The sequence below is a fragment of the Vanessa cardui genome, chromosome 3 (genome assembly GCF_905220365.1).
Source record: "Vanessa cardui chromosome 3, ilVanCard2.1, whole genome shotgun sequence".
In the NCBI taxonomy this organism is placed as follows: domain Eukaryota; kingdom Metazoa; phylum Arthropoda; class Insecta; order Lepidoptera; family Nymphalidae; genus Vanessa; species Vanessa cardui.
Genome location: NC_061125.1, coordinates 4,139,324 through 4,283,502, shown reverse-complemented (window position 1 = coordinate 4,283,502; position 144,179 = coordinate 4,139,324).

Here is a 144,179-nt window from a genome sequence, read left to right as displayed (position 1 = left end):
GTACAACGGACGCACGCTACGGCTTGACTCGCATCTAGCGCAACTTGAGGTAGAACTTGGGAAAATTAGGTGGCACATATTAGGGCTATGTGAAGTCCGTAGAGAGGGAGAGGACACCGTAACCCTCGAATCAGGCCACCTAATGTACTTCCGAGAGGGTGACCAACAATCCCAAGGTGGCGTTGGGTTTCTGGTAAATAAGTCCCTAGTTGACAACGTGGTGGAAATCTCCAGTGTGTCGAACAGGGTAGCGTACCTCATTATAAAGCTCACCGAGAGGTACAGCCTCAAGGTGGTGCAAGCGTACGCACCGACCTCGACACACTCGGACGATGAAGTGGAAGAATTATTCGATGACATATCGAGGGCCCTCCACTTCACCACGAAAACCCACTACAACGTTGTCATGGGGGACTTCAACGCTAAAGTGGGAGTACAGAACTGCAGCGAATCGGTAGTAGGACCCCATGGACTTGGAAGCAGGAATCATAGGGGGCAAATGCTTGTCAACTTCCTCGAACGGGAGGGGCTCTTCTTGATGAACTCCTTCTTCAAGAAGCAGCCGCAAAGGAAGTGGACGTGGCAAAGCCCCGACACTATGACGAAAAACGAGATCGACTTCATAATGACGGACAAGAGGCATATATTCAGAGACGTCTCAGTGATTAACAGGTTCAATACCGGTAGTGATCACCGACTCCTCCGAGGCTCTCTGAATATCAATTTTAAGGCCGAGCGCGCCCGTCTGATGAAGTCCACGCTCCGACCAAAGCTGCTCCAAACCATTGCGGGATCTGAAACATTCCAGTCAATCCTGGAGAACCGATTCGCTGCCGTGGAAACCACAACGGACGTAAACCAGAACCTCGAAAATGTAGTTCGAATTCTCAGGGAAGAAGGCACGAGATATTGTGGCATGCAGCGTAAGGGCAGGAAGTCGAACCTTTCGGAAGAGACTTTGGGGCTCATGAAGAAACGACGTGAAAACCCACCTGTCACTTCGTCAGAGAAACGGCAATTAAACCAAGAGATCAGCAGGCGCGTACGACACGACCTCCGGTGCTCCAATACTCTTGCAATAAAAAGAGCTATTGAGCAGAATCAGGGGTCTAAGGTGTTCGTACAATCTCTTGGAAGGAGCCACCTGACGAAGTTGACCACAGCAAGTGGAGAAGTCGTTTCTTCTAAGCCGGCAGTACTTTCGGAAGTAGAGGACTTCTACGGCCGGTTATACGCATCGCATGCATCTCGACCTGATCCCGAAAATGAGGATCCTAGAGCTACATTAACACGCCATTTCTCCGAAGACCTGCCTGAAGTCAGTATTGGCGAAATCGAGACTGCTCTTGGACAGCTTAAAAATGGAAAAGCCCCTGGAGAGGACGGCGTTACCACAGAGCTATTAAAAGCGGGAGGTAAACCGGTACTTAGGGAACTTCAGACGCTTTTTAACTCTGTCCTCTTCGAAGGGAGAACTCCGGAGGCGTGGAGTAGGAGTGTGGTCGTCCTGTTCTTCAAAAAGGGAGACAAAACCCTGCTGAAGAACTATCGTCCCATATCCCTACTGAGCCATGTCTATAAGCTGTTTTCAAGAGTGATCACGAACCGTCTTGCGCGAAGATTCGACGAATTCCAACCCCCGGAGCAGGCCGGGTTTCGGACCGGATACGGCACCATAGACCACATCCATACAGTGCGGCAGATTATACAGAAGTCCCATGAGTATAATCGGCCCCTGTGTCTTGCATTCGTGGACTATGAGAAGGCCTTTGACTCGGTTGAAATCTGGGCTGTTCTGGAGTCCCTGCAGCGTTGCCAAGTTGATTGGCGATACATCCAAGTGATGAGATGTCTCTACGAAGCTGCCACCATGTCCGTCCGAGTACAAAATCAGCAAACAAATCCCATACCATTGCATCGAGGAGTGAGACAAGGGGACGTTATTTCCCCCAAATTGTTCACTAATGCAATGGAGGATATGTTCAAGACGCTGAACTGGAAAGGACGTGGCATTAACATCAATGGCGAATACATCTCTCACTTGAGATTCGCAGACGACATCGTCATCGTGGCAGAAACGCTGCAGGACCTACAACAAATGCTGAACGAGCTGGCTGATTCTTCTATGCGTATCGGCCTACGGATGAACTTGGATAAAACCAAGGTCATGTTCAATGAACATGTTCTACCGGAACCGACTACGATACACGGTACCGTTCTCGAAGTTGTTAAAAATATGTCTACCTCGGGCAGACTCTGCGATTAGGTAGAAACAACCTTGAGGACGAGGTGAATAGAAGAATTCAGCTGGGTTGGGCAGCGTTTGGGAAGTTACGTCGAATCCTAACATCGTCGATCCCACAGTGCCTTAAGACGAAAGTCTTCAATCAGTGCGTCCTACCCGTCATGACATACGGAGCCGAAACGTGGACACTCACGACAAGGCTGGTCCACCAACTTAAAGTCGCTCAGCGTGCTATGGAAAGGGCTATGCTCGGCGTTTCTTTGAGGGATCGCATCAGAAATGAGGTTATCCGTCAAAGAACCAAAGTCATCGACATAGCCCACCGGATTAGTAAGCTGAAGTGGCAGTGGGCTGGTCATATTTGTCGTAGAACCGACAACCGTTGGGGAAAACGTGTTCTAGAGTGGAGACCGCGTCTCGGCAAACGTAGTGTAGGACGTCCTCAGGCACGGTGGAGTGACGATATACGCAAGGCGGCAGGCAGGAGCTGGATGCGAGTAGCCGGAGAAAGACCACAGTGGCGTGCACTGGGAGAGGCCTATGTCCAACAATGGACAAAAATAGGCTGTTGATGATGATGATGATGATGAAAGTTATAATATCTGCAATTGACCTTTACTATTGTTCCAGATTCCCGCATGGTTTTAACTGATTCTCTGGTCACAGTTCAATAAAGATAGCTTGCTTTTGGACCTGCTCCAATAACTTCATTGCATTTTTCAATTGATAATAACTTTCGTAAATAATATACAGTTTTGTCAACATTTTCAAAACGACATATATTTTCTTTAAAAGAGGATAGAGCAATGAACGGTTCTTAATATTTGTACATTGATTTACCATTTAATTTGATGACCCTTTTAAGGCCGTGATTTTATGGATTAAAGCAAATCCTCTGTTCTGAAAAATTTAACTGAATATAATTTGTCATAATATTATGACTAAACTGTATTTAAATATAGCGCGTCAAGTGTAAGTTGGCGTGTGGCAGAAACATGTACTATTTTTTTTTGTTCATTTATGTCTTATTTGTTTCATTTACCCGCCCGTTCAATTATGACACAAAAGTACATTTCAGATATAGCGGCACGGCCAACGTTCATATCGTTAAAATGCTTCTTTTTCTCCGTTTGTCATTCGGATTTTTGTGATATTACTACAAATGTGGAATTCATGTATGTGAAGGCAAAGCGTATAAATGTTTATTCTCTTTACATGCCTTGTCGCTGCCACTCTCTCTGGTTTCTTACTTAACAAAGCGGTTGTAGTTGGAGCAATCTATACAAGGACGCTATCTCGTTGTGAACGCGAGTTGGATTCGATAAGAGCATAAATCCATTAGGAGATGCCGGGTCAATTGCGGTTTTATTATAAGGCTTTTCTTCTGCAATACAAGATCTTAAAGTCAACACATTTTTTATTATATTTGTAATAGAGACTAAAGTTAATCTTAAAGTTTGTCTTAGAGACATGTTTTCCGTGCCTTTGGTGTTTCTTATGTTAGGTTTGTATTTTTTATTTAGATAATTATAAAAAAATAAAAATAAATGTTAAGAATTATGTTGTGTGTGTTAAATACATTACAAGTATTAGGACTATGATATAAAATTATTCAGACATTTCGCTATTATGTAAACATAGAATCGTATATTATTCTCTACAAGGGTGAGAATGTTACGGAGGAAGACAGGTAAATCGTAGCATTAAAGTCATAACATGGTATTACAAAATAATTGCTCATATATTATGTATTTATAATGTATTATGATGTGAATAAATAATCACTTTTAAATAAGGAACCTTCAACTTTTTTCGTGTAAATTTTCTTAATGATTAATTACCAAAAATTTGTAGCATTACTTGAATTCCAATAGACATCTTAATTTCTTCAGTCTCCTTATTATTAAGCAAATTGAAAGACAACTTGTAACTCAATTAAAATTTTGCGAACGAAATTTGTAATCAATCGCTGTAACAGCTTAGACTAGTAAGTGGCTCAGACACTATTCTTCTATTCAGTTATTTATTAAAACATATTTAAATAATGGCAATTACCTAAGCTATGTGCTGAGTATTGAAAACCTAAAATAAGAAATGTCTCAAACGAAACCAAATACGTTTAGTGTATTTGAATATTTTTACAGCAGTAGTTGGAGTATTAAAAATTTTAATTCATAATTAAATACTTGGATAATTATTTCAAAATATATAGTATTCTAGCAATAACCATGAACGAAGAATTGAACGAGGAATGTTAAAAAAATATAAATATAATTAGGTATAATCGAGTATTTTTTTTTATACCAACGTTTAGGTATATATTATGTCTTCTTCTTTTATGAAGTCATTATATTAACATAATTGTTGAATCATCTTTTGCCTAGCAACTAGCCGTACGTAAGTCATACCTAAAACGAATAGCTACTTGTAACTTACGAAAGGTAAATTTTTTCGGAGAATTTAGAATTTGCCTCGTAGACAATACTAGCACCTGTAAGAACAATCAAAGGGAGAATCTAGGTAGCGGAAATTAAAATGTCGGATTGATTGACACCTTAAAAAGAAAAGTGGAGGCTTATATTTACATTAATTTATTTCCGGTTTTAGGTTTTTGTCATATAAATGCTTAGAATTGCTTAATTAGATAGTTATTATTATACAATACCCCTCAGCAAAGCCGTTGCTGTGAGGTATTGTGTGTGCATTCGTGTTAGTCCTATTAACATACTGTGTGAAAGACTACATCAATTAGAAACCACAGACTCACTGAACCTATATACCTCACGTTGCAAAAATAAATAAATAAATAAATATTAGACAACGTCAAACGTTGCTCTGATCCCAATGTAAGTAGCTAAAGCACTCGTGTTATGGAAAATCAGAAGCAACGACGGTACCACAAACACCCAGACCCAAGACAACATAGAAAACTAGTGATAATATATATAAACAATTATATATACAAAAAGGACGAAAGAAGCAAATCTTCTGCAAATTTGTGCTAAGGAAACTCAAAACGACACATGGAAATGTTCGGCTTTTTATATTGTTGTAAAGGCTGTATACATACTATAGATGTACTTTAACTTGACGTTTGTAAAATGTTCTGAAAGTTTTTTTTATGGAATAGATTGGCGAACGAGCAAATGGGCCACCTGATGGTAAGTGGTCACCATCACCCATTGACAATGACGCTGTAAGAAATATCAACTATTCCTTACATCGTCAATGCGCCATCAACCTTACGAACTAAGATGTTATGTCTCTTGTGCCCGTAGTTACACTGTCTCACTCACCCTTTAAATCGGAACACAACAATGCTGAGAACTGTTGTTTGGCGGTAGAATAACTGATAAGTGGGTTGTATCAACCCAAACGGGCTTGCACAAAGCCCTACCACCAAGAATATTATATTATTCTTGTTTTTAATGAAAATAGATTTTTTTTGATTAATTTTACATTTTTAGATGTTAATTGGAAATAATATTAATAATTATAATAATAAGTAGGCAGTTATTTTTAAGAAGGGAGAGGGAGGATTATTTTCTCATGTGTTTCATTAATAATAATAATATGTAGTACGTAGCTACAGAAGGTAGAAACCTTAATATTGGATTATATACTTTAGTCTTGGGTCTCAGGAGGTTATTATTATTTCATAAAATCCTTAATGCGTCTTAACATTAAGCAACGAAGGTCTCCCCAAAACAGTATTTGGTGCGCGTTAATAGTCAGTCCATTTGGATCCTTTTATACAAATAAATGTTCTAATAAAGATTTGTATACCTCGTTACCGGCTTATTCTTATTCATGTCTTTTATCCGAAGGATGTCTGAAAGATATCGCTTTCTTAATAATTTTTCGCAACTGACTTGATTTTTGGCGAAATCTTCTCAGTATTACTCTTTTGTATAAAACGTTACAGAAACGCGTGTCATATAAAATGTTTGTTATATGCTCCGACAGCAAAGCCAGAGGATGCTATATATCTATAGTAGTGGCTATAGTAGTTCTTGTTTGAAGCCACGCCAAATGTGTGCTTTTTATTCTCAGTGATGAAATAAACTTAACTTAAACAACGGCTGTAAATTATAACGGCTGTATATATACAGCAGTTATATGAAACATAATATAATGTAATATTTAACATTTTGACGTTAAATATACAGCTTACAACAAAGTTTCAAAGAATTGTTGAGTCGTGCAAAATTTACATAAATCATTTTAACGTTCTAGTCTGGTAAGTTGATACTTGTAAAATTTGAAAAAGTTAAAATAGTAAACATTTTTGATTCCCGAACGTATCCTTTCAAATATGTTAATGTACAAAACTTACTGCTAATAAACCCAACCTAAATCTAAACTCTATCTAAACTTCAAGTTTTAAAATGAGAACTCTTAAAAAATATATTTACCTATTATGTATTTCGTTGATAATTTAATATAATTCGACGACGAAAGGGAAACACTATGTAAATTGCATATTGGGTTTACTAAATAAAGGCTATTTATTTTATTTTATATATTTTCTAGACTAAATTATATTATATACTGGACACAATTCCCTTAGGTATATATTTATTTTATAGAATCAAATAGGAAGTATGACTGCAACTTTAGCTTCATCAGCTTTTAGTAATAACATTAATACTTCTTCCTTTTCGTCGAGTCCTACGTCCTTTAGTTGCGGTATTACTTAAAAAGACTGAATACATAAAACCATCACGAGACAAACCGCAAAAAACCCGCAAAAAAAATTGATAATCATTGAAGTAAGTGAAAAAAAATCCATGCTAGCATTATGCCAGGCGTAACTCCAAAGTTCAGTATAGTTAATTTGGCTATAAAAGGACTATTGCAAGTTCGCGCATATTTTTTTTGATATATTAAATTAAGGAGTGTGTTTATATAATTTTTCAAGAGATCATCGTGTACTTTTTCACTTGTAAGGGGTAAAAAGACACATAAAATTTGTCTCCTCTGAAACTAAGCGGCAGACACGTGAATACCTACTAGTACTATGTTAAAAAATAATCAATAACAAACATTACACGATAATCTATCGCTGTCAAACACACGACATGACTTAATTAATGTGTTCGAAGCAAATCAACTAAAATCGAAAACGCACTTAATCAACATGTACCTTTATACATAGACATTAACTTATACTTAGTGAGAACCGATATGGACAAGTGGTGAGAACATGTTTATCTTAACCGAAGTTTGCAGGTTCGTAACATTGTGAATAATCTTGCTGGATGTAACGATACCGCAAGCATACCCACCAACCCACATTGGATCAGTTTTGTGAAATAAACTTCAAATAGGATCAAACTTTACCGATAGGGTCTTAGCCCAGCCGTGGGAATTGTACAGATTGTTATATAACTGTTAATTAACTGTAGTTTGTTTCGAAAGCAATGACCACAATTTCTTAGAAATTAAATTATTTTCTTACAACTCATGTCAGTTGATTAATGTTCGCTTTTTGAATGCAAGAAAAACAGTAACGATTATTCACGTCGCGGGGCGACAGCGAAGATTACATTTTGCAAGAGAATCGTCTTGATTGTTCTCATTTCGTTCGCTTAAATTATAAATATGGGTTACTTTCCGATACTAAAATTAACAGTAAACAAAGTAAAGATTGTAGCATAATGTTGAATAATGAATGAGTTCATCTCATTGTTCATCTCATCTCATATCAACTTGATATATTAATGGATAGGATTTTTCAAAGAATTTGAATTGCTTTTATGGTATTGTTGATAAAATTAATGGTTTAATAAATTGATATTTTAATATGAAATATGTGTTGGGATTAAATTAAAAATGAAAGTTAAAGTGCTTGTAGGCAGCACTTATTATATTATTAAGTTAATGAATGATAGGATTCTTGGGAATGTAAAGGTTGCATCCAGGCTTTTTCTTTGTTATATTCAAGATTTATTATCGATAACAAATTTTTAAAAAAACCCCTGTATTTAGCTTTAGCTGTTTCTCCTTTTTTTCCAAATCGGAAGTCATTATTAACTTGTCAATCAATAAGTAACAGTAATGCTTCTATTATAATATTTTTTAATAAAGGGGTTTGAATTTGACTTGTTTCATAAAAAGCTTTTTATATTTCCGCAGGAGATTTTTGAATATGGGAGTATTATGAACAACGTAACTCATAAATAGTAAAACTCACTGGACTTTACCTGTTACTAACATATTTTCGGGTCTTATTAAAAGTTTTAAGGCTATATTTTGTTTTTCTTTCTCTTATATTTCATAAAAATGTTGGTTTTATAACTAACCCAATCGCGCACTACAAAGTTCGAAACAAGATTCTTATACGAAATTCTCGTCTACAAGAAATTTTATAATGCAATAAAGATGTCTATCATAGAATGAGTTTTCTATTCATTTATGGAGAAAGTGATGCTTGTCCTATCTCTTTAATTATGATAGGTAATATTAACTGTCATAATGAAACCACATCATCATATCACAGAAGATTTGCTTAAAAATAGTTCGATGAAGTCATAACCACCATCGATTTTGTCGGAGGCAAAATAAATTTTATTTTTAATACCTGTAATACCTATTCATACTATTTAAAATAGAAATAATATCAAACTCAATAACAAATAAAATATTTATAAACATCTGTCTGGTCTTGACAAATGTCCATGGCAGTATTTTCACGGGCTGAGAAACAATTTGATTAATTTTGACCTCCTTTGTTTATCATTCTAGACAGAAGGTCGTAAATAGAATTTGTATGGAGGCGTGACTCTTCAGATAATTGTATTATCAATTATTTATCATTGTTATTTTGTGGAAATAAAAATAAAATACATTGAAATCGTGTTAATTTGTATTAAATTATTAAAAAAATTATTGAATCTTAACATTAATAATTTTTCAACAAATTTGATATTCTTTTGTCGTATTCATCGTTTTGGATTTAAAATGTTTTGTGGCAAGATCTGAATACACTAAGTTTGTATTTTGTGAATTTAGGTAAAATATAATTTTAAATTTCCAATATTTTTATGTATTTAAATATTAGACCATTTAATTTTATTAATATTACATTAATTTTGATTAGTTTGTGCACTTGATATAGAATGAAAGTAGTTTCAACTTTTAATCTACTAAAAATACATATCACGACACTTTTAAATTCATTCTTGGTCTCATAAATTGAACGCAAAGTTCAAGAGAACAATAAGTCTGACATTTAAATTTATATCGACATTCTATGAAGTTTTTATTAGATTAAAGAGCCTTCTGTAAGTACAAACAGCTTAGAGACGTCTTGATAAGAAACAAAGTTAAACTGTAATTACAAAGTAAATAAATGAATCGATTCCGAATTATACTGATTATTATTAATGAATAAAATTAAATTTGTGTAGAATGGCGAATGATTGATTGTTCTCAAAATGTACATGTGATATCAAATACAAATTTTATTGAAATCACATAGAGCAATCAACCGTTAAGTTTATGTTTATATATATTTATTTAAATAATATTCAAACACGAGTACTCGATGTACTGCAGATGTTTCCCAACCCAAAACAACATAAATAAATCATCATACTAAAACATTAATAATATCTATATATAAATAGCTAGGGGATTTTTGTCAACAAAAATATACTGTGATTTTGGTGACTAGTAGCTCGGTGGAGAAACGCCGCTTTGAAAAATATTCCAGGCCATTTGTCTAGTTTTGAGGTCGTTTCGGGTGTATCCATCGGACTATGGGAGCGAGGAAACAAGATCGGCACTATGATATATACTGCACAACTTCAGCCTCGTTGATTTGTTGCCGTAACCGAAATCCGTCACTCGCCAATGTCATGTTATTTAATAGATGGACACTAAAGTAAGGAAAAGTGAGCCGTTACCAGGCTACTCCTCTTATGGTACTAAAAAATTATTAATAGATAAATGAGCCTCAAAATAAATAGAAAATAATTATATTTGTTTGAGGAAACTCTTTAAAATTCATTCATTCATTCATATTTCATCACATGAAATATAGTTTCGCTTACGTCGCTTTCGTAATATATTTTTTTTTAATTAAGCAATAATCCATTTGGCAAAGAGATCAACTCCATGTACCGCGTGGCAGTAAAGGGGAATAGTATGCATCGTCCGACTGTATGACCGTTAATTAATACTATCAATCATCACTGCCATTCGCTGGGGCATCATTCGTTGCATATGATAAATTGCTTTGAAATCAAGTCCGATGTGATTCAATGCTAGATATGTTATGAGTGATATTAAATTGTGATTGATGCTGAAAAGATTTTTTTACGAATCTTTACATTTACAAAGCAGTAAGTGCTTTACATTTACAAAGCATTTGCAAAGTAGTAAGTGTGATATAAAAGAATACATTCCAAAACGACTTTCAAGATACAAACTTGTCATAAAGTACATATACCCCATCCCGACAAATGTCGCTCCTGTTGGTTTCCCAATGAAATTATATAAATTAGATATTTGAGCTAGTAAGTTTACCTAACAAAAACGTAGATTACAATATTAGAAAGTCGTAAGTTTCTTGACTTTGTTTCCTCAAATGCGGGTAAGTGGTATCCGACGTTATTTCAAAATAATAATAGAAGATAAATAAAATTCGAACGCATAAAAAGTCGTATTATTGAACCCATATTTTTCTTGAATTGTAAGGGAGCAAACGGTCAGTATCCCAAACATAAACTCAATTTTCCGAATCAGTTCATTAATCGGATGGAGTTCTAAGGTAACAAATATAAAAAAAAAAACTCGTGGATTCTTTGACTATAATTTCTTGTTACATTTTTTGTCTGTTGTCCTCGGTGAATTCTACATTCCGACACGGAGATAACTTAAAATTTATCTTTTAAAATACGGAAAATACCGATTTAATTCTTTGAATAAAATAAAACTAAATTTTTAAAGTCGAAACGATTGAGATTGTTCTTCATATAAAATGAATTGGACTAGTGGGTATATTCATTTGTCGTATTATGCTTGAAATAAAGAATACGTTTCTTTATTTCAAGTCCTGTTCCTGTTGTATTCCTCCATTTTAACAAAAACACTTTAAGACTTTTTCTCAAATATATAATAATTAATATTTATACACCACACCCCTGTAAGATATCTAGATAATTATTTAAGTGATAAATCTATTGTAGGCAAAATTCAATTCAAATCGAAGATTCGAATAATGTTTGTGTGCCAAATTGAGAAAATTGAGACGTAATCACTGCACAGAGATTCAGAGATTCATCAAATAAAGCGAAAGGCTTTAAACAAGGGGCTCAATTTAATTTTGCTTTAAGGTAAAGGTCTTCCGTTCTATCGGAGTGAAGTAATTGATTAATTTAATTGTACCTTCATTAAAAGTAGATTATTAGCATCTGTGTTGTTATATTTTGAAGCCTTTGTATATTTTATTGGGGTTTCCCCCTATATTGATATACTGATTGGGAGACAACATAATGGTCAAACGTCTCTATACGAAGAAATCGATTTTTGACACATAACTAGGTTTTTTCTGAGATAACTACTCAAAGAATTTCCCCGAATTTGCCCGGAGTGCGAAATCAAAATTTGACGACGTATATTAACATGAATTTTAATTAACTTCATTATTTAATTAAGTTAAGGCATAGTTGTTTCATTTGGTAAAATTTGATGAAGTTAAGTAATTGCGATTAATATATGTTCATCGTGAAAAGAGAAGCTGATTACCTAATAACAATGAAAACAATGAATTAGTAGGTAAGGTTATATTTGCTTGACAAACGTCTTTACTGCATTCAAATACAATACAATAATAGGAGTTGACTGAATAGTTGAATTACAATAACTAATATATGTATGTGGGCACTTTTGTCTATATTTCGATATAACAGAATTAGGTCGGTTAGGTTAGTTTAGTCAAAAATTTATTACTATAAGTTGTTACAATTTTCCAACAAAAACTATTGCAATGTTGTGCAACTGTTGGACAGTAAGAACTAGTAAGTTTTGTTGTGTTCCGGTTTGGAGTCTGAGTGAGCCAAAGTACATAGCGTACTAGCACAAGGGACATACCGTCTCCGTGACGGTTAGTGACGCATTCGTGATGTAAGAAATTATTTTATACGGTGTTATATGTCCACTTATCCTGTGTCTTATTTGACGTTCGCAACATTCAAGCTGATATATCTTTATAGGTACAAATATTGACCTTAAAATATAAAAACCGACTTAGTCTATATAAAGAATATTAAATCAGATTAAAACTAAATTTTATAATAAATTAAATTACTCGAATATAAAAATTTAATAAAAAGGAAACAATTCATTAATTTAAAAGTGAGTCCGCTCCGTATTAAGTAATTATTTAGTTAATAGTCTTACATTTTTCACATTTTCATTACACTCAATTTTTTTGCAGTGGGGTAAACATATTAGTATAGCTGTTCTTCTATATATCCTAAATTATCTAATGCTAATTAATAACAGACTCCAGCATTCGGTATGTAATGCATTAGAGATTATGTTATCTTAATCAACAATCATATATATGGTCATTTTTAAGTGTCAAGTGATAATAAGTTCAATAGAGCTATTTGTGAGAATTTAAAATCCAACGCAGATCCTAAAACTTCAGAAATTGATGCAACATTGGTTATAGCTATTATAAACAACCATACACTAAATAATATTCTTTGAAAATACGAATTATAGAATATTAAGCGATTTAACATTAAAGTAAACAAAAAAAAATCATGATGTTTTTTTACAAGTTTTTGCTCGTGAATTTCTCAAATTTTACGGGGAGACCGTTTTAGATTTCGATAAGAAATATATAATCAAATAAATAAATAATTCTAATATGCCGTAATCGGATTTTTCGGGTCGTTTTATTGTTTTAAATTAAATATTACATAAAAACGCCTTTGGTAAGAAATGCTCTCGTAAAATATCACACAAAAACCGTAATAAACTAAAAGCAACGCTAACGGTTTCGTAACGCTGAGTAAAAACAAGATTTTACGAGGGTTATATTTAAGGCAAATTATTAAATTCTTGTTTTATTTGCGATTTAAATTTGGGTTAAATTTCACAAAATTTTCTTTCAGAATATTTGTTTTTAATAACACGAGTATTCATGACAAAGGCGTTACTGTCTGTTTTTTTTTTTCAGGTACATCTGAAATTATTAAAAGAATATAAAATGAAATATTTAAGCCACGTGCAACTGAACTCGTACCAGAAGCGAATAGTGCATCAGAAATGTTTCACTAAATTGCAAAATCGTTGCAATCAGATTCAACACAACAACCACAACAACAATAACAGCCTGTAAATTTCCCACAGCTGGGCTAAGGCCTCCTCTCCCTTTGAGGAGAAGGTTTGAAGCATATTCCACCACGCCGTTCCAACGCAGGTTGGTGGAATAGACATGTGGCAGAATTTCTATAAAATTAGACACATGCAGGTTTCCTCAATATGTTTCCTTCACCGTCAAGCCCGAGATGGATTATAAATACAATTTAAGCACGTGAATATTCAGTGGTGCTGACCTGGGTTTGAACCAGCAATCATCGGTTAAGATGCACGTGTTGTAACCACTGGGTCTACTCGGCATCAGCTTCGGCATACCAAAATTTACGAGCAACACATTGAATATCCAGATTTTCTTGAAAATTATTGTTTGTTCTGAAGGTAAAAGGTATTAATGATTTTGAGATTTTCGTAGAAATGGAAAACGTTTTAAGTTCTATTGATTCGACGTATGTATGTGCGATCGAAACTCGGTGCCGTTTCAATGGGGCCGTACAAGCATCCAAGTCGAGTATCGCTCGGAATCCATGATACGTTTTCATCAGAAAATCCATTCAAATTATCCAAAAGGTATTTCAAAGAAACTGATTGGCTGGATGGAAGTCGTGTTCAGAAATAAATTCAAACATTTTTTTATGTATTCGGTGAAATTCTGCGGATTTTATGTCGCTTTGCTGTTTTATATATACAGGGTTAGTGGTAACTCGACGTACATCCGCTAGGAGATGATAGGGGTGACTTTTTGCAATAATTTTAACCCCCATATGCATAATCCAAAAGTAAACCATTTTGAAAGAAGCGTTATTAAATTTTATTTTAAACTTGTATTAAGTAAGTAAGTTGAGTGAGTAAGTAAGATTTTTTACATAGGATATTATTTTTATATAATTTTGTGGGAATTTTAAAGAGCGTTCACCTCCTAGCGGATATACGTCGAGTTACAAATAACCCTGTATATGTAGGCTAGAATTAAAACCATGAGGATTTTGTAGACTTAAATTTTTTAACTCGCACTCATAATTTCACGAATATAAACGAAAAGTTTGAACACTTCATAAGATAAGCCACCGAAATAGTGTCAGTTAAAAACAATTCGCAAGTAATTTTTTGTAATAATATTTCAAATGCCTCCAAGTTAATCTTGAGGAGACTCTATTGACGAAATTTTCGAGTCGTTTTATCTCAATACGAGAAGAATACTGGTCTAATTGGGTCTTAATAATATTCTTTCATGATTTCGATAAGATCAAAATATAGAGAGGGATTTTAATGGATTTTAGACGAAATGAAGGTATTATTTCAATAATCTATATTGAATTCAACCATCGAATACGTAATTGGGAGTTCCAATTACAGTACTTTTCAAAACTATCTTTATCGTCCTAATTTATTAATTTGTTTCTACATCACTAGATTGAGGTTGATGTGAGGTTGATATTGAAACTGCTTAAATATCCTCTAGCACGCAGCACAACCATCTCCAATGATGTATATGTCTGACCTATTTTTTCACTAGTGAATCATATTAGTATTTAAGTAAATGAATGTGGAATGCCACATTATTTAGGTCTGAACTGCACTGCACTGTAAAACTGCACAAATAAAATGTTTCAAATAAAGAGAAATCCTGTTTGTTGGTCCTGCGTGCAAATGTTTAGCTAAGGTGAATATTCAATTATCTCTTTGTATTCTGGAACGAGGTTCGTATAAAACACGAACCTCTGCTCTTCGTAACAATAGCCTCACATAATATAAGACATAATAAATACCATCTTTGACTATATACATAATCAGAGTCGCATTTAAAGGTCTGGAGGCCCTGGGGCCGCAAAGCGGTGGAGGCCCTAGACCAACAGGAGCGTGAAGATCCCAATAATTATATCATGGATTAGCTTAAGCTTTTATTAATTTGAATCAGTAAGTATTTCTTGACTGGTATCGGTAACTTTTAAAATATTAAGTAGTAAGATTATTATAATTTGACTATATCTCGGTATTTGTTAACTCACTGAAAACTTTTGTGGCCCCCACCTCTGTGGAGGCCCCTGGGCAGTTGCCCCGGTTGCCCTTCCCTAAATCCGGCCCTGTACATAATAAATCTCTGCATACGAAGTCGTGCAAATAATTGATTCGTGAAACATTATTTTTGTATCGGCTATTAATATGTTCATGGTATTATTTTGAAACGCAAACGCGGCAACGCGTGTGTCATTAGTGTGCCTCGCTTAAAAGTAAGCTAGGGTAATGAACTATTGTCCTTCTACTCTCCTAGAAATAATATCTACTATCTCTTGGCTTTATTTCTTCAAGTGTGGGAAGATCAAGGGAGCGCTCCAAGAAAAGGTGTCTTCGAAAGTAAGAGCCCGGATTTCGAGGTAACAACTCCCTTTTTTACTCATTTTAATACAGTCCACTTATCTCTCGTGCGTATACTATACTTTGAAAAGTAATATATTTACGTAAACGGATCTTTTATACGTATATGTCTACAAGTTGAAAACTTTCAATTTATGTGTTATCTGCACAAACTTTTGATTAAATTTTACATTGTTTTAGAACCATGTGTAGGTGATATAGTCTTCGTAATGTATTGTACAAAGTTTTGATAAAGCTTTTAACTTGAACAAGAAAAAGAACTTGCTCTTTGAAGATAGTCCATGTAATAGATCTTCAAAATATACATTAGAATACTTCAGTATAGGGAATATAGGTGCCGCATTAACGGAAGCATTTATACAATGTTATAGTTGTTGCACGCGGCTTCGCTCCTGTTTTAGGGATTGGTTTTCATGTGTTAGGCAAAAAAAGTAGCTTATATACTTCCTTGGAGTTCCAGTTTGCTTAATACCATATTTCATTAAATTCATTTCAGTGGTTTGGAAGTGAAAGAGCGACAGACAGACAGACAGTTTTTTTAGTATAGATTGTTGATGGTGTCAACGCCATTTAAAACAATCAGTTGTCAGCAAACAGCTGAAGGTCAATTTTTATTTCCATGAGTCCTTGGATATTGAAATGAAAATTTAATTTTCCTAAAAAAACATTCATCAATCATTTCATCATCGATCATCATCATCATTTCATTTTCCTTAAAAACTATCATATAGATGAGCTGTTACCATCTCTTAGTGAATTTGAATGTCCATTATTTAATTTTCCCGAGTTATGTCGTCGTCGTATAGTTTCGGAAAATCTGTTAAATTTAAGTGAGTTACATATATGTTGTTATAACCCCGCAATCTCGATCCTTTTGCACCCTAGGTATATCTCACTAAATTAAGATTCGATACAACAATGATGTGGAATATGGGAACGTGTAAAAAGAACTTTATAACCCTGAGTTTTGTGGACCGAGAATTTTTATTACAAAACGTATTACTTGAATATTGATGGGCGGTAGAACAAAATGTTTTTAAACCTCCTGCACATACTAAATACGTACTATACACAAAAGGTCGAAACAAAACATTAAAGTGATGTAATCAATGCGAATACAAAAATGTTTCACACTACCTAATATTTGGATTCACTTTTGGGGCGTTTTTTTTTTAATATTTGGCGCGTTCCATTTGCCTTTGCTTTATAATCTGAAATAGGTACACGCCTTGTTCATGTTTATATTTATCAACTTATTTTATTAGTTGTATAATAGATGGCATTAGTAGGATATTAAATCGCGCTATAGATGTTTTCTTTTTGTTACAATATGTAAAGCAATGTTCCAAATAAAATTTGAGTTTCCTGGATCAATAGTACTTTCATTCGTCATCTAACATTGTCCTATCGTTCCGGATAAAATAATAGTGAAAATTCGAGTCGGTTCGCGAGTGCAGTGTGAAAAGTGCAAATTGTGCGGAGTGTATAATGGTACTTAGCTGCCATGGAATTACGGTATAGAAGTGAGTGAGAGGAATAGTGAAGTTAAAGGAAGTGATTTGTGTGGCAAAGTGTGTGTAAAACGGGATTACAGTGCATACAAACGGACTAGTGGTGGTGGACTGGTAACCGTAAGTACTAGAATAAGGATATAGACAATTGGTGAAAAAAAGTGATATAGACTTAAAATAATTTCAATATTTGGACTTGTAAAAATTCAAAAAACACATTGACATTAGCTGTTATTCTATTAAAATACTTAAAATTTGTAGCCTAAATTGTGACCATTACTTTTCGTGCTAAGTGATTAGTTAATAAAACTTTAAAATGGAAGCATTACAGAGAACCCAAATAGATATTTCTATGCAAATGAAAAATTTGTTAGATAATTTTAAAAAATCTCCAAAGGAGCGAATAACAAAAGCATTTTTAGAGACTAGGCTAGAAATGTTGACAGATTATTGGGACGAATTTCAAAAACGACATTCAAATTTGACATCAGTTTCAACAGATGATAGAAAAAAGTTAGCATATTTTATTGAAAACATTTATGACACAACATTAGACGTTTTCTTAGACTTTAAAACACGTCTAAAAGAGCGGTTGAATGAGATAGAGTTAAAAGTGCTGACAACTTCTAGAACTCATATAGATTTGGAAGAAAATACCTCAGTTGTTGCGAATTTACCACCGATTCACTTACCAAAATTTTCTGGAGATTATAAAGAATGGTTATCTTTTCGTGATTTGTTCTTATCTTTAGTTCACGAAAATAAGCAAATAAATAAAGTGAACAAATGCCAATATTTGAAGTCAAGTTTATTTGGAGAGGCAGAAAGTCTTGTCAAGCAGATACAAGTATCTGATAATAATTACGATATTATGTGGGAAATTTTAAACAAAAGATATGATAATCGAAGAAGTATAGTTAATGCTTTTATTGGAAAATTACTCAGTCAAAGAAAAATTAACATAGAATCTGCAAAGGCTATTAAAGAGTTATTAGATGTCACCTCTGAATGTTTGGTCACTTTGAAGAGTTTAAACATACCGACAGAAAGTTGGGATGACATAGTGGTATATATTACAATACAAAAATTGGACCCAGAATCTCATAAATTATTTGAACAAAGAATTGAATCTAATTCCAATTTACCAACCTGGAAAGATATGTCTGAATTTTTAGAGTTTAGATTTAGAACTTTAGAAGCCATTAAATCCAGAGAACACATACAATATAAAGTAATGCCTACTACTAAAAGTTTTGCCACAAACTTATCATCAAACTTATCGTGTTCCTATTGCAAGCAAGATCATTATATATATAGATGCCAAGACTTTGCGAAATTGAGTGCGAATTCAAAAATAGAATTTGTTCAAAAGAACAATCTTTGTTTCAATTGCTTGATAAAAGGCCACTCAGTCAAAACTTGTAAACAGTCCACTTCATGTCGTAAATGTGGCAAAAAACACTACTCATTATTGCATGGTTATTCGGTGGCACCATCCACTGCGAATAATTTACAACCGACTCAGATGACAAATGACGTTACCACACTGGGAAATTCCATAGATAGTTGTCCTGTTATACTAGCTACGGCAATGGTATCTGTGCAGTCAAAAAGAGATAATAGTTTACATGTATTACGTGCACTTGTAGACCCTGGTTCGCAAGCCTCACTAGTAGCTGAATCAACTTGCCAATGTTTAGGACTCAAAAGAACACCTATAATAGGAAATATAGTAGGAGTTTATTCTAATAGAACTGTAACCAAGGCTTTCGTCGAGTTTGAGATAATATCAATTCAAAATCCAAGCTTTAAAGTTAAGATTATGGCATATATATTAAAGTCTCTAACATCATATTTGCCACAACGCGAGCACAAGGTTGTTTGGCCGCAACTTAATAGTTTGAAATTAGCTGATTCATCGTTTCAACGGCCAGGCAAAATAGACCTTATTTTAGGAGCAGATGTCTATCCAGATATTCTTCAGCAAGGTATTACCATATTAACACACTTGTTGCTCAGCAATCTACACTTGGATGGTTGATATCAGGAAAAAGTATAAATAAAAGCAATAACTCATATAATTATGTTCATAATTATCATTTAAAAACTGACATAGAAAAAGAGCTTCGTCGTTTCTGGGAACTAGAGGAACCGATTTATAATAAAAAATGACAAATGAAGAAATGAAATGTGAAGCATATTTTGATTCAACTCATGTTAAAAGAGAAGATGGGCATTATCAAGTTAGATTACCATTCATAACTCAACCACCAAACTTAGGAGACTCTTTAACAACAGCATTAAAATCATTTTCAATCTTAGAGAAACGGTTTGATAGACAACCAAAATTAAAGGAAAGATATACGGAATTCATGGCTGATTATTTAGACCAAAACCATATGGAACTTGTGCCACATGATGACAATAGTGAACAGGTATATTATTTGCCACACCATGCTGTCATAAACGAACAGCATACTACAACTAAGCTACGTGTGGTATTCAATGGTTTTGCTAAAACTAGCAACGGTAAGTCATTAAACGATAACTTATTAATTGGACCACCGCTTCAAAGTGATATTCGCAATGTTACGTTACGATGGAGATGTCATGCTATAGTCTTTCTGGGAGATATTCGACAGATGTATCGACAAATTTGGATAGATCAACAAGATGTAAATTATCAAAGAATTTTGTGGAGACCTACTGTCGACAATCCAATACAACATTAGCGTTTAACAACAGTAACATACGGCACGTCATGTGCACCATATCTCGCTATAAAAACTCTTAAACAAGTTGCTCAAGATGAAAACAGTAACTATAGACCTGAAGTAATTAAAGCTATAATGAACGACTTTTATGTCGATGACTTACTAACCGGAGCAACTAACATTGAAGCTGCAATTGCACTCAAAGAAGATATTATTAGAGTTCTTAAAAAAGGAGGGTTTACTTTACACAAAATCACATCTAATCACCCAAAAATAGAATCAACAACAATAAATACTAGACAGATACTAGGCATTTGGTTTAATAGTATCAGTGATAAATTTGAGTTAAAAATAGATCTTAAACATAAAGGAGACAAAAAAACCAAACGTTCTGTTTTATGTGACATAGCTCAAATTTATGATCTGATGGGTGGTTAGCTCCTATTGTCTTAAAGGCTAAAAATATGCTGCAACAGTTATGGATAAATAAACTCGATTGGGACGATATTATTCCACAACCATTAAATCAAGAATGGGTTAAGTTTAGACAAGAATTGAAAGAAATGCCTATGATAGAACTAGATAGATGGATTGGCATGTCAGATAAAATAAAGTAATAAATTAACAAAGCTTAATCCGTTTATAAATAATAATTTGTTAAAAGTTGGAGGTCGCTTACAAAACTCTAATCTTTCTGAGTCTATTAAGCATCCTATTATACTAGATAAAAAATGTAAACTTTCATACCTAATTGTTCTTGATGCACATTATAAAACTATGCATGGAGGTTGTCAGTTGATGATCAATTATATAAGAAGTAAATATTATATATTTAGCGTTAGAAATATTATAAAAAGTGTAATTCATAAATGTGTTTCGTGCAGTAGACATTCACCTAAGTTAGCTAGTCAGTTAATGGGTAATTTACCTAAAGAACGAGTTACTCAACAAAGACCTTTCAGTATAAGCGGTGTAGATTTCGCAGGCCCTGTCTTGCTTAAACTTTTTAGTGGTCGAGGGTCAAATAGAGTTCAAAAGTCATATATTGCTGTTTTTGTATGCACAGCAGTTAAGGCAGTTCATTTAGAATTAGTTACAAGTCTAACAAGTGGAAGCTTTATAGCTGCTTTTAGGCGATTTACCTCTCGAAGAGGACACTGTAAAAAACTTATAAGCGATTGTGGTACTAATTTTATAGGTGCTAGTAAAGAATTAAAAAAGATGTTTGAACAAAGTATGATTAATTTATCACCCGAAATAGCTCCACCCGGAGCACCTCATATGGGAGGGTTATGGGAAGCTACAGTTAAGCCTGTAAAATTTCATTTACAAAGAACACTTTGTGAGACTAAACTTACCTATGAAGAATATGTTACTTTATTATATCAAATAGAGAGTTGTTTGAATTCTCGTCCATTAACTACTGTAAATGATAATGATGAATTATTTGCATTAACACCGGGACATTTCTTAATCGGTGAGCCACTAATTACAATTCCTGACGAAACTTGCAATGAAAATGTTGTATATTCTTACAATAATAGATGGACTTATTTACAACAAAAATTACAATATTTTTGGCGTAAATGGAGTCAAGAATATTTAACTGAGTTACAAAACCGTCATAAATGGATGAGATCTCAAACTAATATAGGGGTTGGCAATATTGTTCTTATTAAAGATGATAGACTTCCACCGTCTAAGTGGTTATTGGGTCGTGTAGTTGCCACACATCCTGAGGCAGATGGTTACGTTCGTGTTGTTAGTGTAAAATGTAAGAACACTATTGTCAAACGTCCTATTCACAAGCTGTGTTTATTACCAATTGAGGATTAGTAAAATATTTTATGTATTAGTTAAAGTTTATAGTATAATGTAACTAGTTTATTTTTTTGTTTTTTTAAATAGTTATTAGTTGAAAGGCCTAATGCCTTTATGCGGCATGTTCATGTTTATATTTATTATATATTTATCAACTTATTTTATTAGTTGTCATTAATAGATGGCATTAGTAGGATATTAAATCGCGCTATAGATGTTTTCTTTTTGTTACAATATGTAAAGCAATGTTCCAAATAAAATTTGAGTTTCCTGGATCAATAGTACTTTCATTCGTCATCTAACACGCCTTAATTAGTTGTTCTGTAGATATGCTCTTGGTGGTAGATATCTGTGCAAGACCGTCTGGGTATACCACCTTTTAATCGCAATATATTATCCCACAAGACATCATCAATATTTGAATATTGTTTCACGATTTAATGAGTCACAGTGTATTTTATAGGCGCAAGGGATGTGCCAATGTCTCTGAGTAGAGGGTAGTGGTGACCACTGAATTGCTTTGTTATATTAAGTTATGCTTTCGTTCGATTTTTTTGGAATAAGACCCGAGGAAAGTTTATTAGATTTTAATTTGATGGTACTTCATCATTAGAAAAGAAGTCGAATATTAAAACAACAAGTATCCTTATTTAAGCTTGTTAAGAACCCCATCAATTCTTCTTATCTTTTAAGTAAAATTGTTAATCGTCCTAAAGTACTCTTCATGTTCCTTCTTTGTTTACCCTTTTTCAGAATTAAATATCCTAATTAGTTTTTAGTTATCATTTTATATGACACTTTGCAGTTTACATTTGTATTTTATCTCGGCTCAACAACAACGGCCTGTAAATTCCCACTGCTGGGCTAAAGGCCTCCTCTCCCTTTGAGGAGAATGTTTGGAACATATTCCACCACGCTGTTCCAATGCGGGTTGGTGGAATACACATGTGGCAGAATTTCTATTAAATTTGTCACATGCAGGTTTCCTCACGATGTTTTTCTTCACCGCTGAGCACGAGATGAATTATAAAGGCAAATTAAGCACATGAATCTGCGGTGCTTGCCTGGGTTTGAACACGCAATCATCAGTTAAGATGCATGTTAAAATAAAGTTGACCACATAATTGTCATTCTAGTTTAAATAAACAGATCTAGTTTCGTCGCTATTTTTCCATTTATAACGGAGGTGAATGATCACCCTCGTTATCAGATTCGTAATTAGATGGATTAGACATCGAAGCAAATTAGCAGTGTATTTTTTGGACATTATCATTGTATTGTGTCTTAAGTGTATTTATTGTCTATTTTTATAACCAAGGAGATCGAGACTTCCTTTGGATTTTTTGCGTAGAACAGGTAAACTTACAGTTACTAAGCAATGTGTTTACAACCATATTTTGTATAATAAATAAAAAGTAAAGTAACAGTATGTATATTGTTGGTGTAAGGTCTCCTCTCCCTCTGAGGACTATGTATTATTTCAGAAATAAAGAGCATTTCGAAAAAACAATAATTATCGTTTTAGGTTTTTAGTTATAGGTACGAGGTTTTGTTTCTTTAATCTTAGGCTTAGACAGCCGGCGTTACTTAAATGTTAGAAAAGATAACTTAAGTTACCCCGTGGATTAAAAAGAACATTTATTTTGATAATATTTCACTTGATATTAAAAATAAACAATATTAATAATGATAGTGGTATAGTTTTTCTATTTCCATTTCGCTACGAAATTCGTCACTGTATGCTCCAAGTTTAGTCAACTCTTTGTTAACTGACCGGAATTAATTTAAAAAGCCACTGTCGTCTTTCTCTTATTAGAAATTGCTCATAATTGCATGCTAGAAATTCATCCTGCTGTTTTACCCGGCTTAATTATGATAACGTTTTTATACTTAATGGTTCAGTTGTATAATCAACATATAACGTGTACAGCCTGTACTTGATCGCGAAATGAATTATAAACACAAATTAAGCGTATGCAAATTCAGTTGGGCTTGCCGCAATAATCGGTTAAGATGAACCACCTCGGCTCCGTTGTATAATATTTTTGCATGGTACATATTTACTCGCCTTACATTGTAACGCTACATTCGTGACAAATTTGTACCAAGAGTTCACTTGGTTTTCTTGTTCATGCTTATAACATAACCAAACACATATCACACCACACAGCGTGAGAATCGGTAGGAAATGCTATAAAGGCTGTCTTGCATCGTTCTTTAATACAGTTTAAATCATTAAAAAGATATGTGAGGGTCAGTAAATAATCCAATGCTGGGTTAAGGCCTCCTCTCCCTTTTAAGAGAAGGTTTGGAGCTTATTCCAACTAGCTTTTATAATGCGGGTTAATTGAACATTCAACGGAATTTTATTAAAAATAGACACAGCAGAGGTTTACTTACGATACCTCCTTTGCCGCAGATACCGATTAAATATGAACACAAACTAAGCACTAGAAAATACAATTGACCACGATTGGTCACGTGACCATCACTGGTTGAACCCACAGTCATCTGTATGCTGTATGCTTGCGTTTATATTATTTTTAGCGCACATAAAATTATTGTTATTTCCTTTTACTAAGGCCTTGGAACCTTGTCTTTTTATTTGTGGCTTTTAAATTTAGATATGTTTACAGTGTGTGGGCAACATAAAATTTGTACATGTTTCATATTGTTTGGGATAAACATTAAATGTTTGTTATTTTTGCAGGACTATAATTAAATAGTCCTACAGAAATAGCTTTTGACCTTTATTTGAAATTTATTTTGAAACCAAAATAAATTCATGAGGAATACATTTATTGTTCTAATATCATTGGTCATAGTAGACTAAGTAAACAAAAAAGCTATTCGAAACATTTGTTTTGGTTCTTTTATATTCCATATGAGTTATTGCGACACCTTAAATTCAGAAAAAAACCTAAACAATTTATTTACACAAAGGCAATGAATTCACGGAATAAAGGATAATGGAATTCTACATCCATTGTTGCAATTATATTTATATGTATTCATTATTTTCATATTATTCATTCATTCATAAATATTTTCTGCAGCATTAAATTTTTCAATAATAAAACTACTAATATCTTTACAATTTCATTTGTTGGCCTCAAAATAGCACGTTCAGAAAATCACGTACTATCCTTCTTAGAAATATCGTGTATGTCTGGATACATTTTTTCAATAAGATTATCCAAAGAAGAAACAGCTTTACAAAGTAGGTACGCATGTTAATTGACGATGACAATTTTTAATATCATTCCAAATGTATGATTGCCTAAGAGAAGCATTTGATTCATCAGCTCTTGTACAGCACCTCTTACTACTACTGACGGTTTGACGAAAATCACCAGAAAATAATGATCTTCCCAAACTATGAGGCAATTATTTTGTAATAGATCTGCTTTGTTGCTACTTTATTATATATTAAAAACCGGTCATTCATTTAAGTCTTAATATATAGGAATTATAAACATTGCATGAGCTGTTTTTTCACCAGGTAACAAATTGGCTGCAATACCTAATAATGCAACTGCTAGTGCTATTTTCCTAATGTTTCTTACTTCATACCGAAATTAAATAAATTAGGAACGTTTTTCCCGTACCCTTCAGGTGCGTCAATGAAAAATATATTAGCTTTTTATATTTTAACTATGAATTACTTCATCAATTTTTTTTTTCTTCATTAAGTTTAGGTTCATTTTCCAATAAGGATGTTGACGATAAAGATTGATTATAATTAATTTATTTTAAGTATTATCTGTTTAAGGTAGAACCTTTATTCATAGTCGGCGTAGGGAGCCCATAAAGGTTTCCTATAGAAATAAGTACATCATTCAAATCCAGCAGACAACTAGATTGTATTTCTTCTCTTCTGTTGAAACTTTCTCATCAAACTTATCAATTGTTATTTAATTTATTGCTTTTGTTTTTTGACTTACTAATCGAACACAGTAGAAACATATAGCTCTTGAAACACAATTTATTGGTTATTATTTTCATCAAACAAATTAAATTGACATGACGTTTATTTTGTATTATTTTGTATTTATTTTGAAACAAATGATTGTGACATTTTCTTTTTAAACTTATATAGTAACCTATAACATAATGCTGCATCAATTTCTTAATTTATTTTAGAAAAAATACAAAATGAATGATTAATATTTTGTTATAGCTGCAAAGAGGTTTACCGGTATTAACTATGTATAAACTAATATTTGGGATATCGTATGTTCATACTGTATTCCAAATTTTTATAAAAATTGTTTCAACCGTTCTTGAGTTATAGCGGAACAGACAAATAGACAGACCAAAAAATTCCAAAACGTTAAATCTGATGATGTCTGTAAGTCGTAAACACAGACACACTTTAGAGATTTATAAAGTAGTTTAGATTATCGACATTTTGATACATTAAACTACGCAAATAAATGCAATGATTTGCCTTAGAATATGAGTAGCCGACTTATTACCATATATTTAGTTAATTGTATAGGAAATGTATGTCTGAACATTGGTAACGATTACATACAGATGTACATGTTTTAATGTTTCTTACGTGTATGTTTTGGCAATAAGCAATATCCTGAAATTTCGTTCACCATTTCCCCAAACCACTAAAGGCTAATCAAGTATCCGACTCTATAGCTCAGCTGTCGGCTTCATTAAAATTTAATATTGTTCGGATTGCGAACAGGCTGATACACAAATATTCAATCTCGATAAATACTATCTTAAATTAAATATAGAAATAGAGCTTTTGACCATAGCGTGGTGGAATTACAGGTCAGAGATTAGTGTTTCATATATTTATATTTTTTACATTGTATATCAACAATATAAGAGAGTAATTATAAAATCTCAAGGTCTCCTTATTTCATAAGCGCCGTAAGCGGTTCGCAGTGAGGCTGCTAATTACATTCTCACCGGCTTTTGCATCGTTGCGTCCACACTTTTACATTATTAATATAGTGTACATTAATAAAGTAAAACTATGGATTATGTATAAACCATCTGTTCCTGCCACCTGCTTTTACTTACAAAATGGAAGAGGCAGTATTCTAAAATCTATGTTAGCTAAAATAAGACACTTTTTCAATTGACACTAAAATAAGTACTGGTACAAAATGGGCAGAAAATGATTCGAACTGATTATATATATATATATATATATATATATATATATATATATATATATATATATATATATATATATAAATCCACCACTCCTACTTATATATATATATATATATATAAGTAGGAGTGGTGGATTTATAGCTAATTAGTTATGGAAATGACTTTAAAATAGTAACCATCTTTTTCTCTATTAGCTTATCAATTATTACTTTCGAAGTCCATGTCAAAATAAAAGAACAAAGCCTTTAAAAAGCAGTTAGTTAATTACAGTTGTTTTTACAGATTCCGTGCTGCAGCAGACTCCATCCGCAGAGATCATTATTCTGGGCGACTTCAATGCCCATCATACTGAGTGGCTTGGATCACGCACTACTGATCATGCGAGTAGATTTGTTCGCGACTTCGCTTTGACTTATGATTTGACACAACTGGTCACCTCGCCAGCGCGAATACCGGACGTGGAGGATCATACACCTTCCCTGTTGGACCTTCTGCTGACTTCGCATCCGGACGGCTATAAGATTGTCGTCGATCCCCCTCTGGGCTCGTCGGACCACTGTCTCGTCCGGAGTACAGTGCCAGTTGCACGGTACTTACGACCTCGTTTCGCGGGCTGTCGTCGCGTGTAGCACTACAAGTCAGCAGATTGGGATGGGATGCGGTCCTTCTTTGCATCTTACCCATGGGGGCGGGTTTGTTTCTCGATGGATGATCCGAGCGTTGTTGCTGACTCTGTCGCCGATGTGGTGCTTCAGGGTATGGAACTTTTCATTCCATATTCTGCGGTGCCCATTGGTGGCAAGTCCCAGCCATGGTTTGGTCACTTCTGTAAGACGGCTTCACGCCGAAAATGGGAACGCTACCAAGACTGGGCTAACGCATCGGCGTCTCGTGATGCAAACACCAGCACATTCAGAAAGGAATATAACTCTGCCTCTATGTCCTTCAAAAACGCGATAGCTGAGGCGAAGTCGAAGTACATTGGCAGAATTGGCGAGGGACTGGTGCGCTTCCCATCAGGAACACGTGCGTTCTGGTCTCTCGCTAAGTGCCATCTTTGCACAGGGACGGTGAGTCATTGGCCCATACCGCGAAGGAGAAGGCCGATCTTTTAGGGTCTCTCTTCGCGTCGAACTCGACTCTGGATGACCAAGGAAAGTCACCACCAACAATCCCGCGGTGTGATACGAGGATGCCGGAGGTTAAACTTCGGCAAAGTGCAGTTCGTAAAGCACTTCTTTCCTTGGACATTCACAAGTCGAGTGGATCCGAGCGAGAGTGCTCAGCAAGGCGAGACAGTATTTCACGTCGGCCCATCGCCTAAAACTTTACAAGGCGCAAATTCGGCCTCACATGGAGTACTGCTCTCACCTCTGGGCGGGTGCTCCCCAGTACCAGCTCCTTCCATTTGACCGCATCCAACGTAGAGCGGCTCGAGTTATCGACGATCAAGCCCTTTCCGATCTCCTTGATCCTTTGGCTTTTCGTAGAGATGTTGGATCACTCTGCATCTTCTACCGAATTTTTCACGGGGAATGTTCCGAGGAATTGTTCGAATTAATCCCGGCTGCTGAATTTCACCTTCGGACATCTCGTCAAAATTCTAAGTTTCACCCGCACCATCTTGATGTCCGAAAATCCACAACAGCGCGATTTCTTAGACATTTTCTGCCTTGCACAACCACTTTGTGGAACCAGCTTTCGCTGGCGATTTTCCGAACCGATACGACATGGGAACCTTCAAGAAAAGAGCGTACTCCTTTCTCAAAGGCCGGTAACGCACCTGCAAGCCTCCTGGTGTTGCAGATGTCCATGGGCGGTGGTAGTCACGTTCCATCACGTGAGCCTCCTGCTCGTTTGCCACCTATTCCATAAAAAAAAAACATAATAATTGCTCTTTGTACTAAAATACGATCTTTCTGTCTGAAACACAAATTGTGACACGAATACAACGCTTGGCATTGCGCTATATAGAGTGCAAGCATTAATCATTTGCCAAAATCGTACTAAGCGGATTTCAGTTATGCAAATTGACTGAAGACTTTTGATAAATGTTAAGCCGATACGCATAAATCTAACTTGAAAAATTACATTATGTAAAGTTTAAAAGAAAACATTTTATTAATTTGAATTTTTCTATAATTTTTTTTTAATTGAAATTTAAAACGATTGTAATCTATCTGTGGGATAAACATTGCTGTCTTTTTATTCGAAATAGAGGAAATCGAGAAATTAATATTAGTGAGTAAATAGTCGAGTGGACGTGCCCGGGCGCGCCCGGAGGAGATGATCCCGCTCGGCGCGCAGGGCGTCGCGTTGAGCCGATAGCGAATTTAATTCTTTCTCCAATTCCGTCTGACCTCTGCAACAGAAAATAGCTTGAGAGCTCAAAATCATTATCTGCACTCAATTGATAAAAGCGAAAGTAACTCTGTCTGCCTGTTGCTTTTTAAAGGCCAAACCACTGAACTTTATTTCAAATTCGGTAAGAATCGTGCTTGAACTCCAAGGAAGGCATTATGCCGCTTTTTACACCCAGCACCTGATGACCGAGCCCTAACACGCAAGTGGATCTGTGGACGACAACTATAAAACCATTTTTATCTTCAAAAATTGATTTTTAATTTATACAAACTTCGCAAGGTTTCCTCCGTGACAAAAATTTGAAATTCAAACAGCAAAATTGATGTAATCAAGTCTTTTGTACTGAAAAGTGATCTTCACATACAACTATAGTGCCTCAATTAATTAAATTTGTATTTATTGGCAATGAACGAAGACGTCGCAAAATTCTTCTTATAACGATAGTTGATTGAGTAAATTTAAAGATACAGTGAAGGAGGCACGAGGAGGGTAACAAAATGATTTACATACACATATACATTTCTAAGAATTTCTTTAGGATCGTAGGCTTAAATTCCTGATGTAAATCAGGACAGGGGTATGCAAATCCACAAGTGCTTGTGCGGATGTATTAATTGCTAAGTTCGATTTTGGGTTCATAATTAAGATATCAGTGTGTGTTTGTATGTATTTCTGAATATGTCGGGGGAGACCCCATTGGATCGAAATTCCTTTTGCGATATTGTATGATATATTAACAAGCACAATAAAATTAATTAATAACGTTTGAGATATAAACGACTACACATAAAATTGTTATAAAAAATGGTGAACTAAAACAATGTAAACATTGATGTAATAGTTGAAATAATGAAAAGAGAAAGAAAGGTCACGTGCGTTGAAGAAAACTATCCATATTAATATAAGAAACCTCCAGTGCTACCTAGAGCAATGTGGCAGAACAACTTCAACGTCAACGGTCAGAGAATGAGATTTTAATATTGGAATACATATAAAAATAAAAAATATATACTTTTTAATTTGTATACTAAGTCTATTATTGTACCTCTACTAATAATACAATTGATTATTACCTTAGGCACACATTACTCATTACAGTTACCAAGTCTACGTAATATACGCTAACTTTAAAATAATTACATTATCGAAAGAATGTCTTCCGGCACATCGGCCTGTACGGCACTTAGCTCCTTCTTCAACTCGGAAACTTCACGTCGCAGCGCTGTTTCTTCGTTTAAAAGCTTCGAATTAGTTTCCTTTGCTATTTCCTGTTCCGTATTAATTTCCTCCTCGTTCTTTAGTAGGGAGAATATTTTATTACAAATATTAGGTTAGGCTGGCTTCTTAAAGAAATAATTATAAATCGAACCTTCCTTGTTTCAAGGCGTAACTTTAGTTAGCTTATTAAATTATATCAGATGCTCGTCTGTGTTATATGATATCTTTGCTGATTGGTAGAAAATGTTATTTGTATAATTTTCTATAAAATTACGAAAACATAATATTAAATATATTTGTTAGAAATAAAATTATACATCCCGATTTATTCACGTAACGAAATCCGTACCTATGGATATAGGTGTGGATTTTGTTACGGTTAATAAGGGTGACAAAGTAGAGAATTCATTACTCGGTTTCTTTGAATAGGACGTCTACATTAACAATTTATACGAAATATGTAAGAGAAAATCCCGCAAAGGCGTTTGTACAAATACAGCAAAAGCAAAAAAATGCTGTAACGGGGTCTTTAAATGACCTGCTATAACAACTTGTTTTAAATTCCTAATAAAAGCTGACTGAAACATTTAATGCAAATAAATCTCCATTTGAAAACACTCATTAAAATTCAATTTGCTAGAATTAGTTTGTTAATAGGAATACACTGAGAGGGTTTTCTCTTTGCATAAAGTTATGAAAGATGTTATGTAATAATATTACGAGTTAAATGTGTCGTGTTATATTGATTTATTATATGACGATTTTATAGGCGGATGGGCAAACGGACCCCCTCATGATTAGAGGTCATTCCTTACATCTCTATCAACTAACTTAGTAGGTAAGTATGTCCTTTGTAGTTTGTAGTTCCACGTGCCTCGACCAAATACATGCTTATACAACCCTACCACTTATTTCTAGACGAACTAGTTTGCAAAACAAGAACATTATAAATTCGCGTATGACACCATAACACTTGACACCATATCCAACCAACCTACACAACTAACAGCTAAAACTACTGAATCTAGAAAACTAGTGTTATAAATTAGGTTTATTTTATATCGTTAGTACACGCCGCTCATCCCCAATTAAAAATGGTTTTTGGAATGTCCAACTTTAAGAACGGAAATGTGAGGCCAACTTTATATGAATATTCTCTTAAGAAGTTGGGGCGGGTATCAAGTACGAAATATAATTTAACGAAGCATATATTGCTTTAGTACGTAATTAAAATATAAATAAATAAATAAATATGTAAGTTCCGAAGTTTAACTGGGTTTTTGTAAGTTCTGTTAAACATAAAACAATTACTCCTTTTCAAAATATCAAAAATAACAATATTGTTAATACTTACATAAAATGTTCGAGACTTTCGAAATCGCTCAGCTAGTTCACGTAGTGAGTCTTCATATCTTCTTCTGAAACGGTTATTATTGAAAAAGAAATAAAGGCCAGACTTTATTTAATATCTACGATACGAGATCACGCGTCTTCATTAACAGCGTTCCGGAAAATTGAAATTAAGACAACGCGTGGAATATCCTATTACATATTGGGATCAATTACACGTGATGTACATTAATACCGTGACTGATAGTGTTTTCGTCTTTTTAGTTCGGCATTTACGGAAAGTGTATGTGAAAAATTAACGGGAGTGATTTAGTGATGAGATGATTTTAATAACATCGGTGGATAGGCCTTTGAGTTCCGTGGCGGTTAGTTTTTGCCACTGCCCGTAGATATCCCCGTATTCAAAAAATACATAACCGATGAGCGACACTAGGATGTTATGTCCCTTATTTTTGGCCTGACTATACTTCCAACCAGAGCAAAACTGATTGTAGGTTTTTGGCGGTAGTACTCGTCGATCAAATCTTATTTCTGAGGCCTTGTCGTCTTTATTAATATACAGTAGTGCTATTAACTCGTTACTAAATATATCCTCTTCACGGTGTTAATCTAACTTAAGTGTACGTAAGCAAACATTTATGACATCATCGTATTAATCAAATTGTAAAGCTTTACCAAAATCACTTCAATCGTTATGCGATAAAGTAATAAATGTGCGACTGTCATTATATAAATGAAAACGCGAGCGCACATTTCGCGTTCCGCGTCGCGCTCTCCCCGTCGCAACAAGTCTCCGAGTTCGCCGCGACTCCGGCGAGCGCTCTCGAGCGCTTCGCTCACTTCCTCGCTCTGGCGCTTCAGTTGCGCGCGCTTAGCGGTTAGCCTCACTAGAATAATGCTTCATTGTTACGTATGTAATTCTAATTATAAAAAATCTATAACAATTTTTTTCAATTATCCACACGTTTATTTTTTTCCATTGAGTATATATATAAAATGACATAAGTAATAGCTTGTCGGTGTCCCATAGTTGTACAAAGACATCCTTTCCTCTCGAGTAGATTAGGAACTTATTCATCCGCGCCGTCCCAATCCGACAAGTGATGTGATTTTCATGCGAAACACACAGATTTCCCCGCGAAGAAATCCTTTTAATTCTGAACACGTTCGGCGTGAACCCGCAGCGTCCAATAAATTCACGCACTCGGCTGTCTCGGTTCTGTAATGGCTAATGTGACCTCAACTGTACCTCGAGAACAGTTTTACTTCATGTAAAGTGGACACTTCTTTTTGCATTTACAATTCAATTCAGCATCATACGATATAATTGTAGTACATGTTAAATATAATATTATTATTTTTAATTAAATTTTGTACAAGTATGAGGCTTAAATAAATATGAGTATATTGCTAAATTAATTGGTATAACATATACATACATATAATTGAAAATTAAACGCTTTTGTAATGTGATTGCTCTACGTTTAAATCATATTTACAAACTGTATGGCCATTACGGTTTAATTATATTACAATTCGCATTAAACATGTTAAATATGTTTTATTTTTTAAGATACAAAATCAATAGCAGAGAAATTAACTTTCTACAAACCGCTCTCTTGTTTGAGACGTTCTATTTCAGCGTTGAGAGAGCGAGCTACGCGCAACGCTGTCATAGTTTCGCGATACTTTTGTTCATTTTCAGCGTCCAGTGCAGGAATCGCGGAGCGCTACGACAAAAGATACATTTATACCACTCCTTATAATCTTTATTGAACGAAATACAAAAAATAACTGTACCCACCTGAGCAACTAAATCGTTTTCTATTTCCTCCAAATTAGATTTAAGAAGACATATTTCAACTTGTTGATCTGCTGGAGAAAACATCGTTAATTATATATTTTACAATAATTCACTTAAAATCAAAGGACGTTTTACAGAAATAGTGATACAGATAACTTTCGCGCCAAATTGCATTTTTGATATTTTAGCAATTTTTATATGTCTAAGGTTCTATGTAATCAGCCAACTAATGTTTAACTGTATTCTGCCAAAATATCAAATCAATAAATAATAATATATTTTTAAAATAAAATTTAAAATATGTAATTTTTTAAAATAAATTGTATTAATTATTTAATTATTTTGTACTATTATATACTGTAATTAATTTGTGACAAAATTATATATAAATAATTATCATAATAAAATATGTACGATATAAAATACTTCTATAGTAGCGCCAAAATAAACGTTAAGCCCTGTTAAACTAGTTTTTCACACTTTGAACAATTGAAATAATCTATCCATTTTACCGTTCAATTAAATAAATCTTGTTTAGATGTAAAATATCATTTTAATGCCCATCTCAAATAACGATAAAAAAACAATAAATCGAAAAGTTATCAATAAATTTTGACGTAAAAAAATGACTTTCATACTCTGGTTCTTTTTTCGAAGTCGTTCGAATTACCTAATCGTTACCTGCAATACAATTCTACAACTGTTAACTCTTTATTTCTCATTTGTGAAGTTTTGAGGATATTAGGACTATATAACGTATGTATCATATAACCTGAACAGTTCCGCAAGGAACTATTTTACACGATAGTTATGCTGTTTCCACAACTAAAGGACTTGAGGGAATTGAAGGAATTGAGTAAGTAGCTATTGCCCTAATTATATTTAGAAAACTCATGAAAATTCCAGACGTCGATACATATTCTACGATAGACAAGAACGTTTATGTAAACACTATGTTCAAATACTGGCAAGAGTTGGAACTAAACTAGTATTCTAAATATAAAATATACATATTTCCGCAAAACCTGTTCTGCGAAAAATATTTTGTGTGTTAATTATAACCTACACGCTATTTAATTACACACAAAATGGAAAGGTACAAAATAATAGCTTTTCAAATGACCTTTGAAAGTATGTACAAGTTTCGACTGCCGAATATCTGCTTGTGTACGTGTTGTGTGTGTCCAGAGATTGAAAGTTTTGACAGTGAAGTTTCTGTAGTACGGCCGTTTTAATGGTTTTTACTTGTATCTTTGCTTACGGCGTAGAAAGTAAAAAAGAAATGTTATTTTGTAGCTATGACCTAAAGCATATTAGCTTTTATTGTTTTCGAATCATTTTCCATTTGATGGTGCTTACTTACTTACTTAATAAAATGTACGTTATGAGATCTTTCAAATATATATATCACAAATCTATATACATATATAAATCTATATATAATAAGCTTTAATTTAGAAATAACAGAATGAGATTAAGGGTAAACAAGGTAATAAATTAGATTATTGTACCAAATATCGTTACATATTTTTACACATAATTAAGCCGGTAATTCTGTTTCTATAATTTATCCAATATTAAAATGAATATTGTTAATTTTAATGAAAGAAACATCATAACAGGTTTACGATGTTTGTTTAATTTGATTCGGAAGTCTGTTTAATCAAAAGTAATGGTTCATAGCACAAGCATCTGTTGAAATTATATGATTATTCTACGTCGAGAATAAGAGTCAGGAAGACAGGTAGAGACTGTTTAAATACCCATCAAATATTCATGAATTAATTGCATTGTGAGAACCGGGATAGCTTAGTGGCTACACCACGTGAGTCTTAGCAAAGAAGATTGTTTAATGATGGCGGGTAAGCACCACTAATTATTATTATTTAAGTGCATTGTAAACTTTTAAGGAACACGGGCAATTATCAGGAAACACCTGATACTTATATTGCCAAATGTTCTTGAAAAAGTTATTCATTCTTGGGTTCCAAAAGTATTTTATTTTGGTGAATGTGTCGCAGTACTGGTTAGTACATGTCGGAGATATAGTTGGGTTGTCAGCTTCCATTGCAATTAAACGCAGCCATTTCAATATTATTTATTACATGACATTAACAATTTTATAAAATTAAGTAAATTCTTCGAAAAAGTGTCAATGCGATGTGTCGTTGCTAAAACAATCTTCGTTTCTAAAGCGTTATTCTAGAATAATTCAAACGGATATTCACAACTACAACTTTTATAATTATTTGTGCCAGTATTGCAAATTCATTCTTGAAATACAGTTTAATATTAAAAATGAATATTTATAAGATTCTTATTCTTAAATACAGCTCTTTATCAAATACAAGTGAATTACTTAACATAGTAAAACAATACAATGAAAAAACAGGATTTAGCTTTTAAGTCATTGGTGAGCATAAGAGCTTGCTCATACTCATCTCTGCAATTATCAAACCCACTGACTATTTCTTGCAAATTATTATTTTGTTCTTCCATTTCTACATATCGTAAATGTAACTGCGAAAGCTCAGGTTTTAATGCGTTGTTTTTATTAAGAATTTGCAAGAATTCTTGTTCATTATCATCCTTTTCTTTTAACAGTAGATAACACTGAGTCCTGGATGCTTTTAGTTCCTGGAGCGTCAGCTGGAGTTGTTCCTTGGCCTGACGCGCCTTGGTGCTACGAGTCATCATGTTTTATAAAAATAGAAGTTATTAGATAAAATAATATAGACGGCGTCAGTGTGATCAAACAGTTGCTATAAGTCAAATACTTATAAATTGTGAAATAGGGTTTCTATTGTAAGTTAGAGGGATAACAAGAAGTTGAACAAGAAAACTTTTTAAAATTGAGTTCGTTACCTGCGTAATGTCAGCTAACGAACACAACACAAGAAAACACTGCACATTAACGAACGACACTCAGTATATTAATATACTTTTTATATATTACATTAATAACTTGATATAAATACAAAATTAAAGCTAATACAGTTATTTTTTATAATAAAATAATAATTTTTATTTGTTGAGAGAAGTTTTTTATGACATTAGGCTAGTGTTGCCACAGGAAAAAAACGATACTAACTAATACTAACTATTGAATATTTATTTAATCTAGTTACTGGATTAAAAAATACGGTATGTTTTATTTTAGTGCCCGTGACGCATTCGTCGCATGCGTGGCAATGGCTGGACGAGCTTGTTCCGCCCAAGCTGGTAACCTGCTGCGTCGTATGGCGTGGGTGCTCGCGCAAGACGTAGCCGCTTGCAGCGCGCAGCCCCGCGCGCACTGTGCTGCGTCGCTGCCACACATCGCGTCGCCGATTCTAACTGCACTATCCGTAAGTTTTAAGTCTTGGGGTCTTGGTTTTAAGTCTTGGGGGGTAAAGTAATGCACCATTACTTTACCCCCCAAGACTTTAAAACAATAGTTTAACTTATGTAAGTAGTGATTTACGTAATGGTGGTTCCTAGGATGATAATATGTTCTTTAAGTGCGTTACACGCTGATTATGTTGAGTGTAGATCTTCATAATAAGCCTAAGTAGTTGAAATAAAAACAGATTTAAACTTCGTTTTTAATTTTGTAAAACTAATGTATCACGATGATTGTAAAAAGATGTAATATCATAAAAGAAAATTCGGCCATTAATCAGTTTTTTTAAACATGAAGCTTTAAATATTGCAACTTTTCCATACGTGTACATGTTTGTGAAGTCGATGCTTGAATTTAAAGAACAAGGGGTTGAATATCAATGTACATTTCTTGTAAAATACTTAGATTTTGTCAATTTTATTATTCTTATGTATATAAATAAGCCAACTTTGTATAAATGTTAATAATTCAGTAAGATAAATTATTGTTGTATAATTAATTAATACAAGAAATGTAATTCAGAAGGAAATATAACTTTGTTTTTCACCAATACTTATATTATAAACTGATACCTAAATTCAATAAGACCACTTGTAAAAACCGAAATTCCTTTTTTTCATTTTATTCTTTTCGTTTCAAAGGGTGTTTTTCTGTTTAACTGTCTTGTCAAGAATATAATTTAAATATTAAAACAAATTCAAATCATATTTTCCAAATGAAATAAAACATTCATTGGAATTTCAATACATTTTGTGTCAATAGAACACCGAACCAAATGTTCAATTGATGCATAATACCATTAATAAATGAATTGTATAGTAATAATATTTTGTTTCTAAATTTGAAAAAGTTTATCCAATACTAAAACCCATTAAGTTTGCAAATTAATTTAATATTTTTGTAGTAGTTAGTATAAAGTAATTAGCGTCCTGCTGCTGAGACCTATGAGGAAAATGTTTGGAGTTTATTATATACTATAAATAAAATTTTAACAAAAAGAAAAACCGACTTCAAACAAAACAGTATTTTAAAACAAATTAAAATGCACTAAAAAGTAATAAAAATAATTGCATATTTAACATATTTTTGAGAGTCCTCCTAGGTAAAATGAAATGATATTGTTATATTATAGTTATTGTTATATTTGGAGCCGGTGTCAGCCACAGGCACACGCTTCAACAATCAAAAGAAAGAGAAAGCGATACGAGCCTCTTGATTGACCTATAATATCGTATAAAAGGTAATTTGTAAGAAACATTTCTTAAAGTATTCTCGTATTGTTTTTTGATAGGTATAGTAAAGGGTTGGCTGACACCGACTCCAATTATAGCAATAATTATAACTACATTATATAATCGTTAATCGACTTTTAAGTAGTCTAATATTTTTCATTTCATTTAACTTAGGAAGACTCTAAAAAATATGTTGAATACGCAATTATTTTTATTACTTTTTCGTGCATATTCATTTGTTTTAAAATAGTGTTTTGTTTGAAGTCGGTTTTTCTTTTTGTTAAAATTTTATTTATCGAAAGTATATTTTTGCTTTATTCGCAAGTTTCCTTTTAAATTGTCCTCGAAGTAGTTTCTTACTGATATAAACGAAACGCTTAATCTATCCATATTAAAAAAAATTAGTTAGTCAACATCAGTTTCACTTAAAATCAAAAAATAAATAAAAATTTTAACAAAAAGAAAAACCGACTTCAAACAAAACACTATTTTAAAACAAATTAATATGCACGAAAAAGTAATAAAAATAATTGCGTATTCAACATATTTTTTAGAGTCTTCCTAAGTTAAATGAAATGAAAAATATTAGACTACTTAAAAGTCGATTTACGATTATATAATGCAGTTATAGTTATTGGTATATTTGGAGTCGGTGTCAGCCACGGTGCCCTTGCCCCAAAAATCAAAAGAAAGAAGCGATACGAGCCCCTTGATTGATCCAGTATATTATTGTATAAAAGGTAATTTGTAAAAAACATATTTGTTAAAGTATTCTCGTATTGTTTTTTGATAGATATACTGCAGGGTTTTATTGGCTGACACCGACTCCAAATATAACAATAATTATAACTTCATGATATAATCGTTAATCGACTTTTAAGTAGTCTAATATTTTTCATTTCATTTAACTTAGGAAGACTCTAAAAAATATGTTGAATACGCAATTATTTTTATTACTTTTTCGTGCATATTCATTTGTTTTAAAATAGTGTTTTGTTTGAAGTCGGTTTTTCTTTTTGTTAAAATTTTTATTTATTTTAAGTGAAGCTGATGTAGACTAACATTTTTTCTTAATATGGATAGATTAAACGTGCCGTTTATATGAATCATAAACTACTTCAGGGACAATTTCAAAAGAAACTTTCGAATAAAGCAAAAATAGACTTTCGAAAATCCGGCTTTAATACGTCATGCGGCATAAACTACAAGGTACCACCCTCGAATGAGCTGTAATCGACCTGAGTAAAAAAACTTTGCAAAAGAGCTATTCGTATGCTATGTCGTACATCATATGACATCACATCATATACACAAAATTTGATTAAAGACAGAAAGAAATTCTGCCCCAAATCGCACCCTAACTGTAAGCCGTTTAGGAGTTCCGTCAATACATAGTATAAAACAAAGTCGCTTTCTCTGTCCCTATATCTTAAAATCTACGCAACGGATTTTGATGCGGTTTTCTTGAATAGATAGTGTAATTCAAGGGAAAGGTCTGTGTATATATTACATGAACAATATAGTAAAGAAACACTGATAATTTTAGAAGTTTGCGATGTGATGTCGTAAATAAACAAATTCTGTAGTATATTTAGTATCAGTATTGCACCCGTGCGAAGCCGGGGTGGGTAGCTAGTTGATTATAATATTCGACAATGATAATTACAATTAACATAACCACATTACGGAAGGTGACTCAAATATCCAAATAACCTATAAATAAAAGATTCGACTGAATATCGCTAACGTGCTCCTCAGATTTGTTCCGTTCCCTTCCGTTCCACTACTTTGTCATGGATCCTGTGCTCAGAACCTTACCAAACTTTCACCAAACTACCCTTAAAGTATATCCTTTATAATATAAAAAGAATCATCAAAATTGGTTAACGAGATTTTGAGTTATTCACCTATTTGTCGCGCATATACATAATGCAAATTTAAGACTTATGTCGTTTTCATACGGATACCATCATCGGAAAAAAAAAAAAAAAATGGGACCCCACGGGAAGCACTACCTTTGAAACGAAAAAAAAATTATCAAAATCGGTCCACCCAGTAAAAAGTTATGAGGTAACAAACAAAAAAAAAATACAGACGAATTGATAACCTCCTCCTTTTTGAAGTCGGTTGAAAACAAATATGCTCCAACGCAATCGCTGGATAAACAAGTAATGTATTTTCATAATGTTTCTCACTATTGCACCTGATAACTTATGAATATCAATTAAAGACAAAAGGGAACTAAATTCTTATATCGTATAAGTATATATAGTACGACACAACTTAGATGTAGCATCGGCAAAATTCGTAAAAACGATTCGAAAATATTCATTATCATTGCAACTTAATTGTAGCCGATTAAATTTTATGTAAACGAATTTCAGCATCCTGTTTAGCTTGTATATGGATTCGATATATAAAATATGTATTTTGTGTAATGTATTATTTTCATTGCAAATTCTTCAAATAAAATCAACACAGTTATTATATGTATTTATATATTTTGTAAATTAAAGTATATATTTCATTTTTTATTTTTTAACACAGTTTGTTTTTTTACACTATGAATGAATATAATTAAAGAATTTTTCGATCGTATTAAATGAAGAGCTTTACCAATCATCATTGAATTAATATTTTACAGTTAAATTTTATATAATTTATGAAAAACGATAGTAAATAAATACTTCTATTTGAATAATTTCTTATAAACACTTAAATTGTTATATAGTTTATGAAATTACCAGCAGTACCTATTTGAAAAGTAGCATCCGTCGAGGAAAAACGGACAAAATATAGAGATAAGTATATAATAAAACCTTTAATAATTTGAAGTACAATTATATTTTCCTTATTTATATCAATTTGATGGAAATTTGATGTTGTCAAGTTAATTTCGCCTGTTTAAATATTTTTGGTGTGAATTTCATCTAAATTAACTGTTCTGTGTTTTATACATTTATATTACAGAAAATATACATTATGTTGTAAATGTACTTTGACGCTTTCTAGAACTGCCTCACGATAAACCGAATAGAACACAATTAACTGCATGATCGCAATACCGAGAATGTATTTTAGAATTCGATATAGTATACACACTAATTTTAATGAGCTCCTGCAAATTGCATTCAGCGGACATATTCAACATTTTGAATGTTCATTAATTCAACTATTAAGTATTACTTCTTGTATTACTGGAGCTGTGTATGGTACAATAAATGAATTTAAATTTAAACCGAATACAATTATTATTTTTCGTTATATAAAATTTAAGTAAGTAGGTGTATATATCCTACTCTCCTTTGTTTAAGATTGTGTAAATAATAATATAACAATTAAGATTTATTAATAAGTAGGTACATAGTATTCTATTGGCTTAAATTAACATAAATAATTGACGCCAAATTATCAGACATCGTTACAATATCGAATAAGATGCAATAAATAACAAAAAAATAATGATTATTATATAGCTACATGATAAACATATGAAAGCATCTGTTTTATTATTTCGATAGCAAAATTAACGGATTTATTTTATATAATTAACAATGATTTTGAAATTGAAATATTTATTTTTTAATAATTATAATTTCATCTGATATTCACAATCACATTGGATCATGCATTATTAGCTAGCATTATCTTATAATTATAATGAACCTATTAGAAAATATAAAAAGTTATCTCAGCTTATAACCGTTTTGAGAATTTCGCTTTGAGTATAAGGCTTCAATACGGTGAATTGAATTCGGTTGAGTAACCTACTGCTAGTCTCTATTATTGTTCAGAGGGCAAACCAACTCCCTTTGTTCCGTTTTCAAATAGCCACAAGCATAAATAATCATATTTGACATTTACTTGAATGAGTTCCATAATTTAATAAGATTTATTCATTCATTCATTCATCATCATTCAGACCATCGAATTCAACCGCTGGATATCTTCGATACTTTCGAAGGCCGTTAAATCCTCCTTAATTTATAATTCATAGTCATTAGATTTTTATTTTTGAATTAAATATAAATGGTAAGTATTCATATTTATTAGATAAAAATATTTTTGAAATTTCTATTAATTTTAATATATGTTCGGTTTTATGTTTTACTAACATTTTCTGTCCCACAATAACATACATTTTTTTTTCTTCATCAAGAACTTATAACATATGTATCTATGATAGCTTTTAGGTTATATAGTACTCAAAAAAATTAATTATATAAATAAGCACGTAGAATCTTTGATGAATAACAATACTATCTGAAGGGGCATTTCAAGATATACTTATATAAAAAACTGCTAATATTTCTTGCACCTATATGCGTGGTAACATACCATCAGATGGTCATTTATCCTAGCTCAAATGCAAAATACTTCAAATGCTTATTAATCCAACAACTTCTTTCCGTTTACGATTGGGATAATTTTAAAGTATGGATATAGAAATCATATTAAAACATATTTTTACTAAAAGAAAGTATAAAATAAAAAATGATTTTAGTATACGTGTATTTTTGATACTTATCCGGCGGGACCCTTTGTTACGACGATAGCTTATATCCGGGGTGACGCTTAGGCTACTATTATGTATGAATTGGAGGGAAATGAATCGATTCACAAGGATTCTGATACGTCAAGAAAACTCAAAATGAACATAGCCAGTCAGCCAACCTTTCTGATGTTAAGACGTATAAAATAGATAGTTTAATATTTATTCAACTGATTTTGGAATGCAATAATAATTAATCCATTGTATAGTAATCGGAGTAGCTAGGCGGCATTTCCCCGTTGATTTGACATTTCGGATTTCTGATTTGTTAGGCCAAACAATAGACTATTATATTACCAGTAATGGAATAAGACGTGGTTTTGGTCGCTTATTACTATAATAAATTCCATTGGCATTATCACAACATAAACAATAAAGCAAGGACAATACCAGGCTGATACAAGTATTATTTACAATTATGAAATTGGTAACGAAAACTAAAATAAATAAAAGTACTCGACTTTGGCAATCAGAAACCAACATCAGTTTGACTGCTGTCTGTTAATCAGAATAATTAAATGATTTATTATTCTTAACTTATGGACCTCGGACGATGCAAGTACCCAAGCAAAGATGAACTGTTTGCTTTCCGTGTCACAGTCACAAACAAAGGTCACTTGTCGGGTCGTTATATAGTTTCCTGAACAGTATTGCATAATTAGATTTTTTTTCTACGGATTACTGCATTTTATGTTATTTGCATGCATCTGCGAAGTGTTCTTAAAATCATACAGAAATTCGTTGATTTTATTTGTGTCAACCGTGGATAAATTAAAGCAAAAGTATTAAATGTCTTTAAGTACGCTTTTGCAGACTGTTTTTAAATGAAATATGCATACAATCTCAAAGATAAGAATATGGTTTATGTTTTTAGGCTAATGGTGCGAGAATTATTATAAATACCTAATAATAACAAGTAGTTCAGTCTGTCTGTTTCACTCTCACGACTTACCATTGTACCAAATGTGATAAAATTTAGTATGAAGCAAGCTTAAACCCTAAGAAAGGACAGGCTTTTTATAAATACATCCTTCGATCACTCAATTCGCTATACGTTTCTTTTTCCATGCAACAACACATTATCTAATAACTGATATCAACGTAGTATTTAAATTCGCTCCTGAAGGCGTAAATACATTTTATTACAAAATATGTAAACACGTCCTTATAGACTTATATTAGCGTAACCCATCAATCAGCTAAAGTACGCAAAGTCATCACAATTTATTCGGTTAGCGCTATTATGTATGATTCGCTAATTATCCACATATTGAGATCAAAGTGTGTCACATTCGCATTGAAAATATTGAAAAAATCAATCCGCAGCGCTGGTTTTTTGCTACGTAGCTATAGAAAGAATTATGTTTCGTTATAAGAAACTTTTAATCCACTTTTCAACCGACTTCAAAAAGGAGGAGGTTATCAATTCGTCTGTATTTTTTTTTTTTTTATGTTTGTTACCTCATAACTTTTCACTGGGTGGACCGATTTTGATCATTTTTTTTTTGTTCGAAAGGTAGTGCTTCCCGTGGGGTCCCATTTTAATTTAATTTTTTTCCGATGATAGTATCCGTATGAAAACGACATAAGTCTTAAATTTGCATTATGTATATGCGCGACAAATAGGCGAATAACTGCAAATCATATTAACCAATTTTGATGATTCTTTTTTTATTATAAAATATATACTTCAAGGGTAGGTTGGTGAAAGTTTGGTAAGGTTTTGAGCATAGGATCCATGACAAAGTAACGGAACAGAACGGAACGGTTCAATTCTGAGGAGCACGTTAGCGATCCACGGCCGAATCTTTTATTTATATGTTATTTGGATATTCGAGTCACTTTCCGTATCGTGGTTATGTTGATGTAATTGTCATAGTCGAATGTTATAGTAAACTAGCGACCCGCCCCGACTTCGCACGGGTGCAATACTGATACTAAATATACTACAGAATTTGTTTATGTACGACATCATATTGCAAACTTTTAAAATTATTAGTGTTTCTTTACTATATTGTTTGTGTATTATATACACAAACCTTCCCCTTGAATCACACTATCTATTAAAGAAAACCGCATCAAAATCCGTTGCGTAGTTTTAAAGATATAGGGACAGAGAAAGCGACTTTGTTTTATACGATGTAGTGATGGAACTCCTAAACGGCTTACAGTTAGGGTGCGATATGGGGCAGAATTTCTTACTGTCTTTAATCAAATTTTGTGTATATGATGTAATGCCATATGAGGTACGACATATATTAGCTCTTTTGCAAAGTTTTTTTTACTGAGGTCGATTACAGCTCTTTCGAGGGTTTGTAGTTTATGCCGCATGACGTATTAAAGCCGCATTTTCGAAAGTCTATTTTTGCTTTATTCGAAAGTTTCTTTTGAAATTGTCCCCGAAGTAGTTTTTGATTCATATTTATAAACGGCACGCTTAATCTATCCATATTAAGAAAAATAGTTAGTCTACATCAGCTTCACTTAAAATCAAAAAATAAATAAAATTTTAACAAAAAGAAAAACCGACTTCAAACAAAACACTATTTTAAAACAAATAAAAATGCTCTAAAAAGCAATAAAAATAATTACATATTTAACATATTTTTCAGAGTGCTCCTAGGTAACATGAAATGAAAAATATTAGACTACCTACTTAAAAGTTGATTTACGATTATATAATGTAGTTATAATTATTGCTATATTTGGAGTCGAGTTTCTATTTTTGACAGACATAGATTTCAAAATAATTAGTTGAGCCACTCTTTGGATTTAAAACATTTACCGCAATCCACTTGATCAGAGAGAACACAGCCTCGGCGCCTTGCCTTGAGATTTAAGAATGTTCGTTTTTGAGGCACCCAACACTTGTTATTATTCGTAAGACGTCAAGTATTGTAGTGAATAGTGACTTCATGACTTGCAGTTCAACGAGTAACGCAAAGCGACGTATCTTCTCCCGTACCTGACCGTACCAGGTACCGTGCCGTCCGTCGCCGTACCAGGCAACGGCGCGTTCCACGCCGTACCAGGTACCGTGCGTAGATTGCGCACTATTATAAGCGGAGCGGATTTATTCATCTGCTTAGGGTTGAGGCCAAAGAGTAGCGCATATAGTCACCTTAGTTTATTAATAAATAAAATTACATGACATAAATATAATATTCTTTCTAACAGTATAATTTGTTTCAACAGATAAATTTATGCTATATCATAGCTTAATCCAAAAGTGAATGATTTATAATTATGTCGAATAGTCAAATTGAAAAAGAAAAAAAATTATATTTAAATTTTTATTCGCAGTAACTGATACAATAAAATAATCTTAAAAAATAAAAGATATTTTATATAGGCATAAGTTTTTGGACTATGTAATGTGTGGTTTAATGGCGTCGAAACGGCAGTCACTGTGTTCTTTGCTTATAATTTATTTGCTTTTAATAGACTTGAGCTAATACGTCAGGTCTAATATGAAACTAGAGTTAGAACTCGATCGACCGATAGTGATTGCAATATTTATAATATTTAAAGGATTATTGCATCTGAATATAATCTAAATATGTTTTTTCAAATAATAATTGATATTCCAACAAGCCGAAATGATTCTATAAATTCTCTTAATTACTGGCTCATCGCAATTTAGAATATATTGATAAAACATTGCAGACATACCGCTAAACATGCTTTGCGAAGTGCATTTTTCCTAGATATTTATCATTACTAGTAATATTGTTTCTCTCTCTAAAAAAATACTCTCTTCCTCGATTCGATACAACAAATATTTGTGAAGTGGAACAGAAGTATTCTAAATTTAAATAACTAAATTTGTCGGTATGCAGTTTTTGGAAACGAAACTCCTTTTGGCACATAATGAAAAAATTATGAGAAGCGCGCGAACAGGGTTAAAAAACTGCATGATTAAGTTGGTCGCTAACCCAATTAAGAATCAAGTTGGACTATTTCGTGACAACTTCACACATTATAATTATTATTTTTCAATGTTTATTATTTGCATAGTATTTGAAATCCATAGTTTACGACGTCTCACCGCATGCATGCACGTAGACTATAATTTCCATTATGTTACAGAACGTCAAAAAGATGATTTTGTTATCCAAGGGAAAGCAGTAAAAATAAAAAGACACTAATACTTTAAGTAAGACAATTTAATTTGGCAAGCTTTTTCAATCTGGTAGTGGAATTTCCGATAAGCCATTAATAATCCCATTATAATAATAAAAAAAATTGACGTGTTAAAATAATCTGTCCAATTTTGTTATACCTTTAATGTTTGTTAATTTTTATTATTGATTATATGTTTCACTAGTTTATGTTTTTGAAACTGAAATAGATGTACAAATGCATTAAGTTGTTGGTAAACTAGAAAAAAATGTCATATGTATAATATATGTGTTTTATAATTATAATATAATTATGTTGATTGTAAAGAGCATTTTGATTATAGATACCTACAGAAATTTCTTGTTTTTTTGCAAAAGTTTATATTATACTTTACATATAATAATAATAATTTTGTAGTATGCTTTTTTGTTTATTTTCGTCGTATTTATGTTTTATAATATGCTTGTTTTATATTGTTTCCTATATATAATAAGAATTAAAAAATTCTTAGCTAATTGCGTTCACGACCGCCGAATTATTTCAAGCAATTCCCTTAATCATACGCCCAGTCAAGTATATAATTTTTCTTTACGTTTTCACTTTCTTCAATTTAAACATACTATATACGAAATGTGTACTATTAACATTCTATAATTGAACTTTTCTTTTATTCATAACTTTGTAATTATTTACCGTCAGGCCTATTTACCAGTCCGCCTACCCAATACAAATAAAGAAGAACAGCTTATACCAAATAATGACGTCTAATAAGCAAACATAGTTTGTCAAAAGTCGTCAGCTTATTCAAACAATTTTTCGTGAATGTTTTCAGTTTCAATAATATAATTACCATAATGTTTGTTGTCGTAATTTGTTATATTACAATTATTTACTACGTAAGTAAATTGTCGTAAAATAAAGCAGATTACTATAAAATTAATTAGAATAAATATATACCTTAATTATTAATCTTGTATCGTAGAGCAAAACCAGTTACGCAAATTCTCCAAAAACTCCACATAATAAATCCCAGTATTTATGTGTCCGCAGTGTGGTTTAATCAATCAATCCCTTAACCCGTGTCGCGAGAGCCAAGTAAGGGGATTTTCGTTAAACGAATATTGTTTTATTCGTAATAATCATTCAGGGTAACGAGTAGTTATATAATATCTATCGGAAGAACTTTTTACTAATCAATAACAAATAATTTGCACAAAATTAACTTCAATCTTCAATCAAATCATTTGACATGTTAAGCTATTAAGTTGGATATATGAAGTTGGACCGGTAAATGGGCCTCCTCATGGAAAAGGGTCATCACAAGCCTTAGACATTGGCGCTACAAGAAATATTAACCGTTCCATACAATGCCGATGCGCCGCCAACGTTTATAGCTAAGACGTTAAGGTTTAGCCCCAGGTGCCTTTGGTTCGCTGGTTAAAGCATCCATCAATCCGGAACACAATAATACTAAATGTAGTTACTCCGCGGAATACACAATATAATATGCATATATCTATTGAGCGAATGGTACTTACCCAGACGGGTTTACACAAAGCACACACACTCACATTTCATGTCACGTTCTGGTTTAGATGAGTTATTTTATGCTAATTAGCGTTTTCTATTTAGCCTATATTATTAACTATATGGAGTATTAAACATTCTAACCACTAAATCAGGCGTCAAATTTCAACGAACTACACAAAACATTTTCGTATAAATAAGCTCCTTAAACAAATTGAGCCATCTAGGTTTTGTCGAAATAAATTTGGTCTGAAAGTACGCGTAAACAAATCTCAAATCCGAGGAGGAGAAATTATGGCGAAAGATTCTGTCAACGAAATAAAAATGTGTTATACAATTATAAGCTAAAGTTATTTTTGTTAATTAATTGTTGAAAGATAACTCTTGATATTAATTAATAACGTTCTTCTTTATTCAAATTAAGCAAAGAATATATAAAGAGATACAGTAATGAAAATTAAAGTTATCTAATTATAGTTACACTTCAAAATCCGTAGCGACAACAAAATATACGTACGTTATAATATATCCATACCTATTGCATATATAGATTTTTTCAGAGGCTGGAATAAATGTATCTTAACTAAATGGGTAGGCTTTGAATCAGCATCAATATAGCAATTATCATTTTGTTTAATTTATATGAATAACTGCGAATGAAGACCTTACGAAATATACTAAAGGTATTTGAACAGAAAAGGATAAGTCAGCAAGATACACCTCTTGCGGCGCTTCGTAACGTATTTTGGCTGAGATTCCTAATATCTTTTGTTTGCTTGCCCAACTGACTCCTACTTTATTTTGCGCTTATATTTTCGCATTTGGATAATTAATCTTTGCTCGTCGTATCTCGTCGTATCTCTAATCACAAATTTCGACCGCAAAGCATATTATTAATTATAAATTTTAGTAAAAATGCTTATATAGTTATACATTTGCCAACTTTCTGACCCCATTAACTTGCACACATTTATATACATAAATGTTTCGATACAAGAAATAAGTTTAAGTCGCCAAAATTATTATTTACTGTCACGTCATACGACAAATTTACAATAATCTATATATATATTCACAGTAACATTGATTACTTTAATAGAATCAGTGATGATTGATAAATAATCATTGTACGAGTATGAGCATTGTGCACGAGTCGTAAGGTTGAGCGTATCGCACCAAGTTTCTGACTCCGTTCTATAATCAATTTTCCTAGATATTTTTAATATTGCCGATTCATAAATTTAAATATTTTGCAAACAATATATTACTAAAGAAGGTAAATAACTCGCCGTAGAGCTAATATTGTTGACTTACAAGCGGGATGTATTATATGTATACATGTTGTATACAGTTGTATTTAACTAACATGACTTTGTATTTTTAAATGTTGAAAAATAGTAGCTAATAAGTTTATTGCCGGTTCTTTTCGGTAGAATCTGACTCGAATAAAGTATGTTTTGATTTAATTTGATCATATTTTTTATCGTATATTTAATTTTAATCTTGTTTGGTTTTGAGTATATTTACAACAATATCATGTATATTCACAGTAACAATGATCACTTTGAAAAATCAGTGATAATCATTTTATGCGCACTAGGTGTAAGGATAAGCTTATAACGCCAAGTTTCCGACTCCGCAAGGTCAATAAATCCTTCTTGGGGCAAGGTATCCGTTTCTTTGATAAAATTCCGCAGATATTTTTGACTTTGCCGTTTCGCAAATTCAAATAAAAACGTAGCCTATGTCCTTCCTTAGAATTCAAGCTTCGTAACAAATTTCTTCAAACTTCATTCGTTGGTTTAGTCTTACACAGTGACTTTCATATTTACGATATTAGTATAGATTTATTCTCAAAAATATCTCATACATCGTGAAACATCCCAATCTGTATTAACTTAAATTTTATCCTTATTATTTAGTTGTCGTTCTTACTATATGTTATTTAGTACATATTGTACGTACGTAAGTATAAAGTCGTATCCAACTCATTTCCTCTGCATCTGTCACATGTCGACTATAAAGCCCTGTAGAACTATTCTATTCTATGGAAACATATTAGAAACTGCGGTGCACAATTGTAAAAGGTTGCATAGAGATATGTGACATTGATTGCAATAATTGTAATAATTAAGGACACAAGTATTAAAATCAGTTTTCATTTTTTCACGAGTGAGTTACAAGGTGAGATTTTATAGACAGCGCTGCCTACTATTGAAGCGTAGTAACGCCTTGGGAATCTTGATTATTCAAAGCCAATTTGTACAGACAGCGTTGCTATTTGACGAGATTAATCTGACCGAAAACAATAATACGGTTTGAGCCAATTTTATTGTACTGTTGCACAAATGACTCTGTTTCATGACGTAAACATAGTACTAATTAATATCATTCGTTCCGTATGGAATTAAAAGCTATTAGGATTTTTATTTAAAACTATAATATGTGAGCAATAAGCCATAAAAGATGAGCGATAACATTACATTCCATTAGTTTTTCCTTGATAAATAGAAATCTATCTTTTCTATTTTGTTAGATTCAAGTAATTTTAATAACGACTACCAACGGTCAAGTGATGATATGGTTACTTGGAAATAATATGTTTTAAATAAATGTTGTCACAGGTTTTCATTACGCATCAGTAACGTTATCCGTTTCGTAATGCCTCCTATTTATTTGGGTCTGTTTGATATCAAAACATATAAGCGGTAAAACCTATTTTTATCTGCTAAAGTAAAAGTAAAGATAAAAATAGCAAATTACATTTTAGGGTCTTAATATAACTTCTTATAAAATTTGGGAGTTAAAAATTAATCGAAATGGCACGACAGTGTAGCCAAATGTATAACTGTTACATAAAAAGTAATTAGGTACATAAAACATACATTATTGAAATTAAGTTTCATCTTTTATTGCAACTTCATAACAGTTTAGCATTAAAATAATTGATCTAAAAAAGATTCTATCGATTTCTTCCAACCATTTGTGGGATAAGTTATACATAATACTATCAATTTACGAAACTCTCATTGACTAGTTTGAAATATTTAAATAAATTAGCTTTTTTATTCATCGTATTTTTAATATGAAATGTAATCTGAAATCGGCAACATTTTAGTTATCAAGCTAAATGGTTCTAGCTATATTCCTAGCTTTTATTTCAAAACATTCACACGCACAAAAATACTGGAAAATCCATTTGAGGAATGTCACATATTTATAAAAAATATGTTCATAAAATACAAGAAAATTCGTTTATGAATATAGTGTGTCAACTCATGTGGAGCAAATGAAATTTATTATGAAACGAATTATGTTAACATAATATCGAATTTATTAAACATGAGCACAAAATACAATTTAGACTCATTGAACTTGCTTACTTGTTATTCTTCATAATTTATTCAAGTTTAAAAACAAGTAAATCTTAACAGAGAAATGCAGCTTCCCAACTTGAGCATCAACTAAACTTTTAAGTGTCCAATGTCTGTTTATAATTATTTATTTCATGATCGGCGGTAAAGAAAAACTTGTCGAAATCATACCACATGTAAAAACAGTATAAAGATATTAGTATCAGTGTGGTATTTAACAACAATATTTTATAAATATATAATTAAAACATCTAACAACGTACGACGTTGACTTTTTCCCTGTGCCCGTAAAGACACAAAACCTAACCTAGACAACTAAAATAAATGTGTAGGTATAAAACTACGACCATAAACTTGTAGATGAATCAACTTTGTCGCTGTCAGCTGTTACGCGTACTAACTGTACTGCGACATATTCACCGAAAACAAAATCCTAAGAATAAATAACTTTTAGTAGAATATCAGGCTTTATATGTAAGTATCCGGTGTTTCCAGAATGAGCAATTTGCTATAGTGGCTTTCTTTAATTAAAAGTTTACAATAATTATTAGTCGTGCTTACCGGGGCTTGAACCCATCTTTGCTTAAGATTCACGTGGCCCAGCCACTTAACCATCCCGGTTATCAGGTTATTAGGGAGTAACTTAGGCTACCATCATTTTTTTTAGGTTAATTTCAAACGCGTACAACATCGCGGGCACAGCTAGTTAGCGATATATTTGTATGTAGGTACATTGTGTATGGACGATAAATGCTTGTTAATAACTACACTCAATTATATTTATTTTGGTTATTTATTTACCTTTACCTTATTATGTCTATAATTCATGATTAATAATTTCTTTATTAATGATATTATTAAATTACATTGCAAACAAAAAAAATATTTTATCATTTCGTAACTAACTTCTGATAATTGTTAATATAAAGGCGTGCATACGGTCATTAAAATAATTCCCGACTCAACGTTACGCTATCTGAAATATCAAAAATTGAGCCGATTAATTATTGGAATGTTTTTAATTTTACAACGGAACAAGTGTTAACAGAACATCTCAATTTCTTGTTGGTTGGTAGCTAGGTGGCGCATCAGTGATTTAAGGATTGTCATAAAAAATATACATATATGTATATCAACATTTCAGGTTAATTGTTGCGTCAATTCACTAAAGTCATCATAATATTTGTTTATTGGATCAGCAATAGTTGAACCTCCTCAACGTCAAGAGTTAACACCTTCCTTCATGCAAGAGTCTTGAATCGATACAGTAAGAAATATTACATACATCGAAAAGACTATAAACCTTCTGGATGGCGTTATATGGAGTTTCAAACCATCACTCGAATCCTTCTGTTCGACTGAACTTAGCTGTAAATAGACCATCTGAATATTATGGGTTTACCTTTCGTTCTATGTGAAACCCAATCAGTCAATTAAAAAAGTAATGAATGAAATGAATTTAAACATAATTGTTGGATATCATAATTGAATGCCACAATAGAGAAATAATAAAGGCAACATCATTCCACAATCTGTCATGTCTGCTACATAACTCTTACGACATTTTGGTCGCTAGATTTTTTTTGTTGATTTGAAGACATAATGAAGATTCATCGCTGTAGCCAACTTTAGTTCCAACTCTTGCCAGTATTTGAACATATTGTTTGCGTACATGAACGTCGAATTATCTATCGTAGAATATGTATCAATGTCTGAAACGTTCATTAATTTTCTAAATACAATTAAGGCAATAGCTGCTTACTCGATTAAATTCTTAGTTTAACTTTAATGTCTTTCAGTTGTGCCAACAACATAACTATTCCGCAAGTTAGTTCCTTACGGAATCTGCTCATTACTCACAGCAGAACATGGACGTGAAATGTCAGAACGTGATATCCGACATTTACTATAATAATATCACAGATAATATAATCCATATATTATATATTCCTAGTATCCCCAAAATTTCACAAATGAGATGCAGAGTGAATAGTACTTCATGGAACCGATTATTTCGCAAATGTCACGTAGAACTGTTTATTTTGGCAGCATTATTTTATATAATACATAATGCTCAATATTTTTTACAGCGCCATTGCCTATGGTTGGTGATGAACACTTACGATCAGATGGCCCGGGTGGCTCGTCAACGAAGGTATAGCATAAAAAATGTACATTTAGCATACAGAAGTGAAATAAATTAAAAAAAGACAAGAATATAAATAACTTTAATCAGAATATAAACAACTTCATTCACTTACTATTTAACAAACCAAAATACCTAGTTCTAACTTCAAAAATATCTTATCATAAATAAATCAAAAAATCATACATATTGAAGTAAATTACTTACTCAGTTGAGCTTACAAATCCTAATAAGACACAAATGACACTTATAACACATTACAGGTCGCATCAATATTGACCTAACTGTTCGCGCCAAAAAAGAAAGAATGATGACGGCTTGATACGGTTTCGCGCGCTTTTGTTTTTTATTTTATTTTATTCTTTCCAGCCAGTTCTATTATTAAATCTCCTAAATGTACAATAACCTCATGAAAAAAAATACAATTATACTTTTTATCTATTTAAAATAATTAAATAATAATACAAAATATTTTTAAATAAAATATTGTATTTTATTAATTTTATTTCAAAATAATTATAATAGTATTTATAGATTTAATATGTTGGCTGAATACATCGAACATTAGACTTATAAAAAGTGCAAAAAAAAAAACAATATAATATAGCGCGAAAGTTATCTATATGTATCATATTTCAATTCTTTAAATCTTTCTTTGATATTTCAACTTAATAGACGTAGATTATTGTAAAATATATAATTAACGATGTTTTCTCCAGCAGATCAACAAGTTGAAATTTGCCTTCTTAAATCTAACCTAGAGGAAATAGAAAACGATTTAGTGGCACAGGTGGGTACAATTATTTTTTTGTATTTGGTTCAATAAATGCTATAAGGAGTGGTTTCAATGTTACTTTTGCCGTAGCGCTCCGCGATTCCTGCATTGGACGCTGAAAATGAACAAAAGTATCGCGAAACTATGACAGCGTTGCGCGTAGCTCGCTCTCTCGACGCTGAAATAGAATGTCTCAAACAAGAGAGCGGTTTGTAGAATGTTCATTTTAAACCAACTTCAAGAAGGAATAGGTTATCAATTAGACTGTATTTTTTATGTGTGTTACCTCAAAACTGGGCGAACCGATTTTGGTTTTTTTTTTATTTGAAAGCTAACCTTGTCGTGTGGTCCAATTTTAACTTGATCCAGTTCTGATAATGGTATCCATAAGCAAATCTAGATAACGTTGAATGCTAGATATATTGTAGTGTTTCCTTGACACCGCTCAAAAAATAAGAATAATTTAAACTACATTATATAAATTTAATAGACTTTTAAGTACATAGTCTAATATTGTTCATTTCATTTAACTTAGGACTCTATAAAATATTTTAATCATTGTTATTCATCGGTATGTGTTGAGTTGGATTTAAAGTGTGTAAATATAATTAATTAGTAAAAAAGGAAGTTAATTATTAGGTTGTAGAAGAGGTCTCATTTTTTTTGCTTTTTAGTGCATATTAATTTGTTTCGAAATGGCGTTTCGTTCACCAACTTATGGTTTATATAATTGTCCTGAACGTGTGTATGTCAGTGAACTCCAACTAAACAGCTTGACCGATTTTGTGATGTTAACACAGAGATGGCTCAGATTGGACCAGGTTGGTGGCACGGTCACACTCAAAAGTTTTATTTTAGCGAAGAAATACATTTATAAAATTATTCTTATTTCACCCTTACGGAGTCTCGGTAAGCAGATTCTGAATTATAAATATTAAGTGGCCATAGTCTTTGTACGTTGTAAATATAATTTGAACGGGGACTAATTCCATTTGTAAACTGTAAGCATACATATATGTATTTAGTCGTATGCAATGTAAATAGGTCAACAAAGACTAATATTCCTACCGTTCACATGAAAGGACAATTAATTTTGCGGGACGACACTAAGCTCTAAATTAAGAAAGCATTTCATTTTCAATTATAATTATGTATGTATTATAGAAATGCATTCAGATTTATTCAAATCTCATACTTGTACAAAATTTCATTAAAAATAATAATATTATAGTATACATACACACACACTTTACATGAAGTAAAACTGTTCCCGAGGTATAGTTGAGGTCAAGTTAGCCATTACAGAACCGAGACAGCCGAGTGCGTGAATTTATTGGACGCTGCGGGTTCACGCCGAACGTGTTCAGAATTAAAAGGATTTCTTCGCGGGGAAATCTGTGTGTTTCGCATGAAAATCACATCACTTGTCGGATTGGGACGGCGCGGATGAATAAGTCCCTAATCTACTCGAGAGGAAAGGGATGTCTTTTTGTACAACTATGGGACACCGACAAGCTATTCTTATGTCATTTTATATATTATGTCCTTACTCATAGTCAATGGGAATAAATGAAATGTGTGGATAAATTATATTGAAAAACATATTATAGATTTTTATTATTAGAACTAGCTGACCCGGCAAACTTCGTACTGCCACAATCGAAATACTTAAATAGTCCAAATGTGATGAGCATAGAAACCATTGCACGCAGCGACACTGGTGATCTAACAGTAACGATAAATAACTGATGCTCACATTAAAAGCGGCACTATCAATATTTTTTTCTATATTTTCAATGACACAGGAATCATGAGGTTGTGTAATAAATTCCCATGTCGCTATAATTAAGTCCTTACAACATAAATTTTGCAAAACCATTTATTGTAAACTGGCTATACCATAAGTTTTAATTTGAAACTCATTTGCAATACAAATCAATATAATTTCACTAAATACAACACAGATAAATAATATAAGTGGTCAAGTTTTATTAGGGTTATGTTGCCTATAATAATAATATAAAGAGCAATATAAATCAGATAATATTTTGAAAATATTATCTGATTTATATTGCTCATAAATAGTCACGTTACAACAATTAGATACTTCATCATCATCATCATCATCATCAGCCCGTTTTTGTCCACTGCTGGACATAGGCCTCTCCCAGTGCACGCCACTGTGGTCTTTCTCCGGCTACTCGCATCCAGCTCCTGCCTGCCGCCTTGCGTATGTCGTCACTCCACCGTGCCTGAGGACGTCCTACACTACGTTTGCCGAGACGCGGTCTCCACTTTAGAACACGTTTTCCCCAACGGTTGTCGGTTCTACGACAAATATGACCAGCCCACTGCCACTTCAGCTTACTAATCCGGTGGGCTATGTCGATGACTTTGGTTCTTTGACGGATCACCTCATTTCTGATGCTATCCCTCAAAGAAGCGCCGAGCATAGCCCTTTCCATACCACACTGAGCGACTTTTAGCTGGTGGACCAGCCTTGTCGTGAGTGTCCACGTTTCGGCTCCGTATGTCATGACGGGTAGGACGCACTGATTGAAGACTTTCGTCTTAAGGCACTGTGGGATCGACGATGTTAAGATTCGACGTAACTTCTCAAACGCTGCCCAACCCAGCTGAATTCTTCTATTCACCTCGTCCTCAAGGTTGTTTCTAACTAATCGCAGAGTCTGCCCGAGGTACACATATTTTTGAACAACTTCGAGGACGGTACCGTGTATCATAGTCGGTTCCGGTAGAACATGTTCATTGAACGTGACCTTGGTTTTATCCAATTCATCCTTAGGCCGATACGCATAGAAGAATCAGCCAGCTCGTTCAGCATTTGTTGTAGGTCCTGCAGCGTTTCTGCCACGATGACGATGTCGTCTGCGAATCAACTTGGCAACGCTGCAGGGACTCCAGAACAGCCCAGATTCATATTCAGATTCATAGACGCGAAGATTCGACGAATTCCAACCCCCGGAGCAGGCTGGGTTTCGGACCGGATACGGCACCATAGACCACATCCATACACTGCGGCAGAATATACAGAAGTCCCATGAGTATAATCGGCCCCTGTGTCTTGCATTCGTGGACTATGAGAAGGCCTTTGACTCTAAAAAATTTTAACAAAAAGAAAAACCGACTTCAAACAAAACTATTGTTTTGTTTGAAGTCGGTCATTTTAGGTCATTTTAAAACAAACTAATATGCACTAAAAAGTAACAAAATAATTGCGTATGCAAAATATTTATCGGAGTCCTCCTAAGTAAAATAAAATGAAAAGCGTTAGAGTACTCAAAGGTCGATTTACGATTATATTAACGTAGTTACAATTATTGTTGTTCTTGTTATCGAGTCAGTATATCTATATATATAAAAATGAATTGCTGTGCGTTAGTCTCGCTAAAACTCGAGAACGGCTGGACCGATTTGGCTAATTTTGGTCTTGAATTATTTGTGGAAGTCCAGGGAAGGTTTAGAAAGTGACCAAGTATAATAAAAATGCTAGGAATATAATAAAACAACAACTTTGTTTTTCCTTAGAAATAGTTTTATTTTTTAGATTTTCTATAATTATCGATGTTAGACAATAAAACATTGATGTTTTAAAGTTGATTTTGCATTATTAAAACCATCCATCCAACATCCAACCATTTTCGAATCTATATTTATAAAAATAAGTAGCATTTTCCGATGTCACTTAATAACTCAAGAAGGGGCCTACCTATCCAAACCAAATTTTCAGGGTTTGTTCGGACTATTTAGTAGATGGTTTATGTGATGTTTGCAAAAAATCAATCGAGTGGTTCTTCATTTAACACATTTTTAATGGAGACTTTTTAGATCGTTGACATTTATGCCAAACTAGAAACTGACCGTCTTAATTTTGATCGTTTCAACCAAGCAATTAAGATCCGAAGAATACATTCATTTGCAAGATGCGATAGCGAATGATGCTAATGTAAATGACATCGGGTGACTGACTATATTGCCATCTTCATTTTTTTGGTTGCCCACGGCATATGGACGAATATGCACAAGACGCAATTTGTAATGTACGAAAAATGGTCGACCGGATCTGTTTGTGTATTACATTTACATTTAATCCGCAGTGGGATGATATTAAAAACAATTTATTTGAAGAACAGTCGACAACTGATGTTATGGACATTACAGTACGTGTTTTTTGGCATAAATTGAAAGCACTTATAGATTTAATTGTAAAATTATGTATATTTGGAGAGGTGCCATATGTACTTCACTGAATAGCAAAAGAGGGGATTCCCTAATGCAAATGTATTAATTTGCCAGATCCTTAAAATAACTCCGGATCAAATTGATAACGTTATATCAGCTGAAACTCCAGATCAAACTCTTGATCCAGAGTTATTTCACGTTGTCGTTAAAAATATGGTACATGGTCCATGCGGTGAGCTACATATGAGTTCGTTACATCTATTTCTCGAATTTACTAATTTCTTCCAGTCGCAAAAAAACGCACATGTTAAACCATTACACGCAGTGAAACTGTGGTCCCGTGTGGTCGCATTTTAATTTTATCCAATTCTGATGATGGTATCCATATAAAACCACATAAGTCTTAAATTTGCATTATGAATGTGCGATAATAAATAACTCAAAATCACGCAAGCTATTTTGATGATTCTTTTTTATTAGAAAAGATATACTTCAAGGGTACTGTTATCTGTTAAGGGGTGAAAGTTTGGTTCGATTCTGAGCATGGGATCCAAAGTAACGAAACTCTTCAATTCTGAGGAACACGTTACCGATACTCGGCGGAATCTTATATGGGTTATTTGGACATTTGAGTTACCTTTCGTAACGTGTTCAAGTAATACAAGTCAACAACAACAAGTCATAGTCGAATATGATAGTCAATGTAACTCCTAAACAGCTTACAGCGAGGGTGCGGTAGGTGGGTTATTGTCCTTAGTAAAATTTTAATGGGCTTACGTTCGTTGCTGCATTTCAACATGATGTGTGCCCTTATGATGTACGACATACATTAGCTCTTTTGCAAAGTTTTTATACTAAGGTCAATTAAATAAATAAATATGAGACAACATCACATGCATTACTCTGATCCCAATGTAAGTAGCTAAAGCACTGTGTTATGGAAAGTCAGAAGTAAATACGGTACCACAAACACCCAGATCCAAGACAACGTAGAAAACGAATGATAATCTACATCGACTCTGCCGGGAATCGAACCCGGGACCGCGGAGTAGCGTACCCATGAAAACCGGCACCACTCGACCACGGAGGTCGTCATATTTGGACTCGGTATCAGCTCTTGGCTGGCTTGGTTTTATACGATAATATACTGACTCGATAACAACAACAACAATAACAATAATTGTAACTACGTTAATATAATCGTAAATCGACCTTTGAGTACTCTGATGCTTTCCATTTTATTTTACTTAGGAGGACTCTGATAAATATTTTGCATACGCAATTATTTTTATTAATTTTTAGTGCATATTAGTTTGTTTTAAAATATTGTTTCGTTTGAAGTCGGTTTTTCTTTTTGTTAAAATTTTAATTTATGTAAGTATCTAATTATTGTAACGTGACTATTTATGAGCAACATAAATCAGACAATTTTTCAAAATATTTTAGGCAACATCACCATAATAAAACTTGACCACCTATATTATTTATCTGTGTTGTATTTAGTGAAATTATATTGATTTGTATTGCAAATGAGTTTCAAATTAAAACTTATGGTATAGCCAGTTTACAATAAATGGTTTTGCAAACTTAATGTTGTAAGGACTTAATTATAGCGACATGGGAATTTATTACACAACCTCATGATTCCTGTGTCATTGAAAATATAGAAAAAAATATCGATAGTGTCGCTTTTAATAGTATCAGTTATTTATTGTCACTGTTAGATAACCAGTGACGCTGCGTGCAATGGTTTCTATGCTCATCACATTTGGACTATTTAAGTATTTCGATTGTGGCAGTACGAAGTTTGCCGGGTCAGCTAGTTATCGTATAAAACGTGCTTTCAATTTTTGCCGAAAAACACGTTCTGTTATTTCATGACGATCAGTTGTCGACTGTTCATCAAATAAATTGTTTTTAATATCATCCCACTGCGGATTACATGTAAATGTAATGAACAGATCCGGTCGACCATTATACGATTATGTCGACCACATAAGAAATTGCGTCTTGTGCATATTCGTTCATATGCCGTGGGCAACTAATGAACGAAGATGGCAATATAGTCAATCGCCCAATGTCATTTACATTAGCATCATTCGCTATCGCAACTTGCAAGTTAATATATCTTCGGATCTTAATTTTGCTTTGTTAACGATTAAAATTAAGACGGTCAGTTTCTATTTTGGCATGCATGTCAACGATGTAATTTCTTAAAATTTTTAAAAAATTTAAAATTTAAACCCATGAAAACCGGTGTACACACCACCCGACCACGGAGGTCGTCATATTTGGAGTCGGTGTCAGCTCTTGGCTGGCTTGGTTTTTTACGATAATATACTGACTCGATAACAACAACAACATTAACAATAATTGTAAGTAAAAAGTAAAATATAGATAGGGTCGCTTTTAATGTAAGTATCAGTTATTTATTGTTACTGTTAGATCACCAGTGTCGCTGAGTGCATTGGTTTCTATGCTCATCACATTTGGACTATTTAAGTATTTCGGTTGTGGCGGTACGAAGTTTGCCGGGTCAGCTAGTATATATATAAAAATGAATTGTTGTGCGTTAGTCTCGCTAAAACTCGAGAACGGCTGGACCGATTTGGCTAATTTTGGTCTTGAATTATTTGTGGAAGTCCAGGGAAGGTTTAGAATTTTTCCACCGAGTATCGCTAACGTGTTCCTCAGAATTGAAGAGTTTCGTTACTTTGGATCCAATGCTCAGAATCTAACCAAACTTTCACCACTTAACAGATAACAGTACCCTTGAAGTATACCTTTTCTACTAAAAAAAGAATCATCAAAATTGCTTGCGTGATTTTGAGTTATTTACCTATTTATTATCGCACATGCATACTACAAATTTAAGACTTATGTGGTTTTTATATGGATACCATCATCAGAATTGGATAATATTAAAATGGGACCACACGGGACCACAGTTTCACTGCGTGTAATGGTTTAACGTGACAACGTGAAATAACTCTGGATCAAGAGTTTGATCTTGAGTTTCAGCTGATATAACGTTATCAATTTGATCCGGAGTTATTTTAAGGAACTGGCAAATTGATACATTTGCATTAGGGAATCCCTTCTTTTGCTATTCAATGGAGTACATGTGGCACCTCTCCAAATATACATAATTTTACAGTTAAATCTATAAGTGCTTTCAATTTTTGTCGAAAAACACGTTCTGTTATTTTATGACGATCAGTTGTCGACTGTTCTTCAAATAAATTGTTTTTTTGTATCATCCCACTGCGAATTACATGTAAATGTAATGAACAGATCCGGTCGACCATTATACGATTATGTCGACCACATAAGAAATTGCGTCTTGTGCATATTCGTTCATATGCCGTGGGCAACTAATGAACGAAGATGGCAATATAGTCAATCGCCCGATGTCATTTGCATTAGCATCATTCGCGATCGCATCTTGCAAATGAATATATTCTTCGGATCTTAACTTTTGCTTGGTTAACGATTAAAATTAAGACGGTCAGTTTCTATTTTGGCCTGCATGTCAACGATGTACTGATGATATAGTTTACCATATCTGGAGATATAATTTTGTGCTAGTGGTCGAACCATCAATCGATACGAATAAAAATTCATGGCACTAACCTTTTTTCCGCATATTTAGACTTGAAAATAAATGCACACGCTATACGTTCAAATGTTCTTTTTTTTTTTTGAAAATAATAAATTGACATTATTCTTGGATGAATGTACGAATTTTTAATTAATATTTACTTTAATTTGACAGCACAATTCCCCGTCTAAAAAATGTCCATTAACAAAATGACCCGCCATTTATTGAATTCATTTGTTACAAAAAATGTGATAAATGGAGAACCACTCGACCGATTTTGTGCAAACTTCACATAAACCATCTACTAAATAGTCCGAACAACCCGTGAAAATTTGGTTAGGATAGGTGAGCCCGTTCTTGACTTATAAATTGATATCGAAAACGCCACTTATTTTGATATATATGAATTCGAAAAATTGATGATACGATGATGTAAATAATGCAAAATAAATTTTAAAACATCAATGTTTTATTGTCTAACATCGATAATCATAGAAAATCAATGATAATCCTCTAATAAATATATTTCTAAGGAAAAACAATTTTGTTATTTTTATTATATTCTTAGCATTTTTATCATACTTACTCACCTTCTAAACCTTCCCTGGACTTCCACAAATAATTCAAGACCAAAATTAGCCAAATCGGTCCAGCCGTTCTCGAGTTTTAGCGAGACTAACGCACAGCAATTCATTTTTATATATATAGATATATATAGATTATATACGTAACATCGAAGTATTATTGTAGTGAGGCTAACCGCTAAGCGCACGCAACTCAAGCGCCAGAGCGAGGAAGTGAGCGAAGCGCTCGAGAGCGCTCGCCGGAGTCGCGGCGAACTCGGAGACTTGTTGCGACGGGGAGAGCGCGACGCGGAACGCGAAATGTGCGCACCGATGTTATAAAAATCATCTCATCACTACACCACACCCGTTAATTTTTCACGTACACTTTCCGTAAATGCCGAACTAAAAAGACGAAAACATTAGTCATGGTATTAATGTACATCACGTGTAACTGATCCCAATATGTAATAGGATATTCCACACGATATCTTAATTTCAATTTTCCGGAACGCTGTTAATGAAGATTCCTGCGCGATCTCGTATCGTAGATATTAAATAAAGTCTGGCCTTTAATTCTTTTTCAATAATAACCGTTGCAGAAGAAGATATGAAGACTCACTACGTGAACTAGCTGAGCGATTTCGAAAGTCTCGAACATTTTATGTAAGTATTAACAAGATTATTATTTTTGATATTTTGAAAAGGAGTAATGTTTTTATATGTAACAGAACTTACTAAAACACAATTAAACTTTGCAACTTTCATATTTTTTATATTTAAATTACGTACTAAAGTAATGTATACTTCATTATATTATATTTCGTACTTAATACCCACCCCAACGTCTTATTCATATCAAGTTGGCCTCACATTTCCGTTCTGAAAGTTGGACATTCCAAAAATCATTTTTAATCGGATGAGCGGCATATACCTACTAAGGATAAAAAATAAATCTAATTTATAACACTAGTTTTTTAGTTTAGATTCAGTAGTTTTGGCTGTTTGTTGTTACTAAGTATAGGTTGGTTGATATGGTGTCAAGTGTTATGGTGCCATACGCGAATTTATAGTGTTCTTGTCTTGCAAACTAGTACGTCTAGAAATAAGTGGTAGGGCTTTGTACAAGCATGTTTTTGATCGGTACCTCAGACACGTGGAACTACAGCCTATAAAGGACATACTTACGTAATAAGTTAATTGATAGAGATGTAAGGAATGACCTCTTACCATGAGGTGGTCCATTTGCCCATCCGCCTATAAAATCGTAATACAATAAATCAATATACACGACACATTTAACTCGTAATACTATTACATAACATCTGTTATAACTTTATGCAAAAAGAAAAGCCTCTCAGTGTATTCCTATTAACAAACTAATTCTACCATTATTTAAATTTTGACACGAGAAACACTCATTAAATTTTAATGGGTGTTTTCAAATTGAGATTTATTTGCATCAAATGTTTCAGTCAGCTTTTATTAGGAATTTAAAACAAGTTGTTATAGAATTTCATTTAAAGACCCTGTAACAGCATTTTTTTGCGTTTTCTGTATTTGTACAAACGCCTTTGCGGGATTATCTCTTACATATTTCGTATAAATTGTTAATGTAGACGTCCTATTCAAAGAAACCGAGTAAAGAATTCTCTACTTTGTCACCCTTATTTGGTGGATTTTGTTACGGTTAGTAACAAAATCCACACCATCACAATCGGGATGTATAATTTTATTTCTAACAAATATATTTAAGATTATGTTTTCGTTATTTTATAGAAAATTATACAAATAACATTTTCTACCAATCAGCAAAGATGTCATATAACATAGGCAAGCATCAGATATAATTTAATAAGCTAACAAAAGCTCCACCTTGAAACAAGGAAGTTTCGATTTCTAATTCTTTCGTTTAAGAAGCCAGCCTAATCTAATATTTGTAATAAAATATTCTCCCTACTAAAGAACGAAGAGGAAATTAATGCGGAACAGGAAATAGCAAAGGAAACTAATTCGAAGCTCTTAAACGAAGAAACAGCGCTGCGACGTGAAGTTTCCGAGTTGAAGAAGAAGCTAAGTGACGTGCAGGCCGATGTGCCGGGAGACATTCTTTCGATAATGTAATTATTTTAAAGTTAGCGTATATTCCGTAGACTTGGTAACCGTAGGGAGTAATGTGAGCCTAAGGTAATAATCAAATGTACTGTGTATTAGTAGAGGTTCTATAGACGTAGTATACAAATTACATGTGTTATTTGTGCATTTTCCGTTGATCTTAAGTGAAAGTTATTCTGCCGTACTGCTCGGCATGTATCTTTATATTAATATGGATAGTTTTCTCCCAAATAGTTCAGGGAATTAAATATAAACCAAAATTCATCATCTACAAACTGTTAATATTTGGATACAATTGAACCGCGATTTTTGGGTAAGATTTAAATAATAGTATGAACTTACCTCTATTAAATTCAATTCTGATTTAATTTTTGAAAAACTATTTTTAGAACGATGTTATTTGCGGCTCACGGTAGACATAAGGGGCAGAAATCGTTTGTAAGGGTAAGCGTTATCTCCTGTGCCTTCTCTAGACGAGCCTTTCCTCTCTTTCGCTTTACCTCTGTCCCTTAATAACAATTTTATTTACACTGACACTGACATTTTGATTATTATAAAAGGAATTTTGTGACATTTTCCTTCATTGCCAAAAAATACAATTATAATTAAATGATGTTCTATAGTTGTATCTTAAGATCACGTTTAAGTACAAAAGAGTTGATTTTATCAATTATGCTATTTAACTTTAAAAAAATTATCACGGAGGAAACCTTACAACAACAACAACAACAACAGCCTGTAAATTGCCACTGCTGGGCTAAAGGCCTCCTCTCCCTTTGAGGAGAAGGTTTGGAACATATTCCACCACGCTGTTCTAATGCCAGTTGGTGGAATACACATGTGGCAGAATTTCTATGAAATTTGTCACATGCAGGTTTCCTTACGATGTTTTCCTTCACCGCTGAGCACGAGATGAATTATAAAGACATGCTTGCCTGGGTTTGAACCCGCAATCATCGGTTAAGATGTAGGCGTTCTAACCACTGGGCCATCTCGACTCTCGAGGAAACCTTAAAAAGTATAAATTTAAAATGAATTGACTGATCTAGTTTTCGGACTAAAGTAATTCTCGAAGCGTAAAGCAGTTTTATAAGTTAGTAGGTGTCGTCCGCGGCTTCGCTTGTGTTAGGTGCCAGGTCACCTTCAAGGTCACGTGACATATTACCTTCCTCAGAGTTAAATTTTCCTTCTTATCAAATTCCCTTGAGTAAAAATGCTGGTTTGGCCGTTAAAGGGCAACTCAGTCTTAAGTTACTTTCGCTTCTATATTTTTTGTAGCTCTCAAGCTATTTTCTGTTGCAGAGGTCAGACGGAATTGGAGAAAAAATTAAATTCGCTATCGGCTCAACGCGACGCCCTGCGCGCCGAGCGGGATCATCTCCTCCGGGCGCGACCACGCTCGTCCACTCGACTATTTACTCACTAATATTAATTTCTCGATTTCCTCTGTCTCGAATAAAAAGATCACAATGTTTATCCCAAACATTGATTAGGATCGTTTTTAATTTAATTTAATGGCTCATTTAAATTAAAACATACATCAAATGTATTTCGTTTGTTTTTTACTATCGTCCGTCGAAGTACCTCACTCAGAGCTGCCACCGGCTTTATGGTCAAACGGCTATGTAGGTAAGATCCACTCATATTAGATCAGATATTCTACTGATAAAGAGCTATAATTAGTATGGCTGTGTTCTAGTTTCAATCGTAAGCGAACCGGTGTTACTAAGGGCACAGAGGATATAACATTATAACTGGACTTAATGTAATTCTTCAAAGCAGAAAGATTTATGCGTATTGGTTTTAACATTTATCAAAAGTCTTCAGTCGATTTGCATAACTGAAATCCGCTTAGTACGATTTTGGCAAATGATTAATGCTTGCACTCTACATAGCGCAATACCAAGCGTTGTATTCGTATCATAATTTGTTTTTCAGACAGAAAGATCGTATTTTTGTACAAAGAGCAACAATGATGTAATTAACAAACCACTTTTTAAAGGCCTTGCCTCGTTTGTTCTTTTATTTTGACCAATTGATTAGATATGTAAAGAAAAAGATGGTTACTATTTTTAAGTTATTTCCATAAGTAATTAGCTATAATTCCACCACTTGTACTTTTCATTACTAAGTTCTAATCATTTTCTGCGCTATTGTCTTGTGGTTCTCATTTTAGTATCTATTAAAAATGTGACTCATTGTAATCTCATAAATTATTTTCAAGCATATTTATTTTCATACCATAGATTTTAGAATACTGCTTCTCCCATTTTGTAACTAAAACCGGGTGGCGGGAACAGATGGTTTATAATTAATCCATAGTTTTATTTTATTAATGTACTTTATATTAATAACGTAAAAGTGTGGACGCAACGATGCAAAAGCCGATGAGAATGTAATTAGCAGCCTCACTGCGAACCGCTTACGGCGTCTTATGAATAAGGAGACCTTGAGATTTTATTCAAAAGTAAATATTACTTACTTTCTTCACTTTATTGAAACATATAATTTCTTGAAATACAAAATTATAGGTACATCGTTTTTCATATACAATGTAAACAATATAAATATACATATAAAAGACTAAATCTCTGACCTGTACTTCCACCTAATATGTTATGTTCAAAAGCTCTATTTGAATGTATTTTAGTGTTGATTGAATAATTAAATTCATCTAAGATAGTATTTATCGGAATAGGATATTTGTGTGTCAGTATGTTCGCAATCTGAACAATCTTAAATTAAAACGAAGGCTGCAAGCTGTGCTATAAAGTCGAATAGTTGATTAGCCTTTAGTGGTTTGGGGAAATGGAGAACGAAATTACAGAATATTACTTATTGCCGAAACTGACGTAACAAAAATTAAAACATTTGTATCTGATGCGACCGTATAACTGTGGGACTATTCTAAGACTGATTATTTCAATTATTCTTTTTAGTATAATTTATCAAAATATCAACGAATATGTTAAATCTTAGACTACAAACTTACATAGAGTGTCGCACTAACGAAATGACTAAAGCTAACGAGCCAACTTTGTTACCTTGGTGTGCGTGACACTCGCTTGACGTCATACTATTTTACTGGTGTGCATGTACGGAGTGGCCAACAGTTGGCGGCAATTTTATTCGACACGTTCTCTTTGACGGTTTTACACATATTAATAAAACAAGATAAAAATCATATGAAAACAACAATTGATGTAGAATTATGTTTTAGCCGAAACAGCCAATTTCCTTGAATTAATCCTTCGTGAAAATAAAAGGTTTTTTCTGAATTTAAGGTGTCATAATAAATTATAAAGAACACAATAGGACCAAAACAATTGTTTAGAATAACTTTTTATTTATTTAGTCTACTACGACCACGGATATTAGAACAATAGATATATGCTCATGAATTTTCTATCTTTTCAAAATAATTTGGAACGTTAGGCCTACAAAATATTAATTTTCTTATTATCAATTGAAACATTATTAAACTAAATAGTCTTAAAAGGAAAAACTCGATAAATGTTCTTCCTGTTAAGTACTGTTACACTGAAGTAACTTCCACTGAATTACTCTTTTCTTACTTTGTTGTGCAGATATGTATGTTACAAAATTTTAGTTAAAATATTATTTATTTATTACTGAGAAAATACAAAAACTTTAGAGTGAGATGAGGACTTAGATCAACCATATGCAGTAGTAGTAAAGTAAAGTTACAGCCTGTAAATTTCCCATTGCTGGGATAAGACCTCCTCTTTCATTAAGGATAGGGTTTGGAGCATATTCCACCACGCTGTTCCAATGCGGTTTGGTGGAATGCACATGTGGCAGAATTTCGATGAAATTAGACACTAATTCAACTCTCGTTTATATTTATTGTTAATTCCCTTGCAAGTGTCGAAAATTTGCGGCATAAACGGCTGTATCTTTTGATTGCGTTGGCTTAGATAGTTTGATTTTTTCACAGCTTCAAGGGACAGTAGACCTGAGTAATTGATATAAATTTCAGCTTCATACCTCCACGCGTTCCTGAGAAAAAGGGTCTTGACAGACGGACGGACGGACGGACAGACGGACAACAAAGTGATCCTATAAGGGTTCCGTTTCTTCCTTTTGAGGTACGGAACCCTAAAAGCATTTCCAACAAGAATTTTCTTTATTTCAAACACTTTATTTGTGTAGCATTTGACCTAATTAATGAGTTCCACAACAATCCACTTAAATACTGATATGATTCACGAGTGAAAAGAAAAATAGGTCATACTCATAAATAACTGTATATAATTGTACTGTGAATGTACTGATGTTGAAACTGACATAAACACCCTCTATGCAGTTTCAACATCAACCTTAATCTGGATTTTAACGTCTTAAGACCTTTGTCTTAAGATCTGAAAAGACTTATAATTGGTTTCCCTCACTTACGAGTATATCTACTTTACATATACATGGATAAATTGAATGTGGATTGTTGAAATAATTAATATCTTCATTTCGACTGAAATCCCTAACAATGATGCCATCTATATTTTCCCCAAGGTCGTTATGCAAGCATTTGAAATATTCTAACAAAATACAGTTGCGATATAATTTTAATTGACACAATGTCGGCGAGTTTTGATGATGACTTTTTCGAGATTTTCGTTTATAATAGGTCTTTATATAAGAATTTGGCGTTTTCCGACGGCAGGAATATAAAGTATTTTTTTTTAGTTAAATATATTTAATTAATCAAAGTAAAAAAAAAAAAATCATGGAGGCGAGTATAAATTCTTTGAAGGTGGTTAGGGCTGCCACCTCGGAGTTGAGTTTTGTTCCTTGTAAGAAGTTGTCCAATCTGTTGGAGCAAGGTTAGGGAGAACGGTGGATGTCACAGGCATTCAAATTGTAGTTCATCTAACTCAGTAGTTGTTTGTTGTGCAGTGTGTGGGTCTTGCCGAGATGCAATAGTGGCCTAGAGTGATTGACCAATCTCGGTTGTTTAGTGGTTATTATCTGACAGTAGATATCTGCCGTAATCGTTTGGCCATTTTAAAGCTATAGTGAACGACACCAGCACTAGTACGCCAAACGCTCACAAGTAACTTTTTCTGAGTAAATTTTCGTTTAGGGCAGGTTTTGGCTGAGTCTACAGGGCTTAACAATAGCGACTGGCGCTTCCGACTATATATACACAATATATACAATATACACTTTTTATTACAAATAAAGTTTCGGTTTAAAATCATTTTTAAAGAATTGTAAATTCCAAATATTTTCTTTTTTATTTAATAAAACTAATCTTATTTTACATAGAACCTTTGACTAAGACAGTAACGATTTTTAAACGCTTAGAACAAGATGGAATAATAAATTTGATAATTTTCATTCCCTCATGGAACTCAGCAGTTGTATTGTACAAAGTTTTTCTGGCTTGGTTAAGTTTATTGCATGTGACAAGTCCCAAGAAATTTGCTCCAATTAAAATAATTTATAAATCATTTATTAAACATTAAAAACAAAAACAGTATGTACATTTAAAATCACTAACCTCCCAGCTGTCCTCTCATATAATTCGTTTACAAACATTCTACAATAATATATACAACACAAGTGCCACATCACAACATAACCTAATACAAATATAATAATATAGAAGAACACTATGGATTCACTTAAAAAGTCGTTACTGGAATTAACTGAGACTTTTAACACACGCATGGCAGAATTTCAAAAAGATCTGAAAGCAGTTTCACCCGCTACAAGTCCAACGTCAAATATAAATGCACAGTTCCTGACATTCCGAACATTCGTCTTGTCTGCCCTCGAGAGTCTCCAGGTACAGGTTGAGTTGCTTACAAGGCAGCAAGATGAATTTGAGATGAGATCCCGGAGGAAAATAATTTTAATTCACGGCGTGCCCGAAGAAAAAAAGGAAAATACTTCTTCGCTTGTTACAAAAATACTGTCTGAGCATTTCAAATTTTCTTAATTTCCTTCTGACTACACCCGCTGCCATCGTCTCGGATCCTCTGCTGGTAACAAACCACGTGCAATTCTTGTCAGGTTTAATGAAGCGTCACTGCGTGATAAGCTCTGGTCTTCTAAGACAAGTTTGAAAGGTACAGGAATAACATTATCTGAGTTCCTCACTAAGACCCGGCATGAAGCATTTGTACTGGCACGAAGACTTTTTGGAATTAGGCAGTGCTGGACAAAAGACGGCTGCATAATTGTGTTAGATGCCGAGGGATCCCGTCATCGTGTGGTGTCGGTGTCGGAAGTAAATGCTATACAGCGTCCAGTGGAAGATACTTCTGAACCATCCACGGTACCGGCGAGCTCAGCAACTATCCCAAAAGGCAGTAAGGTGCCTTCGTATACTACGAGACCCAAAAGGGTCGTCAAGAAGTAAGGCTCTTCACAATACATAGTTTGGGTCGGCATTAGAAATTCGCATCCCGAATTTGATGATAGTAGGGGTTGTTTCTTAAAGGGGTTGTTCCCCTCTCTCGAAATTTACCACTCCCAACCCGCGGAAACCCATAGTTTTTTTTTAATGTGCGTTTAAAGTTACGTGTTACGGATCGATATTTTACATTATAATTAACCTTAAATCATTATTTTTATGTTTATTAGCTTTTTTCTGTATTATATTTTAACAAATACTATATTAATTTATAGTAAAAAAAACGTGTAAAAGTTTAATTTAATTTTGTAGTGAAGCGATTCTTTTGTAAAGAAAATAATAATCACCCAGAAGATTTTACGAACATGATAATAGAATACAATATAACATAAAATATAAAAAAGATCCATTTATCGCATTATTAAATTTAGTCAAGTATATATACAGATAAATGGTTCTTATAAATTTCTAAAATAAACCTATTGTTGTTATAAACAGCTGTGAGGAGAACAGGAGTGGCGAAGCCACTCCGGCAACAAAAATAGTATATAGTTATAGTAGCTAAGGATAGGTTAGGTTAGGTTAGATTTTATGACCAAACGCTGCGCAAGCCGAGCGAGCGAAGCGAGCGTGCCGCGGCAGCGGCCGGCGCAGCGCCAGAAATCACATTGTATACCAATAATTGGAATTTTATATCTCTCCCCTTCCAAAATTTAACTAACAGTACGAATTTTGATGATTTTAGTATTGAAATTTAAAAATTGAAAAAAAAAAAACTAATGATTTCCGCGCGGGGGGAGTGGTGGTGTAGGTACTACACCACCCCCCCTTACCCCCCACCCCTTCCCCAACCTTAAATTCGGGATGCGAATTTCTAATGCAATCCCCATAGTTTTATTACATCGATCTTTCATCATTGTTTGCTTTTAAAGTGTATTAGTTTTACACTATTTCACAATAGTTAATTAATTAGTTCAGTTCAGTTCAATTCAATATTTCAATTCTTCATTTAGATAGTTAAATAATAGTATTTATGTTTAAACTTCGAAATATATTTTTTATAAAAATACCGCACTTAGCGTTAGGTTTACCTACTGTCACACTAATTGACATTTGACGCTAACCGTTGACAGTTGACATGGTATGACAGATGGTCATAGATTATGTAATCATTTAACTACTACAATATTGTCATTTAGTGTTGATATTTAGATAAGGATTTAGTATCTGTCTGTTATAAGGATTTTGTATCTTTATTCATTTATTAATTAGATATTATTTTTTATTTATTTTTTTGCTTTTAAGTCTATTTTGCTGAACAAAGAAAGTGAGCTTATTTTTTTTTTTTTTTTTTTAGATAGATAGATATTTTTCTATCTTTGTTCAGTATAGAATTTTATAAAGAACTTTTTTTTTTTATTATACATTTTTCTTACATATATTTTTAACTTTTCTTTATGTTTTTGTTTTGTATTTTTGTATACTATGTTTTTTTTTTTTTTTTTAAGAAGTTGTGCGTGGGTTTCCCCTTTGTTTGTAAACAATTATTGTTAAAAATTAATATTATTACTATGTTTTAAAGCTGGTGGGTTGTGAAACACAGTTTTTGAAAACTCCATATCTATTATTATTATTATTATTTTTTAATTCTGTTTTCTATTATATTTATTTATTTATTAATATTTATACATTATAAGTATTTTCTTATATATTGTTTTTATTTAATTTAATCATATATTCATTTATATATTACTGTCTCAGTTATGTCTATATCAAATAGTAGTATACAGAGTGACCAGTTTTTGTCCTTTTCGTCCGATGATGACTCGAGTAGCAATGCAAGTTACCACAGTACAAGTTTCGTTCCATTTCCCTCAGCTCAGCAGTGGGAAATCCCACTGCTGAGCTGAGCTGCTTTTCCACTCCTGTAGATTTATACAGGCTGTTATTTTACTTAACTTTACTTTTATTACAAACAGACACTTCAATTTTATTGTATGTATATATAGGACAATGTCATGAGTTGCCGACTGTAGTTTTCACATATGTATATAGTTCAAAAACAGATCAAGAGTCATTATTACAACCACATCAAAAATGTATTTACAATGTATTTTAACTCAACTGTTTAATTGACTAGAAGTACAGTCCAATTCATTTTATATCGATAACAATCTCACTATATATTCAAAGTCAAAAATTTAGTTTTACTTTATTCAAGGTATGTTAAGTAAAGTTTACCGAGAAGAACTTGCAAAAAACGTCACAAAGAATACTAAATTCACGATTTCTTAATATCTACATAATCTTTTGTTTCGAATTTGCTTCATTTATTAAACTTTTGAAATGCACTTCAAAAACAAACGAAATATATATTATTCGTTTTTTTTTGTCGCCTCCGGGCTGCGTTCGATTTATGAACTTATTTGGTAAATTATTTCTTGTTTGGGATACCGTCCGTTTGGTCCCTTACAATTGCAGTTTGTATCAGGACAGTCAATTTTTGCGAAACTTGTTTCAGAGTGTATATTCGATATCACACCTCGTCTTATTACTTTTCCGCCCGCGGAGTTCGGTTCACCAGATCGGTTGATTTGCTCGTGACCGGACTACTGAGACGATATACTTTTATCAGTATATGACTGTTGATTAATTTTATTTGGTCTAGTATTGCTTAATTCTACGCTTCCTGCTACGAGCTGGATTAAATATATCGAAGCCCAAAGACAATGTATTGCTTAAAGCCTGAGCTTCCGATTTATTGTTTATGTCAAGGTACGCCACCACTCTATTTATATTGGAGAAAGATTTCGTTTTATCAAATTCGCATTGTATTTCCTACCGATATAGAGATAGTGATAATTTAGACCATGATTTATTCTGGATGAATCTTTGGAATAGTATATTGTGATATTTTATGATATTTATTTTAACAGATAAATCTATGACGATGACCTTGATACTAATCTATAAAATCCACAAAACGACCAGTTTGTTAACGCTATATTTTATGCAGAAAGCATCGAGCATTAATAATTTCACCAAATGTGGAGTTTACACAAAACAACCGCGAGGGCATTTGGTTTTTGCGGTACAAACTCAATATAGGAAAGCGAGATTATTTAATCCTTGCACTTTATTCAAATACAATGTTAGTATTAACAGAGTAAACTTGTTTTCATGACATGCATTCATTGTTAACATGCATTTCAATTCGTTTAAAAAAAACGAAACACGAACAATTCTACATAAATATTAACTTTATATTATACTCAGGTCTTAAGAGCTGAGATGTCCCAGTGGTTAGAATGCGTGCATGTTAACTAATGCTTGCGGGTTCAAATCCTAACCTAACCTACATGTGCTTAACTTGTTTTTATAATTCATCTCTTGCTCGGGGGTGAAGGAAAACATCGTAAGGAAACCTACATGTGTCTAATTTCATCGAAATTCTGCCACATGTGCATTCCACCAACCCGCATTGGAACAGCGTGGTGGAATATGTTCCAAACCCTGTCCTTAATGGAAGAGCAGGACTTATACCAGAAGTGGGAAACTTACAGGCTGTTTGGCTGTTTTTTTACTTTATATTCTACAAGCGAATTAACATAACAATTAAGAATTATATTACTTAGTTTTATTGTTTCCGGTTTGAAGGGTGAGCCATTGTTACTACAGATACAGTGTAACATAATTTGTTCCCGACACTGGTGGCGCATTAACTGTATAAGAATAATCAGTCACATCACCAATTTCTATACACGTTAGTGACAACTTACCTTCAGATTTCAGGCCATTAGGTTTTTTCGGTAGAATTTACTTTCCGAACCGGTGGTAGCTTCACTTAATTGTAAAATGACGATTCAAAAGTGTAAAGTGTAAAATATTTAGCATTGAATAGTACACAGCGGAAACTGCTTGATTTCAAAGCAATTTATCATATCCAACGAATGATGCCCCAGCGAATGGCAGTGATGATTGATAGTATTAATTAAATGGTCATAGAGTCGGACGATGCAAACTATTCCCCTTTACTGCCACGCAGTACTACATGAGGTTGATCTCTTTGCCAAATGGGTCATTGCGTAATTGACTGAAGTAATTCATAATTAGAGGCGGCCTTAGCCCAGCAGTTTGAAATTTACGGTCTGTTAATATTGTTGTAAGTCATAATTAAAAAAAAACACAGTACAACACGTCGAAACTTAAATGTTTAAACTTAAACTTAAACGTTGTAAAATTGTCTTAAACGAGTTTCGTTAAATGTATATTTTTAAATTATAAGTCCATTATATTGATTTCGATATTCTCCTGTTTTTCCGAGACTTTTTAGTGACTCCTGAGTGCTGCGTCTGTTCAAGGCTCTTTTTCCTCTTAATATGTTGTGCATTTATCAAGTCAAATCAGTAACAGAGACAGTAAGTCAATCGTGTTGACGGGTTTCGGCAAATGCGGAAAAACACAAAGTCTGAAGTTGCGCAGAATATATCATAGTGATATAACTCCGACTCTGAAACGGAGACGGAGATGAGGTTGGCTGCGAAGAGCAAGCCTGCGATTCGCGGCAAAACCGCGAAAGGACGGGGTAGTGGCCTCGCTCGGGCAAAGGCTGAGCTGAAAGCCAAGGCCAGCGAGGCCAGAGAGGAGGCTTTCGAGCGGTCCCTGCGTAGTCGGGCGTTTCGAAAGGACGCTCCACAGGTTGTCGTGGACTCCGAGGAATCCTCATCCTCGGATGTACACACCGAAGATCCCACGAAGATGGGAGCAGAGGAACTCCGGGCACAAGCTGGCCGAAGCGCAGCCCTAATTTTGGAGGTGGCCCAAAAGTCCACCAATTTAAAAGGTGGCTTTGCAAAGAGGCTGAAGGAGTCGGCGGCTGCACTACAGGGCATTGTAGACGCCTTAGCAGCTCGGACAGAAGCCGAGGAGACGCAAAAGCTCCGTGCCGATAATGGCCGCCTGCGCAAAGAGGTGGACAGCCTCAAGGCCGAGGTAAAGGCTCATCGCCGCGAGTTTGCAGAAATGCGGACCAAGGTGGCAGGGGCAAGTGATGCTTCCGGCTCGGCACAGGATGCTCAAATGGAGAGATTTAAAGCCTCCATAATTTCTTCGGTCGGCGACATGATCAACGCACGGTTTGCCGCACTAGAGGAACGGTTGCCTCCCGCAAAAATACATCGCCCTCCGTTAGCTGCGGATAAGAGGCGCGAGGTGGCGCAGCAGAATGCTACGCCCTACACGCAGGCTGTCCAGCCTGCTCCACCGCCGAAAGCTGCACCCGCGCCAAAGCGGGCGCCACCTGCTGTTCCGACGGCATCTATTGCTGGTCCCTCAGGCGTCCAGCCTACGTCGGAGATAATTCCGCCACAGATGGTCCAGGAGGTGTCCTGGTCCACTGTGGTTAAAAAGGGAAAGAAGGGAAAGCCGGCTTCCCTTCCGACTGTTGCAACCACCACAGTTGCGCCTATGGTGCCTAAGGCAGGACAAGCAACTAAGCCTAAGCTGTCCGCGCCTCGTACAGCTGCAGTGGTATTAACTCTGCAGCCGGAAGCGGAGAAGAAAGGCATCACGTATGCTCAGGTCTTGGAGCGCGCTGAGCAGAGCGTGAAACTCCAAGACCTTGGGATCAATGGTGGGCTCAAAGTTCGACGCTCAGCGACGGGGGCCAGAGTGTTGGAGCTGCCGAAAGCACAGACGGAACAGGCAGAGAAACTAGCCGACAAGCTCCGTACGGTGCTGGATGGAGTGGCCAACGTTGCTCGCCCCATAAGAAAGGTGGACATCAAGGTGACAGGGTTAGACGACTCCGTCACTAAAGATAAAATTATTGCCGCAGTCGTTCGCGAGGGGAGTTGCCCCGCTGAAACGGTAAGGTGCGGGGATATTTCACGAGGACCTGGTTCCATGGGTATGGTCTTCGTGTCTTGTCCAATAACTGCGGCAAAAAAGCTGGCTGACACCGGTCGTCTTTTGGTTGGGTGGAGCTCGGCCAGAGTGTACGTGATGGAGCAGCGCCCTCTGCGCTGCTACAAGTGCATGGGTCTAGGCCATACAAGGTTGCTCTGCCCATTCAGTGCGGAACGAGGAAGCCTTTGCTACCGGTGCGGCGTTGATGGACACAAATCGTCTACATGTACCGGGAAGCTGCGCTGCGTAGTATGCGCAGACGCCGGCAAGCCCTCCGGGCACGTGATGGGGTCTAAAGAATGTAGCCCCCCCATCACGAAAGGTAAGGTGGCCCTCGCTACTCAGACTACCAATAACGTCGGACGACGCCAGGCTGAGGAGGAAGCTGCAATGTCAACATGAGCGCAGACTTCAGCTTCCTTCAGACGAATATCAACCACTGCGCCGGGGCTCAGGATCTTCTACTGCAGTCCATGGCGGAGTGGCAGGTAGACCTGGCGGTGGCCTGTGAACCCTACTACGTCCCTCCCCTACCTCAGTGGCTGGGAGACTTGGACGACACCGTAGCGGTACTCACGAGGAGCGGAACGGGGCCCCCCCTCTCACTCATCGAAAGGGGTTCGGGCTACGTAGTCGTGGGGTGGGGGGAGTACGTCGTCGTCGGGACGTACTTCTCCCCTAACCGCAGCCTGGCTGAGTTCGAGACCTATCTCGGCTTGGTCAGAGCTGCGGTGGCCAGGCAGTCGCCGAAACCGATAATGGTTCTCGGCGACTTAAACGCGAAGTCGCGTGCCTGGGGTAACCCTGTCACGAATCCGCGAGGGAGGGCCGTCCAGGTGTGGGCCCTGCTCTCCAACCTGTCCCTTCTCAACAGGGGACAGGTTCACACCTGCGTTCGCCATCACGGGGGTTCCGTGGTGGACGTTTCGTTCGCCACTGCTGTCGTAGCACGCAGAGTGGTTGATTGGAGAGTGTAGGAGGAGGTGGAGACTCTATCGGATCACCGGTACATCCGATTTGAGATCTCCACTTCTCGCAGGCCGGCGGAACCCCAGAGGGTGCCGACCAAGTTGCCGAGGTGGTCTCTCGGCCAGGTCGATCGAGAGCTGGTCAAGGAGGCCGCAATCGTGCAGCGGTGGGGTTCCGCAGCGAGGAGGGAGGGCGCCAGCGCAGAGGAGCTGGCAGGCCGGATGCGCAGTTCACTCAAGGAAGTCTGCGATGCGGCCATGCCTCGGACCCGGCGCAGAGTTCCGCGCCGACACGTATACTGGTGGTCGCCCGAAATCGCCGACCTTCGGGCAACGTGCTGTCGGGCACGGAGGGCCTACGTCCGCTGTCGAAGACGCAACGGCCTCGACACGGATTTGGAGGGACAGTTGCTGGACGCCTATCGCCAGCTGAAAAAAGAGCTGCAGCTGGCGATACGCAAGGCCAAGGAGAAGGCCAGGGAGGAACTTCTGGCGGGTCTCAATCGAGACCCGTGGGGGCGCCCGTACCGCGGTGTACGCGGGAAGTTCCGCACCCAAGGCGCCCCCGTCATCGAGACGATGCCACCGGAACTCCTCCTTCGCCTGGTTGGGGAACTCTTCCCCCATCCAGGCGAGCATGTCCCTCCGCAGATGGCGCCCCGCTCCGTGACCGAAGACCCAGTGGTTTCACCACTGATTACGGAGCGGGAGATGGAGATGGCCCTCGGTCGCTTGAGGGCCAGGAAGACGGCGCCGGGTCCGGACGGGGTTCCAGGGCGTATTCTGTGCGACGCCCTGGAATACCTAGGTGCAAGGCTTCGGGAGCTATTCGACGAGTGTCTGTGCAGCGGGCAGTTTCCGAAGCCTTGGAAAGAAGGGAAGTTGGTCCTGTTGCCGAAGGAAGGTCGGCCGTTGGATTCCCCTTCGGCATACAGGCCAATTGTGCTGCTGAACGAGACGGGAAAACTCTTCGAGAAGGTCCTCGCAGCCCGTCTCGTTCAGCACCTCGAGGAGGTCGGTCCGGGTCTCTCGGAGGCGCAGTACGGATTCAGGGCGGGCCGATCGACAGTCGACGCCCTGAATGCCCTGAAGACTCGGACGACGGAAGCGGTGGCCCGGGGGCAGGTCGTCCTGGCTGTGTCGCTTGACGTGGCGAACGCCTTCAACAGTCTCCCTTTCGAGACGATACGGGAGGCACTCCGATACCATGGGGTGCCGACCTATCTGAGGAGACTGCTGGAGGCGTACCTCCAGGACAGGGAGATCCTCTGGGCGGGGGTCGATGGGAGGATCGTCCGGCATCGAGTGGGCTGCGGCGTTCCACAGGGGTCGGTCCTCGGCCCAATTCTATGGAACGTCGGTTTCGACTGGCTTCTGCGGGCTCCCGTCCTTCCCGGGATGGGGGTGTTGTGTTATGCTGACGACACTCTCGTCACGGCGATTGGACGGGACTTCCGGGAGGCGGCTCGCCTTGCCGAAGTCGGAACGGCTCTCACCGTGGACCGCATGGGAATGCTGGGCTTCAGGGTCTCCATATCCAAAACGGAGGCCCTCCTCTTTCACGGTCCACGAAAAGGACCCCCACGAGGGGCGAGTATCACCGTCCAGGGGACGGTTATCAAGGTGCAGGCCCAGATGAAGTATCTGGGCCTGATCCTGGACGGACGATGGAGCTTCGGGCAGCATTTTGTTCATCTCGGCCCAAGGCTCATCAACGCCGCTGCCGCTCTTGGTCGCCTCCTTCCGAATGTGGGAGGGCCGGGGTCGCTATGCCGGCGTCTTTATTCCGGCGTAGTGAGGTCGATGGCGCTGTACGGTGCCCCGATCTGGATAGACGCCCTCACCGCTAAAAATCGGGCTCTGCTGCGAAAGCCGCAGAGGGTCATAGCGGTGAGAGGCATCAGAGGGTACCGTACGGTGTCGTGGACTGCGGCGACACTTCTCGCGGGCGATCCGCCCTGGGAGCTCCAGGCGGAGGTGCTCGCGGAAGTGTACCGGTTCCGGGTCGAGGCGAGGGACCGCGGCGACCGTCCGGGGTCGGCGGAGATCGGGCGGATCAGGGCTCTAGCCCAGCAAGCCCTGATCGCCCGATGGCAGGAGGATCTGGGGACTCCCACGGCGGGCCTAGCGACAGTGGAGGCGATCCGTCCCCACTTGAGTCGCTGGGTCGAGAGGAAGCACGGCACACTGTCGTATAGAATGACGCAGGTACTTACCGGACACGGATGCTTCGGTAAGTACCTGCACGGGATAGCGCGGCGGGAGGAGTCACCCTCCTCTCCGGGCGCACTCGGCGTTCAGGGCTCCGGGGAGTCCCACACACCCCCCCACTTTCCATCACGTGGGGGAAGCGCGCAAAGCGTTTTTCCAGCGTAATAAAAAAAAAAAAAAAAAAAAAAAAGAATATATCATAGTGAAGTCCTATTTTCTAACTCCCATCAATCGATGGAATACTTTTCCGACTCGATCTAAATACAGGACAAAAGGTTTTAAATATTTTCCAAAACAGCAATCCCCTATCGTGCTTCTAGGCACTAAAATCACAATAAAATTTTATAAACAAAAACCCAATAGTCCGGTTAGTGGCCGAACCGGAATTTAAATTTAGATCAATATATGTAACTTCATAAACTTGTTACTGAGCCAACAAGATAATATAAGGTTATAAATAAAATGTTCTTAATTCTTTGGACCAAAATAGTAAGTGCGTATAAACAATACATTAATACCTCCCAGCCAAACTCTCGTAATTTTTGTTGAGTGGCTAAAGATGTGTGAGGTCTAGCGTTGTCATGGTGAAAAACCACACCCCTTCTGTTGATCAATTCTGGCCGCTTTCTCTCAATTTCTTGCTTCAATCTCATCAATTGTTCGCAATACAGTTCTGAATCGATGGTCCTGCCGGGCGGTAACAGCTCATAATGAATGATGCCCTTCCAATCCCACCATACACACAGCATTACCTTGTTGCGAGTTAATCCGGGTTTTGCCACAGTCTGTGAAGCTTGACAGGCCTTTGACCACGATCTTTTTCGCACGTTCTTGTCGTATGTGATCCACTTTTCATCACCAGTTATCAGCTTCTTCAAAACTGGTTCGGTTTCATTACGTCGTAATAAATAATCACAAATGAGTACACGGTTCATTAGGTTTCTTTCAGTGAGTTCATGAGGCACCCATATATCGAGCTTTTTTGTGTACCCAGCTTTATTCAAATGAGTCAAAACCGTTTTGTGGTCAATTGCCAGTTCTTCAGCTACATCGTAACTACTAATATGCCGATCTTGCTCCACTTTTTCAAAAATGGCATCAATTTTGTCCGTAACAGGGCGACCAGAGCGAGATGCATCTTTGATATCAAAATTTCCGGCTTGAAAACGCTTAAACCAAACTTGCGCTACTCTCACAGATACTGCATTAGGTCCATAAACATCACAAATTTTTTTCGCGGCTTGAGTTGCATTTTTACCTTTTTTATAGTAAAATTTTAAAATATATCGAATTTCTTCTTTAGATTCACTCATTTTAACAACAACAAAAACAAATGAAAATCACACAAATTCCTAACTTGAATTTGGAAGTGCCTTCTTTAAAATTAAAACTTTTTAATGATACCAATACCAGCCAGATACAAATGGTATAGCCAAAGAGATTTTATCACAAGTTCATACATACTATATGCGAAAAGACTTTTTCCCAAACCTAATATGTTATATTATAAACAAATCTTACTTCGTAAGTAGTATTCCGTGCTTCGCTTAGCTTACGAACCTTGTGCCGAAGTGTACCAACGCTCAGAGGCAATCATTACACTTTTATAGTGACAGTAACAATATTAAAAGTTTAAGTAAAGCAAAATAACAGCCTGAAAATTTCCTACTGCTGGATTAAGGCCTCCTCTTCTATTAAGGAGAGGGTTTGGAACATATTGCACCACGTTGTTCCAATGCAGGTTAGTGTTGTTCCAATGTACATCTAGCAGACGACTTTCGACGAAATTAGACACGTGCAGGTTTCCTCACGATGTTTTCCTTCACCGCCGAGCACGGGATGAATTATAAACACAAATTAAGCACACATGTGCTTGCCTGGGTTTGATCCTGCCTTACTTGTTAACTACTGGGCCATCTCAGCTCTATGAATATTAAGGTATGTGTATTTTAATATTATGCATATTTTTAAAGTCATATAGAAACTGTGTTTTTCGTTTAATTGTTAACAACATTGATTAGTGCTCTTATGGGTTGCTACATTCCTGCATATGACGATACTCTATTGTTTGTATATTATTTGAATTATTTTTATATTTAAACATATAAATTTATAGTTACAAAAAGTATCTTTGAGGTTTATATTCAATACAAAGTTATCACATTTTATTTTCGCTAACAATCACTTATTGGATATCAATATAATGAAATTGGAGTGTTGTTTGTAATATTAAAATATTACAGTTTACTAAATGCACAAAATGCAATAAGTATGTATACACGGTACACATACAGTACAGTACAGTTTTTAATTTTTGTCTGTGTGTTTAATCTCTGTAACGGCTGGATCGATTTTTACGGGACTTTTACTGGCAGAAAGCTGATGTTATAAGGAGAAACTACAGCAATAACTTTTTTATTAAATTCAAGCGAGCACATCTTGTTCTAAATATTAAAATAATTATTGAATCTAAACAAATCAGTCTATATCGACTACAATTAAATATTTTCTTTTGAACTGTTTCTCACCAAGACACCTCAAAGCCGAGTGTACATTTTGGCTAGTCGACAATCCCTTTCTAGCTTCATCTTACTGCAATGAACACGAAAGCGTCGTAACTTGGAGACAAAACAGCCTCAGATATGTCAACAGACCAGGTGCTAACAGATTTTGATATAGCACAAGCTTATAAATTCATTCTAAGCACAAGCTTATAAAGCATTGATTCGCTAAAGTTCATTGCGAATAAAATTCAACTAGGAATTAAACAAACTCCGGAAAATATTTTGAATAAGCGGACAGACCGTTCTATTCTCGTTTTATGAGAGAGAAGTTCCCTTTGGTTATTTGTTCAGACTTCCCACTAACGTATTGTCTATTCGAAACAAGGAATCTTCACAGGAACGAACGAATGAACGAAAATGAACGAACTGTGCTCTGCGGTCAATTATATAGTATGAAATGTAGTAATTAATTTATCATTCTATTCTATGTATTTACATCTTGGTATGTCTGTGAAATTAACGATATCTGCGTACGATACATTTTAGTTCCGGAGCCTGATCGCAAACAGGGGTTAAAAGGATTGGTTAACAATTCTTACGTAATCAGATGAACTATTTGGCCATACGCCTATAGATGTTAAAAAAACGTTGAATATAAAATATAGGGTCTCAAAAATATTTTGATCACAATTAGGAAAATCTTTCTTTAAAGAAATTTATTTTATATTCAACTTTTTTTAACATCTGTCGGCGTATGGGCAAACCGTTCATCTGAACTACAGGTAGTTCTTATGTTAAAAGAAAACTTATTTATGGTAACTTAAGATATATATTGATAAGTGGCCAGAACTTTTTATTATGATAATATAACAAAATATAAATAACTACTTGATTCGAACTATAATCTACAACTTTATTAATATAACTATTCCGGGCTAATTCAATTTAAAATTCCGATATTATGTCAAAACGATTCCCATCGATTATTAAATAGAAAACCGCTTGATGGCTTGACAAGTTCGGCGAAGTAACTTAGCTTGTATCGATTAACAATAATAAATAATTTAATACGCAAATGACGGATTAATTGTTCCAAGTTGAATATTGACAAATTGCAATATTCCTAACTACTATAATTCTCGATCAAACAGTCATTTTACGATTCGATTCACGTCCATCAGTCTTTTTCCGTTCCCTTTGCTATTGTTCATGAATTAAACAAAAAACATGGTACTGTCGACCTGAATCATTTCGGTTTTAAGAAATAAAATAATGTATATGTATGCGTGACTAAGAAACTTCCACGTGTCGCGTAATGTCGGATGTGTGTGTAAAGCAGTGTAGTGAATAAAATCCAACCTCGTAAAAAAGAAGGGCTTTTTCAAGCAATGAGACACTAGTTAATCCTCTTCAGACTTCCAATATCTATTTAGCGAATTGTATTTCATCATGAGCTCGATTTATTTGTTCGAATATTTACCAAGAGGATAGACTTTATTTTGAACCATTTGTAACATAATTGTGTAATTTATTAATATACGGAAATATAGTTGAAAATTTTCTGTGAATAATTAATTTGTCTCCAGTAATTTTATTAAGGGGTATTTTATTTTTCATTTAATCTTTGAAAAAGAAACAAGTGAGTTTATACGAAATGAATTATGCGAAATAAACGCGAAAATCTATATATATAAAAATGAATTGCTGTTCGTTAGTCTCGCTAAAACTCGAGAACGGCTGGACCGATTTGGCTAATTTTGGTCTTGAATTATTGGTGGAAGTCCAGGGAAGGTTTTGAAGGTGAGTAAGTATGATAAAAATGCTAGGAATATAATAAAAAAAACACCTTTGTTTTTCCTTAGAAATAGATTTATTAGAGAATTATCATTGATTTTCTATGGTTATCGATGTTAGACAGTAAAACATTGATGTTTTAAAAATTATTTTGCATTATTTAAATCATCGTTACATCTATTTTTCGAATTTATATATATATAAAAATAAGTGGCATTTTCGATGTCACTTTATAACTCAAGAACGGGCTCACCTATCCTAACCAAATTTTCAGGGGTTGTTCGGACTATTTAGTAGATGGTTTATGTGAAGTTTGCACAAAATCGGTCGAGTGGTTCTTCATTTATCACGTTTTTTGTAACAAATGAATTCAATAAATGGCGGGTCATTTTGTTAATGCAGATTTTTTAGACGGGGAATTGTGCTATCAAAATAAAAAGAAGTATTAATTAAAAATGAGTACACTCATCCACCAGTTTCAATAGGTAATACGTATTATTTCAATTTATTATTTCCAAAAAAAAACATTTAAACGTTCAGCGTGTGCATTTATGTTCATGTCTAAATATGCATAATAAAGGTTAGTGTCATGAATTTTTATTCGTATCAATTGATAGTTCGTCCACTAGCACAAAATTATATCTCGAGATGTAGTAAATTATATCATCAGTACATCGTTGATATGTATGCCAAAATAGAAACTGACCGTCCTAATTTTAATCGTTAACCAAGCAAAATTAAGATCCGAAGAATATATTCATTTGCAAGATACGATAGCGAATGATGCTAATGTAAATGACATCGTGCGATTGACTATATTGCCATCTTCGTTTATTAGTTGCCCACGGCATATGAACGAATATGCACAAGACGCAATTTCTTATGTACGAAAAATGGTCGACCGGATCTGTTCATTACGTTTACATGTAATCCGCAATGGGATGATATTAAAAACAATTTATTTGAAGAACAGTCGACAACTGATCGTCATGAAATAACAGAACGTGTTTTTCGGAAAAAATTGAAACACTTATGGAATTAATTGTAAAATTATGTATATTTGGAGAGGTGCCATATGTACTCCACTGAATAGCAAAAGAGGGGATTGCCTAATGCACATGTATTAATTTTCCAGTTCCTTAAAATAACTCCGGATCAAATTGATAACGTTATATCAGCTGAAACTCCAGATCAACCTCTTGATCCAGAGTTATTTCACGTTGTCGTTAAAAATATGATACATGGTCCATGCGGTGAGCTACATATGAGTTCGTTACATCTATTTCTCGAATTTAATAATTTCTTCCAGTCGCAAAAAAACGCAGATGTTAAACCATTACACGCAGTGAAACTGTGGTCCCGTGTGGTCCCATTTTAATTTAATCCAATTCTGATGATGGTATCCATATGAAAACCACATAAGTCTTAAATTTGCATTAGCATGTGCGCGATAAATAGGTAAATAACTCAAAATCACGCAAGCAATTTTGATGATTCTTTTTTTATTAGAAAGGATATACTTCAAGGGTACTGTTAAGGGGTGAAAGTTTGGTTAGATTCTGAGCATGGGATCCAAAGTAACGAAACTCTTCAATTCTGAGGAACACGTTAGCGATACTTGGCGGAATATTATATGGGTTATTTGGAAATTTGAGTTACCTTTCGTAACGTGTTCAAGTAATATAAGTCAACAACAACAAGTCATAGTCGAATATGATAATCAATGCAACTCCTAAACAGCTTACAACGAGGGTGCGGTAGGTGGGTTATTGTCCTTAGTCAAATTTTAATGTGCTTACGTTCGTTGCTGCATTTCAACATGATGTGTGACCTTACGATGTACGACATACATTAGCTGTTTTGCAAAGATTTTTTACTAAGGTCAATTAAATAAATAAATATGAGACAACATCACACGCATTACTCTGATCCCAATGTAAGTAGCTAAAGCACTGTGTTATGGAAAGTCAGAAGTAAATATGGTACCACAAACACACAGATCCAAGACAACGTAGAAAACGAATGATACTCTACATCGACTCGGCCGGGAATCGAACCCGGGACCGCGGAGTGGCGTACCCATGAAACCCGGTGTACACACCACTCGACCACGGAGGTCGTCATATTTGGAGTCGGTGTCAGCTCTTAGCTGGCTTGGTTTTATACGATAATATACTGACTCGATAACAACAACAACAATAACAATAATTGTAACTACGTTAATATAATCGTAAATCGACATTTGAGTACTCTAATGCTTTTCATTTTATTTTACTTAGGAGGACTCTGATAAATATTTTGAATACGCAATTATTTTTATTACTTTTTAGTGCATATTAGTTTTTTTTAAAATATTGTTTTGTTTGAAGTCGGTTTTCCTTTTTGTTAAATTTTTAATTTATATAATTGTTGTATCGTGACTATTTATGAGCAATAAAAGTCAGAAAATATTTTCAAAATATTATAAGCAACATCACCATAATAAAACTTGACCACTTATATTATTTATCTGTGTTGTATTTAGTGAAATTATATTGATTTGTATTGCAAATGAGTTTCAAATTAAAACTTATGGTATAGCCAGTTTACAATAAATGGTTTTGCAAACTTTATGTTGTAAGGACTTAATTATAGCGACATGGTAATTTATCACACAACCTCATGATTCCTGTGTCATTGAAAATATAGAAAAAAATATTGATAGTGTCGCTTTTATCAGTTATTTACTGTTACTGTTAGATCACCACCAGTGTTGCTGCGTGCAGTGGTTTCTATGCTCATCACATTTGGACTATTTAAGTATTTCGATTGTGGCAGTACGTAGTTTGCCGGGTCAGCTAGTCTCTCATATAATTTAGTGGTTCGAAGATGTATGCGGGTTATTTCAGGGAAGCACCGCAGAATTTTCATGTGCTCAATTAGTGTATTTTATGTTTGTCTGTTTTTATACAACTCCATCTTACATCTTACTCCAATGTGGATTCGTGGACACACGATAGACATATTTTCAACCAACACATGCAGCATAAAATGATTTACAAGCAAATTCCATAAATACCATAAATAATTCTTCCCGACATCGAACCCAAAATTAACCGCTGGGCCATCTCGGATGTCAGCATATAAGTAATCTTATTTTTTTTTTTCAATTGATATCAAAGAATAATTTAATTAATTCTACTCGAGTTTTTTCTCCTTTTCAATGTGGAATAAAACCGTAGAAATATACATTTCCCCGTATTAAAGATACTCTTCATAAAAAGTTCTTTGTGAAATAAACTGATATTAGGTAATCAATTTATAAAAATAAAGATCTATTGTATAACAAATAGAATATGAGTGGGAACAAAATCTGTATAATTATATTTAATTGAAACTAAAATAGTAATCTATTTTCACAAAAACATAAGCGGCATCCTATGCGGATCTTCTTAGTTCTATTTGTAATTTTGGAGCTCGAGACTCTCTTCTTGATGTTTTTAATGAAGTAGAAACACTTACAGCTGCTTAGCAATTATATTTAGAATAATACTATGTTTATTCACTAAAATATAGATATTTTTGAAAGAAACGTAAATATAATCATTATATAGACAGGAGGAGGAAAAGCAAACTAATAAACTAGTTTCTGTCATCGCAATGTTAATACGTCCCACATGGACAAGACATTAGCCAGAGTTAGTTTTAACATGTCCTATTAAAATAATTTAAAGCTCATGTCAAAAAAAAAAATATAAATAAGGTATGTTTCTCAGTACAAGATTTCTTGTTACATTAAAAAAATACAGCAAGAAATCAACTAATTTAAAAAACTCTATATTTTACTGACATACTCTGTAGTTAAAGAGATCTCAAAGAGTAATTTCTAATTTACAAGGTTACAAAGAATATTTGCCTCTTTAATTTCAGAAAATAATAGATCTAAATATAATTTTTCTAAAGCAAGCATTTATTTTGATAAGCGCTTCCTGAACTTGCCTCTTATTTTTTTTCTAAATATGAGATGCATCTATTTTATAACACGAAAAAAAAACGATTTGCATCCGGTCTGAAGCCTGCTCTTGGAAATGAGTCTCAGGCGGTATCTCTCTACCAAATGGTTTTTAAAACCTCCTGGCATTAATAAATACGATTAAACAAACGAACTCTTAGTTGATTCTTACGCCCACTGGTTTTCATATGATGTTTACATTCATCTTTTAATAATAAACAATTTTCAGTATTTTTAGACTCATATTTGAATAAAAAATAAACCTATGATTTTTTTTTAAATATAAATATTTATACTTAATAATTATTTTAAACTGTGTGATGTACAACACCAAGTTTAAGCTGATTAGTCAAAAAATATGATGGGATAAACATAGAAAGATTTTTCTAAGTTACTACCCTAGGAAGTTTAATTAGTAATTTTATATGTATGACGTAATTTTGAATATCCCATCGGGCTATATTAATTTCATAATTTCTCATACATAAATTATTGGCCGAGCAGCCGCCATTCGCATCAAATCCTAATACATCCTATGAATATCTGTATATCAGTACGTGTGTACACGTCAACATCAAACATTGACGTTAATATGCATTTCAAGTGCATTACCCAACGCATCAATCAGGTCAAGAGAATTAACTATGCCTATCCTTTGAAAGATTGTCTACAAAACGATTTAAGCGAATTTATTAAAAAAAAAAAAAACATAAATAGATTACTTATTAAATACACAATAAATAAACAACGTTTGAGAATAATCTCATAAAAACAAATAAAACTGTTAGTTGAAATCACGTTTGAATTATAAGGAAAACAAAAAAAAGATATAAAACCGTCTACAACAGAATGAGACAGAAAAAGAGAAAGAGAGAGAAAGGTCACGTAGGAGGAAAATTTTCATACCCGAAACGCTTTAGTCCATATGTGAAGAATTTGATTTATTTTTTATTTCCACTTTACGTTACCGTTGGTCGCGTGAAATAATATTTTTCAAAATGTGTGAATTTCACTCACAATACTAGGAAATATTATTATTTCTTTCCTGGAAATAGCTACGAATATAATAATGGCATTCAAATGACCAATAAAATTAAAAGTACATTTAACTCAGACGTGAAAGAATAATTTTATGATTTGTTTATGAATAAAACTCTGTCGAAGAGTCTTTTTCTGTACTTAAAAAGAGCCAACGGAAAAAATATAATGAAACAAGAAATACTTTCTACTTTTAATTTATCCGCTAGCGGCTTCACGTAACCGACAACGTACCTAAAAGTTATATTCCGGGTATTCATAAGGCTGGTAACATTCCAATTTTGTCTGTTTTATTTTTATATTATTATTTTTTTTAATAATTATGCGTAAAGCCTATGCTTGTAAATATTTCAAAGCTGGACTCGCGCTTGACAAGAAGGTTTGGAGATTATTGCAGTGCTCTAATGCGGTTACATATTTTGCAAAAAATATCTCGACATGCACTTATCGTCCAAGTAAAAACTAGGTAATCTGAATTACGGTCAGCCATCGTCGTTTCAGATTCACGTTAGCCGCTAAACAATCTCGATTAAGTTCATTAACCTGTGTCGCATTAAAATATATACACATCATAACTGTGTATCTGTTACTTGAATTACAAACTATGTTGATGAACAGCACTTCCTCATCCTCTGAAACGCTAAAAATTAATTGTAAAAAATTTACATAGGCAACTCGACTATGGTTTACTCATTTTCTTTTGAGCAAATGAAATTCCAGTCACAAAATATTTATTTTTTTATAAAGCATAAATAATTGGTTGAAAACATTGTTTTTTTTTTATAAAACACACACACGCATACGTACAAACAAAACAAATTTACATTTTTTATACACATATAACGTTGCAAACTAGCTAGTAAATATGTTGAAAGAAGAATATTGAAAAAAGTGTGTATGTGCACTCTTCTTATTGCCGTATTATTTAGTCCGTGTAATGAAAAACAAAATGACATACGACGATGAGAAAAGAGTGGACAATGGCCATAAGATAATGCATTCATATTTCGTCATGCTTTCCGAGTTGTGGTAAAATCCTTAATTTTAAGTTTACACATATTTAAAATATATTCCTAGAATATTGAAAAAGGTGTCGTGACATAACATCTCAATATAAATGTTATTATAACATTGATATGTACATAAATTAATGTACAATTGAATTTTATACATTTTATTATAATTTAGTTTAATATTTATAGTTCGTGAATTTATATAATCATGCAAACAAAATAATATATATTTAGCATACAGAAGTGAATTAGATTAAAAAATGACAAGAACATAAATATCTTTAATCAGGATATAAACGACTTCAATCATTTACAAACAAACAAAATAGTTCTAACTTCGAAATTATCTTAACATAAATAACTCACCAAATCATACATATTGAAGTAAATTACTTACTCAGTTGAGTTTACAAATCCAAATAAAACACAAATAACACTTATAACAAATTACAAGTCGCGCCAATGTTGACCTCACTGTTCGCGCCCAAAAAGAAAGAATAATGACGGCTCGATACGGTTTCGCGCGCTTTTTTTTTTTTTATTTTATTCTTTCCAGCCAGTTGCATAGTTAAAGGAATATCCTAAATATATCATTAATATTACGTGTCGCGATATCAGTTATTTTTTTACGTTCTACGTATATTATTTAATTTGGTTTTTCCTTTACAAACACAACACTTATGTGTGTGGTAATATTCTACAAACAAAAGATTGTATTCCCTGAAAAATGCAAGCTTAAATATTTAATGGTTAAGCCAACTCTAACCAATTACAAAATGGTGGCATTAATGTGCTTTGCGTGTAATGGAATAAAAATGAAAACGGAACCTCGGCTGTTCAACTCCACTTTCATCGCTGACCATTAGAATGGAATAATTACAAAAAAAAAATGATGTATAAAACATTAAAAATATGTAAAAATAATGATGTATAAAACATTCAAGATTCAAGCTCGGGCAAGCACTTAAATGTCTATATAACTATTAAACATCATATTATGTATGTTATGTTGTGTATCATATGCATTTCACTTAAACCTCTTCAAGATCTCCTATCAGTTTAGAAATGTAAAACCAAGGCCAGAATCTCTACCATTGTAAATAACGCCCCTAGTTTCATTAATGTATATTTAATACCAAATGTTGCCTGCCCTTTATTGGATTTTAATTAAAATTAAGGGAGAGAGATTTAACAACAACAACGGAATTTCAATAATTATTATTACTTTCTCTACGTTGATTGGTGTCATACCGACACGGTCAATAGTTTTCGTGTGATTGACACCCAAAGAAATAAAAATTAATTAATAATTTTATTAAAATATATATGAGTAGTGTATTGAGTTGTATATTAATATATAAGAGTTTCTATTCACGTATAATGAAACGTGGAAAGAAATCCATTTAACTGTTCAATGGCTGCACGCTCGTGTCGGCTATATGAGGGAGAAACATTTAAACTTTAAGGAAACGACTCAACCGCGTCTTTCTTTGTGCGAATCTTTTATTTCCCGCTAAGGAAGTTTGAAGAAATTGCTTGCTTTTAAAAAGAACGACGTCACGGCTGGTCAAGGACTTCTCTGTTGTAAATTAATTGATTTCAAGTCTGTTGCAAGAACTCAAGATTATACAGACGATTAAAAAGTGTGGAATTAATACTTTTGAGGTAGGATATATTAAATATACATATATGTATTGTAATTAACTAACATAGCTATATTTTAAACGTAGAAAATGTTCAGGCGTAGGACCAACGGCTCCATTTGCTTTCCTAGGTACGGGAGACATCACTGAGAATATTTCAGATTTTTATAAAAAGCGAACAACTTTTTATCAGCCCGACCTGGGGTCGAATCCAAGATCTCGGGATATGCTGCCTTATATCGAAACACTAGACCAAAGAGGGCTAATGTTATTTTATATTATGCCAAACCGCATCATTAGCGGCCTGCAAATGTGTGAACGACGTGTAAAAATATATTCGCGCTGTAGTTTGCGTTTAATTGCCGTGTGGCTTTTGAAAAAGCTAGAGACCCAAAGGAATAAGCCGCTTTAAGGGTGTTCGTAGGATTTATTTATATACCAACAAGCATGACTGGCAGATGAAAATATAAAATCATACCATATAATGAAGAAATCCTAAAAAAATACTGTAAAGATTATATTTTACGAGACAGTCATCACTTTAAATGGTTTTTTCTCAGCCAAATAGGGTATGGAAATGATTATAGCAGCTATTGACTATTATGATCGAAAATGTTTTTTTTTTTTTTTAATGTAAAATATAAGCAAAGAATGAAATATGATGTTCAGTATTGCTATTATATTGCAGCGCTGAATCGGTTTTATTATTTAATTTATTTTTTTAAGTTAAATCTGAAAGACAAAGGTAAAAAATAAATTAAAACCAATCCATAAACATTATTTAAATTTTAAAAGTTACACACAGTGAAATGTCCCTGGTGGGACACTACAAAAGAACGAATATTTTTTTAGAGAATTTATATTTGAATAGCGTTCTATATGATTTAAAAATAGCAGTTTGTAGAAACACAATTACTTAATAGTTCCCGTAAGAGGTGTGGAGGTCAAAGGTTGGTTGGAGATTATTCATAAAAAAAAATAACAAAAAATATTTGAGAGTAAAGATCCAATCTTCGGTTTTACTCTTTAGACATATGCGGTTTTTTATGAATTTACGAAATCGTATATTTATATCAAATCATTTCCATATTTAATTTGTTATAATTCAGATTCCAGTTCCTCGTGAGCCTGGATGTGTCTTATTTATTAATAAAATTTTACCACATGTGTCCACCAAGCCAGGAATTAGTTCAAAACCTTCTCCTTAAAGGGAGAGGAGGTGTCGGCACAGCAGTAAGTGAGTGAGTAAGTTACAGGGTTTTTGTTCTAATATTAAGTATTATTTTCTGATTGAGTCTTATACAATATAAAGAGTATATTTTCTTTAATACGAAGGCTGAGAAGAACATTTCCTTTGAAAAAATTGCAAATGACAATCGTAGTGAATAAAAACTTAGCTTAATAATACTTCATTATTATAAGATGTGGCCTCGCGTCTCGCGGCTCTGAACTGCGGACAAGATGAGAACAAGAGCCGAGAAGGGTTGTGTTGTGGATTTTATAAAAACATTTACTTTTTAAGACTTCATTTGTTACATTAATTCTTTTTTTTCGGTAATGGATACTAGAAAACTTACAAAATATATTTGTTTTTCCTGCCCATTTATAAACAGACAAATTACGCCGCCGAAAAGAAGTTTTGTTAAAAACAACACAAATTTCTTCGTATTAACATCGTCATCATCATCAGTAGCAGAAGCCTATATTTGTCCACTGCTGAACATGGCCTCTCCAAATGCACGCAACTGCGATCTTTCTTTGAACTCTCTTACTTGAAGTAACTAAAAAGTTCATATAAGATTAACGCTATGTTGGGAGCCATAATTTTAATAGAATAGTTGCAAATGAACATTTCAAATTTAATGACTATTCTGCTTATTATTTCAGTTCCTGATATCTTATTATTTCAAAGATGGAATCTCAATGAAATATCTAAATAGACTGCGGTTTATGTAACCTTTTCGAGCGTTTCCGCTACGCGATTCCAATTAAGTTGCATTTGTCTAGTTTTCATTCTAAAATAATTACAACTTTTGCGAAGTTAAGCTACGTTTTACTGTTATAGACAATTGCCCCGTCAACGAGTTAACTGCCCCGGATGAGATGCAGAAGGCTCTTTAATCTAATAAAAACTTCATAGAATGTTGTCATAAATGTAAGTGTCAGAATTAATGCTCTGTTGAATGTTACGTTCAATTTATGATATTAATAAGATTAAAAGATGATACTCACTCTTTCACTCATTCACTCAATATCATATTAAGAGAAACAACGATAGCGGAAATAGTAATTCAAAATTATTTTAATATTATTAGAATTAAATGATTAAAAATGAAATACAAAAAAATATCGAAAGTTTAAAAATATTACCCTTAAATTCAGGATAAGCTTGGCATGCTAGGCGTCCGGGTAAAGTCGGACATTGTGAGGCTTAGATTAAAAGATAGATTTTATGTTCAATTTTTTAAAGAACCTTTTAATACTGAGAGACAAAATCTGCATTATGTGCCCTACATTATCCGGCCTTTACTCAAATATCAACGATATCTACATATCACACTTTTATTACTTGGAATTAATGTCTATTGACTTCCAGGTAGGATATATTAATTTAAATAATTGTATTAACTAACATTACTTTGTATTTTTTAAATGTTGAAAAAGAGTAACTACTGAGTTTCTTGCCGGTTCTTCTCGGTAGAATCTACTTTCCGAACCCGTCGTAACTTCACTTAATTATTAAATGACGATTCAAAAGTGCTTGTAAAAGCCCACTTTAATAAATTTTATTTTGATTTGATTTGATTTGAATACAAAACGATAAAAAAACGACCATTTGAGTTGAAAAAATATCAAAGCAAGAAGTTCATAACTTTTTACATTAATACAAAGTAGCAGTAGATTTGAATGTACTTCACTTTTTATTACCAATAATAAATGGGCAACCCAAATAATTGATAAAACGTTTATCTGAAGAGTCACGCCTCCACACAAATTCTATTTACTACCTTCTATCTAGAATGTTTATCATTATCATATCATATCATATCGAAGGAAGTCAAAATTAATCAAATTGTTTCTCGGACCGTGAAAATATTGCGATGGACATTTGTCAAGACCAGACAGATATTTATAAATACTTTATTTGTTATTGCCTTTGATATTATTCCTATTTTTAACATTTCTAAGTACTAACTTGGAAATTATTATATTATATTATAGGGACACGTTCAATGCGGAGCGAGGTCCTCCCATACGCCTCGTGTGTATATTTAATACATTCTTGGAAAGCGATAAATACAAATAAAAATATAATAATTTTTATGATGCCTATTGAAAACTGAATGCTATGGCGTACCTACTTTAATACGAGGTATCTTTAACCACGTACCGCACTGAAGAAATATTCGATCGCATCAAATAATCATACCATATCGAGCTTAAACGTTACGGGTTCTAATACGCACTATATGCAGAAATTAAAAAAAGAATAAAAAATGATGGCGTAGCCAACGTGGGTAATTTAAAATATATTTTGCTCATTTGCAACGAAACCAGAAGTGGCTGTAATTTCATCAGACAGCGCTCTTGCAAATTGTCAACACTACCTGTTATCATATGAAAAACAAGCTATGATGACTTTCGCACCGTGTTCAATTCATTCTTTGATTAATATTTCAACTGGATTGTAGATGAGAATTTCGGCCAAAACTTTCTTATTTCGAACTTTCGAACGCGAGTATTTTAGTTATTAATCTAATACTTTTATAAAATATAAGAAAACGAAAAACAAAAGCAACTTGAAATGTTTTAATAACCTTACCCGAAAACATATTTGTAACAGGTGAAGTCAAGTGAAAATTGTAATACTTACAAGTTATGTTGTATATAATTCATAAATATCATCATACATTCAATTTTTACTGGACGTTATAATACTCAAAAATATGAAATACATATGTTCAAATGTCTATTTCTTGTTAGTTTTATATATGTATATATACAAGCCTTTCTTTTACAAATTGAATGACAAATGAATAAATACCTCCGATTTGCAAATAAAGATTAGATAAAGACATATAAAAAAATATTTTAAAATTAATAAAGTAATATCAATGCAAGATAAAGAGAAAAAGCCGGGACGCAGCAGTTTCCTTTCAAAGAATCCAGTCATCCATGCCATCAGGTCAATAATATAATAAATGCTGCCCACAAGTGTTCCTTTTACTTTAATTTTAAATTACTCCAAACACAAGTCAAGTGCAAAAAGGTATTTACTTTGAAATATCAATTTATTCAACCATTAATAATATCGACTATACCAAAAATGCACGCGAAAACCTTCGAAAAATCCTACCGATTATTATTAATGTATCAAGTTGTAGTTTTAAGTTGAATAATGAGTGAAATAAAATCTTTACTTTGCTTATTGTTCACTTTGGTATCGGAAAGTAATTTAATATGCATATTTATAATTCAAGCAAACGAAATGAGAACAATCAAAACGATTCTCTTGCAAAATGTATTCTACGCTTTCCGCCGCGACATGAATAATCGTTACTGTTTTTTTTTCATTCAAAAAGCAAACATTAACCCTTCGGGTGCCTGGTGGGTCAAACTTACATGGCGTGCCTGGTGGGTCTGTGGGACCCGGTTACAAAATGCTTGTTTTTTACTTAATTCATTAGTCAGAACGCAAAATAATGTGTTTATATTTATTTTAGAGCTGTTTAGTTATATGAATTAAAAATAAAATGAAACTAAAGTTCTTCTACAAAGTCACATTAAAAAAAATAAAAAGACTCTAATTTTACGTAATAAAAATAAACACTTATGTTTAAATCAACAATATTAAACTTTTTAATTGTGATTAACAATAAGACTTCACATTAATTTAAGGCACTAATTAATGAACTTACAAATTATTATATTTTGATCTAAAAGTAACAAAGGTATTGCTTATAACTAATCAGTATTTATGGGACAATTTTCGCAAACGAAAATTGCGTGTTCCAAACAAATATTACTTGTGCAAGAGACACTGATGAATTTAGACTTGAGATCTTTTTGGCTAGGACAAACATAACAACAAATTTTTCTACCAGCGTCATGTCTTTTGGGTGGTGGCTCTGAGGGTTCCCCTAAATGAGAGCTGATTATCTTACGTAAAGTATTTGTAAGATTTTGTTTCTTTCAACTATTACGTCGTTTAGTCTGATGTGGAGCAGTCAATACCATGCCCATTTTTTTATAAAGTTCCATCTAGTTGTATTTGTATCAGAATTGTTTAACATATTACTAACTTTTGCGTTTATGCCAGTAGTGTTGAGAATAATAATCAAGACCTTTATATATTAATCTGTGACCAAAGTTACATAATGGCTGGGACATATAAATCACTTTCATTTGGTTGTGTATATGATATCACTGTTATTTGGTTCGTTATAGACTTTTACTTCTTCCTTGTCATCATCAGAATCATGTGTCTGATTCACATTCACTTTCATCAAAAATTACATCCTCATCTTCATTTTCTTCAAAATTTCTCTCTGAAGCTTGGCGAATTTCATCATTTATTAATCGCCAAGCCATTATAACTGTATTCATATTTTTTCCACAAATAATTTATCACCCAATATAAATTAAAGAGCCAAAACAAAAATAATAGCTTAAAGATCAAAAGTTACGCCGCGTGCCTGGTCGGGTCCCTGAGACCCAAGCGCACACAAAATGCGTGTTGTTCGGATTGATGTACATTGCGGACAGCGGATGAGTAGTCAAAATAGCCGTTAGTTTGTATCGCGAAGCTACTCAGGAGTGCAGAGGGTTTGCTCCAAAAATTTAAAAGTTATCGTTGATTTTTTGAAGTGACGGGTCTGTCAGACCCACCAGGCACCCGAAGGGTTAATCAACTGACATGAATTGTAAGAAAATAATTTAATTTCTAAGAAATTGTGGTCATTACTTTCGAAATAAACTACAGTTAATAAACAGTTAGATAACAGTCTGTACAATTCCCACGGCTGGATTTAGACCCCAAAGAAAAGTTCAGCTCCGATGAAAAGGTACATGTTCATTAAGTGCGTTCTTAATTTTTACTTGATTTGCTGCGATCTCATTCATTAAGGAACGTGTGTTTGACGGCGATGGATTACCGTGTAACATTTGTTGCTAATTCTGTAAATACGAATATAGTATGTACATAACAATTCCATTATTTTGTATCAGTAACAAAAGAAAAAAATAAATTTTAATTGATACTTTTTTTTTAAATAAATTTATGAAGTTGCATTTTTGACTAAAAAATGTGATAACTCAAAAATGTTTCACTTTTGGATGATGATATGAGATGCATATGGGGGTTAAAATTATTGCAAATAGTCTCCCCTATCACCTCCTAACGGATTTACGTCGAGTTACCAATAACCCTGTATAATGATATAATTCGATCAGAGATCGCTCTTACAGACAATCTCTCGATAAAAAACAATGAGAATAAGCCGGCAACGAGGTATGAAAACCTTTATTAGTTAATTTATAAGTATAGAGGATCGAAATGGACGGACTATTAACGCGAAGTAAAAACTGGTTTAATTTTCGTCTTGCAATTTTAAGGTGCAATTAAGAATCTTCTAAACTCTAAAGTATAATACAAAAAGGTCCTTCAAATATTTTAGTTTATTTTTAGTACATATTAATGAAGAGACGTGGATTCAAAAAATAATAATTAAAACGTTTGTCTTTACACAATAACCGATTACTTAATATAAAAATAAAAAAGTAAGCAGGTGTCAGCTAAAATTAAAACTCGGTAATTAAGCAACTCTAAGAATTTATATAAAATCTGAAAACGGAAATAAATTAATGAAAACGTAAGCCTTCACTTTCCTTTTTGAGAAGTCAATCATTCAGACATTTTAATTTTCCTTTTGATTTTTCTTAAGAATGTTAGTTTTGTCTACGAGGTGAATTCTAAAGACTCCTTAAAAAACCTGTCTTAAGTTGAAGTCGCTTTGTGTTTTAGGAATGAATTTGTTATTCTAAAACGATTCATAAACTATGTCAATATAATAATTTCATAAATATGTAAGAAGCGGACAAAAGATACACATATAACATTTTAAATTAACATGGTTATTTTTATTATTAAATTTATCTAATACGGGATATTTACTTTGCTTTATCCGCGAGATAATCGTGACCAGACATTCGTAGACAATGTCAAAATATCGAGTTCCACCAACAAAAAATGAAAATCATTGTAACTATCCCGTATTAAATAACTTTGAGATACACATATGTAGTAAAGTACAAAAAAGTTCTTCGTTCATGGTTACTTCTGGGACAAAATAACGGACACATATATTTTTAAATAAATTATATAAGTATTTAATTATGAATTAATATTATTTTTATATCCCAATTACTGTTGTAAACAATATTTGAGTACACACTCAAATATTGTTTACTCTAGTGTTAAATACTATATTCTTTTAATAATTTCTTATTTTAGAATTTCAATACTCATCACACAGCTTTGACAGTTGCCATTATACAAATATGTTTTAATAAATAACTAAATAGAAGAATAGTGTCTGAGCCACTACTTACTAGTCTAAGCTGTTACGGCGATTGATTACAAATTTCATTCGCAAAATTTTAATTGAGTTACAAGTTGTCTTTCAACTTTGCTTAATTATAAGGAGACTGAAGAAATTAAGATGTCTATTGGAATTCAAGTAATACTAAATTATTGTCAATTACTCATTAATAAAATTTTACAAGAAAGCAAGTTGTAGGTTCCTCATTTAAAGGTTATTTTGGTTCTTCTTAAAAATACCAACATATGTTCAGAGAACAAATCTACGTAGGTACATAACCAATCGCCATGACAATTGGTTTATAGACAAACTCAGAAGAATGTCTGTTGGAGCGCCAGCCATATTATAAAGAACAAACACGTACACGCTTACCTCGATAAATTAATTTTCATATTTCAAGAGAAAACGTGGCGAGTTTGAGAAAAGATGTGAGCAGATACGTTATATTGAAGCTCGGGAGCTGCAACGGAATATTTTACATACATGGAATTTTCTACGAGCCTTTTCATAAATGAATTATCTGTGACTGTATCTAAATCACTATTTATTGTTAAATTTAAATACATTATATTACACTATACTTTATATTCACTACATATTCACAGAATTTTTATTTCCACTTTATATTTACAGTACAGAGTTCATTGACATATAGTCTACTCATACATTTACTTCATACGTTCTGACATACAGCTAAATATCCATTAAAAACCATGATTTTGACATAGACAATGTTACTACTTTTTAATAATAGATATATAAAACAACTATTTATTTCTCATTTGAATACCATAAGATAATTTAAAATCTTTAAATGGTCCTTATACTTATTTGTATAAAAGAAATTCTTAACTTGAATAACAAAACAGGAATCTATAACATATATCATCTCCAGAACCTCTTTGTCCACGTCTTCGGTATAAAAATCTTATGTCATTGTATAAAAAACCCCTTATCGAGGTCTCTACGCCATGAAATGTCTTATAATAACCCCTAATGCCGTTTACGAGCACTTGTGAGAGATTAAATTGTTCGGCGGCACAAAGAAGTTTTGGACTCTTGATAAAATGTCTTAAATATTAAGATATTTAAAAAATGGCTTCTAAATTTTAAGAAAATAAACCTCGGAACATTTCAAAAAGACGAAAATCTTTAACGAAAAACGATACCTGTGAATACACTCGAGTATTAATTACTGAAGCACTTCAGCAGGTTATTCTGGTATTTCAGTAGTTTACAATCGTAATTACGAATTTACCTGATCGAAAAGAGCGACCGCTTTAATTTAAAGATGTATTTTATTTCAAGTTAAATTTGAGTATCGATAAGTAAGTATAAGGCTTAACTATTAACTATTGAATATAAATATTGGAATATGAGTGAGTAAATATTCCACTCCTGGGTGGGTGGCCTACCCTCCCTTAGAGGAGAGATTCTACTACCACGCTACTCTTTTGATTTTTCATTTTTCGATATTATGCTTCACTGCCGAGCACTGAAATGAAAATCAGTGGTACTTGTCTGGGTTTAAACCCGTAATTAAAGATTAAGATGCACTAGTTCAAATCAATGGGCTATCCCTTATCAACTTAATAGTTTACAAAAAAATTCAATAATATATACTAAAATGTAAAGTATAGTGATTTTTTTAATATTCAATACATTATGTCTGTAACGTAGGAAATTTATTTGAAGGTAAAACGCGTTACTGAATTTATTCCCCAATATTTTGTCCATAAAGATATCGAAAGAGGACAGACTCCAAACCATCATGGTCGGACATAAAAAATAAAAGAAAGATAACCCACACAAAATTGTCCATATTCATTGAAAAATACAGTTTAACTGAGCGCTATGGGCACTACTCAGGCTGATGAGAAGTAAATCTACCGATGTTGCTGTAGTATGGCGCGGACACGAATATTGATTAGACGTCAATAATAAACTTCTTAGTATCGGGTCGGGTGACTGCATAATTAATTGCACTTTAAAGTTTAAGACCTTATTTTGGTATAAATTTTGTAGTTAAATAATTTACCTAATCGGCTTATGAAGACTATTATAACTAAATTCGAAATAAACTATATATTTTAAAGTTATGTTATGCATTTAAAGGGCGTATAACCCATTTGAATGAATAGCTATTTTATTGCTTACTAGCTGACCCGGCAAATCTTGTACTGCCATAATCGAAATGCTTATATTAGTCCAAATGTGATGTGCATAGAAACCTTTGCACGCAGCGAAACCGATGAAATAACTGATACATTAAAAGCGACACTGTCAATAATTTTTTCTATGACACAGGAATCATGAGGTTGCGTGATAAATTGCTATGTCGCTATGATTAAGTCCTTATAATATAAAGTTTGCAAAACCATTTAGTGTAAACTGGCTATACCATAAGTTTTAATTTGAAACTCATTTACAATAAAAATCAATAAAATATCACTAAATACAACACAGGTAAAATATAGGTGGTCAAGTTTTATTATTATTAAAATAATGTGTAATTTATATTGCTGAAAATGGTCACGTCACAACAATTAGAAGATACTTACAAAAAAAAGTTTGTCTAAAATACTGGCTATTTAAAAGTGTTCAATTTGATATTGACACATATACAGTAACGATACACTCTTTAATCAATTTAAAGCTTTCTGATAAACTAATTTTTTTGTTTTGTTTTGTGGTGACCACGCGACGTATAATTGTCCATGCGCGAAACAGGGAAACTCCAAGTAGATTCCTCAAACTTCCAACGACTGGCCTTGCGATTTATTTATTGTCATCGCAAATGCCAGGCGCACGGGAAATGAGATTTAATAAAATTAATTATTGATGTTTAAAATCGAATGGTAAATCCGTTAGAATCTTTGGTATACGCGAATTCAAGACATCCTTTCCTTTATATTTACCCTTTATGATTGTTGGAGTGTCTTTATGTGCAGCCACTATTTTGATGATTTTAGGCATGCGTTTAGTTCATTAGCAACATCGGGGAATAACTGGAAGAGTCTGACGAAAATCACCTCACCACAACAGAATCATGGCCCCACCAAAAATATTTTGGTTGTTACGAAGATATTTCAACGTACTTTCCAGTGCTTCCACTGATCTTTTAAGGGCCATTGTGCATTCGTCCCAAACAATAAATTTGCGTACCCGTAGGATCTTGGCCATTGCGCTATTTTGGCGATAAATGAATAAAAATAAAATAAATGATAAGAATGATCTGATACACAGTAAATATCTGAAGTTAGTTAAAATTAATGTTTTTCTTGTACCACCTGTGAATTAATATGTAGTTACAAAGAATTTACGATTCTTTCAATTTGATTTCTGAATAACGGGGGCAACATCAAATGTTTCACAAAGTGGGGATTACCCATGTTACAAAAACATGATTATGGCGTTGATAAGGACATCAATACCGAACACTGATACTTGATGTTTATGGAGCTCTAAACATCGATGTTAATTGATAACATTGGTGTTTTTTTGTGACTGGAAGAAATTATTAAATTCGAAAAATAGATATAACGAACTCATATGTATCTCACCGCATAACGTTATCGATTTGATCCGGAGTTATTTTATGTACCCGCCAAATTAATACATGTGCATGCGGCAATTCCCTTTTTTCCCAATCAATGGATTACATATGGAATCACCTCTCCAAATATACATAATTTTACAATTAAATCCATAATTACTTTCAATTTTTGCCGAAAAACACGTGCTGTAATATCCATGACGATCAGTTGTCGACTGTTCTTCAAATAAATTGTTTTTAATATCATCCCACTGCGGATTACATGTAAATGTAATGAACAGATCCTGTCGACCATTTTTCGTACATAAGAAATTGCGTCTTGTGTATATTCGTTCATATGCCGTGGGCAACCAAAAAACGAAGATGGCAATATAGTCAGTCGCCCGATGTCATTTACATTAGCATCATTCGCTATCGCATCTTGCAAATGAATATATTCTTCGGATCTTAATTTTGCTTGGTTGAAACGATTAAAATTAAGACGTTCAGTTTCTATTTTGGCATACATGTCAACGATGTACTGATGATATAGTTTACCACATCTCGAGATATAATTTTGTGTTTGTGGTCGAACCATCAATCGATACGAATAAAAATTCATGGCACTTACTTTTTTCTGTGTATTTAGATATGAAAATAAATGCAAACGCTGTACTTTTAAATGTTAACTTATTGAAACTGGGGGATGATTGTGGTCATTTTTAATTAATACTCACTTATAATTTGACCGCACAATTCCTCGTCTGCAAAAATCTCCATTAACAAAAGGACCCGCCATTTATTGAATTCATTTGTTTAAAAAAATACTAAAAACTCGACCGATTTTGAGCAAACTTCACATAAACGATCTACTAAATAGTCCAAACAAACCCTGAAAATTTAGTTTGGATAGGTGAGCCCGTTCTTGAGTTATAAAGTGACATCGAAAAATGCTACTTATTTTTATAGAAATAGATTCGAAAAATAGACGTAGCGATGTTTTAAATAATGCAAAAACAATTTTAAAACATCAATGTTTTATTGTCTAACATCGATAATCATAGAAAATCAATGGTAATTCTCTAATAAATCTATTTCTAAGGAAAAACAAAGATGTTTTTTTATTATATTCTTAGCATTTTTATCATACTTACTCACCTTCTAAACCTTCCCTGGACTTCCACAAATAATTCAAGACCAAAATTAGCCAAATCGGTCCAGCCGTTCTCGAGTTTTAGCGAGACTAACGAACAGCAAATCATTTTTATATATATAGATTATTATTTTCAAAAGTTATTAGTAATATTTTGCATGTTTTTTTATTATTATAAACAATAAATCCAATTTTACTTATGATCATCAATTAGTCGAAAACTTTTGGACTGATTTCGATGACATAAACTTTATTTTGAGTAGTTCCTTTTTTCAGAAAAACGGCAATATCGAGTTTATTAGACAAGAACATGTCACAGATTTTTAACTTTTGTAATTAATTTCATACATTAATTCATAGATATGATTTATCAAAATCAGGTTAGTAAATTTTTCGTTATGTTTTACTTAGTTTGTTTTCGTTTATCGCTAGCTGACGTTTGACTCCTGTCTTCAAATTATCTGCCATACAAAATTAGTTCGTATTAAGATTGATATTAACCGTAAATCTTTTCGGAAAATTTACATTTTGCAATTTGGAAGAGTACTTTCGGAAGCGCTCGTTACTAAGGTTTAAGCTGCACTTTGTTCATTTATTCTCCAGATTAGCTCGCCGTCGCCGAAAGCCGTTTGTGCTGTTAAGTGAAACATGCTAGTTAATGTTTTCGAACTTGGCACCGATTTCGAATATTTTTTAAACGTACACCTTCTAATAGTAAACCTGTCTGTTTAATATATTTTTTAAACTGTTTTTATTAGTATTTTATATCATTATCCGCTTCTTTTTTTTAACACAATAAATATTTTTGTAGCCTACGTTTTTTTACATCAGGTTTTTGCCACTGAAAATCGGTGCAGCTGTTTCAGAGATTAAAAGAAAACAGAGAGATAGACTGACAGCCAAAAATTGTAAAAATGCCATTCTAGTACCTATATGTACCGAGTATATGCATTTTGTAAAAAGCCGTTATTTTAATATTACAAACTGATACTCCAATTATTATATATATATTTAAGTGGGCTTTCTTGACAACTGCATTAGAAGGACAATTTGGACGTTGTTAAAAATATAAATAAATTTTACACCGGCAAATCATCAATATATTATTAACAAGGTACCTTTTAAAATTTACCGCCGATATAACCAAATTATTTGAACCCCTCAGTTATAACATATAATAAGGAGTTTATATTCAGAACATTTGAAATTTGAAACAATAAATTAAATAAAAAATATTTAAAAAGTCTTTATATCACAATTCATCGATAATGTTGGTGATAATTTATTCGATGAAATGTCTTCATCGAATGCGATATATTCCTCAGTAACCTGATATTGTTATGTTTTCGTTTTCAAGAATCCGAAGACATAGATCTTCAAGGAAGCTCTAACCATCGCCTTGAGAAAAATGTTTTTAAATTTCTCTCATAAATAGTGAGCAATGCATGAAAAAAAAATGTGAAAGAAACTTTTTTTGTACGAATTATGTTTTCTGTCTGTCTGGAGATAAGTTTTCATGTTTTCAACCGACTTCCAAAAGGAGGAGGTTATCAATTCGTCTGTATTTTTTTTTTTTTTTTTTTTTTTATGTTTGTTACCTCATAACTTTTAACTGGGTGGACCGATTTTGATAATTTTTTTTTTGTTTGAAAGGTAGTGCTTCCCGTGGGGTCCCATTTTTTTATTTTTTTTTCCGATGATGGTATCCATGTGAAAACGACATAAGTCTTAAATTTGCATTATGTATATGCGCGACAAATAGGTGAATAACTGAAAATCACGTTAACCAATTTTGATAATTCTTTTTTTATTATAAAATATATACTTCAAGGGTAATTTGGTGAAAGTTTGGTAAGGTTCTGAGCACAGGATCCATGACAAAGTAACGGAACGGAAGGGAACGGAACAATTCTGAGGAGCGATACTCGGTCGAATCTTTTATTTATAGGTTATTTGGATATTTGAGTCACCTTCCGTAATGTGGTTATGTTTATGTAATTATCATAGTCAAATATTATAATCAACTAGCTACCCACCCCGGCTTCGCACGGGTGCAATACTGATACTAAATATACTACAGAATTTGTTTATATACGACATCACATCGCAAACTTCTAAAATTATCAGTGTTTCTTTACTATATTGTTCATGTTTTATATACACAAACATTCCCCTTGAATCACACTATCTTTTAAAAAAACCGCATCAAAATCCGTTGCGTAGATTTAAATATATAGGGACAGAGAAAGCGACTTTGTTTTATACTATGTAGTGATGGAACTCCTATACGGCTCGCAGTTAGGGTGCGATATGGGGCAGAATTTCTTACTATCTTTAATCAAATTTTGTGTATGTGATGTGATGTCATATGATGTATGAAATATAGTTGGTCTTTTTCAAAGTTTTTTTGCTGAGTTCGATTACAGCTCTTTCGAGGGATCGCCGCGTGACGTATTAAATCCGCATTTTCGAAAGTCTATTTTTGCTTTATTCGCAAGTTTCCTTTGAAATTGTCCTCGAAGTAGTTTCTGACTCATATAAACGGAACGTTTAATCTATCCATATTAAAAAAAATTAGTTAGTCAACATCAGCTTCACTTAAAATCAAAAAATAAATAAAATTTTAACAAAAAGAAAAACCGACTTCAAACAAAACACTATTTTAAAACAAATGAATATGCACGAAAAAGTAATAAAAATAATTGCGTATTCAACATATTTTTTAGAGTCTTCCTAAGTTAAATGAAATGAAAAATATTAGACTACTTAAAAGTCGATTAACGATTATATCATGTAGTTATAATTATTGTTATATTTGGAGTCGGTGTCAGCCACGGTGCCCTTGCCCCAACAATCAAAAGAAAGAAGCGATACGAGCCGGAGCCATTGACGATTAAATTATTTAAATTTAAATATTCGATGCTATATCGATGATATAAAAGTGCAAACAGAACTAAAAACTACGAAATCGAATACGAAAGTTCTCAAAACTTGAACTCTAGGGAACTGTGACCAGCATCATTACCAAAAATACTCTAAATAGGGACGATCGTTATTCAACGCCCACTCGCCGAATTACGATCGTTAAGTATCGTTAGAGGTAGTATAAGTTAGAAGCGTCCCAATCGTCCGCTATCTGAAGATTTCTTGTACCAACTTTCATATGCCACCTTACTCTTGGGGGTAGTTCATACTGCAATACATTTCATGTATAGAATAGGTTGAATCGCAAGATAACGATTTGACTGAAGCCTACATGAAGAAAATGTAAGATTCACAACAATTACAGACAGCATATTTATATACTCTTTATTGCACACCAATATAGACAAAAATAATAGGAACAATTTTACAAAAACAAAGAAAAGAAAAATGTACAATAGGCGGCCTTATCGCTAAAACAGCGATCTCTTCCAGGCAACCTTTGGTAGAGGAGAGAGATAGGATGGCAACATCTTACTATGTGATTACGAAACATTAGCTCAGTCCTAAAACTTACGCCCAAATCCCTAACCTCTGAAACTCTTGTCATCTGTACCCCATCAATAAAATAGTCATTTAGAATTGGAAAATGTGCGCGGGAAAAGGAAATCGCAACACATTTTTGCTTATTAAATTGCAACCGATTTTCTTTACTCCATTTAACTACTCTATCTATATCTCTTTGCAGCCTTGCACAGTCACTGAGTTGATTAATTTCGAGAGATAACTTAAGATCGTCTGCAAACAGCAAATATTTCGCATCCTTCACAACGTTTGGTAGATCATTGATCATTAAAACAAATTGCAAAGGTCCTAGATTGCTTCCTTGACTTACACCGGATCTTGTAAAATATGGTTAAGACTGATGTACCTTGTATTCCACATATTGTTGCCTGTCTTTCATATAACTGGCAAAAAATGCAAGTAAATGCGGGGTGAATCCAAGTGATGCTAACTTTTTTAACAATACATCGTTATCTACTAAATCAAAGGCTTTTTTAAAATCAAAGTACGCTACATCAACTTGTCCTCCTCTATCTATCATATTTACGAAGACCAAATATGAATCGGATGCAAAGATTTTGGAGACGCTCAAGTTTGTTAAGTTGCTCCTCTTTTAGATCAAGATAACATGCGTCAGCATAATCGAGAATTGGTAGTAGGACTGACTGTGCTAACATAATTTTGGTAGGGATGGGTAGAAAGTTGCGTAATCTTCGAAGGGAGCCAAAAGCTGCAAAAACTTTTTTACTTACCTCACTTATCTGTGGTTCCCAAGACAGGTGCTGGTCAAAGGTAATTCCCAAATTTCTAGCTGTAACACTGAATGGTATGTTAACACCATTAAAGTGTACAACCGGGAGATCCGAAAAAGATATACGAGAAATTAATTTTGAACTACCAATAATCAGCACCTGTGTTTTATTTGGGTTTATTCGTAATCCAAATGCAGTAGACCACTTAGAAATATTTAATAAATCATTATTAACTAAGTGTATAGTTTCATGAAGGTTCGCAATTTTACTTTGTGAATAGATCTGAAGATCATCTGCATACAGGTGATAGAGAGAAGATATATGAGAAGTGATGGTACTTATAAAGACCGAAAACAAGAGGGGAGACAACACGCCACCTTGTGGAACGCCAGCAGTTATAGGAGCCTATTCTGAGAAAGAATCTTGAACTCTTATCCGTTGCCGGCGCCCATACAAGTAAGAATGGAACCAGTCAATTGCTTTAGGAGATATGTTAAGAGAACACAAAATAGCAAGAAGAATATCAAAGTCTACAGTGTTGAAAGCATTACTAAAATCTAATAATGTCAATACAGTAACCTGTTGATTATCCATTCCTAATCTAATGTCATCAGTTATTTTGATCAGGGCCGTAGTCGTACTATGACCAGGACGAAAGCCAGATTGTAAAGGATTCATTAGGACATTTTTTGAAAGGTATTGGTTTCAATCACATTTATTATATTTATTACAATCAATTGATTGTGGATAAGGCGCTCAAGTACTTTAGACAGGAAAGGGAGAATGGATATAGGACGATAATCAGTGTAAGATGATGGATTTGTTTTTTTGGGGAGGGGGATGACTTGTGCGTCTTTCCAGGATTCAGGGAATTCACAAAGGATAATGGATTGGTTTAAAATATGTGTGACTACAGGAATTATGATATCTAGGATTGGGAGGATCATCTTACGACTAATGCAATCCGAACCAATGGTATCAGAATTTATTGCTAAAATGTTCTTCTTAACATCACTATCAGTAAATTGAGTAAAGAAAAAAGGAGAATTTTCAGGAGTTGATTTAGCAGAAATTTCTTTTAAAGTATTAGACTTCACAGCAGTGTCGAAAGTTTGAGAGGACGAAAAATGATTATTTAAATTAATATTATGAGTATTTATTGTTTTAGACGATTTTCCAACTCCTAAGGACTTGAGAACTTTCCAGACTCTTGCTGATTCCTCTTCCTCAGCTATAGATTTATGGATATGGCGTCGTTGACTATCTCTACATAGCCTGTTGCAGCGATTGCGAACCTTCAGATACTTGTCGCGATTTGTGTCAGTTGGGTTACATCTATACTTAGCCTTGGCAACATTCTTTCTTACTTGGAGCTTCTTTATTTCTGGGGTGAGCCAAGGTGCAGGAAGGTGTTTTAGCCGGACAGGACGAATTGGTGCATGTAAATCATACAGTTGAGTTAATAAGGAATTAAAAACTGTAACTTGCTCATTAACTGTATGAACATTTAAAATAACACTCCAATCAATGTTGGCAGCATCCTCCCGCAGATTATTCAAATCCATTCCACCAAAATTACGCTGCAGAAGAATTCTCGATTTTGCTTTGGGTGGTTTGATTTTATAGGAGAGATAAAGAAGATCATGATATGAAAAAGCAAGGGCGGCGAATTGCCCATGCTTTTCAACATGATCAACGGAAGAGACCAAAATTAAGTCGAGAAGAGAAGGGATAGAGTTAGGGAAGGAATGAGTAGCAGATAGGGGTAGGATTTGTAAATCTGCACTATTCAGTACATATTTCAACAGACTAGAGCGATGGTAATTTTTTAATAGACATGTATTAAAATCTCCCATAAGAATTGTATGGGCATACAACGGCTTAAATCGCTCTAGAAGGATTTCAAATGATGAAAAGTAATCGACCGTGAGGTTAGGACTATAGTAAATACCTAATAACATCTTAATATGACCAAAGATGACCTCAATAAAAAGGTGTTCAGCTCCTTCAACGGGCAGAGGTGTCGATTGACTTATAATTGAAAATGGAATGTGAGAACGGAGATAGATCGCCACTCCACCACCTGCCCGACCTACACGGTCGTTACGGATCAAATGAAATCCAGGAAGAGAGTAGGAAGTAGAAGGTAAGCAGGGTTTAAGCCAGGACTCAGATACGAGGATAGCATGTATTTTATTGCAATCGAATGATGATAATATATCAGGATAGTGTGCAGGAATACTCGGAGCATTAATATGAATAACATTAAAATATTTCAGACAGTCTGAGAATAAAGAATTTATAGTTTCACCGAGCGAAGGGATACTATGAAAGCTGTCATTACTGCTCAATCCATCAGAAGAAAGAGAAAGAAAAGTTTCGTCAAAATCGTCATTGTTTCTAGACATTTTTAAATTAAATATTCAGCAAATAAAATAAGTAAAAATATAAAGATAAATATATAAAATATACATGTAAAATAATAATAATATATATTAATTTTATAATTACAAAATAAAATTAAGTAAATGAATAACTATACGTTAATTAATTTCTTATGAACACTCACCCGCCAGTTGCCTAGGAATAATCACTTAAACACAAACATAACAAGAAAGAAACAATAATATTATTAAAAACTAACATTAACAAAAAAAAAACATATTTATCAGGCAGCCATAACAACAATTTTTACTAAGAAGGAGTATTATTATATTATATCTATATTTATCTATTATCTATCTATATCGAATATGAAAATGAAATAGAGACGATCTTTATAAATGCCTAGTATATAACTAAAAACTAACCATCCAAAGCAAGAAAACTATGGCGCCTGATTGACAAACGTCAGAATGACGTTAACTAAAATAGTTTTACACAAGATCACATCGAATTAGAAAGAATATATTCGTTTTTTTCGCTTGCGTTAGCTTTGGTTGACACACGTGTTAGTGAGATATCTGTGTTTTTATATCAATTCTTTGTATCTATTTTGTGAATTCTCAGTGCAAATAGTTTTATTTTATCGTTTCTGGGTTTTACTAACATAATTCGGTTTCGGTAAGTGTTATTTTTCTTTTGATTATAGATATAGTATATTAGTTAAGTTACAGTAGTTAGTGTATAATGGATGTCGATCCGCCTCCCGAACCGCCTGATCCCGGGGGTTCGGAATTACAATCTGATCCTTCAACATCCTCTTCTCGCAAACGCTCCGGCGATAAGTCTTCTTGCTCACCTGACTCTTCAAAGAAAATAGTAATCCACCCATCTACCGCTAGTCCCTCTATCCAGAATGTTTACGTTAATCCTTCGTATATTGATGGCCCAAAAAGTTACACGGATGACGACAAAGGTCCCTTCATTGTCCACGTCTCTCGGGAAGTAGCTGATCCAGCTGCAGGTAATTCAATTAGAGCCATTAAATTCGGACAATTTCTGCATAAACACAAGATTAGCTCTATTTTGAATGATGGTGTCAAAAATGTTGGAAGAAACAAAATAGAAATACAGTTTGCTTCAGCACAAGCTGCAAATAGTTTTTTAAAGAACCCAGTTTTAGCTCTGTGTAAGTATACGGCTAGCCTTCCTACATTTAACATTACCAGAATGGGTCTAATAAAAGGCATCCCAGTGGACTGGTCTATGGAGGATCTTATGGAGTCAATTGAGCTCCCTCACGGATGTGGGGAAGTAATAAAATTGAGGCGTCTTAACCGGAAGACTATTAACGAAGGAGTTGTGTCTTGGATCCCAACTCAATCGGCAGTCATAACTTTTAAAGGTAAAATCCTTCCCGGCAAAATATACTCATTCCATACATCCCTCCCCGTTGAAACATACAATCTCCCTACAATAATATGCTTAAACTGTTGTCTTTATGGCCACGTTCAGACTCAGTGTAGATCTACTCCCAGGTGCTTTAAATGTTCTCAATCTCATACAGGTGATTCGTGTGAGGTTACTAAAGACAAGGCTACATGCTTACATTGCTCTGGCAAACACTTTGCCACAGACAAGGATTGCCCTGAGTATTCTCGTCAGCTATCAATAAAAATTGTAATGTCGCAAGATAATGTTTTATACATGGAAGCTGCCTCTCGCTTCCCTAATGTCCGTAAATCCTATGCTGAGGTAGCAAAAGAGTTGTTCTCTGTTCCTACATACATCCCACCCATCCCTGGTCCTTCAAAGTCCACCCCCAATCCTACTAAATCTTATAGACAAACCATTGTCCGCTCTCCCTCCCCTAGACTTCCGCAAGGAAAGGGGTATGATAAACATGCCCATCAGGCCATAGTTGGCAATTGCCCCTCCTCCTCTCCTAATGGTTGCGCTCTAAATGTTCCTCATCCCTCCCTACCTAATAATAATCCAAATTTATTGTAATTACTCACCAAAACCCTCCTAAATATCCTCCTCCTCCTCCTCCTCCTACATGCAATGATGTCCCATTACCGTCCAACTTTGCCAATGATTTATCCCAATTATTCACCATCCTTCAAAATGGCCCCAATCAGATTCCTTCAATGGAATTGTCAAAGCATCCGTCCTAAGAAACCTGAACTCCTCTCACTTATTAATTCATATAAACCTGTCATTATTGCCATCTCTGAGACATGGTTGATTCCTGGCTCTCGTTTTCGGGTACCGGGTTTCTCCTGTTTGAGGGATGACAGAAATGGTGGGTATGCTGGTTGTGCCATTCTGATCAGGCACTCCATTCCCTTCTCCCAAATTCCCTTACCTCCTTTTAGCCAGCACATCAATGCTGTAGCTATCAAAGCCTTCAACATCTCTTTTTTATCTATCTACATTCCTCATCCTAGCCCTTCACTTGCTCCTGAATTACACTCCATTTTTTCTTCCCTCCCAAGCCCTGTTCTTGTAATGGGGGATTTTAATGCCCACCATACATTATGAGGTTCCTATTTCTGTGATGGATTTGCCCCCTTGTTGGTGGACATCGTTGATGATGTAAATCTTTGCATTCTCAATGATGGTTCGCCGACTCGTAGGGTTTATCCTAATCAGAATCCTAGTTCTGCTATTGATTTATCCATAGCCTCCCCGTCCCTTTCCTCTCAAATATCTTGGAATATCCTCCCATCTACGTTTGGTAGTGACCATTTCCCTATCCTTCTTTCATTAAACAACAGATCCATTGCTCCATCCAAATCATCCCCTCTTCTAAAATATAGGCTTAAAAATGCTAACTGGTTAGGATACTCTAACTCTGTTGATGTCATGTTAAGCTCTCTCCCTGATTTTGTGAATGGTGAAAATGCTCTTGCTTACTACGAGCTTTTTCTTAATATTGTCAAATCCTCCGCTGATTCCCATTTCCCACAAAAAAATCTTTATAGAAAAATTTGCATCTCTCCGCCTTGGTGGGATGAAGAGTGTAATTCCTTGGTCCAACAGAGATCTGAAGCCGAAGAGTCATATAATGTATCTATGACTTCACAAAATTTTATCAAATATCAGCATATAGATGCCAAAATTAAAAAACTATTTTCCAGAAAGAAAAAACAGGGATGGACCAATTTCTGTGAATCCCTTAGTCCTCGGTCTCCCCCTCAAACAGTTTGGAGAAATCTTAAGAGATTTCGTCGCTCCCTCGATTCTGATAACCCAAACGCCTATAATCCGTCCGTATGGCTTAATGATTTTACTACCAAACTTGCACCCCCCTTTGTTCCATGCCAGGATAGTTTTATAAAATTTGCTCCATCATCTACCTCAGATGATATGGATAGTCCGTTTACCATCTCAGAGCTACACACAGCTCTGAACGGACTGAAGGACTCGTCACCAGGGGAAGATGGCGTGCCCTACTCCTTTATAATAAACCTCAGCGATAAAGCTAAATGCGTCTATCTGAATATAATTAATGCTTTTTTCTCAGCAGGAATCGTCCCGGAATCTTGGAAGTCCCAAATTATTATCCCCATACTCAAACCAGGAAAAAGTCCTTTGGACCCCAATTCTTATAGACCCATTGCTTTATCGTCTACACTAGTGAAAGTTACTGAACATCTCATAAAAAATCGTTTGGAATGGATAATTCAAAGCAGGAATATCCTCTCGCTCTCTCAATTCGGCTTTCGAAAGGGTTTGAGCACTCTTGATAGTCTCAGCATTCTCACAACAGACATTCGAATAGCCTTCTCTAGCGGAGAGTACCTCGTGGGTGTTCTTCTAGATATTTCTTCGGCATATGACAATGTTCTTCTTCCGGTACTCAGGCAGAAGCTGCAACAGCTGAGTATCCCTCCGAGGATAACTCATTTCATATGCAATCTGCTATTTTGCAGATCAATTTCCGTTAAACATCAAAATTGTATTCTTCCCCCCAGGTTTGTCTGGAAAGGTCTCCCGCAAGGATCAGTTCTAAGCCCTCTGCTTTATAGCATTTATACCCATGATCTCGAATTGTCAGTGAATAACTTTTGTAACATACTTCAATATGCTGATGACATTGTTTTGTATTTTAAATCTTCTTCTGTTCAAAATTTAACTTTGCATCTAAATTCTGCTTTACATTATCATGACCTATGGCTCTCTGACCACGGCTTGTCTTTGTCTATTGAAAAGACTCAGGCAGTTGTTTTTACTAGAGAAAGACAAATTCCGGTCTTCGACTTGTTTTGTGGGGATCAACGTATCAACTTTGCCAACAAGACGAAATTTCTAGGCATTATTCTCGATAACAAACTGAATGGAATTTGTCACTCTGAGCATGTTATTAAAAAATGTGAAAAGGGTATTAACGTCCTTAGAGCAGTCTCAGGAGTCTGGTGGGGAGCTCACCCCTATTCTCTTAAACTACTGTACAATGCAATAGTTCGTAGTCATTTAGACTACGGACTGTTTGTCTTAGAGCCCCTAAGTATATCCATGTCTGAAAAACTCAACAAAATTCAATACAAATGCCTCAGAATTATCATAGGAGCTATGAAAACTACTCCCACTAACGCTCTGCAAGTTGAATGTGTTGATCCTCCGCTTCAACTGAGAAGACAATTTTTATGCGACCGTTTTGTAGTAAAATCTTTACAGTTATCCTCTCATCCTCTTTGGTCCCGTCTAAGCGAACTGTCCCAACTCTGCGTTCGCTCTAGAAGCCCTTCCTTATTATTAGATAGTTTTTTAAAATTTACAACACTCCCACACCCTATCTTAAGGTTCCAGTCAAATCCTCTTTTTTCCACTCCATTTAGATCTCTTGTCTATAATCCATCTATTATTACAGATCTTGGTCTTGTTAAAGGGGCCCCTGATTCAAACTCTAAATTTCAAAGATTTCTTCATCAAAATTGGTCAAATCATTTACTTATATTTACTGATGCCTCTAAACTATCCCCTGACAGCTGCGTCGGCTCAGCCTGTTGGATACCCAAATTCAAAATTGTTCTTCAATTTAAATCCCCTACTGAAACATTCATCTTTTCTGGTGAAGCAATTGCAATTTTAGAAGCCATCCTTTTCGCCTACTCCCATGACCTCAAACATACGATAATTTTGACAGACTCTTTGAGTTGTCTGTTGGCTATTAAGGAAAATCCGTTTCGTAGTAGACGAAAGTTTTTCATCATCCTTAAGATTAGGGAAGCATTGTTTTCCTGTCATCAAAAGGGATTGGAATTATCGCTTGTCTGGATACCAAGCCATTCTGGTATTCCCGACAACGACCCAGCAGATTCGTTTGCTAAATCTGCTATAACAACTGGCTCTCTTGATCACTTTAAAAATTCAACTTAGGACTTGTGTGCTCTAGCGAAAACTCATCTTGTTAAATCCTGGAACTCTGATTGGGAAGTATCATCAAAATCTAAAGGTAGATTTTACGCAACTCTACAACCAGTTATTCCAAGGCGTCCTTGGTTTTCTCATCACAGGCAAGCTAATCGTTGGATCACCACAACTATCTGCCGTTTACGCCTTGGACATGCATGTACGCCCGTACATCTATGTAAAATTAGAGTTAGAGATCACTCTTTGTGTGAATGTGGCCTTGACGAAGGTTCCTTATCCCATATACTGTTTTCTTGCCTCAAACTCCTCCATCCTGTATACGACGTTCTCCCTCCCAAAGTTCCTCGCCCTATTAATTTTGAATGTTTGTTAATGTGTGTGTTTAGTCCACTTTGTAAATTTTTATGTAAATATATTGAGCGTAATAAAATTAAGTTGTAAATATTTTTGTGATCGTTCTTATTTGTTGTATTTATAATCATTTTATTTGTTTATCTAATTATGTATATATTATTGTATTGTTTTAGGTTATGGGTTAACAGAGAGTCCACTACTTGTGCCCTTAAAATTAATTTAAGCCTGCAATCTCAACTGCACCGTCCATTCTCCATCGTGTCTTCTCCATCGCACGTGACATTGGCGAAATAATCTGTGCCCTCTTGGCACAAAGAAAAGCCATAAAAAAAAAAAAAGTTTAACACAACACAAAAATTAAATCGAAAGCAGGTAGACAGAGAAATAATTTTAAAATTATAGAAAAACAAACAATAATAAGAAGAAAGATAAATATGAAAAAACTATTTCTTAACTACGCGCTTTGACCTCTGCAATACAACTTTATCGCTAGTGTTTGCGATGGGAATTTTTTGGACTGGGGACTTACAAGTTAAAATCGAGTCAAGATCAGATAAACATTCGGCACGATGTCTAGATCCATCTGGGGCGATAATGTGTATCACACCGTCACGTGTCCAACACTTGTTGATGCCGAACCGCTTCCTGGCCTCCAAAAACACATTGTGTCGGCTTTTCGTCAGGAACTCTGACTCTGTGACACCGGTGCCCTTCAACTTCGTTTTGGCGAACCAGACCTTATCCCTAATAGCAGTCTCGGTAAATTTGACCACTATAGGTCTGGGCTTGCTGTCCAAAGGTCTTCCCAAGCGATGACAACATTTGATACTGCTGGTAGAAAAATTTGGCAAGTCCAAGTGCTCCGCAACAAGGCTGGTAACGCGAGCAGTGACATCCTCGGATCTCTCTTCGCTAACACCATGGAAAAGAAGCACTTTTCGACGTCTCTGCATTTCAGTCCGATCCATTTCCCTGGCGAGGAACTCAATTTGTCGCTGAAGTCCACTTAGTGCAGTAAGAACAAAAGACTTAAAAGTATTGAACTCCAATGAAAGAGAAGGCACAGTCACAGGTGTTGTTGTCCTCTGCAAGTCTTGCTGTAATTCATTCATACGGCTGTTGAATAAGTCGGTCATTGCAGCCAGAGACTCCTTGATAGATTCCATTGTTATGTAGTTTTAAAGTGACAAATAGTTCAAGTGATAAGTAATTTTAAAGAGGATTCACTATCTGGTGGGTAGAGTAGGTCACATACACATAATATATTATAAATTAACTTGTTTCAAATAAATATTTATACTATAAAAATAAAAAAAAATTTAAGAGCTTTTAAAAGTGGTGTTGCTTGTTTTAATGTAATTATTAAGAATATTATTGTAACTCGTATAATATTATTAACGAAGCTATTAGAATTATTTTATAGAAAAGCTATCTAGAAGCTTGGCTTTGCTATACTTTTAAAAAAAGGTGACTAGCAAATAGGTCTCGTGATAACAACAGGTCACTAACGCACATAAATTGTAAGAAATATTGACTACAATTTATATTACATTACATTGCAAATGTATCACCAACACCGTTGGAAAATATAATGTTGGCTAGTACTTTCTTTTCCGAACCGTTGGTAGCGCTTAATTTGACTATCAATAAGTTAGTGTAATAATAGGAGTTTGAGTTTGATAATGTTTCAAGTTAGGCATTAATTAATTTTCCGGAATGTAATCAAATGTTTCGTTGCAAGTAGATCTAGCAAATTAGTTGTTAATTATGTTCAAGTATACTGACATTAGTAACAAACGATTAGAAGATTTAGATTTAAATTATTTATAATCTTCACCTAAATTATAACTTAGTGACATAGAATATTAAAATGGGAGTGATTTCAGAAACTCCCAAGAATAACATCCTTTTTACTGTGAAGGATTTGTAATGAAGTAATAATATTTGGTCCAATAAATTTATTTATTTATTTATTCTTTATTGAACACCACATAAAATACAAAATCTTTTCACGCCTCTACATCGTTAAGCAAGAAATAAATTATAAACACTAAACAAGCAAATGAACTTAGGCATACCTTAACCATTAATAATTTTAAATAATTAAACTCATTTATAGCAAGTCGAGGCTTACATTGGCAATGAAATTTAATAATTTAATTAGGTAAGTAATAATTAGAGATAAAAGCGATAGTTGTTTGGCCGGATACCGGATGTTTGGCGAGTTCTGAGGCCTTAAGCCTTATTCCGGATATTATATCCGTGAAAGATTTCTTAAATAGGGGGCATTTTCTCGTATCCTTATTTCAAAACCGTTGGAATAAAAAATAGTATTTCTGTTTTTAATTTAATTTATCCTCCCGCAAGTTATTTAAAAAAATTATGAGTTATTTTATTATAATTAAGCAGATGAGAATAATGTGCCCGAACTTTGAACTTACATTGTTGTAATTTTATACACATACGGATAGTTGTTGTTAGTGTTTGTTACAATGTTAAAGAGCATTAGTTGGTATAAAAAAAAGAACATTACGCCATTATAATATATTTTTGTTGTTACATTTAGAATAGATCTGTTGACTTACGAAGTTGTGCTCCTCGATAAATTATCATCTTTTAAATAAAATAAACGAATATAATATTATTTATATATTTTTCTGTCCTTACATTTTTTCATCTAATGCACTTACATCTTGTTAACAGAAATATCACTCGTAGCTATAATAATTTAATAGATCGCCTTGTTGTTTCGCATTTGAGGTGTTTGTTATAAACGATGGATAATAAATTTGACTATTGATATTTTGTAATAATGTTTTTTAAATGCTTTGAATTGAAGAAATATAATATTACGATAAATAAGATAAAAGATAAATAAAAGGAATAAGTATGTTATAATGAAATATTTCGTAATAGAACACTTCTTGAAAATAAAAATTCAGTAGTTCACAGGTGTCTCACTAGTCCTCAGTAATTACAATTCGAAAGTATATAAATAAGATTATATAGGCGAATTTTTCAATGCGTTACTCAAACGAAAATTCACTTTCTTATAAAAACTGTTTCTACATAAAAAAGTAAAAACATAAATCCTTTAAATTTAAATATAAATCCTCAAAGTAGTTTATATTCTTCAATAACTAAAATCGCTTATAAAAATTTCGAGTAATGCGTACAAAATGTGTCATGTCGTTATCTCAGATTTTGCATATTCAGTTGTTAATAAATCTTTAAAGTTTTATTTTATTTCATTTGTGTGACCTCAGAAAGACGATTCTTACTAAAATTGAAAATAATCTTAACATCTTAGATAATGGATAGGTACACAAAACAATATACAAAAACTTCTCAAAATATCAGTCGAATAAACATGTAAGAAAACTTTGTATAATAAAATATTACTTGATCAAATATGAAAGTAGCGTTCTCTTCGCTAGAATGTTTTCAATTTAATATAAAAGTTACTTACAATTTGTTGTCTCTACAGGTTTTAAAGCAGAATTGTTTCATAGAAAATAATAATACATGCTCGATAAGATAGCATGAACTTTAATGTCGGGATTGAAGCTCAAGTGCACAAATCCCTGTTAACGTCTGCAAAGCGAGCGCTCCGTGTGCGGAATATGTATAATATTACTTTGCTTAACGAACGCTTGGCTTCAATAAATTATTTAAAAAAAAATGTATTGAGCTATATATCTATCATTACAAGATTGCTTTGTATTTTTCTTCTCATTAGTCGGTTTTTTGCAATATGAACTCTTTATAAACATTGTTTACTTAGTATTCCGGACGGATTCTTCGTATGTATGTATTTGGATATTTTTGGTTCATTTAAACTGGGAATACAAAAGACGAACTCCTTTGGCAAACTATATTGAGAGTAAATAATATCATTTTCTTTCAATAGATCTCTCCTATTCATTGTCATATAGAATATTAATAGATATATCGAAGATATCTCGTAGGCAATTCTTCTCTTGAAATCTTCATCAAAAAATAAATCATAAATGGCATTAGATTCGTCATTTGCATTTCGTGCTGATGACGAGGCATTTCAAAGTTTGCCTTCATCATTTAACTAACCGCTATTTTGCAAACAGATAATGCTGTTTTTATATTGACGGACCATACGTCAGCTGATGAGTGATTGTATTCCACAAATAATTGATATAAGTCAAAGTTGAACGTTATTTTTTAAATTAATTCTTAAAATATTATATTCGAAAATTAGAATTAAATACCTCAATTGATCTTCATGATTGTTTCTAAATTGCTCTAAAACTTATAAAACAATGGTTTAATCTAATGTCATTATTTTTTCTTTGCAGGTAAATCTGTAACAATACAGAATATTATTTATTTTATTACATGGTCAAATATATATGTATAAAATGATACCAGAGGTACCTGACATGGCCCAGTGATTAGAACGCGTGCATCTTAACCGATGATTGCGGGTTCAAACCCAGGCAAGCACCACTATATATATGTGCTTACCTGCCTGTCTGGGCCCTTACATACCGTACCGAGCGCAGATATGTCATTTACGTCAGGTACACAGATTTTGATTTCGGTTAAGACTATTCATAATACCGATGTGAGTCAGTCATTTCTTTCCAAGTTTAAAGTGATAACTTCCTATCGGGGAGTAAATCGCTTCGTTACGTAACGCGTTACGGTGTCTGTCTGGCTTCCCTTTCTCTTACGCATACATCCACGGCAGGCAGACTTGTTCTGTCTCACTCTAACCCATAGCATTACCCGAGCTGTTCCGCACTGTTTAAGTTATCACATCGGCCGGCTCGACACGCACGCGTATTTTTATGTGTATTAAAATATTCATCGAATATGATACATTTAGATAGAAACGCCTTTACCCTGGTGAATAGTTTTATTAATAATACCACGGATAAAGTTTCAAACCTGTCATATCAAAAGTCTGTTTTCAGACCAAAAGTCTTTACGGACAGCTTGTGTACAAAGATAGGGAACGACAACTCGTAAGACGTACCTAACCCATATCATCATTTAATTTACTTTGAAAAATACTTTCAAGTCAATTTGATGTGAAATAATAATAACGAATGCGTAATTTTTGCGAACAATATCATTCATCGTGTTAAAATACATGTATGTACAGTAATTATATAAAAATTTGACTTGAATACTAAAATGCTATGTCACACATCCAAACCGGACCATAAGAATACTGAGTATTGTTGTTTTGCGATAGAATAAGTTATGATACTTGCACTAAAACCTACCAACTAGATAATCCGATGTATATAAACTATCCCAACGTTAAGAAAATATCCTAAGAAATCGTTCTATCCTAAGAGATAACTCTAATTAAAGTAAATGTTCCCTTGCGTGCCATTTAATATAAAAACGTTAACAATTTTTTATTTAATTATCTCCTGCCCCTGTCAAATGTAGTTAATTTTTGGTTTGTTGTAAATGTTTACCTCCGATAAATAAGTTTTTGAACGTTGAATAAAGATTTCTTTAAGAAAAATCTAATATCTATTAATGGGATTTGAATCCAGGATTTCTAGCCTTATAAGTTATATGCAACATAATATACATTAATATGTGAAATACACACAGATGACACACATGCGCTATCGGGTATATGAAATACCCGATAGCGCATGTGTGTCAAACACATGATAACTAGATAATTATAAAAGTAATCGAATGTGTACATCTCAATCAGCAAGATAATCTCAAGCATTATTTGTTCATATCTTAAATAAAAAACGTCTTAAAACAATAGCTAGTATTATCCATCATGAAGGCCTTAAGTAAATTGATAAGATTTTCAAACATTCTTTAAACATATTTTTTAATTCATATCTAATCCGTAATTTGATCCCTAAACCATACAAACGCGCGTACCCCTCATAGGTCAAATTAAATCGGCCTTTATTTAAGTACTCGAATTATACGAATGAAAAATATAGATTACTTTGTAAAGATTAATAATTATCTGAAGCGAATCCAAATATGTTTTAACTAACATATACCAATAGACTAAATTAAGTGCCTCTTTTTAAGTTCTTATAACTATTTGCGAGTAACTAAAGTCAACACAATCATGTTTTTTCTGCATGTCTGTTTGTTTATTTTTAAATGGTTTAAATTTTAAAATAACCGATTTTATATAAAGAATATTCTAAGTTACCGTTTAATTTTTATTTCATAAAATCAGTCGACTCTATCAAAATTTATAACAAGTTTACGTACATACTTACTTCACGCTGAATATATAACTTTACTCGGGTTAACCTGCGGGGCACTGCTAGAAAATAATAAATGACGTCACGAAGCGTGAGTTGACGACCCAGGCCTGCGAGAGACGGTGGAGTCCCGTACTGAAGAAATACTTTTATCTTTGTTAACAATTAAGATATATAAACCAGTGTGTCCATCAAATAATTATACACGATTCAATCTCGAGCTGAGAGGACAAGAGAAGATACTACATCAAAATGAAATTAGCAGCGCTTTTTCTCATCATAATGAGTGTGTTATCACTCTTTCTCGTGCCAAGTGAGGCGAGGCCGGGAAAAATACCAATAAACGCTATCAAGAAAGGAGCCAAAATTGTCGTGAGTGTCAATTATTGATTATTGTTTTGTTTAGAATGCGTTGACTTATAAGTTTATCGATAAAGTCGAATCATTGCGTCATCGGTATCAATTCGCAATCGCGATAATATTTTATGAGTAATGTCAAAAAAATTGTATGTTTATAGAGTTACTCTGTTCAAGTAAATGCTGATTTTTTATTTAGAGAAATGATTTTATTAAAGTGTTTTAATTCCATTGAATTTAAAATGAAAGTATTTAGAAAAATAAAATTGATCTGTGTATAATTTTCATTATGCATAAAAGTAAGATAAGGACTTCAAAATTTTCATTTTAATATTGTAATAATTTTGTTCTAGAGTAACGGAATCAACATTGCAAGCAGCGCTCACGACATATGGGATGCGTTACATAAGAAGAAATATTAAATAGTATTTTTTTGTATATTATAATATATACAACATCATTTTAAATAAAATCAGTCATTATGTAATGATTAAGTAAAAGCTAATTATAATAATAAAAAATTAACACATTTTTTTTTTATTTGGTTGACACCTAATTTATCTGATGAAAAATAATTGTACGGATATATTAAACTGAAGGGTTTGATATCATAAAAATGTTGTTGTAAACATATTGAAGTCATAGTCTGTTAGTACGTTCGACTGATTCCTCATAGAGACAAAATATTTTTAAGCCATCGAAACTATATACACATCGTTGAGTCAAAATACATGTCCTGGTAAAAATAAATTAAATATAAGAATTATTACTCATATTAGTAACTTTTTCAAATGACAGAAGTACGTCGGGGTTTAAATGAATGCTTCAATTTCATAAACATTTTGTGGAAGGAGCACAGGTTATCACAGTCGCGTTGGGTTCCAGATATAAAAGGACTTGCAAAGAAAAGGTTGAATTGCAAAACGCATGATCAACCATCGAACTAGCCTTAAAGTGGCGACTGGTCTCGTTTTTTGTTAAAATTATATCTTCTTCTACTTCCAAATTACCTTGGATGAATCCTCGATCAGAGTAAAATTGTGAGATGGAGAAATCTTCTATAAAATCTTGTATTAAGGCTGGCAATGACACATCCAGGTGTTTATTGGTAGGTTTCAAGGCTATCCTCGATAGGGTCATTCACGTCATCAGTCATCATATAGTAGAGATTACTTTCTATAGATTATAACCAAAAAGCTTTGAACACGAATAAAAAACAAATCACCTTTATAAAAGTAGGCATAAAGGCCAGCTCGAAAAGCAAGTCCTATTTAGTCCTAGTTTTGGTCTTTTTTAATCAGGTCACCTGACCGGACTATTTCAATGGAATCGTATGAAAAGCAATTTCAAATACCAGAGGACGGATTCCGTCATCCAGATTCTATTTTTCAGCCAATAATTGGCTATTGGCTTTAGGCTCTCCTACATGCCTAATGCCAATAATTTGCCAAATTATTGGCATTAGGCATGTAGGAGAGCCTAAATATTAATATTTAGATTTTGACAAAGTATGGCAACACCATATATACATATTTCATCCCTCATATACTAACTTTTTTAATTTTTTATCTAATAATTGTATATTAATACTAGAGTTGCCAAGAATAGTTATTATAGCGAATAGTCGAATACCGAGTAATCGCCATTCGCTTTGGCGAATAGTCCAATAACTCGGCATTGCTATTCGACATAAATAGGGCACATTCAACATAATTTTTATTTCTATTATATATAGCATTAAATTCAGGATCATTTATTTGTTACTTAATTTTAATAATAATTTGAATTTTAAAACTTTTTGTTTTTAAGTTGTGAGAAATAAAGCTAGAGAAATCTGTTTCATGTGTAATATGCATTCGAACCATATGCAAACCATTTCAAGTAAATATTTTACGGGGAATTCCCCGTACGTACATAAAGTACGTAGCTGTGCTTAGAGAAGGTCTTAGCCCTTAGGCTTTCTTTAGACTAAGAAAAGGAAGATTCTGTTCCAGAAACTCCAAACGAGACCTTTTTCGTTTATACAACGAAGGTGAGAATGTTGATTCACCAACTCATAAATTATTTTGGGCATGTTTTGAAGAATTCGCAATAGAGCAGCCTGGGCCTACTGAAGAGTAATCCAAGAATGCCACTGCTCAAGAAATTGACAAGTACACTGCATTTGCAAAGGCTGACAGAAAAATCAACCCATATGAATGGTGGGCTTTGAGCACCAATAAGAATGGATTCCCTATTTTAAGTTAGTGATAAGCACAGGAGATAATTTTAATAGTTATATATATATATATATATATATGTATATATATATATATATATATATATATATATATATATATATATATATAGCTATTCGACGAATATAATAAAAAATGTCGAGTAAAGCCGAATACCGAATAATAGAGAGTATTCGCGCCAACTCTAACAAATACCCCTTTGTTTTGTAGAAAGGATTAAAAAAATCCTTAAAGTTTTTCATTCCTACAAAATTCTATCAAAATCGGTTCGATTGTTTGGCTGTAAAAGTGCAACAACAATACAGACAGCTTTAATTTCAAAGTATTTAAATTAGTATAATTTATTTCGCAGAAACTAGTAGAATATTAATTAAAATATATATTACATACTAAGTATTCATAAACATAATACACAGTGAGGTACTTGTTTTATTGTTAAACGCACATTTCCTTGATACCTTCTGAATAATCTTATTAATATAAGATTTTAAATGAACATGGTTATTTTTATTATTAAAGTTTTTAATTTCTGGATATTTCCCGATTTCGTTTTTGTCTGTGTTGTGAATAAGACATTCGTAGATAATGTAGAAATATCGAGCTCCACTGAACAAAAATAAAAAACATGGTATATATCCCGAAATTAATAAATTTAATATTATTTATGTTTATATCACGATTTCAATTAAATCTACGAACCTAATTTCAATCATGCTCACGAGTTAGTGACGCAGGGTTCTTTGTCGTAAGAACTCGTTGCAAAAGCGCTTCCCTCAAGCAAAGATAGCTAACGGATAGTTTTTCCCCGCGACCCGTCGCCGTTCATATAAAAGCCTCATTACACTCTTAAAGGAATTCATTTTCCTCTAACTACAAGACTCGGACAGTAGTATGAATGAAAATGATTATATTACTCTTTGTTATCATAACACTATGTACTCACATTATGGGAAATGAAATTGTGGATAATGTTCCACCGACTACTTCAACCCCTAAGCCATGGAGAAAGAAAATAAGTGATGGTCTGGTGCGTATAGAAAAATAAACATGCTTTATTTTATTTATATTATCTTTGTACTTAAAGGAGCCGCCAGTACAGTGGTAAGGAAACGTGAATCGGGTTCGAACCTAGGTTTGACTAAAATAAATGTGCACGTATCACATAAAAAACTTGCCACATTTTTATCATCCATTTCTGTATTTACAATACTGCTACTAATAATTTATCTTAATTTTTCAGGAGAAGTTGTTCCAGGGAGCGGCGATTCTAGGAGCGATATATAGCGAGATACAGCAAGCTATTCATGATGGGAAAAGCGGCAAGCATAAGTCACGGCACACCAATTCTAAGCATTAATTTTTTAATAATATTTGTACAAATGTGACATTATTTGACTTATTTAATTCTTGTACTGTGCCGAGTAGGCGTTCTAAGCATTCCATTTATAATTAAATGCAAAATATATATTTAAAAATAATGTGATTAAAATATAATAATTAAGAATTACATAATCTAGTTCTAGAATCTACATCCTGATCTGATAACGATACATATATATTTTTATAGTACAAATAACGGAAAGAGGTCTTACAAAATACTACTTTAGACTAACGTTTTTTTTTTTTTTAACAATTAATTATTTTCGTTGTCGTATTCATCTTTGCAATTGATTTATGACTCACCGTACTTCAAAGCAAATTTATATCGAAATAAAATACAAAAGTACGGGGCAATCTCTCACCATATTGCAGCGTCATACTCTCCATCACGCAGTCATCGTATCTGGCTCCTGATCAACATATTTCAGCCATAAAAAATAATACTCCCTGTATTACACACAGACAAGCAATAAATAAATTCAACAAGAATAGACCCTTGAAAATACCAAATTACGTTTAAGAAGTAATTCTATTACTTTACTAATGACCTGCCCCGGCTTCGCTCGGATGCAACTGTGATTTATGAATGTAGAAATGAGAAGTGCGCTTAGTAAGAAAACATTTAGTCGGTATATTTATTTTATAACGTTTATCTAGTAGTTGATTGATAGAGAGATAGAATTGAACAATAATTTTATTTCGAAACATAGATTAAAATGTCTACGGCATATATATATTTTTAGCGTACTGTTTGTAATCTCATATAAACTGGATAAGCATGCGAATAATATACTTACTAAAAATGCGTTAGTTGTTTGCACAAGACTAACGTTTATTCGGAGACAAGACAGAACCAAAGACAATTATTAATTACATGTGTAGCACGCCAGCTAGTATCTATAGCAATTAAAAATAAATTATTTTGATATAATTTCAACAATTCGAGTTGGCATAGTAGTTTGTCCATGCATGCAAATACAAACCCCAAACTTGGCTGTAAAGGGAAACATCATGAGAAACCTCCATATGTTTGATGAACATCTGCCACGTGTAGAACGGGCTCCGTCATTTGAAGCCGGTACAATTACTAAAGGATCTTGTTATCATAAGATATATGAACAAAGATGTCAATGAAATATGTTGCAAGTTACTTGTAAGTACATAAAAAAAATCCCAATTTGTTTTTGTTTTACATCTGATAGGTGAACAAATAACAGAAATAACAGTCAATTAATATCAAAAGTTACCCGTGTTTAAGCATCTTATACATTATCAACAAACAACGGAATGAAGATTCTTCTAAGAAGGAACGATGTACTTTCACGAAAACTCGAATGGGATTTATTTTGATGTCGCCAAAGTTCAGTTTATTCACAGTCAACAGTGACTACAAGAATATTACATAATTATATTTTATTTTATAACATTGATAGTCAGACGGACTACTTGATGATGTCACCACAAAATTATAGTTCACGACGTGAGTAATTTCAAGTGTTTCCTACACGTAAGTAATTTCTTTATTGGACATTATTTGTAGTTAATTTTGTGGAAATTTTTAAGAGCGATCTTTAGCACGAATTCGTTCATGTTCGAATACGAATTTCCACCAACGACCTTTCTGGTCATTTTATTTCGGTTGCTTTGAAATTAATTCCTACTTTTTATACATTTTTGGAAAGCCTAGAAAACGGGCATGTTTTTAAAATAATCTGCAGACCAAATTCCATACTGATTTTTTTCGTTCTTAAGGCAGTTTTGAGGAAAAAATATTGAAATAATTTCGGTTTATGTTTCGCATTCTTAAATAGTGTCCCTATTTTATTATTTAAACATTGACAATATTAGGTCTGTCTAATATAAACGATGTCATAAGGTCTTACAAAATGACTTATGAATAAATAGGTCTTTAATAATGTTTTACTGGCTATATAGATTTTTGTTCCTTTTTCGTTTGTGTATCAAACGAGTTTACTTGTAAACTAGAATGGTCTAGAATAAGTCAGTACGATAATAAAATCCTTTGACATCGTTACATTTTTTTTGCTTTTTTCTACATAAATCTATCAGGTTATGGGCCCAGGACGCAGAAATTAGAAGAAAAATTAATTATAACTTCTTCGTATGAATGCGGAAAAAATGTCTGGAAATAATTCACAAATGCAAAGCATCGAAAAACTCAAAGGAATTGAAAATTATTCAACATGGAAGTTTTGTATGAAGATGATACTAATCCATGAAGACCTCTGGGACACTATCGATGGCGAGCAGAAAGAAAAAGCACGTAGCGATGCAGATATTAAAAAATCGCAGAAGGCACTAGCGAGAATATGTTTGTCTGTTCACACGAGTGCATTTCCCCACGTCAGGAACGCAAAGGATGCACGTGAAGCGTGGAACAACCTGAGCAAAGCCTATGAAGATAAAGGGCTGTGCCGAAGACTAGGTCTATTAAGAACGTTGTTCAGTACTAAGTTGTCGGAGTACAATAGCATGGATAGCTACCTTGGTCGACTGCAGGAACTATCTCAGCAATAGCATGACATCGATTCATCTTTGGATGATGAATTCTTGGCCGTCATCATGCTCAGTGGATTACCAAGTAATTATGATCCACTCATTATGGCACTTGAAAATTCAAATTTAAAGTTGTCGAGTGATATGGTCAAAGGTAAATTATTGCAAGAATATGACCGCAGGAATAATACTGAAGGTACCATGGCTTTCACAACAAACAGAAAAGCACCAAAATGCTTTAAATGCAAGAAGACGGGACATTTTATTAAGGACTGCCCTAAGAATTTTAATAAGAAGCCAGAAAAAAACAAGAAGTCTAATAAGGATCAACCATCAGTGGCTCTCTTGACGGCATTCTCCGTCGGCATCAAGCGTAATGTTTGGTATGTGGACAGCGGTGCATCACACCATATGTGTAATAACCGAAAACTTTTTTGTGATTTTAAAGAAGAAAATACATCACAAGTTAGTGTTGCAAATGGTGATAAATTATCGACAGCAGGACAAGGCAATGTTTGTGTCAAATTGCAAGACTGTACGAGAACCATTAGAGACGTTTATTATGTGCCTAATCTTTTAGGAAACTTACTTTCTGTTAGTTGTTTAGTAAATAAAGGTTATACTGTAACATTTAGTAATGATAAATGTATTGTATCTAATAAAGATAAAGTTTTAGCTACTGCCACTCTTAGGAATGGTGTATATCAACTTAATACCATTGATCAGCCTTTGTGTGGGGGGGTAGTTAATAACAATTTTATTTCTTACAGTACAGTTAACAAAGATTTACAGTCTAGTGAGGAGACTGTAACGATTTCTTCATCAAGCTCAAAAGGTAAAGTAGAAGAGGAGTCGCAGGAAATATGGCATCGTCGACTTGGCCACTTGAACTCCAGGAGTATGATACTGATGAAGAAAGGTATTAAATATAATTCAAATGTTTTTAATCCTTGTGTGGCATGTATCGAAGGGAAGCAAACCCGTGCTCCTTTTCCTAAAAAGTCATATACCCGAGCTACACAGTTATTAGGACTGGTACACACAGACTTATGTGGACCAATGCCAACGAAGAAGTATTGGTGGTGCAAAATATTTTCTAACATTTATAGATGATTTTAGTAGAAAAACATTTGTTTATTTTTTGAAAAATAAAGATGAAGTTTTTGAACACTTTAAGAATTTTAAAGTTTCTGTGGAAAATGAAACTAACCACAAAATTAAAATTCTTCGCAGTGACAATGGTGGTGAATTTGTTAATTCTAAATTACAGGCTTATCTGAAAGAATGGGGCATCAAGCATCACACAACGGTTCCATATTCTCCACAGCAAAATGGTGTGGCAGAAAGAGCGAACAGGACCATTGTTGAGAAAGTCAGATGTATGCTAAGGGATGCCGGCCTGGATAACAAATTCTGGGCGGAAGCTGTAAATACCGCCGTATATCTCAAAAATCGGACACCAACTAAGGCTTTAATTAGAAAAGTACCTGAAGAAAAATGGAAGAATAAAAAGGTAGATGTAAGTCATTTACGTATTTTTGGTTGTATTGCGTATGCTGTTACCCCGAATAGAAACAAACTTGATTCGAAATCAAAGCAGCATATTTTTGTTGGGTACTGTGAGGATACCAAAGGTTATCGACTGTTAGATCCAGATAGATCATATAAGTGTGTCAAAGCAAGAGATGTAATTTTCTTGGAAAATAAATTTCACAATAATAAATCACATGCTGATAATTTTAACTCTGAGTTAATTGAGTTTCCTCAAAATGATGTGATTCCAGTTCGTATTTTGCATGATCCAGAATCAACCCTGGATGGTGACAAGCACTCAACCAAGGCGAACGGCCTGAGCCAAGCCAGTCTGAACCATCCACCATAAGACCACAGTTTTCTAATGACCGACTAAGAAAACGGCCGGTAGCAATTACAGTGAATGATTCAGATAGTGAGATAGACACCACTATAGAATCGAATAGTTCTGCGGATCCTACATACGTTCCAGGAAGCTCAACACTGGATGAGATTACATCAAATTCATCAGAATATGAAGATCTCGATGAGGCTGAAATGTCTGTTCTGTTAGTTAAAAATTTGTGCAATGATGATAATGAACCAGAAACAGTTCAGGAAGCTTTGGCAGGAAACGAAGCAGCTGAGTGGACTAAAGCTATGTCAGATGAGTATAAATCATTTAATCACAACAAATGTTGAACTTTAGTTGAGAAACCAAAGAACCAGAAACCAATTAAGTGCAAATGAGTTTTTAAAAAGAAAAGAGGCCTGAATGGTGAACTTTTGAGTTACAAAGCACGGCTCGTAGCAAAAGGTTATTCACAGAAGTATGGAATCGACTATACGGCGACTTTTTCGCCGGTGGTAAGACACTCAACTATTAGGACTCTACTCGCTATTGCTGCTGAATTTAACCTGGACATTGATCATCTTGACGTTAAAACTGCATTTTTGAATGGAGATCTAAATGAAACTGTGTTTATGGAACAACCACAAGGTTTCATAGAAAAAGGTGAAGAAGATTTTGTGTATAAATTAAATAAAGCTATTTATGGATTAAAACAAGCATCCAAAATGTGGTATGAGAAGATAAATGAAGTACTGTTACAGAAAATGTACTTCAAAAGGATATCTTAAGAACCATGTGTATTTTACAAGAAAACTAAAAGTGACATGATAATAATTGCACTGTATGTCGATGACATTTTATTGTTTTCTAGCAATTCAACTTTAAAGGATAAAGTGAAACGTGAACTTATGGATACATTTGAAATGAAGGATCTTGGACCTGCGCACCATATCCTTGGGATGAGAGTAATTAAAAGTAAGAATAAAATTACGCTCGATCAAGTGGGATACATAAAAAGAATATTAGATAAGTTCAAAATGACGGATTGCAAACCAGCTAAAACTCCACTACAAAAAGGAATCAAATTACCAAAATGTGTTAATAAAAGTGAAAATTCTCATTACAGAAATTTGCTTGGCTGTCTCATGTACATAGCAGTGTGTACCCGACCAGATATCGCTCATGCAGTGAGTATGCTCAGTCAATTCAATGAGTGTCACGCTGAAACTCACTGGAAAGCTTTGAAGCGCGTTCTTCGCTATCTTAAAGGTACGATGAACTACAGGTTAGTCTTTTAGAAGAGTGGTTTAGATGTAATTGGTCATGTAGATGCTGATTGGGGTGGGAATGAACTTGATCGTAGATCTTTCACTGGTTTTATTTTTAAGCTTGGTAATTCATTGATTTCTTGGGAAAGTCGAAAACAAAAGACTGTTGCTCTTTCCAGCAGTGAGGCTGAATACATGGCAATTTCTGACAGTTGTAAAGAGGCACTTTTTATAATAGGTTTTCTTCGTGAGTTGTTGGATATTAAATGTAAAGTAATATTATATAATGATAATCAATCTGCGCAAAAATTAACTTCTAATTGTATGTATCATAATAGAACTAAACACATTGATATAAGGCATCATTTTATTCGAGATAACATTAAGAAAAACCTTGTTAATGTTAAGTATTTGCCAACAGACTTGATGATTGCTGATTTGTTGACAAAACCTCTGACAAAAGAGAAACATGATCAGTTTGTGAAAGGTTTATGTTTACATAACTATGTTGAAGCTAGTTAATACATGTTTAGGTCTTTGTTATGTTTTTTTTGTTGATATTGTATTTAAGTTTTATAATACATGTATGTTGATTATAACTGTAACTGATAGGTAACTATTTACAGTTAGTTCTTATGACATCGGTTTAAGGGGTAGTATTAGGTCTGTCTAATATAAACGATGTCATATGGTCTTACAAAATGACTTATGAATAAATAGGTCTTTAATAATGTTTTACTGGCTATATAGATTTTTGTTCCTTTTTCGTTTGTGTGTCAAACGAGTTTACTTGTAAACTAGAATGGTCTAGAATAAGTCAGTACGATAATAAAATCCTTTGACATCGTTACATTTTGTTTGCTTTTTTCTATATAAATCTATCAGACAAATATCCGGTATTTAATCGTTTTTATAAAACAGAAGAAAAAAAAAATATTTTAATTGATATTTTTTTTAAAATAAATTTTTGAAGTTGCATTTTTGACAAATTTTGAAAAAAGCTAAAAAACGCGATAATTCAAAAATGTTTAATTTTCGCGGTATGCATATGGGGGTTAAAATTATTGCAAATAGTCACCCCTATCACCTCCTAACGGAAATTAATAGAAGTTATAGAGTTACCAATAACCCTGTATAAATAAAAGGTATTAAAAAAACTTATGTCCGCCCGAGTGAAGCTGAGACGAGCAGCTAGTTATTAATAAAAAGGCTAACGTATTGATAAAAAATATATGTCCTGTCCTAGATTAATAAAAGCGCAAGTCATGTCAATATAAACAATTAAGTGTAAATGTCGACACGATACTTGAAACAAACAGTACACAGTCCTCTGATAAACAAACGTCTTTACAGTTTTATTTCAACAGAATGTATCGAGAACACAATCGGGAATACAGACCGTTTTCATCGTTGATACTGCAATCTATTTATAGAAGTGTTGACAAACAATTGTGATATCATTTTCCGTAAATACCATTCGACTTTATTTGATAATAATAATAATGAAATATATCAATGAAATTGAAAATTGTATTATTGTTGTCTTACTGTATAAATATTTGGGCAGGATAAGTTTTGAAGAAATCGTATTCGTCAACACTATTCACGAGTCGTTATTTTATTTCGATTTCAAAGAAATACGAGGGCCCTTTAACCCGATGTAGTTGACAACCGAATACCAATAAATCCTTGTGATAGCCGACTATGGTATGGATCTGAGAGGCTACGACCGTGCTGTTCTCCGCTCATAGCATCAGTACGATTTTCAGATGGTGAAAAAAGTTGTCTAATCCACCCGAAAACAATGTACATATGAACGTATTCCCCACGAGACCAACGAATACTGGACTATTGTTACAATGTACAATAACTTATCTTAATTGATCCGATTGGCCAGTTAGAAATGAGACACGAGTATTATTAAGAAACAAAAGCCGGTTAAATAGGCCATAGCAGTCATGTGCGAGCGTCTCGAAAAACAATTTGATGGCGATGACTACAATGCGCATGTTGTACGAAGTGTTCCCTCCTGTATTATCTAACTGGAGTTTAAAACTAGAACTAAACATTTTCAAAACGAAGATATATGTTCAATAAGAACCAAGTTGCATTCCGAGTCCGGTAGGATTCTTCCCGGACCGATAAATTCTAATGTAGATTGCGATTTCCTCCTTCTAAGTCTCTTGAGTTCGTGAGCGGTATTTCCTGAGATCCAATATAGCCAAAGTTTAGCAGTCTCAAATTCACACTTACACGAGCTTCAACATTATAGATAGAGATCTCCTTAAATACGTAATAACGACCAAAAGGTATACAACAATTGTCCGTTCGTTCGCTCAATGCTTCTTAACTGCTCAAAAGAGTTTCTTCTAAATGATTCAGTGTCGTATTACACACTTAATCTTTGTTTAATATAAATATATTAGTGACAAAACAAAATAATAGTTTCTTGTAAGGATTCTACTATGAATGGTTCACCCGCAAAGGTTCATCAAATTTATCCTAATTAGTATTGACCTAATTAACATTAAATTATTTCAAAGGAATAATTTATTTATTAATTAGTATAACGTAATTTAAAATTTCAATTAGGCGAGTTATGTAAATTTATCCTGTTGATAAAAGTAATTAACCAAGAAAAAGATTGTTTAAATGATTTGTAACTTATTATTATCAGTAATTCATGAGGATTACAATCACTTGTATCATGTTGTAAAATCATAAGCTTTTCATTGTAACAAAATAAGTAGGAATAAAAATAAATAGGAATTGTTGCCTCTTTTCAGGCACGTATGTAACTATGTACCATCAAACGTACATGTCTAATCAATCATATGCACAAAATAAAATATGTTACATTTTTTAACCCGTTTTCGGTTCGGCGGTAAGTGTTCACGTGACTTGCCTTTTCATGGCATCAGTCGACGGACGGACCAATATGTCATCTGTGGATGCGTGGTGAACACAACCCATCGACATTGACGCCGTAAGAAACTTTTCGATTTTATACATAACTTTGGTAACTGAGATGTTGCGCGCCATTGATGCCCCTTTTGCCTGTAGTTGCACTGGGTCACTCGCCTTTCAGACCAGTACACAACATTTCTAAATATTATATTATAGTATATCAGGAGAAGACATAGGGCCTGTAATTATTATGTACCAAAATTAGCAGACCAATTTAAATTTTCACAGTCAGAAGTAGTCCTATGAAGTTTATTGTTAAAACGAATATAAATAAAATAAATTAAAGCAATAGAAAAAATTAATCAAAGGCACAAACAACCATGATTATCAAGAATCCGTTATATTAAAATTTAAAAAAGTGTGTCACCGAATAGATTATAGCCAGCTTGTCAAAGTCAATCCGCAACGATTTGGATCATAAACTATATTGTGATATTGAGCGATGCTCATTCTCATCACGCCACAGAGTACAGACTGCTCATAAATTCGAAGCCTATTTTATAGACGACTGAACATCTAGAGAAGGTTCGCGCTCGTTCACTGAACGTCACAAAACGTTAAGCAAGATTGTGTCTAGTAACCGCGCGGATTACTCGTCTGAGCCAACGAAATAACGATCCCTTGCAAATTGTTTTTTCATTGATTCATGTATTGAAAATATGAGGGCTGAATAAATCTAGAAAAATCCTTAAATTATTAAAAGTTTATCTTCATAAAACTCGATGTAATATTGTAATAATTTTCTATCGCAAAGAAGTTTTTATTAGTATATTATTTTCTAAAAATAAATACTCAATAAAATTATTTATAATTCATTTTTACCGAAATATTAACATATATTGATGGTTTTGTTTATTGAAAACACCGAACCTAAAATAAATCTTTATTTACCAGACTAAATATATATTTTGTTATTAACAGTGAAGATTGTAAAATCGTGTACTTTGACCCTTTTCTGTTACATCAACAATGCTAACGAGGTGAAAATAAAACGGCTCAGTTTTGCTACTAATAATAGTGTATCAATTTGAACAGATTACATGGGATATACTTGCCAGCTTCCAAGCCCAAAGCTGTCTTAATGATCATTAACATCTGATATTAATTGCTAGTCTATTACGTTACATACTGGTTTTGGTACAGAAACTATAATTAATTACATCATAATGAGTTTTTTTTTTTATGATATGATATTGCCAGTAATCGAGGAATAAAATAATTTAGTCAAATATTTTGTTTTTATAAATATTCATTTATAATATACAATAGAAATTAATAAATCTCTACTGCGTAATAGAGCAACACTTCTAGCACATTAATATTGTACCATAATATTAATTGTAACTCTGATAAATATTATAGTTGTCATCTTATCACGTTTGAAGGCAATGAAACAGAATTAAGAATTTGATTTATGTGAGTTAGCCAAATAGTTCCCCTGTTTGTCACTGATCAGTTGTCACGTTCCTAATATATTATTGTTTGACGAGTCACAAAACAACCGTGCATATAAATGTAATTTGGCGCTTTCTCTATTACAAAATGCTGTGTAATTTTCTTTTGAATATTACAACTAGAATTACAGATACTTACTTGGTAACTTCACTTAATTGTTAAATGACGATTCAAAAGTGCTTAAAAAAGCGCACTTGCATAAAGTTTAAGAAAAACAAGAAATCCTAATTGAAATAAACACCGACTACGCATTGTTTACAAGAATTTTATAAAATATTATCTAATTATTAATTAAATAATGATTCGATTTAATAATGGCTGATTCAATGGTAAATTGTGTTATTTGACGCGCAAATGAAATGTAATTAATTTAAATTATTAATTACTAGCTGACCCGGCAAACTACGTACTGCCACAATCGTAATACTTAAATAGTCCAAATGTGATGAGCATAGAAACCATTGCACGCAGCAACACTGGTGATCTAACAGTAACAGTAAATAACTGATAAAAGCGACACTATCAATATTTTTTTCTATATTTTCAATGACACAGGAATCATGAAGTTGTGTGATAAATTACCATGTCGCTATAATTAAGTCCTTACAACATAAAGTTTTCAAACCCATTTATTGTAAACTGGCCATACCATAAGTTTTAATTTGAAACTCATTTGCAATACAAATCAATATAATTTCACTAAATACAACACAGATAAATGATATAGGTGGTCAAGTTTTATTATGGTGATGTTGCTTATAATATTTTGAAAATATTTTCTGACTTTTATTGCTCATAAATAGTCATGATACAACAATTATATAAATTAAAAATTTAACAAAAAGAAAAACCGACTTCAAACAAAACAATATTTTAAAACAAACTATATATGCACTAAAAAGTAATAAAAATAATTGCGTATGCAAAATATTTATCAGAGTCCTCCTAAGTAAAATAAAATGAAAAGCATTAGAGTACTCAGTGAAAAAGTCGATTTACGATTATATTAACGTAGTTTTTGTTATTATTTTGAGTTATTATTACAATTATTGTTATTGTTGTTGTTGTTATCGAGTCAGTATATTATCGTATAAAACCAAGCCAGCCAAGAGCTGACACCGACTCCAAATATGACGACCTCCGTGGTCGAATGGTGTGTACACCGGGTTTCATGGGTACGCCACTCCGCGGTCCCGGGTTCGATTCCCGGCCGAGTCGATGTAGATTATCAATCGTTTTCTACGTTGTCTTGAATCTGTGTGTTTGTGGTAGAGTAATGCGTGTGATGTTGTCTTATATTTATTTATTTAATTGACCTTAGTAAAAAAACTTTGCAAAACAGCTAATGTATGTCGTACATCATAAGGTCACACATCATGTTGAAATGCAGCAACGAACGTAAGCACATTAAAACTTTACTAAGGACAATAACCCACCTACCGCACCCTCGCTGTAAGCTGTTTAGGAGTAGCATTGATTATCATATTCGACTATGACTTGTTGTTGTTGACTTGTATTACTTGAACACGTTATGAAAGGTAACTCAAATGTCCAAATAACCCATATAAGATTCCTCCGAGTATCGCTAACGTGTTCCTCAGAATTGAAGAGTTTCGTTACTTTGGATCCCATACTCAGAATCTAACCAAACTTTCACCCCTTAACAGACAACAGTACCCTTGAAGTATATCTTTTCTAATAAAAAAAAGAATCATCAAAATTGCTTGCGTGATTTTGAGTTATTTACCTATTTATCGCGCACATGCATAATGCAAATTTAAGACTTATGTGGTTTTCATATGGATACCATCATCAGAATTGGATAAAATTAAAATGGGACCACACGGGACCACAGTTTCACTGCGTGGAATGGTTTAACATCTGCGTTTTTTTGCGACTGGAAGAAATTATTAAATTCGAGAAATAGATGTAACGAACTCATATGTAGCTCACCGCATGGGCCATGTATCATATTTTTAACGACAACGTGAAATAACTCTGGATCAAGAGGTTGATCTGGAGTTTCAGCTGATATAACGTTATCAATTTGATCCGGAGTTATTTTAAGGAACTGGCAAATTAATACATGTGCATTAGGCAATCCCCTCTTTTGCTATTCAGTGGAGTACATATGGTACCTCTCCAAATATACATAATTTTACAATAATTCCATAAGTGTTTCAATTTTTTTCCGAAAAACATATTCTGTTATTTCATGACGATCAGTTGTCGACTGTTCTTCAAATAAATTGTTTTTAATATCATCCCATTGCGGATTACATGTAAACGTAATGAACAGATCGACCATTTTTCGAACATAAGAAATTGCGTCTTGTGCATATTCGTTCATATGCCGTGGGCAACTAACTATACAATTTCAACATCATATTTAATACTAGCTATACCCGCCCGCTTCGCTGGGCATTAGTTGCAGAAAAATTAATTTTTTCATTTTGTAATTAATTACTGATCATCAACAATGAACAAATAATAAAGAAACAAAGCAATATACAATTAGAATATTAAATGAAATACTTAATTTTTATTCCATTTAATAGTCGTCATCTATATCATCTTTTTCAATTATGTTCTCGATAGGCTACAGATTGGTCATAACACCCATAAACTTTTTTGTCAAAATCATTTAAGATAATGTTTTTGATGGTATAATCTCGATGTAACATTTTAATTAAATTTCTTTAGTCTGTAAAAGTTTGCATCACACCAACACGTCGTCTTTAATCCGGTTCTATTAAATATCAATGTTATTACATTTACAACCTTTTCAATACTTTCGAACGTACGTCAAAGCATCCTAAGCATATTCGTGCATATGTTTTGGACTTCCACTGTACAAAGATTTGTACGAAGAGCCTCACATCATCAGCCCGTTTTTGTCCACTGCTGGACATAGGCCTCTCCAAGCGCACGCCACTGTGATCTTTCTCGGGCTACTCACATCCAGCTCCTGCCAGCCGTATTGCGCATATCGTCACTCCACCGTGCCTGAGGACGTCCTATACTACGTTTGCCGAGACGCTGTCTCCACTCTAGAACACGTTTTCCCCAACGGTTGGCGGTTCGACGACAAATATGACCAGCCCACTGCCACTTCAGCTTACAGATTCGGTGGGCTATGTCGATGACTTTGGTTCTTTCACGGATCACCTTATTTCTGATACGATCCCTCAGAGAAACGCCGAGCATAGCCCTTTCCCTAGCTCGCTGAGCGACTTTAAACTGGTGGACCAGCCTTGTCGTGAGTGTCCACGTTTCGGCTCCGTATGTCATGACGGGAAGGACGCACTGGTTAAAGACTTTCGTCTTAAGGCACTGTGGGATCGACGATGTAAGGATTCGACGTAACTTCCCAAACGCTTCCCAACCAAGCTGAATTCTTCTATTCACCTCGTCCTCGTTCAAAGTTGTTTCTACCTAATCGCAAAGTCTGCCCGAGGTAGACATATTTTTGAACAACTTCGAGGACGGTGCCGTGTATCGCAGTCGGTTCCAGTAGAACATGTTCATTGAACAGATTATTTTGATACAGTCCGAGATGATATCCATCTTCTGCTCGCAGAAACAGAATTGTATAATCGTAATAATTGTCATACGATTGATGTGTTTCAGTGACACCTTGATTGTTTTTGTGTCGCTTAGTGATAACAATACCTCGTTTTGTAATTTCTGTACCGACAATTACAGCTGTGAGTTCAGGAGCTATGGGAGCATTAAAACGCCTTTCATGCTCTGCATTCAATGGCGTTCTATTTGCATTGATAATGAGTTTGAATAATTTGTTGTTTCACCTTCTAGAACAGTTTTAAAATCTTTAACTAACTATAATTTCTCGATTAGTTGTAGTACTCAACATGCATCGAAGATCAATCTTTTTCTACGTTGTCCATTAAATAAATGTCCAGAAACTGGGGATTTTATTTAGATACTGGAAGAAGTGAACCTATAATATGATACAATTTAAACGTAAATTATTGTATTGTACAATATTTGTTGCTCCAAATGATGTCATTTGAAAGCATGAATTGTAATTTATTATATACTGAAAGAAATATGAGACTCCTTTGTAGTTCTAATACAGTAGGTAAGAAGAGATTCTGGTGGTTCAACCAGTTGTGGTAAATAAATTTTGCCAGTGGAGTAGCGCATACCAGCTTTTTATTTTAAACCTAATAGCGTGACAATGTGAACCATTTATCACATCGGGATGCATCTTGTTATCATAACCTATATCGTAATTGAAGGCTGATTTATTGAGATTGGTTCTAGTTCTTGACTTACTCTATTTTAATCGTTGATCATCCAGTCATTGGGCTCGCTCGTCAGGTTTTTCAGTATCTCTTGATGAAGATGCTTGTTCGAAGATCTGAAACTTGATCATTACGTTGACTAACTGTTTTGGCAGCTCTCAAAGTAGAAATTCGGATTCTATTTGCTTCTATACGTATTTCTTGTTAGTGTGTTGTTTCCTGTTGTAGCTCTTTTGGATGACGCTGCGCATATATTTGTTGTTGATGTTCCGATCTTTTGTTTCTTCAATGGCGTGGTGGTTTCTATTTATATAAATAAGTTGTTTATTTGGTTATTTGTCTTAGGTTTACATTTTATACTAAAGATTCATTGTTATTGGAGTTATGAGTATACTTACCAATTATGATTATTGTTTACTTTCTTATAATCAAAACGGCTAATCACTTCTTCCCGTATATGTAATTTATAATTATTTTAAAATGACAATTATTATTGTTGTGATTATTTTATGTTTATTGCCATATGACGGAAATTAAGTCAGTTGTTATGCTTTTTGAATAGATTTTCATTTTTTATTTCATATTTCATAATTATAATATTGCATCGTGATACACGTAAGAGCAATCTGTTGGTTATTTTTAATGTTACGGATGAAATAATCACTTTCTCCATAAAAAATACTTGTACGTTTATTATTTTCATGACAATCGGTTGAACGGTGTAGAAATCTTTATATCGCAGCGCCACCTGGTGGTAACTTCCATCAATGGGGATAGCATAATCACTTTCTCCATAAAACAATAGATATACATGCCAATTTTCATAATGATCGATCAAATAGTTTCTGAGTTTATCGATGACACACATACAAACAAATCCACTTTTGTATATACAGATAGCCTATGATTTGCGCAAGCATATGTTTTTCCTGTATACCAATTTTTATAAAGATCGGTGAAGCTGTTCTCGAGGTTTAGCAGAACATACAGACAGACAGACAAAAATTACAAAAATGGTAAAAATTAGGTCAGTCAATCATAAAAAAAACATTTATGACGAATTACGACAAAAATAAGTGTACAGACAGACTCTAGCGATTTATATAGTAGTATAGATTTAGTATTCACGTGCGATAGCTTTATTATTAGCGTATTTCATGTGTAACTTTGGTGTTTCTGTACCGATTTCTATGATTCTTTAATATGGAACAGTAAATACTGTTAACTTTTTTAATTTGGGATGATTCAGAGTGTTATAAACGTAGGAATAGACAAATATAATCAGAAAGCTTCGAAATACTAAGCTACTGGGAGTGTCACGTGTTATTGTGAGTCAACCATAAAAGATATATATAGGCTGTCATGGGAATTTTTTTGTATAATTTTAAGGAGAACATTTCCGTAATACATGATTTCTATGTACATTTAACCATTAAGGCTGTACACGCGACGGAAGCTTAAAATAGGGAGTAATTTCTACCGTTTTCCCAACATTTCCCTTCACTGCTATGCTCCTATTGATTTTAGCGTGATGAAAAGTATACTATAACCAGCCCAGGAGTATGAAAAATAATTGTAGCAAGTTTCGTTAAAATCCGTCGAGTAGTTTTTGTTTCTATAACGGTTATACAGACAGACAGACAGACAGACAAAAATTTTACTGATTGCATTTTTGCCATCAGTATCGACCCCTGATCACCCCCTGATAGTTATTTTGGAAAAATATTTCATGTACAGAATGGGCCTCCCTACAGATTTATTATAAGTATAGATTAGTAAATTAAATTTTACAAACAAAAGGAGTAAAATTAAAAAGGCCGTCCTCTTAGATCAGGTAACTAGTACAAAAAAGGAAATTTAAAAATCTATTATTTTAGTATCGTGAGCACATACAAACTTTTGGTATGATTTTAAAATATAGAGCATAACTATAATACCTAATCACAATTTAGATTAGAGTTTTAATTTTCTGATAAGTCCTACATATAGTAAACCACATGTTGTTTTTTGGTCCACACTGACATTGGCACCAGCAGGAAAGGAAAAATGTGATAATGATT